Raw genomic sequence first — 123,306 nt, forward strand, 5'->3', positions numbered from 1 at the left:
CCTGAAGAAGCTGTCCCGTGAGAACAGGAACATTGTCTCATGAGAACAGAGACCTGTTTTGAATGAGAGTGGTCGGGAAAAACATCAACATGACAGAAAAATAAGAGCAGATGCTTGGGACTGTTGTGGGAACCTTACAGGGCTGTTTTGAGAAAGAGCAAAGTTGTTATGAGAAAGTAGAGTTTAGAAAATGCACCTATTAGCTGTAAGAATTCTGGTGTGAGAGTTTGAACTGTCCTATCCGTGTGGATTACGTGTGTTCAAAAACTGCACTTAAAGGGACTGCTAAGTAGCCCCGGTGTGCTGTCTTTTTCCTGGAAATAAACTTTACTGGAACCTTTTTTATGTTGCACGTCCGTTCCAACCGCGACAAGAGGCCTTACAGATAGATCTGAATAGACCAGAGAGCTGGGCAATCACCAACCATATGAAGTCTAACAAGGGGAAGTGCTGGATTCTGCACCTGGGATGGGGCAACCCCGGATGTATGGACAGACTAGGAAATGAGATGCTGGAAAGCAGTGCCAGGAAAGGGACCTGGCAGTTCTGGTCGATGGCAAGTTGCATCTGAGTCAACAGATTCGGGAGGGCTGACCATGTCCTGGGGGGCATCAGGCAAAGCATTGCCAGTCAGTCAAGGGAGGTGATTGTTCTGCTCTGCTCTGCACTGGGGCAGCCTCACCTTGAGTCCTGTGTGCAGTTTTGGGCACCACAATATAAGAAGGGTATAAAGCTATTGAAGAGCGTCCAAAGGCAATGAGCATGGGGAAGGGTCTACAGGTAAAGTCATACGAGGAGTGACTGAGGTCACTTGGTCTGTTCATCCTGGAGGAGATTAAGGTCAGACTTTATCAGGGTCTGCAGCTTCCTCATGAGGGGCATTGGAGAGACAGGTACCGATCTCTGCTCTCTGGTGACCAGTGACAGGACCCAAGGTAATAGCATGAAGCTTAGTCGGGGGAGGTTTAGGTTGATATTAGGAAAAGTTTCTTCTCCTAGAGGGTGGTTGGGCACTGGAACGGTCTCCTTGGGGAAGTGGTTGTGGTACCAAGCTTGACAGAGCTCGAGGAATGTCTGGATGTTGCTTGTAGTCCTATGGTTTAGTTTTAGGTAGTCCTGCGAGGAGCAGAGAGTTGGAGTCAATGATCCTTATGGGTCCCTTTCAACTCAAGTCATTCTATGACTAATGTATGAAAACAATACAATTTAGCTGTGAGAGCATTACCAAGAGATCTTACAATGCTTTACAGAGGAAATCCACATTACATTGCATGAAATAGAGATACAAGCTACTGAATTGGCTTGCTGAAGGCATCCCAGAAGGTCAGCAGAAGAGGTAAGAGCCAAATTTCCAGAATCCTACCCTGATATTCCATCTATGCAGCAATTTTTTTCTTCCCATGTAGTGTCCACTTACCTTGGATTGTAAAATAGCTGGCAAAATAAGATTTTGCTCATCTGCTTATTTGTTTCTTTGCTATTTTGCTCATATGATGTAGTTTAAAATTTTTAAAATAAACAATTGAATTTGTCTATTTCTCAATTACATCTTGCCTTTCTTTTTAAATTACTGCCAGATTTGTAGCTCTGTAGCTTTGTATATGATAGGCTTTCTTAAAATATGGAATAAAATTTACATCCATTATTGATAAAGATTCTTTTCACAAACATCAGAGCCAGGAATAACTATTAGAACTGTCAGACCCAACTTGCTTTTTAATATGTGCTACAGAAAGCTCCTCTTTCCCATATCTATCTTCCACACAACTAGTATAATAACTTGTGGTTAAAAGTAACTTTCAAAAAGCCTCCAACAGTGGATGCTATTCAGCAGTATGAGGAGGAACAAGCCCCGAGTACGACACCGATTGACTTAGGGACTAAAAATTCATGAATGTATACAATGGCCTTAACCCCCAAAATTAAAATTGAAACAATGAAAAGATGTTTCAGTTATATAAAAGTGAAACAATTAGTGTCTAAGTTCAGGACATTTATTTTTGAATGAAATATTGAAGAAACTGCCATATTATATTTTCTGCTCTCACTGTATTTTTGAGATTTAAAACTTTTCCATCAGTTAAAAAGAGCAAAAAACTCAGCTTAATTTGTGCTCATAGCCAACAGATGCATTTAGAAATAAATTTTCTCTCTCTCTCCTGTTTGTGCCATGGCAAATTAGCTTTTAGCTCTGACAAAAGCAAGAGTTTTGTGAATCCTAGAAATGCTGATGTTTTCCTTCATTAAACCTAATGATAGAAGAACTAATTCTGTTATAATTTTTATCTTAGATTTTCAAAGCTGTGGTAAACATTAATGTCATAGAAAATGAGGACTTGGCATTTCTACATCATTGGTCTTTGTGTTAGAATGGAATGGAAGAAGATGTTGCAGTAAATAGGATCTTGCAGTGCCAGCTTTTTCATATGCCATTTCCTTTAGAGAAACATCCTTGCTTCATTTTTGTGGGTATTGTGGTTTAGATCTTCTTGCTGAATTTTTTCATGCCGCCATGAGGTTTGGGGGGGCAGCACCCCCACAGCGGCCCCAAACCCAAGCAGCTGCTCGGGGACAGGGATGCTGCACTGCACTCTGCACCGACAGTGACACACTGTGCCAGCCGCCACTTGGATGCTGGCTGTGGAGCAGGGCAGGCAGCAGGGGAGACAGGACTCCTGAAGCGAAAACACAGTGAGAACTTAGACGAGATCCCTTGAAGCAAAGGTCCCACAAGAACTGAGGCGAATAAAAGAAACCAGCAGCTCTTCTTTCACTCTCTTTGTCCTGGTACCGCAGCCCTTGCTGCCGCCGCCTCTCTCACCCCTGTCATGGAACCCGGGAGGTCCCCTGTGACGGTTTAATGAAGCTATGATCCAGTTTGCATGTACAGAACTGAATGAATTTATTCAACACAACTTTGGTATATATAGGGTTTTGGGAAAGAGGGGCAAACATTCCATTCATAGCTGGGGTTAAAGGTCCAGGAAATGCAGGGAGATATTTTTCTTCAAACGGGTAAACAGATATTTCTTTTTCACAATCACAAGGCAGATGGGGTAAACAAAGTGATAAAGGGATTTACCTCTGGAGCCTACAAGTCTGCTTAATTAAAAGATAATGTAAGAATTTCAGGGAGTGAATGTAAACAGACTTTCCTTGTTTTTGTTTAAATCCCAAAGTTTCTGGCTAAGATAATTTCTTATCTCTGCAGTGTCATCAGATATTCCTGCTCCAACAGTCCCCAACTGCTCCTGCTGCCTTTCAACCACCGCTGCCTCACTGCTGCACGGTGCTGGCTGGAGCTGCGCTGTCTGCCCCTGGAGTCCCTGTGTTTTTTCTGCTGTTTTTCAACCACCGGCACGGCTGCCACTTTGTGATGCTTTTCATCCACACCATCTCGGCACCCCCCCGCCATTGCTACAGCTGCACTGGAGGGACTCGGAAGCCCCCCTTTTTGAACTTCTTCTGTTATTGTTTACTTTGGCTGAACACCAGGTATCCACTGGGCCTGCGCCCACATCCCTGCGGAGGAAGGGGAGGGGGGGGGGAAGGAGAGAGGAAAGGAAAAAAAAAACTACGAGAAATTGAAACTGCTAAGAAAGATTATTTATATTACACGAAAATAGGCACCATAGGCAGTATGTATACAAAAAAGAGCTAAAAAAAAGAAAATACTTCCCAAACAACCAACGCTTTCTTCCCAAAACCACCTCACTCGGCAACCAGAAAAGAAGAGAGAGATCTCTTCTTTCCCGGCTGTTTAAATAGCTGGGTTGACGTAACATGGAGTGGAATATCCTGTTTGTCCCTGGAAAAGGAAGTGCTATTTGACTACACAAACCATTACAATCTCCACCCCTTATTCCATACCATTTTACGTCACACCCATATCCCCATTATCCGCTTACATCCCGCACTTGTACAGGTCTTGTCTTCTACGGTGGTCTTATCGTTGAGCACCAGCATCAGCTTAGTTCGGGTCTTCTGTCGATGGACAGAAATTGTGTGAACAATTTCTATTGCATTTCTGTGACCTTTGCCTTGGCATGGCTGGGTGCAGACAGTAAAAAATACTATGCCACTAATATGGCTGCGGGCCTTGTGCCAAGGTGGAGTTCTTTTGGCAGGAAAACAAGTTTTGTGGACACCTGCTGTGGTCCAATTAGTACTGTACAACACAGTATGTTTTCCTTATGTATCCAATGTAGCCTGCCTGGGAAAGAATCACATGTCTGTGTGTAATAAGCAGTATATAAGCTATCTTTCTTCTAATAAAGCTGACATTTTGCTGACCAGAATGGCCCATGAGCATTTGTCAATACCCCTCCACCGATAGTCTTCCTCGTCTGGTGACTTTTCCTGCAACATACAACTCAGAATACAAATTAGTTTTTTCCCAAGGTTAAAGCTCCTTGAGGCACACACTGGGTTTCCCCATCTTCTCTCATTATCCACCAGGTGTATCCAGGTCCTTGAGCAAAGACAATCCCACAAATGGGCTTGCTTTTGCTCGAGGGAGGGTTAATCCAAACTGCTTTACCTAACATACCTCTCAAGTGAATTACTGGGACTTTGTCTCCATCCACAGTGTGAAGGGGCTCTGTTTGGGCAGGGCCGGCTCGATTGACGGAGCCTCTAGTGTTGACTAATCAAGTAGCTTTTGCTAGGTGCTGATCCCAATTTTTGAAAGCCCCCCACCCAATGCTTTCAAAGTAGTTTTCAGCAATCCATTGCATCGCTCAACTTTTCCAGTGGCTGGTGCATGTTATGGGATATGATATACCCATTCAATGCCATGTTCCCTGGCCCAAGTAGTAATAAACTGTTTTTGAAATGAGTCCCATTGTCTGACTCAATGCGCTCTGGGGTGCCGTGTCACCACAGTACTTGCTTTTCAAGACCCAGAATGGTATTTCGGGCAGTTGTGTGAGGCACTGGATAAGTCTCTAACCATCCAGTGGTTGCTTCCACCATGGTGAGCACATACCGCTTACCTTGGCGGGTCTGTGGCAGTGTGATATAGTCAACCTGCCAAGCCTCTCCATATCTATACTTATCCCAGTGTCCACTATACCATAGGGGCTTCACTCTCTTTGCTTGTTTAATGGCAGCGCATGTCTCACAGTCATGGGAAACCTGGGAAATAGTGTCCATGGTTAGATCCACCCCTCGGTCTCGTGCCCATCTATAGGTGGCATCTCTGCCCTGATGGTCTGAAGCATCATGTGCCCAACAATTCTCCCTTATGCTGCCAATCTAGATCTACCTGTGACACCTTGACTTGTGCAGCTTGGTCTGCTTGTTTGTTGTTGTGATGTTCTTCATTAGCTCGGGTTTTGGGTACATGGACATCTACATGGCGGACTCTCACAGTCAACTTCTCAACCTGAGCGTCAATGTCTTGCCATAAATCAGCAGCCCAGATGGGTTTTCCTCCACTCTTCCAATTATTTTTCTTCCACCAATCCAACCACTCCCACAGAGCATTGGCTATCATCCACGAGTCGGTGTAGAGGTAAAGCCTTGGCCATTTCTCTCATTCAGCAATATCCAGGGCCAATTGAATGGCTTTGAGTTCTGCAAATTGACTCGATTCACCTTCTCCTTCAGTAGCTTCTGCCACTTGTCGGGTGGGACTCCAGACAGCTGCTTTCCACTTCTGGTTCTTCCCTACAATATGGCAAGAACCATCAGTGAAGAGGGCATAACGTGTTTCTTCTTTGGGTAACTGATTGTACGGTGGAGCTTCTTCAGCCCGATTCACTTGTTCTTTTTCCTCCTCATCAGCCAGACTCAAGTTTCCACCTTCAGGCCAATTTGTTATGATTTCTAGGATTCCAGGGTGATTTGAGTTTCCAATTCGGGCATGCTATGTAATCAAAGCAATCCACTTGCTCCATGTAGCATCAGTGGCATGATGGGTAGGGGGCACCTTTCCTTTGAACATCGAACTCAGCACCGGTAGTTGGGGTGCCAGGAAGGGCTGTGTTTCTGTGCCAATTACCTCTGAGGCTGCTTGTATTCCTTCATAAGCTGCTAGGATTTCCTTCTCCGTGGAGGTGTAGTTGGCTTCAGATCCTCTATAGCTTCGGCTCCAGAAACCAAGTGGTCGCCCTTGGGTCTCACCAGGCACTTTTTGCCAAAGGCTCCAGGAGGGACCATTATCCCTGGCTGCAGAATAAAGCACATTTTTCATGTTTGGTTCTGTCGTGACTGGTCCAAGGGCCACGGTGTGTGCAATCTCCTGTCTAGTTTCCTCTCTGCTTCTCTCACGTGGAAGTGAAGCGCACCCGTTCCCTCTAATGAATCACTGGCTATTCGTCCTGCCTCCCTTTCTTCTCTTGGAGGTGCGGATGGGGTAGATCCTTCTCCTTCTTCCTCCCTTACTAATCACGGAGGCAGGTCTGTAGGTCCTGCAGAGCTCCTTATCCATGTCTTCCTTTTTACTACAGGGGCAATAGTGACTTCAGATGTCATGGTTTGGGTCCCTGTCTCAGTCATAGTCTTTTTAGAATATTGAACAGCAGCTCAGTAGGCACAGGCCAGGCCCCAGTACAGGGTGAGAAGTTGTTGGTTTTGATCGAGGTAGGCAAGGCATCCTTCCATCAAACGACATGTCAGTTTGTTGGGGTTGAATACTTGTTCTGGTGTGAAGCCCCAAGCAACAGGGGATGTTAGACGCCCTAAGAATCTGCCCAAATTCAACCACATTCCTTGCCACCCAGGAACTGGTTCCTTTAGAGAACATCCCAGTAAATTCTCTCTCGAAGTTGGTTTTGCCCTAACACAAGATAACAAAAACAACACTACCTTCTCCATTCCCCATAATGTTTTAAGAGCATTGGTTAAAAGCAGTAATATAGCCAAACAACTCAGGTACGGATTAGTAAGGATCGTGGGTGCTTTCATTACCAGGCCCTCTATGTCAAAATCAAGAAGAGAAAAAAGGTTGATTTCTTTCCCTTCTGTGTTTTTTAAGGGGTAAGTTCCACACCCTATCAGAACTGCTTGTAAAATTACAGGAATCCCCACAAGAACTGGGCGAATTGCCATGTTTTTGTTATATGTTCTCGACTTAGTATAAACAAACAGATAAGTGAGGTAGTTATTTTATAAACAATCCTTCTTGGCAGTTTTCCCAGCCAATGCACCAAAATTGTTATTGTTTACTTTGGCTGAACACCAGGTATCCACTGGGCCTGCACCCACATCCCTGCGGAGGAAGGGGAGGGGGGGGGGAAGGAGAGAGGAAAGGAAAAAAACTACAAGAAATCAAAACTGCTAAGAAAGATTATTTATATTACACAAAGATAGGCACTATTGGCAGTATGTATACAACAAAGAGCTAAAAAAAAGAAAATACTTCCCAAACAACCAACGCTTTCTTCCCGAAACTGCCTCGCTTGGCAACCGGAAAAGAAGAGAGAGATCTCTTCCTTCCCAGTTGTTTAAATAGCTGGGTTGACATAACATGGCATGGAATAATATCCTGTTTGTCCCTGGAAAAGGAAGTTCTATTTGACTACACAAACCTATTACATCTTCACATGTCACCTGCCTGGTACGGCAGTGGCTCTGTGATCACGTGACTGCACCAGGACTGCATTGTCACTGAGGCGGCATGGAGGTGAAAGAGTGATTTTTGGGTGACGTTTTCTCTGTTATTGTTTGGTTGTTGTTTTGTTCTCCATTTTAATGAAACTGTTATTTCATTTCTACACTTTGCTTGGAAGTCTCATAATTTCAAATTTACAGTAATTTGGAGGGAGGGGTTTCTATTCCATCAGAGGTCCTGCCTCCTAGCATACATTGTCTTTAAACCAAGACAGTGGGGAAAAAAAAGAAAAAAAAATGGACCTGTCGAGGCTTATGGATTGTTCTAGAAGTTTGAGATGTTAGATTTGTTTTTTATTTTCTTCCCATGAAAACCTTAGAGAGGAAATTTCTGAATAGTGAAGACAAGACCAAATGGCCATTTCGCCTTTATTTAAAGTTTCTTGTTAATGTAAGATTAAATGTCAGCAAAAATTAGAAATGAAGATAATATTTCAAGAAAAAAAGCACCTGGTATTAATTCCTTGGTAATGCTTTTGGCTTCCATATCCCAACATGTCCCATGTAAGTGCTGCTGTCATAACCTTCATGATTTAAGTACACACAGTGAAAGAAACCCTACTCACACAAACAAGGCTGTTCACAATTCCTGAGCCAAAGGTCCATGACATCAGCTGGAAAAAGGTCTTTGTTAATATCAGTCTTTTCTGGGTTAGACTAACAGTGTGTTAATTTGAGGTTGTATACAAGTCTTTGCAAGAGTAGCAACCAGATCGTGGTATCCCAACCTGTTGTTAGTCGGTGCAGTAATGTAACTCTGTTAGTGAGTTTTGACATCTTTCTGTGCCAATCTCAAGATTTCACAGAGTTTCCACTGTATGGCTGTCCTGCCATCCTGTTGGCCAAGGTCCCCTGTAGCTGCAAGAACAGTAGTCACAGAAAAGGCATTGACAGGGAAACTGAAAAATTTGGAAAATTTGTTGTGAAGAACGGTTATTTTTACCCTCCTTCTCTCTTCTGGATAGTTGATGATAGATCAACTACCAAGCAGTTTAGTAGAGGGGAAGAATCTCTTGCTTGAAGATAGTCCAAGACCTTATAATATGCTAAAAGTGTCATGTCAATATAATAAATGATAGGTGGTGGCCCATACAGGGACCTTCCTTTCCCATATGGATGACATAAGCAATCATTTTTTAAATACTATCTTCCACCCCCATTAAAAAACCCTGCACAACTGATTTTAACTGTTACAATCAGATTTATCTTTGAACCAATATCATGGTCAGAGGGTCTACTGTGTACACCTTCTATGGCTTAGGACTGTTTTAAACTTGAGACCATACTAACAGGTAGTACTGTTAGGACAGCACCTACAAACTTTTGAAGAGATTCAAGATACCAGAGGTTGGGAACACCACAGCATATTCTGTTTCTCTCACTATTGGTTCTATGCTGGCAGCCTGAGAATTTTTATTTTTTATTGCTTGTTTGAAATACTGCCCAACTTTCTTTTCTATGCTGGCGCAGTTTGGGTCAGAAGAACCATGCAAGCTCGATTCCTTCATTCTAGGAAATATGCAGAGGTAACTGTGCAACTTTGACTGACATTAGTGTCACTATTGTCCAGAAGAGTCCCTTAAAGCACCTGTTGTAATTGATGGCTTATATGTTTTATCCCTATGTTTATATAGCAAGCAGAATTGTTCTAGCCTCTGAAGCGTGTTACTGGTTTAAAATATACTAAATAAGTCACAAAGTATTCAATAAAAGAGTATTCATCTAGAAAGGATTGGCTATATCAGTTTTAAGAATACATCTTTACCTGAATGGCTTCTGCTCACTGTACAAGCACAGATCTCTTTTCAAGTTTCTTTTCCTTTAAAATCCAACTTTACCATGAAGGGGCAATTTGTCCTGTTATAGCAGACTAACTCAAGTGGGATTTCCTACTTAAAGATACTGGTTTTTATTTCCAAACAAGCAAAAAACTAGACAATATCAACACAAAAGCCAGTTGAAAAAGCATCACAAGCATAGATCTTGTTTAGTGACTATAAGCCTTTTTTGATCTTTTAGCATGGACTTTTGAACCCAACAAAATAAACAACCCAAATTATGTCCTAATTGCTCCTCCTGAGCAGAGCTGCAACACCTTGGTGTGTGGTTTCCCTTTATAAATTAGAAGGTCAAAATAACTCCTCCTCTCTTTAGGAAAACATCCCATGTCTATGCTCTTGGCCTTAGGCAGTTAATCAGTTTTGTGCCTTGGGTTAGTTGGGGGATTGTGGGGTGTCTAGTTTGAATGTATGTTTTTCCCTGCCTTTTGATTGGGAATTTTATTTTCTGCTGCTGTTCTCCTTTGGAAACACTCGTTAAGCATTAAAAGGTTGATGCTTAACAGATGGGAGCACTAGCATATCAAGTCCTGGACTTCTGCAGGGATATGATGAGTCTTCTGAATAAATGGATGTGATCTGCATAAATAGCTATACTAGTGTGCATAAGGTACCTTGTCTCCCTAGATCTGTAAGCAGAGATGTAGTGGTTTGAACCAGGTTTCCCCCTGAAGCTAAAAGTGGTAACCCCCAGGGGGTGGTGACCCTTGGGGCTTGACCCAATCAGTGCTCCTGCAAAATATAAACATATCTCTGGAGACCGGAAGAGAAGCAGTGGTACTTGTTGTGAGAAGAAGAGGTGGCCATGTTGTAGAGGCCACGAGGAGAAGGGGCTCCGGCCCCTTGGGGGCCTCTGCCCCCCCAGCCCCCAGTTGGGGGGCTGCAGGGACTTGGAACAGTGTTAGCTGGACTGAGTGCCTGTGGCTAGGAGCTGGGGGAGTTTTCTCCCCTGTAAGCAGAAGTGGGAGACGCTGGGAGCAGCGACGGAGCAGCAGCAGAACAGCAGTGTCCGAAGAGCAGTGGCAAAGAGCCAACTGATAAGAACCAAGAGAAGCAGCAGATGCCGGTATGCAACTGAAGCAGACACAGAGTTGTCTGAGGAAACGAAAAGAGCCAGCAGCAGAAAGCAGGACAAGAGACCCGAGCCAGCAGCAGGAAGAGAGTTTCGGAGGGTAAGAACTGGACAAACCAAAACCCCCAAACTCGCTAGAGACCCCTCTGAGAAAGAGGAGGGGGTGGTGGACTGAGTGGAGTCCTAAAGTGCAGTATGCACTACAGAGAGGAGCTAAGAAGCTCCGGCCTCCTGAGAGCTCAGCCAGGATGGCCAAAGGAATGTGTGTGGAGGGGGTGACCTTGGGCTTTCCCCCCCCTCCTTGCTGCAGCTTCAGAGAAGCTGGCAGCCATCTTTGAAGCAGAGCACAGAAGCTCTGTGAAGGGGCTTGATTTCCCCTGAAGATACCAGACTGTCACGAAGACCCCCGTGCTTCGTGATATGACCGTGGTGGAACGACCTTGTCTGGGGTTACGTAGTCCACGGAAAGACCCCCGTTTTGAAGACGGAGGGCCGAGGGGCTTGGAGACCCCCCTCGTGTGTATTGGCAAGGATCCAGCTGCAACTGCTGCCTGAAAGAGAAGAAGAAAGCCTGCTGCCTAGAGAGAGACCTGTTGCTCAGAGACTGAAAGGGGTCTTTTCTTCTTCTTCTCTCCTGGACTTTTATTTGGAGGGAGAAGAGATTTGGCCCATTGTAAATATTATTGTCATGGTAGAGATAGAGTTAAGATTGTATGCAGTGTATTATAGTATTTATTTGCTGTATAGTCCTGTAATATATTCCTTCCCCCATATTGAGTCTCGTGTTTTTGTCTGGAAAACCCATCTCACATGGGGTTGAGATGTGGGTGGGGGGCTAGGAATCAGAATTAAATTTGGGCTTTTTCAAACCATGACAAGAGACTTACCCAAGGTAAGAATTCCTAATCACACCAGCCTGCCAGAAGAAAAATAAGAAGGGAAAAATAAATGTTTTTTAATTAGAACACAGCAAAAAGATAAGATACAAACTTGCATTTAAAGTTGAAAAGAAAACATTCTCTGGGCTACTACCTTATAGCGTTTCCTTTCTAGCAAGCTTGAAATAAGCAACTGAAGGCAGAAAGGAGCTCTGTAAAACATTTGCCATATCTCCATTCCCATATTTTGTTTAGACTCTCTTTCAAAGTGCATATTGTTTCTTTCAGTTGGTAAGCCTAAAGTTAGTGTAATTGTACTAGAAAACACAGGGCACGTTGCCACCATTTGTGTATTTTTTATTTTTCACAAGGATGAAAACATTTTATCAGACTACAGCATTGACACTGCTTTTCCAGTTCTCTATGTAAAACCTGCTGGTCTCTTTGAAAGTGCTGAAGATATGTTATATTTTAAAAATAACTATTCTTACAGGGAAGTAACATTTCACTCTAGGGAAAAAAAGTGTTTTGGAGAAATACACAATTAATTACTGTGTTAGCAACACACAGTTCAAGTCCTAACATGGAAAATGAGAATATCATGGATATGTACTTAGTGTTTGTATCTAACTCAGCTGAATGCTGTGCCTTAGTTGAAGCTTACAAAACCTTATGCAATACCAGTTATAATAAGTAGATAATAAAGTGGGGCATTTGATTGGTAAAAGGCACCTGTTCCCTGTGAGAAATAAAGAATCGGTTTTATTACAAGCAAATGAATTTAGCAAATCACTAACATAAGAGTTTTTCTTTACTAACCTATAAGGCATATCGCGGAGCTGTAAGACGCCGGATTCAGCCTGGAACCGGTGTCAGGGAAACATGCGAACGGGAATAGGGAACTGTAAATGAATATTGGTAAGGAAACCCCTTATACCACATGGCTGGTCCTGGAAGCTGCCATGCTGCTGGACACTCCACCTCCCAGCACGACACAGCCAACCAGAAAGAGGGGAACGCCTCTTCTATGACGTAAACGGGGTTGAACCTTAAGAATGTTTAAAAGGTGGGACTTTTGAATTGAAGGGTGTTCCTGGGAATCCTGAGTGCCTAGGACACCCAACACGTGTTGTAATTTTTCCTTTTCGTTTTATTCCTTTTGTTTTGCAAACTTTTGCCGTCTTTCTAAATTCAATAAATGAGATTTTTCCCACATTCCCAGAAAGAGAATCACCTAAATAAATATCTAGGTATATGTCCTGGTTTTGGCCAAGGATAGGGTTAATTTTTCACAGTAGCCATGAGGGGGCAGAGCCTGGAGCCATGTGGCCATGCCCAAGATCCTAATGTTTTTCCATACCATCTTCTGGGGAGAAGGGGCATGCCTTTCCAGTCATGGGGAAAGCAGAGGGTCTGTCCGCCATTGTTTTTCATTGTCCTCAGCTTGGTGAGCATTTTTGCATGTAAATCACCCACTTTTGTACACTTTTGTTATGAATATTTTTGCTATTACTGTACTTTTTCTTACCCAATTGATGTTTTCAGTAAATTGTTCTTATCTCAACCCATGATCTCTGCTTTTTGTATCTCCCACAGGAGAGGGGAGGGGAGTGGTGCATGGTTTTCTTTTTAGTGGGAGCACTAAATTGGGGAATACCATTCCTAAACCACAACAGTATAGTACTTTTCTTCTGAGGCTGCTAACAGAACAATGATTTTGAGATAGTTACAGGTGACTTTACAGTGGCTGCCAAACAGTTACATTGGCATAACTTCGGGGATTTTTTCTCATGTAAACCAGAAGCAGAATGTTATATTAAACTGTCTCTTGAATGTTTTGTTTTGTGCATGCTTCTGTGGAAACAAACTTCCCTGGTGGTGTGTCACAGACTGGTTACGTTGGTTATCTGAACTGGGTGACTAGGCACCTAGACTCAGTGGGGTTAATTTTGCTACAGAGGTATTTGTTTAAATCTTTGCACACTATTTCTGTTCCTATCCCCAGTAAACATTTCTTACTGGGGGAAAAACATAATCTAGAGTATTGAAAATTGTATCTTAAATTTATGGTTCTAATCAGTGAAACTTTTCTCTGGAACAACCACACAAAAATGCACAGGAACAGGGGAAAACAGTGGAAGATGAAATCTGTTGGAAAGTCACCAAGGGATTAATAATTTTTCACAATATAATGGTTCTTCATGGGCTTTCAACTGAAAGATTCATAATCTAATGTTCATGCTGTTGTGGTTTAAGCCCAGCTGGAAATTAAGCACCTGGCAGCTGCTCACTCAACCCCCCTCTCTCCCCCCCACCTCGGTGGAATGGGGAGGAGAATCAAAGTAAAACTTGTAGGTTGAGATAATGTGGGAATTGATATGCATGCAGGTAACCGCAGGCACCAGGCTACGGCTAAGGTTTTAAGGAAAGGTTTATTTTCAGAGACCCTAATACACTGCAATACATCACTGAATGCTCATGCAGCAGGCAGAAAAAGCAAAGCAGGAAACCTGTTTTGGTGCTTTTATAACAACACCTTTTGCATGTGCATAACTTTTCAAGGTTGTATTCTCCCCTGTTTTATGGCCTGCCTGACTCCCAGCAGGGGCTCCTAGGCATGTCTGTGAGAATCTTATCTCTCCTTGAAGCAGGGGAGTAACTTCTCTACAGACAGACAGACAGAGAGAACATACACAGCCCCATTTGTGAGAAAGAACTCTTTCCAACACTAGGTCTTCCCTAACTGCAGATGCTTCCCTGAGTGAATACTCCTATCTTCCCCTCCTCGCCAAAATCTTCTCTTACAGATAAGAACTGTTTAATAATGGAAAATAAAGTAAAATACAGTAATAATGGTAAATGTTTAAAATAATGATAATAAAATGGGAAAAACAAGTGATGCACAATACAGTTGCTCACCACCCGCTAACCGATGCCAGACCCCCCCCCTTCCCAAACTCATATCAGCTCTTCTTCCATGTAATTCCCTGTAGTGGGTTGACCTTGACTGGAAGACAGGTGCCCACCAAGCCGCCCTATCACTCCTCTTCCCAACCAGGCAGGGGAGAGAGAATAAGATAGCATAATGGTTGCTCAGCAAGCAGCCATTGGAAACAATGTATGCCCCCTCTTCCTGCTCCTTTCCTTAGCTTTTATATCTGAGCTGATGTCATATGATATGACATCCTACTCATTCCCTGTTAAACTCACTTCAGCCTCTAATACCAATAACTCCTGGCATCCCCCTGTCAGTCCAGAGATAAAATAGGTTCTGCACTCCTGTACCTTGATGGCATCACTGTGCACTGTGCAGCAGTATCCACCAAAGCTCTATACCTCTGTGGACATGATGTGCCAGGCCATTGAATCCACATAGTCCAGTAGGCCCAGTCATTCCCTTTCCTCCTCTTGGCTGAAGGCAGGGACCCTCTCTTCCTGTTCCTGGTCAGAGCATTCAGTCTGACCTTTGCCATGCCAGACCAGAAGTCCCTTCACCAGGATTAAAGGAGGCGATTTCAGTCCTTTTACATCTGGGAGATCACTGATTGCTTTCTTGGGTCTTTGCGGCGACTACATGGACAGCTTTCTTGGGTGACCCCTTCTTAACAGCTCTCTTCCCTCTCAGTTCATGTACCTGGGCTTCCAGCTTAGAGGTGGGTTCACCATCTCACTTCTTCATGTCTTCCCCTGGTCACGCAGAAAGAACCAGAGTTCACCACGTGGCCTGCGCTTGGGGCTTCCTTTCCCTCTGACTGGGGCAGGAGAGGACCGATTTCTTGGGCTGCCCCTGAGAGTTGAGGTGCTGGCCTGTGGGGATGAGGAGGTGTCCAGGGTTTCCTCTACATTTTGGAGCCAGGAGGACATCACCTCTACAGTTGGTGTATCCATTTGTGGGTAATATAATGCTACCAGGCTGTTGCAATATGATGCAGGGGCACTTTGAACTACCTTCCTCCACATGGCCATTGTGCAAGGGACATCCTCTGGATCTTTAGGGATGTTATCACTTCTTAGATTACTATAAATGATTTACAGCACTGCTAATTCTCTCAAGTACTGGATACCTTCGTCTGCAGTGGTCCACTTTCCTGGGGAGTTGTAGCAGGGAGATTGCCGAAACTGAAACCAGTACACCATTGAAAGTTCAACAAAACAACATTTATTACAAAGAAGTAGCAAACAAGACGAGAAAACGAGAGAGAGGAAAGAGAAGGGAAACAAGCACCCAAGAAAACCCCCTGCTCACTCAGGTGTTACTTATGAGGTTGTCTTACTGACCCCAGTATGCTTAGAATTCTCCATAGCAGAAGCTGCATCCTTGGAGCGTCGGCAGGCTCACGTGATAGCAGGCGTCCCTGCAGAGGCAACATTGTCCTCCATGTGAAGCTTGAGTTTGCTCCCAGCAAGAGCTATCTGCTTTTTATACAATTAACTCTAGCATGTTGGAACATATCACCCTTGAGGAGAAAAGACAACGCAGAAAGAATCGTGCCTTGCAGAGTATACCATCTAAGGAGTCTTTCTGCTGTGTCTTTTGCAACCAGACTTGCCTTTCTCGTATTGACCTTTTTAGCCACCAACGCGCTTGCAAGAAACGTGGGTAGAGCCCTTCCCAGATCTTCGTTCGCGAAGCCTAGCCATGAGTGAACCTATGACGTTTACCTGGGCAAGTGTGGCTGGCACCGCCCAGCTAGAGGCCTTCGGTCCCTCCCCCCGTTACGTAAATGGCACCCCTTCTGCACATGCGTGAGTACATTGGAATTTCCCCTGCACCTGCGTGCTACACATCGGCCTCCCCTCCCCCCAGTTTGCACCATTTTTGATAGCATGCTCAGGGGCTGGCCATCAATATCGGTTCTTGGGATCCCCCGTTGGAGCAGAAGTTTGAACAGGCGGGTGCATTCTCCCTCTCCCTTATCCCCTGCTGGTGCTTCTCTCGGGGGCTTACTGCCCCCTAGTGTCTCGGATTTTCCTGGACATGCCGGTAACCCTGGTAAATCCCCTAACTGTCCTGGCTTTCCTATCACTTTCCGAGTAGGATAACCTTGAGCCGTCATCAGGATGGGTATGATATATGGCCTCCATTGTGCTGGACACCCCTCTAGCAATATGTTTTGTGTGCCTGGCATGAACAACTGATCCAGGTAAGTCCCTGGATCCCCGTGTTGTACGGCAAGTTTCATCCCCTCCTGCTTGAGTAGGAGGGTAGCTTGCTGTAAGGTGACCCATTGGCTGAATGTGGGGGGCCACGCTCCATCATTCGTGTGCCTGTCGCTGAGTCCCATGGCAATTACCATTACTAGTGGGGTGTTCTGACCCACGGGAACAATGCAGCTTGGATGTACGGATCCCCTGTCAAGCCCATAAAACACCCGGCATCTATCCTATCAACTAAAACACTATTGACTCCTTCTTCCATCAACCGCACTGACCATTGTTGGGGTTTCTCCCCTGGGTGTTGGCGTTAACAGTTGATAAGATTTTTAATATCCTCTGGTGTAAAATCTTCTAACGTATCGACTCGTGCCTAATGCCCAGTGGCAAGGTCTAAAGCTCCTTATCGTTTAACCACAGGGGCTGCCTTTACAGGTCCCGGGGATGTTTCCTCCCTCTCTCTCCCTGCATCCTCTGGTTCACTATCAGATTTGCTGGTGCTCCAGATGTTGCCATCCCATTTTTCTGGATCCCATCCTGGATCCGCTATGATAGCCCTTACCCGGGGTCCCGTGTCTTTCCCTTTCCATGTCTTTCCCCTTCTCCATCTTGTGGAACACACCGCAAATTTTTCTGCCACCATAGCGCATTTTTGTTCCATGAGGCTGCACTGAGCAATTGTGGCCAGTAGAGCCTGCTTTTGCACTATGGATGTAGCTCTTGTCTCTTGTAGTTCTGTTTTCAATTGCTCTATCTGCTTCTCTAAATCTCCTATATGTCCCACAGCTACTTTATAAGCAAAAAGAAGTTCTCCTGCCATACGACCAGTATGTTTTAACGGTTGTGCCTTCTTAGTTTGTGGTGTTTCCACAAACTGTCCCCAATACTTCAATAATTCTATGGGACTATCAGTATTCTATGGTTCAGGACCGACCCTGATACAGGTTTCCAAATGATCCCAGAGCATACTCCAAGGCTCCTGCATCCACCCGGGACACTCAACAGGAGGGGCACCTCCCGGACCCCTATCCCGGGGTTTCAAAACTTTTGCTAATAAACTCATGCTCGTTCCTCAACCCACAGCCCCCAACATGCTCACATGCAATAGCACTTGATTCAGGAAGAGTCTCGTCAGACGGCAACCAGTCGACACTGCACACACCAGCACTGTAAGGTCCAAGAAAACCCCCCATTTAACAGATAAGATATTACGGTACCGTTAACAGCACCTTGAGCTCACAACGACACAATGGACAAACAACACAACTACCACAAGAATGACAAAAACATGGGGTGACAGCTACACTCTCTAGCCTGCCCTCCCCACAATATAGTGGCGCAGCCCCATAAACTGGGTGGGTCCCACTTTCCCCCGGCAATGGCGTGTTTCACATTCGGCATCCCATCCTCATCACCAAAATTATGTAGCAAGGAGATTGCCGAAATTGAAACCAGTACACCATTGAAAGTTCAACAAAACTTTTATTACAAAGAAGTAGCAAACAAGATGAGAAAGCGCAAGACAGGAAAGAGAAGGGAAACAAGCCCCCAAGACAACCCCCCAATCATTCAGGTGTTACTTACGAGGTTGTCTTACCAACCCCAGAATGCTTAGAATTCCCCATAGCAGAAGCTGCATCCTCGGAGAGTTGACAGGTTCACATGATAGCAGGCGTCCCTGCAGAGGTAACGTTGTCCTCCATGTGAAGCTTGAATCTGCTCCCAGCAAGAGCTATCTGCTTTTTATACAATTAACCTATGATGCTGTAATAGGGAGAGTTCGAAGGATACTGAAACTGAAACCATAACACCATTGAAAGCTCAACAAAACCCAATATTTATTACCAAGAGGTGGCCAACAAAACAAACAAACCCGAGAGAGAGAGAGAAGGAAAATAAGCCCCCAGTATGACTCCCCAGTCACCCAGGTGTTGCTTATGAAGTTATCTTATCTACCCAGAATGCCTAGAATTACCCATAGCAGAATCTGCATCCTAGGAGAGTCGGCAGGTTCACAAAAATAGCGGGCTTCCCCGCAAAAAAGGCAACGTTGTCCTTTGATGTGAAGCTTGCTCCCCTCCAACAATGAGCTATCTGCTTTTTATACAATTAACTGATGATGTCTACCTAGGCAGGTGTGGCCAGCACCGCCCAACTAGAAGCCCGCAGTCCCTCCCTTTGTTATGCAAGTAACATCTCTTCTGTGCATGCGTGGCTACTCTGGGATTTCCCCCGAGCATGTGCGTTATACCTCAGGGGTCTTATCTAATTGAGTCTGGGGGGTTTACTTCATCATTCTCCTCTTCAATTTCTCCTTCAAGTGCCCTTGAAAGGCTATGAGCCAATCATAAAACAGCAATTAATTTCAGTTTATACATTTATCAGTGTTTGTTTTCTCATAACTTGGCAGGAAAAAGATAAACTCTCACAGGTGGCTGGGCCAAACACAGACCAAATGTATCAGCATAATTAAGCCCTGATACAGACGTCTACCTGGGCAAGTGCAGCCGGCAACACCCAGCTAGAGGCCTTTGGTCCCTCCCCCCATTATGTAAATGGTACGCCTTCTGCGCATGCGTGAGTACATTGGAAAGTCCCCTGTGTCTGCATGCTACACATCGGGGGTCTTTTCTAAATGAGTCTTGGGGCTTACTTCATCCTCCTTCTCTTCACTTTCTCCTTCAAATGTCCTTGGAGGGCCGTTGGCCAATAGTCAGGCCCCAATTAATTTCAGTTTATACAAGATGCTTCCTTCAAGGATGAAGTTCTTGTTTATCAGTGCTTGTTTTCACATAACTTGTCAGGAAAAGAACAGACTCTCACAGGTGGCCGGGCCAAACACAGACCAAAAAATAACAGCATCTAATTAAGCACGAATACAGGAGTTCATAAGATCTTCCTTAAATGGATACCTTGCCCTCACACTTGAGAGGAGCCATCTCCAGAGACTGAAAATTGTTCTTTTTTTTCCCATTCCTCTTTCAATTTCCCAATCTCTTGCAAGGCATCCCAGCTGTTTGGCTTCATGACTTTCAAATTGCTGACTATCAGCCCTGTTATCATAGAATCATAGAATCAGCTGGGTTGGAAGGGACCTCCAAGATCATCAAGTCCAACCCTTGATTCACTATCGCTGCAGTTGCTAGACCATGGCGCTAAGTGCCACATCCAGTCTCATCTTAAAAACCTCCAGGGATGGAGAATCCACTACTTCCCTGGGCAGCCCATTCCAATGCCTGATTACCCTCTCTGCAAAGAAATTCTTTCTAATATCTAACCTAAACCTCCCCTGGCACAACTTAAGACCATGCCCTCTTGTCTTGCTGATAGTTGCCTGGGAGAAGAGACCAACCCCCACCTGGCTACAACCTCCTTTTAGGGAGTTGTAGAGAGTGATGAGGTCTCCCCTGAGCCTCCTCTTCTCCAGGCTGAACAACCCCAGCTCCCTCAGCCTCTCCTCATAGGACTTGTGCTTGAGTCCCTTCACCAGCCTAGTTGCTCTCCTCTGGACCTGCTCCAGGACCTCAATATCCTTCCTGAACTGAAGGGCCCAGAACTGGACACTGTACTTGAGGTGTGGCCTCACCAGTGCTGAGTACAGGGGAAGAATCACTTCTCTGTACCTGTTGGCCACACTGTTCCTGATACAGGCCAGGATGGCATTGGCCTTCTTGACCACCTGAGCACACTGCTGGCTCATGTTCAGCTTCTTGTCAATCCAAACTCCCAGGTCCCTCTCTGTCTGGCTGCTCTCCAGCCACTCTGTCTGCAGCCTGTAGAGCTGCATGGGGTTGTTGTGGCCAAAGTGCAGGACCCGGCACTTGGCCTTGTTGAACCTCATTCTGTTGGAATCAGCCCAACTCTCCAACCTATCCAGGTCCCTCTGCAGAGCCCTCCTGCCTGCCAGCTGATCGACGCTCCCCCCCAGCTTAGCATCATCTGCAAATTTGCTGATGATGGACTCAATCCCCTCATCTAAATCATCAATAAAGATATTAAACAGAACTGGGCCCAACACTGATCCCTGGGGGACACCACTAGTGACCGGTCGCCAACTGGATGCAGCACCGTTCACCACCACTCTCTGGGCCTGGCCCTCCAGCCAGTTCCTAACCCAGCACAGGGTGCCCCTGTCCAAGCCGTGGGCTGCCAGCTTTTTCAGGAGTATGCTGTGGGAGACAGTGTCAAAGGCTTTGCTGAAGTCCAAGCATCGAAGCAGCCAGGTAGGAATCTGTCCACCTGCCTGGTGGTTGGAATCTTTTCGCAAGTCTCAAAGTTCTGATGAGGTCAGGGACTGGGTAACTTCGATTTCCTGTTTAATTTGTCTCACTCCTTTTAATTTTTTTTGTTGAAGGACCAGCTTTTTGATCTGCCCCCTCCCCTCCTGATTCTCCTTCTTCTTCTCCTTCTTCTTCTCTTCCTTCTTCTTCTTCTTCCCTCACTAATCAATGATATGGACCTGTAGCTTGCCTTATCCATTTTTTCCTTTTCACTACTGGGGCAATGACTGTAGTTGTTGTGGTCTGAGTCCCTATCTCAGCCATAGTGTCCTCCAATGCAGTTTGGGTCCTTGCCTCCACTACAGTCCTCTGAGATTATTGAACTGTGAATCAATAAGCACAGGCCAGGCCCCAGTACAGGGCAAGAAACTGCTAGTTTTGATTGGGGTAGGCAAGGCCCCCTTCCATCAGGTGATGTGTAAGTTTGCCAGGGTTGAATACCTATTCAGGTGTGAAGTCCCAGGTAATAGGAGGTGATAACTGCCCTAGGAACCTTCCTAAATCCTTCCACACACCCTGCAACCCAGGGACTGGATGCCTCAGAGCACATTTCAATATATCTTCACCTAAAGTTTGTTTTCTCTTACACCTGGGTAACACCAGATTCCACAAACTCCATAGTGTGCTGTGGTGGGTTGACCTTGGCTGGACACCAGATGCCCACCCAGCCACTCTATCACTCCCCTTCCCAGCCATAAAGGGGAGAGAGTAAGATGGAAAACAAATCGTGGGTTGGGATAAGGCAGTTTATTAAAGCAAAAGCAAAGTAAAAGCTTGCGCACGCAATAGCGAAGCGAAAAACAACAAGGTTTATTCTCTACTTCCCATGAGCAGCGATGGTCGGCCACTTCTCGAGAAGCAGGGCTTCAGTATGTGTAATGGTTTCTTAGCATGCAGCCATTGGAGACAATGAATGCCCCCCTTCCTGCTCCTTTCCTTAGCTTTTATAGCTGAGCTGACATCATATGGTATGGAATATCCCTTTTTATTAGCTTGGGTCAGCTGGCCTGGCTGCATCCCCTCCCAGGATCTTGCCCTCTATTGGGGGGATGGTTGTTACAGTGCTGATGCTGTGCCAGCATTGCCCAGCAGTAGCCAAAACACTGGTGTATTCTCAACACCTTTCTAGTTCCCAATGCAAAGCACAGCACTATGAGGGCTGCTATGGGGAAATGAACTCCATCTCTGCCAGACCCAATACACTCCCCCAGTTTATATACTAGGCATGATGTTCTATGGTGTGGAACATCCCTTTGGCCAGTTTGGGTCACCTGTCTCAGCTATGCTCCCTCCCACTTTCTTTTGCAAACCCCCTCACTGGCACAACAGAAGACAAGAAAAAAAGTCCTTGACTTAGGATAAATACGAGTTATCAAAAACCAAAATATCAGTGTGTTATCAACACCATTCTCATTCTGAATCCAAAACACAGCACTGGAACAGGTACTGAGAAGAAATTAACTCTACCCTAGCTAAAACCAGGGCACATGCCTATGATATAATTAATTTCTCTGTTTTATGCAATATGGAAATGATTCTTAGCTATTGGGCAAAGGTGTGTGCCTATATCTATATCTCTACAATGTTGTGCCAAGAGACTGCTATGGCTGAACTTGTAGTAATAACTCATCTCACTTCTTTTTCTCTGTAGCTCCTTACGCTACAGTGTCTTCCTATCCTTGTTTGCACTCAATTTCTTTCTAAAGGCTCACTTCTAACCATGTCGATAATTAATGAGTGTTTCAAGGCTTCCCAGTATGTTCTGTCATTTTAAAGCCTGTCTTCTATACTGTAGTCTCTGAGAGCCAGTATTTGTTTTCATGTTTTGTCTTATGCAATGCCAAGCAATTAATTCTGTTCAACAAACAATACAAATAGGTGAAATTTCACTCACTGTTATCCTTTTGCAAATCTTAAGGCTTTTAACTCCATATAAAGAGGAGCAAAGAAATATATATATTTCATATGCATTGTTACATGTCAATATATACCTCTGCAAAGCAGAAGTTTATTAGATTTTAGAATGGGAAATTTTTTTTTTAAGCCATGCAAAGTAGATGTTTCTTTTTACTGCCATAAGCAAATATTTTCTCTGGTCATCTAAAGCATTGTGCATATTCTATATTGCTTAAAGAAGAAAAACTCTTGCTGTTCCTTCTTCCCCTCTTTATCACAGCTTTATGCTATTCATGTATTATAACCCAGCACTGCATGAGTAAATGCTGTCCTCTTCTCCCCAGCCTCAGTTCAGCTCTTTCAAAGGCTAAAGAGTTTTGTTTAAGTTTTATTGTCTAGATGGTTTGTGATGTGTACAGATGTTATATTTAGAAATACACCGATTATCAAAACATGCCCTTTTGAAGCTTTTGAAGAATTTTCAGAGGTATTATTTTGGAATTACATGCCTAAATTGCTCTTAAACTACCATCAGGCACCTAAAGCCCATTTTTTTAAAACCTGAGACATTATATAGCTCTGAAACTGAGATGTCCTAGAATTGGGATTTGGAGGTTCAAGATCCATAGAGTATACTAAATTTGTTTGACCTAAAATATAAGTACACGAAAGGATATCTTATTTCTTTCAAGATTTAAGTCTAATGTTATAGGCTTGATCTGTCTGCATTGGAGTTGGACTTTTGCCATTACCTTCAACAGAAGCAAAATTGCTCTTCATTTGTGTGCACACATAGTAAACTGAGGTATGAACAAGCCCTTTCTGACACTACAGTACTTTTACAAAACTGTTTCATTTTTAACCAAGTTAATTAGTTTTCAAGTGAGTAGGATGCTTTTATACCCTCTTAATATTCTCTTAGTAGTGTGTTGGTTACCTGGACTTGAAGTGGTTTTGATTAACTATATGTGATAATGAAAACCATGAGAATGACCTTATACAGAAGTTCTTCTGATGTTACATATAAAATGGCATCTTACAATATTTAACACACAGCTTTTTTTCACCCCCTGCTCCTTCTCCAACCCCCTCCAAGTCAGAGCTCAAGCTAATTATGGAAGTGTTATGGTTGTATACTGAGATTTTAGTGTTTTGTGAGGTGTGCCCAAGTGGAGAATTTTCCTATTTTTACTGGGATGAAGACACAACACAGTTTGATAAGGACACAAAGCAGCTACAGTGAGAGCTGCTTTGGTTACTATGATGCCCTACAGTGTGATTGAGTATGACACTCAGCTAAGCACATTTATGCTTAGGGCTTGTTAATGAAGCGAGATGCCCTGCTCTACTTGTACATTTCTTATTTTTTTAGCTAAATACTGTTGATTTTTACCTACATCCTGAAGTCTATGAAATGGATTATAACTAGTCTGCTGGGACTGAATAAGACAGCAAGATGCTAGGGGTTGAGAAAACAGTACTGTCTACTCTGGATTCTGTGTTATAGGCCTCATTTTTCTCTTGAAGTCCCATTGCAAAAATACTTTTGAATTATATGGATTTATTCTCATGTAAAAACATGTATATCAGGGTATAGTCCCTGGTAAAGATCTGAAAGGATCTGATTCTTCTCCCAGTGAAATGGGCAGATGTAAGACCCCAGTCCCAAAGCCACAAGCTTAACTGGGAGTATTACTTTTAAAAAATATTCAAGACTCCAACAAAAGTTTCACCCAATGAACTTTTGCAGAGCCCTTGGTTCTTAATACCTTGAGATAGCCTAAAGAGAAGAAGCTACACACTTTTCTCAGGAGACATTTTTAATTTTAGGAGGAAATAAGGATTTTGGCAAAAGTTTAAAAGGGGTAACATACAACCAAGTAGAGCATTCCACAAAGCAGCGACCCAGCACATGCCAACCCACACAACTTAGCAGAATCCAACCCAGTGCTTTTAAGTTACCCAAAATATTAAGTAAGAAAAAAGATTAAGAGAGTAAAGAAAGAAAAAGATTAAGAGAAGAAATAGGAGTAAAGAAAAAGATTAGGAGAGTTAAATAGCTATCACCAAAGAGCCCTATGGAAGTCCAGCTCCACATGACAATGTCAGGTCCCAAGAGAAAAGGCAAGATAAAGCTCATGTGCTCCTGTATTTATGTGCTTTAACCCTTTGTGGCCACTCCTCCCAGGCAGGACATCTGGCACTGACCACTCAGTGCCTCCCAGGTGGGGAGTGAGGGGTGGTGTAACCAATCAGAGGCTGAGTTAGGGGTTCCAGGGGGCATGGTGTGGGTGGGCTACCAGGCTGCCCTTTTGACTGACAGTTACTCCATGTGGGCTCCTTGAGCCCTGCCATGTGTGTTCCTAGGCTGCCCTTACCCCCCCCCCCCGGGTTGGTTCCTACCCAATAATAAAATAATACTTTTATTGATCCAGTGTCTCACAGCAAGAGTTTTGCAATTTCCTTTAATTAAGGAAGAATTGAAATCCTTGAAAGAAGGAAACAATAGGCAGGTATGTTTTGATGTCTCACATGGATTTAAATTTATGTTAAATAAGTGAATTGGGGACCCCTGGTGGCCTAGTGGTTAGCATGCAGGACTCTCACTGCTGCGACCACGGGTTCGAATCCCAAGTCCCCCGGGCAGATGGTAGCTTGTTAGCCCTGTGAGGCCATCCATCTATGAGAAGGTCACTCTAAACAAACCTACGTCCTGAGGACCTCACTGCCATTGTCCAAGCTCGCTTGGCCCCGGCAGATGAACCTTAGGATTAAAGGGTGGGCTCAGTTCAGCGCAGGCTGTGTCTCACCTAAAAAATCCATTGCGCAGGCTGGAAAGGTAAAAGACCTTTCCCCAAATCTTCGTTCGCGAAGACTGGCCATTATAAATAAGTGAATTACAATGGCATTCGAATTCACTTCCAAAAATATTTTAGGGCTATTAAGTTTGTATCAAACTAGAAATCTCAGCCTATTTCTGCATGTCACTAGTAGGAGGGACTCTGTAGACTCTTGGGGTTGATGGCAATCTGAGTCTGCTCTGTAATGAGTTCTGATCTCTTGACAGATATTATTCCAGCTTACTTTGAGTGGGGAAAAAATGTGATAACCGAAGTGTCCTTATAGTAACACAGAAAGGCTTAGAGAATTAGATGTCTAAAAATAATTGTGACTCAGATGTTGAAATATATTATGTATTCATGGCTAGGCTTCGCAAACGAAGATTTGGGAAGGACTCTACCCACATTTGTTACAAGCGTGCTGGTGGCTAAAAAGGCCAATACGAGATAGACAAGTCTGGTTGCAAAAGGCACAGCAGAAGGGCTCCTTAGGTGGAATATTCTGCAAGACACGATTCTTTCTGCGTTGTCTTTTCTCCTCAAGAGTGACTGTATCAGGGTGAATTTTTGCTGATACTTTTGGTCTGTGTTTGGCCCAGCCACATGTAAAAGTTTTGTTCTTTCCCTGCCAAGTTATGAGAAAACAAGCACTGATAAAATGGGAAATTTGTCCTTGAAGAGAGTTCTTGGATAAACTATATTTAATTGGTGTTCTGTGATTGGCTAATTGTTCTCCAAGGTCGCTTGAAGGAGAAATTGAAGACTATAGTGATGAAGGATAACCCTAGACTCATTTGGAAAAGACCCCCCCGAGTGCAGTACGCAGGCGCAGGGAAAGCCACACATGCGCAGAAGAGATGCACTTACATAACCAAGGGGGTAGGACTGAGAATTTCTGGCGGGGCGGTGCTGGCCACACCTGCCTAGACAGACGTAATCAGTTAATTGTATAAAAGCAGTTAGCTCTTCTTTGGAGTTAAGCTAGCTTCACATCAAGGACAATGTTGCCTTTTGGCAGGGACGCCTGCCAATTTGTGAACTTACTGACTTTCCAAGGATGCAGCTTCTGCTATTGGTAATTATAGGCATGCTAGGTCAGTAAGATAACTTTATGGGCAACAGCTGCGTGACTGGGGAGGTCGTGCTGGGGGCTTATTTCTCCCCTCCTTCCTCTCTTTTGGGTTTGTTCATTTTGTTGGCCACCTCTTGGTAATAAATATCAGTTTTGTTGAGCTTCCAATGATGTCATGGTTTCAGATTCAGTATGGTCCGAACCTCTCCCTAATACAGTGATCCTGCATGCTTTCTCAAAAGAAGCAGCAGCGTTATAGATAGTGTGTCTCCAGACCTCCCGATTGCAGGCCAGAGTAGACCAGTTATGTTGATCAATATGACCAAGGCTGAGATGTTGTTTCAGGGAGTCCTTGTATCTTCTCTTTGGGGTTCATCTCATGCGGCAGCCAGTGGCAAGTTCACCCTAAAGCAGGATCTTAGGGAGGCGATAGTCCTTCATCCTTGAGACGTGTCCTGCCCTGTCGCTGTTGGAACGGACGCGACACAGAATGTCCAGCAGAAAGTTTATTGGAAAGAAAAAGAGAAGCAGCAGCAGCAGCCCAGAGCTGCAGTTTATAGCTCCTTAAATACAGCTCTTCAGGCACACGTATACTATACAGATAGGTCAATTCAAATACACAAACTATAATTTTCACAGCTGACAGGTGGACCTTTTCAGTCTTGCTTTCCCACAGTCTCTCTGCACATCTGTTCTTGTTTTCTTCTCATGTTTACCTTTTACCCAGCTACTTTGTTAAAAATAAGTCCTTGTTCTCATGGGACAGCGTCCTTGTTCTCACGTGACAGCTTTCTCCTAGTGTTTTTCTCCTCTCTCAGAGTGCATCAACATGTTGTCAGGACCAAGGCCTCCATTCTCAGTCACCTTTTCATTCCATGTTAGGATCTCGGTCCAGCCGAGATTCCCCACACTGCCCAATGCAGCTGCGATCTCAGCAACATGGCCTCAATACTTGTAACTGCTGCTTGTTCTAGAACAGATGTATTAGTCACATAGTCTGACCAGTGGATGTTTAGGATTGTACAGAGGCAGCATTGATGGAAGCATTCTAGGAGACGCAGGTGGTGGCGGTAGATGACCCATGATTCGGAGCCATATAAAAGAGTAGACAGCACTATGGCTCTGTAAACACTGATCTTTGTACTTTTCTTCAAGTGTTTATTTCGCCAAACTCTATTATGGAGTTTTCCGAAAGCACTATTTGCCTTTGCTAACCTATTTTCTATCTCTCTGTCAATCTTACCATCCGAGGAGATGAGGCTACCTAGGTAATTAAACTGCTGGACTGATTTGAGCTCTGATTCGCCAATGGTGACATGGGGATGATGGAAGACTTCCTGAGGTGCCGGTTGATAGAGAACTTCTGTCTTCTTTAAGCTGACTTCCAGCCCAAAGAGCTCAGCAGCGTCTGCAAAGTAAGAAGTGAAACGCTGCAGAGCTACTTCTGTGTGGGCGATAAGGGCGGCGTCATCGGCATAAAGCAGCGCCCGGACAAAATGATTTAAGGTCTTAGTATGGGCCTTCAGTCACCTTAGGTTGAATAGGCTTCCATCAGTACAATATCAAATGTAGATACCATCCTGATCCTCGAGGTCTGCCGTGGCCCTTTGGAGCATCATGAAAAAGATTGTGAATAGGGTTGGTGCAAGAACGCAGCCTTGTTTCACACCATTGGTTATTAGAAAGGGCTCAGAAAGTGCGTCGCCATATCTGACTTGGCCGTGCTGATCCTCATGAAGTGAGATGATCATTTTAAGGAACTTGGGGGGACATCCTAAACGTTCCAAAATCTGCCATAGACCTTTGCTGCTCACAGTATCAAAAGCCTTGGTGAGATCAACAAAGGTTACATAGAGACCTTTGTTCTGTTCCCTACACTTCTCTTGCAGTTGTCTGAGAACAAATACCATGTCTGTGGTGCTCCTGTTGGCTCTGAAACCACATTGGCTTTCAGGTAGAATTCCTTCTGCTATAGCAGGTATTAGTCTGTTCAAAAGTATTCTTGCCAGGATTTTGCCAGCAATGGAGAGCAGAGTACTCCTGTTGGCTCTGAAACCACATTGGCTTTCAGGTATGTAGAGTATTAAACTTGCTGAATATAGTTATATATTGTGTCGAGGATAAGGCACAATGTGGTTTTGTACTCATGGGAATTTTGCTGTAGACTATCACTGAAGCAGGAACTGGAACCCATATATTGCTATCTGCCATATGCTACAGAAAAAGATTTGGGCATATGTTGTATTTCCTTGTCAATTTTTTTTCAGGAGCAGTGTTATGTCCAGAATGGAAAAGAAGAATCAAGTATAATTGAAATTTCATTGATTCTGTTTTATACTTTCAAACTGACCTCCAAACTGAATCTAGTTTAGATTCAAACAAACCCTGTTGGAGATAGTAGATTTGAGCATTGCAAAATGAAAATCAATGTACTCTGGGCATAAAGTGTTCTGAAGTGAAAATAATTCTACAGCAATTGAAACTGATGTGTATAATCCTGCCAGGGCCATGCTATTAGGGCTTTAGAAAATGTTACTGTATCAGGCTAAGAACTTCTTATAGCTTGTTATAGTTAAGGGGAGCACTTTTGTTGGTATATATTAATTTTGCATCATTTGGCAAATGGGCAAACATTTCAGTGCAGGACCATATGTAATCACCCTTTCTGTAGCAAAAATCAAGGTATTAAATAAAGCTGAAACAACCCTTGTCAACACCAACAAAAGCATCCTGATGGCAAACAGACACATCACAGCCTGTCACCTTTTGGCAGATAGCTGCTGGGCCATAGTTTGAATCTCTACTGGCTTTGCTTGGGATTCCAGAATGTAAATCTGGGTAGAACTTGTCCGGTTGTGTCCAAAGAACATTTCTGTGAAAGCTAATGGGAAATTCAGAAATAATTTTTACCACTGAGAGGAAAAGTAGGGGATCATGCCAAATATTAATCACAGCCAATTCTCAAATTGCACTTATATATTAGCAGCCTGATACAGCTTAAAACCTTTCATTGCTTTAAAAGTAACACTTTGTCAGACATGAGAAGTATGAGTCAACTTTCTACTGGCTGATTGTAAGTGGCACAAACTAATATTTTAAGAACATTTGTGACTGATTTAATGTTAGGTATTTGTTTAATCAGATTACATTTAAATGCAAGCCCAAATTATTTTATAAATATTTAGCTTTCCAAGAAAACTATATCCAGATATCCTTTTGATAGGAACTATATGCAACATTGGAACTTTTTGCATATTGAAATTATTATTTATTCTTTTATTTCATTCTGAAAACAATCCTTTTTTAACCAATGTTAATGATGCAACACATTGTCCTAGTTAGAACAGCTGGGACCAATTCATCACTGGATGGGTGTAACCCAAACCTGTGTATTCTATAGCCTTCCATGCCATTTCCCAGAAACTGTTATCAATAGAGCATTTACACCCTCTGCCCAGAGCAGCCTGACTCCTCAGGCTATAAACTAGGTGTTAAGAGGCCTGCGAGATAGGAAGATGTTCCTGTCCTCATGCCCTTTTATGGAATTCCCCACTCTGAGGGAAGGACTGAGCATTCCTGCCTGAACTGGAGAATATATAAACTTGGGGTTTTGGAACCTTTTTACCACTCGTGGGATCCAGAGGAAGACTGCAGCTCACTGCTCTCAACCAGACTGAGACCACCACCCTCAACTGGACTGCAATCACCACTTTTTGACCAGACTGCAACAGCTCTCCCACCAGCAGGTTTTTTCCCCTCTCCCTTTACTTTGGACTCGGGGGGGGCCAAGGAACACCACTTTTGTTCATGCCCCAGGGTGCTGGGTTATACATTTGGGTTTTGTGGGTTAAAACCAATTGTCTGTCTGTATAGTCGTACTTATTGTATTATTTTATTAAATTGTTATTCTGACTAATAATCTCTCTTTTGAGTTGAGTTCATTTCCCCTGCTGGTTAACTTTTAAACCAGCACACACATAAATGAGATACCAACTGTTACACTCCAGATTTTAAGCCATAAGCTGCCCAGAGTGGTTACATTTTATTTAAGACTTTTTAAAAGCCTTTTGGTTCATTATAACCTCAAATTAGCATCCAGAGAAAGAGTCACACACTCTTCTCGAAGAGAAATTCTTTTAATTTAGTGAGAAAAATAAGATATTTTGGCAAAAGGTTTTACAGGAGTAAAATACAACCAAGAAAAAATATTTCACTTAAACACCCAGCACAAAGACTCATTCCACAGAAAACACCTATTGCAAACAATCAGTATACTAGCTTTAGTAAAACACAATTCACTGGTTTTAAGTTACCCACAAGAGAAGGAAGAGTAAAAGAAGAAAACAGATTAAAAGGGTAAAGAAAGAGAGAAGAAAGAGAGAGAGGAAAGAAAAAATGGTTACTGACAAGATCTGATGGTTCACATGGTTCAGGTTGCAGGAGAGACAAGAGAGAAGAAAGCTCATATGGAGTCTCATGTATTTATACAGTTTAGTTTTCCCTCCCATGCAGGATATCCGGTCAGTGCCTTCCAGGCCAGAGTGAGATGTGCTGTAGCCAACCACAGGCTCCAGGGGCATGGTGTGGGCGGGCTACCAGGCAGGTCTGCTTTGACTGACAGCCCAGCTGCATGGCCTTCAGCTCTGCAGTCATGTTGACCACAGGCCTTCCAGCTCTGCCATGTGCTCTCAGGGACCTGGCCCTCTTAGCTGCAGGCTATGTGTTCTCAGCAGGCCTTATGTGATAAGGCAGGCCTTACCATGTACCTGCAGGTCTAGGCCCAGTCCTTCCCCTCACACACACACTCACAGTGAGTTGGTTCTGACCCACATCAATAATTCAGTGACATTTGGATCCAGTATCTCACACCAACTCTACAGCATGATACAGACACACAACAAATGTTAATGGCTCACTGCACAGGGCAAAGTGATGGTAAATTTTGTCATAATAAATAATTCTTCATATAGATATGGAGCTTTTCTTCTAAAGGATCTCTACAGGTTTAATTTTAATTTTAATAATCCTAGCTGGGTCCAGTGACAATGAAGTCACAGGCATGCAAAAACAGTCAAACTATCGACTGTCAAGGGAATCTAAATGCATTCTTTGGTTAGCATATGCTGAAGTTTACACCACTGTTTATGCTGTCTGAGTATACATGTAAGTCATATCCCAAAGTGTATTAAAATTCTTTAATCCATTTCACTTTATCAGCATGAACATTTGGATAGCCTTTTGTAGTGGGTTTCTGTGGCTGGGTTTTGCTAGCAGGGGGAGCTACATGGGTGGCTTCTCTTAGAAGCTGCTAGAAGCTTCCCCTGTCCTGTGGAGCCAATGCCAGCCGGCTCCAGGATGGGCTTCCTGCTGCTGGCCAAGGCCAAGCAAATCAGAAGTAATAGTAATGCCTCTGTGATAACATATTTTAGAACAGAAAGGTACTGCACAGAAAGAATTCCATCCAGGGAAGAGCGGACTGAGAATATGTGAACAACAATGTAGACACCAAGGTCAGTGCAGAAGGAGGGGGAGGAGGTGCTCCAGGAGCCAGAGCTGAGGCCCCTGCAGCCCATGGTGAAGACCATGGTGGAGCAGGTTGTCCCCCTGCAGCCCATGGAGGTCCATCGGGGTGCAAAGACTCATCTGCAGCCCATGGAGAAGCCCATGCTGGAGCAGGTGGATGCATGAAGGAGGCTGTGACCCCGTGGGAGACCCAAGATGGAGCAGGGTCCTGCTGGAGACCTGCAGCCCATGGAGAGGGAAGCCCATGCTGGAGCAGGTTTTTCCTGGATAGGACTTGTGGCTCCTGTGGGGGACCCACACTGGCACAGCTCATTTGTGAAGGATTGCACCCCATGGAGAAGTGACCCACAGGACAGCAGTTTGTGAAGAACTGTTGCCTGAGGGATGGACTCAGGTCGGAGAGGTCCATCAAGGACTGTCTCCTGTGGGAGGGACCCCACAGGAGCAGGGGAAGGACTCCTCTCCCTGAGCAGAGGCAGAAACAACAACTGACCATAACCCCCATTCCCCGTCCCCCTGCACCGCTGGGGGGGAGGAGGGAAAACATGGAAGGAAGGAGGGGTGGGGGGAAGGTGTTTTTAAGATTATTTTATTTCTCACTCTTTTGCCCTTATCCTGTTAGTAATAAATTTAAGTACTATCCCCACTTTGAGTCTGTTTTGCCCATGAAGATAATCAGTCACTGAGCTCTCCCAGCTGTTATCTCAACTCATGAATCCTTAGTTGCTTTTTTTTCTCTCCTCTGTCCAGTTGCAGAGGGAGAGTGAGAGAGTGGCTTTAGTGGGTACCTGGCATCCGACCAGGGTCAACCCACTACACCTTCTTTATTGCTTAAAGAAAAAATAGTAATTGATTTAAAGCCAATTGAAATGTATAGCAATTCTATTTTTAGTGTAGTGAAAACATACTGTAACATCACAGTAATCAACTTCTGCCTTTCTGCTCCTGGTAAAAGACTTCTCAACTTTAGCAGTGCTTTGCCTGAATAAAGGTTAGGCAAGGTTTGCTGGAAGCCCTGCCAATTAGATTATGTGCAATTTTTGTTTTCTCTTACGTAGTATAGTTTGAGTGTAGCTTTCTCTTCCATGCCTTTAAAACCAAAACCAAAACCAAAAACCAAACAAATGCAAGCGACCCCAAAATGCAAAACAAAACTAGGAAGAAATAATATGGATCTCAATCTCTATTAAGAATAAAGGACTATGATCAAATAATTTCTTGGGAACATCCCAGCTTAAATTTTTCAAATTACATTAAAAATATCAAATAAAAGTCAGTCTTGATATAGTGAAGGAGTCACTATAATAACACTACAGCAGGGAGTTTCTATTTATCCTCTACATGAAAAGGTATGTGTCTGGATATAGATGATTGAGAAGCCTGTACAAGAAGATCACAAACAAGTGAATAAAATTGAGATGTCTCATGCAATACATGCTAATGCTTTTTTTGATTTAAAACTAAAGGAAATCTCAGTCATTGCAATCTTCGAATGTAATGCCAGACAAATGAGAACCAGACCACAAACATTGTAGCCAAGCGCATCATTATAGATTGAGTAATGTGACTTACATAAACTATGACTGAAACTCAGAATTTAGCAAAAGGCCATCATCCCTGATTGCATCAAGGACTATTAAAAGTTCTTTAGACTGCAAGTTGTCTATCAGGAATAGGAATCTCATAAATCTGTCATTGAGGGCAATTTTTCATTTTGAGTTAGCTATTTTCCTTTATCTTACCTTTCTTCCTATGTTATGAATTGTCTTCCATATATCCACTCTCTCCCCAAAAATGGAGAAATAATTGTATATTTGTCTTCACCTATTCTCCATTTCCAGCAAGATTTTTCAGCCCAGGATGTTTCATGAAATCCTCTGTCTCTCTGAAGACCTTTGTTGTTTTACTATGATGCCTTAAGCCCCTATTAGTTTTTATTTTTCTAATTTTTGTAAACCTTATAAGTTTATAAGTAATAGAAGTAGATTTTAAAAGCAACCCCTTATCCCTGTAGCACCCCTTAGTTTACACATTCCTTAACCCTCTTACCCCATTCCATACTCCTATATCAGCCCTACCCCCGTATCCAGTAGATGTTTAGTCTCTTGTCAAGGCAAGGCCTGTCTTGTTTGGGGAATGCTTGTATCTTGGCCTAAACCACAGAACAGAGTCAAAGAACTGGGTGACTGTGCTCTCTGTACCCCAAAGATGATGAAGGTTGATGAAGAGAGGGTCCCAAAATGCACCCCAGACCCAATTTCAGGGGTGGACCAGGGGGTGGACCAGAGCAAAAGTTACGGGGTGGACACACTTGGGATTGGCCAGATATTGTTATAAATGTAACATCTCAGGCACAGCCTGCGCACGTCGTATACCATCTTTTGCCTTGGCACAATTAAACCCTTTCCTTATCTCACCCTAATTAACGGCTCCTGGATTTTTTCTTAGCACCAGCTGAGCAGGCATCACTAACATCACACTCTCATGAGCTCAGTGTTAGGTTCCTCCTTTTCTGATCCACTGGTTCCATATAAAAATAATTCAGGTGATCTTAACACTGTCTTGAAAAAAAAAAGTGTTATTGGTAGCTGTAAGGTCCATAGGGTTTGTGATAACTTTGTTTCTACTCCTAATTTGAAAAAGATAAAAAGCACATCAACCAGCTTCTCTTGATGCTAGCTAACATTACCATTAGGCATTTGCTGTCTGTAATGGATGAAGTCATTCACTAAGCAGCACAAGGATGCACACCCTCATGGTGAAATAAACCACATATTATCAAAGGATTTAATAGTTTTAGAAGACCCTGAATTTGACTGTGCAGAGAAGAGACATCAAACTGAGAACTCAAGTTCTGCAAGACAATGTTGTAACATCTTCAGTGTGTTATCACAGCCATATTAAGAAACTCACTTCTCTTTAAGTTGCCTCAAAGACCATGGACATCTTTTGGTGGCAGGAGGTAGCAGACACTGAAGTCCTACTGAGAACAAATGTATCAGGGAGTTCTCTAATATGCATTTGAAGTGGTTGGCTATGTGATCTAAATGTGTGGAGGCAGACTATCCCATAAGACATTTTATAATGGAATGAAGTGTGGTAAACACTCTTGTGGGAATCAGCGTAAGGGTTAAAAAGATTTTAAAGAGATAATCTTAAAAGTGTGGAAAGTCCACTGACTTATGAGCTCATGATGCTTCTAACAACAACAAATGGAGAAGATGATTTACAGGGCTATAAGTACATTTGAAACAACTAGTGTCCAGCTAGTTGAAGAAGACTGCCCTTTTTTTTTAATAGAAAGAGCTATGCTAAATTAAATCTGACAAATGTGTGGTAAAAACATTTCTTGGATTTCATAATCATAGGAGAACTCATAACCAGAATTAATGTAGGGAAGAAATTGCTGCCATCATGTCTATCTGCATAATAAGCAGAACAGGACAAATAGTCTCTATTCAATAGCTAGTTCAACTTATTACATCTCAACTTTTCCAATTACCATTATAAATACATTAAGAAGCAGCAACAAATCAAATCTCACTTCTGAATTGTCTTCCTAACAGAATTTCTCATAACAGGAACCATAGCATTTGAGTGGGAGACAAGAGATAGGGATTTGTTGGCATCTGCTGAAGAGGTATTTGGTGGAAGTGACGTGTTTTTACAGACTTGTTGCAGCAGCTATTTTTCTCTACTATCCTTGACACTTTACTGTAGTCTAACTACTTGATTTCAGATATGAGAAGACAGTTCAGAACCTGTCTTATTCTTTCACATAAATCAGAAGCTCTTACCTGGTTCAGGAAGACTTGTGTCTGACTGGAAGAAAAAGCTGAATGCTTGAAACCATTTTACTCTAATAGACAGAAAAACTGATGATGAGCTTAGAAGCTAAAGGGGTATATATGTGTATGAGAGCCATTGAAATATTTGTGAAACCATCTTATCCAGTGGTATCAGTGCTTCTCCACATTATATCATTGCACGCATGTTATTACTAACTTGGTTAAAGAATGCTAGAATGAACAACTTGTGCTACTCATAAGTATCTCTTGCTAAAGCATGTCTTGATAAGTCCTGCTAGATTAAATAAGATACTGAAAGCTACTGTTCCAATGAATTTTGACAAACTAGGCATTTGGTCTGCTTCTGCAGCTGGTTCATAATAAACATCTCATACAGTATGTTCTCTCTGAGTTCCCACAGAGAGATTTGATACCATTGATTCATCTTACTGGGTTCCAGACATAATGTGAGAAATATCTCTAATTAAAATAAAGTGAAACAAAGAACTTTATTAACAGCATGCTGGGTGCACCGAACTCATGACCTGGTTCAAGGACACCAGAATGCGAGGGACGAGCTCTTTTAAGACCCTTCGATTAGCATAGCCACTCCCTCGCTCCTCCCATGCCAGGCCTCACTCTTTTCTTCCTTAAAAGGCAATCTTTGATTTCTGGCACAGTCCATTGGTTGTCTTCATCCACCTATCAGGTTGTTTCCCTACCCCTGGCCGCATGGTTCCCTGGCAGTGAGCCCAGGCTGCTTTCACCACCTTACATTCTTCCCTGCTCACCTTCGCACTGTAACAGTAAGCAAACAGAACAGTAAGTAACAATAAGTAGCAGTAAGCAGGCAGCAGCAATAAGCAACTTCAAGCAGAATCACAAGCAGTCCACTAGTCTCCGACCACAAAATAGTTCCCCAGTCCTTTAAACAAAATGGTTCCCAAGTGCCCTGGCACAAGGCAGCCATGGAAACCCCTGCTTGTAATAAAACCATCCTATTTATTTCCTACAATTCCTCCTTTTTTCTTTTTATTCATGGTTTTATTACAAGCTTAAATATTAGATGTTCTTATTGTCCTTCTGAGATCGTTCCCATTCGGTTAGCATTCTTAGTGCTTCAGTCTTATTTTTCACTTGCTTGGAGCCGGGGCACAGGACTATGATTTTCCGCATTTCAGGGTTACCAAGTGTGGTGTCCTTTGGGTCCATCGGTATGGTGGTCAGGTGAATTCTTTGGACTACACTAAGGATTAATCTTATAAAACATGGAATTAAACAGGGCAGAGATAACAGTCCAGCAAAGGTGCATAAAAGAAGGAAACCCAGCTGTTTCCACCATGTTTTCCCACCACTATCCCTCGTGCACTGATTCATGGGCTGTTTTCCGGATATTGGTCGCTATATTTGTTATTGTTTCTCCATTATCACCTGTTTGCAAACAACAGTTTGAAGTATTAAACTTACCACACACCCTTCCTTCTTCTGCCAAGAGGAAGTCTAGTGCCAGCTGGTTCTGGTATATGGCTGCTCTGCTTTGAGTTTACTGGCAGGGCAGTAACTCCAAGTCTTGTGTAGTTTGATTAGTAATTATCTCAATTACTGCTTGCAATCGTATTATTTGGTTAAGCATGTAAATAGGAGTTCGATAATCCCAACTCCCATCATATGCTCATGTGCTCGGGCCATGTGTAAGTCTTGGGTGCTCGGGGAACATATTTACTAGTAACTGAGTTTGTACTTAAGATTCTTTTATAGGGGGTATCCCCAACTGATTGTGAAAAAGGGGTTCCTATTCTTCGCAAACAATCTACTCCAATTGTGGTAAAGCTCCTTTATAATAAGCATTGTGGTAACATTTTGGACAGTTGCTCTCAACTGTAATAATCATCAGCTGTAATACTATTATAGTAAGCAGAGGTCCAGTATATGTGCTTTTACTCCCCATGCCTATTGGTTTGCAGCCAACAGCAGGGTAAAAGATCATCTTTGTGGCAGGTACAGAGGCCAACCCGGTCTTGCCCTCTACTGTTTTCTTTAATGGTTGGTGAGAGCTATTATATTCCTTGTTTGCATAAACTTTCTCATGTGACAATCATAATAATTAGTTCACAATGCTTTATATAAAGAGGTAATGTACTTGCAATTGTTACACTCTAATCCCACTGTGAGATGTAAGTCTATCCCTTGTGTTTATATCTTGTTTTCACAGCTCAGCTTGTACCTATTTTACTTTTTTTCTCATCGGTGACCCTTCCCATGAACTAGAGATCCCACTTCGTTCTACTGCAAGAAGATGTCTTTCTGTAATGTTCTTCTTTCTTGAATTCTGTAAGAAATGTACTTTCAAGTTATTTCTATATTGGGGAATTCTTTTTGGCATTCCCATTTATGGACAGCAGGAGGAGGCATTATTGGTCCTTTGACTCTTGCACTGAGTCCACCCTTTTTCTATTGTCTTTACTGCTGTCTCAGTAGTTAATATTACTTGGTAAGGTCCTTCCTACTCTGGTTTTAGTGACTCCTCTTTCCAAGTTTTATTAGAACCCAGTCCCCTGCAGAAATGTTATGTGTTACTGCAGTATTTCAAGGACCCAAAAGGGTACTGATGGGGTTTTGGTGTAGCTGCCTTGAAGATGGAGGAAACTAAGTAGCTGTCTATCTTGCCCAGTCTCTCAGGGGACCCTTTTGTTATGGGATGCTGAAGGTCAGAGAACAACAGGTGCCAATTGCTAACCACAAAGGTCACCAGCGGCAATATTGCACCAACCGAGATTCCCTGATTCCCATCCATAAGCTGATTCATCAACTGGGGAGCCAAGGAGTGATCAACAGGACTCGCTCATCCATTAGTAGTCCCAAATGGCCAGTGCAAAAATCTAATGGAGAATGGACACTAACAGCAGACTATCATGGCCTGAATGAAGTCATGCAGCTGCTGAGTGCTGCCGTACCAGACATGCTGGGGACTTCCATACAAACTGGAGTTCAAGGCAGCTAAGTGGTGCCACTATCGACATTGCTAATGTGTTTTTCTCCATTCCTTTAGCAGGAGACTGCAGGCCACAGTTTGCTTTCACTTGGAGGGGTGTCCAGTATGCCTGGAATAAACTGGCCCAGGGGTGGAAACACAGACTGACCATCTGCCGTGGACTGATCCAGATTGCACTGGTACAGGGTGAAGCTCCAGAACACCTGAAATACATTGGTGTCGTCATCACGGGGAGCAATACAGCAGAAGTTTTTGAGTGATGCCTATGGATTTTTTTGTTTTTTAGCTTTTTGTAGATTTTAGAAATAGCTGTAGTCTGTCACACTTTAGCACAGTAGTTAGCACACATTAAACTCTTTCTCCCTATTTCATATCGAATTTTCTAAATTCTTTAGTTTGTTTAGATTTCTCTCAAGGCAGGCCTTCATTCTGTTTAAGAACATTTGCACCCTGGCTTGAACAACAAGATACCACCAAACAGACAAAGCAACCTTCAAGCCCTTAACCTTGGAGGAGCTCCAAGGACTGTATGTGCCATGAAGAAGAGGAAGATGAGGAAGAAGGGGTCTTAAGACCCCTGACTCAATTTCCATAGAGGTGTGCTGGGGGCAGAACTGGGGAGGATATGGGGTGTGGATAATTCTGGGATTGGATGGATAATACCATAAATTGTGGAACCCCTGGTGTGAGATACTGGATCCAAATCTCACTGAATTATTTATATGGGTCAGAACCAACTCACTGTGAGTATGTGTGTGCATGTGGGGAAGGGCTGGGCCTAGACCTGCAAGTACATGGTAAGGCCTGTGCTGAGAGCACGTGGCAGAGCCGGAAGGCCTGCAGCCCATGCAAAGCACATGGTAGAGCTGAAGGCCATGTAGCCGGGCTGTCGGTCAAAGCAGACCTGCCTGGTAGCCCGCCCACACCATGTCCCTGCAGCCTCTGGTTGGCTATAGCACACCTCACTCTGGCCTGGAAGGCACTGACTCGATATCCTGCCTGGGAGGGAAAACTGAACAGTATAAATACACGAGACTCCATATGAGTTACTTTCTTCTCGTCTCCTCTCCTGCAATCTGAACCATGTGACCGGTAACCATTTTTTCTTTTTTCTCTCTCTCTTTCTTCTCTCTTTCTTTACCCTTTTAATCTGTTTTCTTCTTTTACTCTTTTCCTTCTTTTATGGGTAACTTAAAACCAATGAATTGTGTTTTACTCAAGCTGGTATATTGATTGTTTGTAGTGAGTATTTCCTGTGGAAAGGGTTTTTGTGCTGAATGTTTTAGTGAAATTTTTTTTTTCTTGGTTGTATTTTACTCCTGTAAAAACCTTTTGCCAAAATATCTTATTTTTCTCACTAAATTAAAAGAATTTCTCTTCGAGAAGAGTGTGTGACTCTCCGGGCGCTAATTCGAGGTTATAATGAACCAAAAGGCTTTTAAAAAGTCTTAAATAAAAATGTAACTGCTCTGGGCAACTTATAGCTTGTATCTGGAGTGTAACACCTAGACACATGGGTGCGTGCGTCTCTGTACTCCCCGAGGTTGAAGGCCTTCATTAAAGAAACTGCTGATATCTTATCTCTACTAATAATTGCCTGGTGAGTCTATTTTTTGGCTCCTGCGATCTTTAAGGCATCAGAGAAATGGAAGAAAATAGGTCAAATCCTTCTGAAAGTCGGTTTTGCCATAAAACAAAGGAAGGACCATGTGGTTTGAGCCACCACAAAAATCCAAAATTCAATTTCCAGGCTTCCCCCACCCCTTTCCCACAATTTTATCTCAACACCGAAGAGAAACTTTCAGGCAGACACCTCTATGGGGGGGCAAGGGAAGTATATACATTTATTACTATACAAATAAATACTGTACAAGCTAAAAGCAACTATATATATAATATTACACACTTCTATCATTCCCTTTAAGTTTCTCCCTCAATTCAGGAAAAGCCCTTTTAGGCTGATAGGTAACCAGTCTTTCTCTCATGGGAGTGTTCAGGGAACCTGAACACTCCCCCCACCAACCTCCAGCTGCTTGCTGAAGTCTTTTCTTCCTCACGAAGTCCAAGAAGATAGCTCTGAGTCCTTTCTCCTTGGTTCTGTGCCATCTCTGCTGTGTGATTCTCTCTCATACCTCGGTTCCGTGCTGCTGTAGTTTAGTCAGCTTATCAAACGTACGCGTCCTGGAATCTTTATTTCTCCTCCGAGTTTTCGGCTGTCCTCTGTTTAAATGACTGCAAGGACATCCTTCGGGCCTTTCTCTGGTCCATCTCCAATTTCACCTGGGGTTATCTCCCTGGCGCTGGGCTACGTTCCGCCTATCCACTTTGGTTCCGCTCCAACGCCGAGCCTCCCCTCCACTTTACAGCGAGAGGGAAAAGAAGAAGCCCCCTCCGCAGTCTAGCTGCAAAGGGGGGGAGGGGAAGAGGGCTTGGCTGCAAGGCCTGCCTCTCTCTCTCCCGCTTACCAGCTGTTTGTGAGTCTCTTCCCTCACAAACACACACTCACTCCAATGCTGTCTCCAACCCTGGCTTGGCCAGAGCTGAGGGCCGCAAGGCCCCCCTTCCCTGGAGGGGAAAGAAGGGGGCCCTGCCACCCCTGGGCCTTTCTCACACCCACACACCCACACAGCAGCAGACAGACAGACTGATTGCCAACAACTTCCGGTGGTTGTGTATATATGATTTTTCACAGGAGCAAACAGAAACTCCGTGACATCCAGAACAAGTGGTGGATCAATCTAGCAGGAAAAATTCAATTATGCGCAGATACGGGTGATCACAGAGGATTCTATGAGGCCTTGGAAACAGCATACGGGCCTACATACCAGGTCCAAAGCCCTCTACTCAGCTCAGATGGTCAAATGCTTCTCACAGATAAAATCTCCATTCTGAATCGATGGTCTGAACACTTTCAGCCTCTTTTCAGTACTAGCCGTGTAGTGCAAGACTCAGCAATTCAGTACATTACACAGCAACCGGAGAAGAATGAATTGGACATTGCCCCTACTATGGGAGAAACTCTTAAGGCCATACAGCAGGTGAAAACTGGCAAGGCAGCTGGGGTTGATGGAACTCCACCTGAAGTCTGGAAGCACGGGGGCCAAGTACTCCATGCTAAATTTCACGAGTTTGTGATGCGCTGTTGGGAACTGGGCGAACTACCATCAGACCTTCGTGATGCAGTCATCATCACCTTGTATAAGAAGAAAGGAGTTAAATCAGGCTGCTCAAATTACTGTGGTATTACTCTGCTCTCCATTGCTGGCAAAATCCTGGCAAGAATACTCTTGAACAGACTAATACCCGCTATAGCAGAAGGAATTCTACCTGAAAGCCAGTGTGGTTTCAGAGCCAACAGGAGTACCACAGACATGGTATTTGTTCTCAGACAACTGCAAGAGAAGTGTAGGGAACAGAACAAAGGACTCTATGTAACCTTTGTTGATCTCACCAAGGCTTTCGATACTGTGAGCAGAAAAGGTCTGTGGCAGATTTTGGAACGTTTAGGATGTCCCCCCAAGTTCCTTAAAATGATCATCTCACTTCATGAGAATCAGTGCGGCCAAGTCAGATATGGTGATGCACTTTCTGAGCCCTTTCTAATAACCAGTGGTGGGAAACAAGGTTGCATTCTTGCACCAACCCTATTCACAATCTTTTTCAGCATGATGCTCCAAAGGTCCATGGCAGACCTCGATGAAGAAGATGGTATCTACATTCGATATCGTACTGATGGAAGCCTATTCAACCTAAGGCGACTGAAGGCCCATACTAAGACCTTAAATCATCTTGTCCAGGAGCTGCTTTATGCTGATGACACCGCCCTCGTCGCCCACACAGAAGTAGCTCTGCAGCGTTTAACATCCTGCTTTGCTGGGGCTGCTGAGCTTTTTGGGCTGGAAGTCAGCTTAAAGAAGACAGAAGTCTTTTTTCAACCTGCACCTCAGGAAGTCTTACATCATCCCCATGTCACCATTGGCGAATCAGAGTTCAAATCAGTCCAGCAGTTTAATTACCTAGGTAGCATCATCTCCTCAGACGGTAAGATTGACGGAGAGATAGACAACAGGTTAGCAAAGGCATATAGAGCTTTTGGAAAGCTCCATAAAAGAGTTTGGCGAAATAAACACTTGAAGAAAAGCACAAAGATCAGTGTTTACAGAGCCATTGTGTTGTCTACTCTCTTATATGGGTCCGAATCATGGGTCACTTACTGCCACCACCTGCGTCTCCTAGAACACTTCCATCAGTGCTGTCTTTGTAGTCCTAAACATCCACTGGTCAGATTATGTGACCAATATGTCTGTTCTAGAACAAGCAGCAGTTTCGAGTATTGAGGCCATGTTGCTGAGAACACAGCTGCATTGGGCAGGACACATCTCCAGGATGGAGGAGTACCGCCTCCCTAAGATCCTGCTTTATGGTGAACTTGTCACCGGCTGCCGCAAGAGAGGAGCCCCGAAGAGGAGATACAAGGACTCCCTGAAACAACATCTCAGCCTTGGCCATATTGATCAACATAACTGGTCTACTCTGGCCTCCAATCGGGAGGTCTGGAGACACACTATCTATAACGCTGCTGCGTCTTTTGAGAACGCATGCAGGATCACTCTAGAGGAGAAAAGACAACGCAGGAAGAATTGTGTCTTGCCGATACCATCCAAGGAGTCTTTCTGCTGTGCCTTTTGCAAGCGGACTTGTCTATTTTGCATTGGCCTCTTTAGTCACCAGCGCGTTTGTAGCAAATGTGGGTAGAGTCCTTCACAAATCTTCGTTCGCGAAGCCTAGACATGAAATGAAAAATGAATTGAAAAAAATGCAATTAATGAAAAACCAACTGTAAGCTTAAACTTTCCAGAAGAAAATATATTAACAGCTACGAATTTATTTTTGCTGTCAGTGTCCTCTTGTATTAAGCTCAACAGACATAAAACCACCATGATAATTTTTTTCCTCTTGGGTAGTAAGAATTCATGGTTTCAGAAAACATAGTGAAAACTCAGGTTCATAGATAGCTTCTCAACTGTAGTACTTACTTAAATACAGAATTGAAGTTAGAGCTGTGCCTCTTCAAACTAGGGGGATAGTAGCTGCCTCCACATATTGTCAGACAAGTTTATTGAGCTGTTTTATATTGAAGACAGTACAGCAGAAGACCCCATACTAACATGCTCAGATCCTGCAATAGGACTTACCCACAAATGAAGCATTCTTGAATTTGAAATAAAAATAAATACCTCATGCAGAGACATTTTTAGGAGTTTAATTTTAAACACAATTGAAAGTATATTTCTCTTATAATTAAAAAAAATCCCTTTTATACAGTGTTTTTAGTTTCCAATATTATTTTAATTCCACTTTTCAACATATAAAAATAAACCTAAGATACAGGCTGAAAACTTTTTTCCGGTTTACATAATAGCAAACAAAATAAGGTTTTAGATTCTCTTTAGGTAATAATACTAACAATATCTACAAATTTCAACTGTCCACACTCCGTTCTTTGGTGAGAAAGCTATGTGTCTCTGAAGTGAGCCCCTACTGATTTACATTATTTTTCATATTTACAAATCCCAGCATTTGTTTCAGTAAGTCCAATTCTCACTTTTAAAATTATGACAACACCAAAGGCTGTAATCCATTGCTATAAAACTGAAAGTATCACCAAGTGGCAGATGGGACCCGTAATATGCCCCATTTTGCAATACTTTGTTGATCAGAATTCACATCTTTAAAACTATTTGGTTTACCACTATAATGCAATTTCCAAACTAACAACAAAAAATTCTTTAGAAGCTAACATAAGACTGTGATGCATTCTTCAGACCTAAAAGTAGAAGATACAGGCATCACTATGACATTACTGCTTACAACTGTCATACACATTAATGAAAAAATAACCAGTCACAGCAATAAGGATAAGTATGCAGTATAAAATAATTTTTATCATACAAAGCAGTCTTTACTTATTATGTCTTCCTCGGACCAAAAGAAAAATCACAGGAATCCCTAAATCTGAAAACTATTACAAAATACCAGTTCAAGCTAAGGGCAACACAGATAAGCCACCATGTAACAAAGAGATTTGCAGTTTCAAATTAATTTCAGGTATTGCCTTAGATGTACCTGAGCTGGAGAACACTAGCAAGCAATACAAGCATGCTTCAGACTACAGTTTACCTTCTTAGCAGCAAAGTAAATGCATTCAAATGGTCAGCTCATTTCAGAGTCCAAGCTGTATGTAGGTTGCCATTGCTAGCCAGATAATTTACAGATACTTCAGATGTATCTATCTGAAATTGCAATTAAAAAAATTAGCAGGCAACTACTGAGTAGGCATAACTCATGTCTCATCAATTTCTCAGGCATTTTTTGGATGTTTCTAGTTTACAACTTAGGTGCTTTTTTCCCCTCTTACTTCTAAATCTGAAATCTGAAAACCAAGATTTTTTAACACCATACTACTAACAGTGTTTGCAAACAGAAATTCATCCTTCACATCTGGGTTTGCCATTTACTTCAATGAATTTATCTAAGCCATAGCCACCTCTATTTTGAGCTTGGAATCCTGCTTCATCCACCAGCAATTGTCTTCTGCTACCTTCCTCTTAAAATCCAAAATAAAATCCTATCTGCTTTCTGGAAACACCATTGTGAAATAACTGTGGTCACTAATGGAAGCTTCCACATAAGTTCTTTACAATAATCTTAGCAAAATGGCACCATATCATCATTTTTCTGGGCAATTATGAATCATGGCATTTTCAAATAAAGGCTGATTCAAATAAAATTACATTTGAAACAATACAACTATCATGAACTACACTGTTCTCAAAACCTCCACTCAATTTCATCTCATTTATAAAAGTGCAAAAGCAAATAACCCGATCTGGCAGGGCAGCATGCAAATTTATTAATGATGAAGGCAATGAACTTTCAGTGGAAGATGTACACATTTAATGGATGATGCACACAATCCTGGTGGAGCAAGCAGGAACTTCATTACTGTGCTATGCTACTGGTTTAAAAATTAGCTACCCTCTGCAGAGATAGGCATTTTACAGAATACTTCTCTAGTGGTGGCTTTTTAGGAAGAGGGAAACTAAATCCCCCAATACCAATAGATATAACAACTTGTGAAATCTGCGTAGTATTTACAAAGGAAAATCGGAAAATACAGCATTTGTAAGAAAATATGACTTGGGGTGTGGAGGGAATTTATGTGCTTGGTGGATTGGCTTTTGTTTGCCTTTTTTATTAAAAAAAAACCCATAAAACCCAAAACATTTTGTAAGGGAACCATTAATTCACATACAATATAACAATGTGCTGCATATTGACTTACACATGTGATACATTAGCTATTAAGGCTTCCATCCTTAACTATTAATTTTCAAAGGCATGTTTCTTAGCTAATTGTACACAATCCTTTACATATTCTGTAATTGCTATATAATAGAGCTATGCAATTTCAGAATAACAAAACTCAGGAAATCAAACTAATCTCACCTGAAATGTGATATGTTGCAAGAATTCTAATTTCTCCCAAATGAGAAACTTAGCTTTTCAAAGATATTATAAATAATACCTGTATATTTACATTTGTATCCCCATTTCAAATCAAAGAACCTGCCTAAGACCAGATCAACTGAAAGTATGTAAGAGCAGAAACTTCCCTCTAAATTTTATTTAATTTTATTAGTGAAATGGTACCAAGGATAACAAGTATACAAAGAATTTCTTTACTCTATGCTACTCACACATCATAAATAAAACAGTTGTTGTTGCAAGACAATCCTTCACAGTCTTTCTATAAGCATACATATTTTTCATTCTTTTATCAGAATAAGTTGCTTACCAGTCAACAGCAAGTAGTTTAAACATCTCAAAAACGAGTGTCTATACTTTACATGGTAAAGCATTTTTAATAGTTATAAATGTACACAGTCTCATGAAGATAAAATCCTATAAAAAAAAGTGATTAAGCAGCTTACAGTCAAATTGGGTTATTTTTCACTCCCTGTAATATGCCTTTTTTTGTAGTAAGAATTACCTATGCAAAGGAAAATAAAACCAAATTGAAAACAAATTGCTAATATGATATTAATTGCTTTTAACTGAAAGATATAACTTCCCATTAGATAAGGCAATTAAGTAATTTGATTGTATTGTTTTAAAAATAATCTACTTGATTTTAGGTATAAATTTTTAAGGTATGAGTTAAGAAACCTCACGCTGATGAAACTGATTAAATTAGTTACACAAGCCATGTTTTAGCTTGACAAAAATATCTGCTTTGTCATTCTCTTCTTACATGCTTTGTCTTTAAAGAATGGAAACAGAATATAACTCCTCTGTAAATTAGAACTTTTTTTCTCAATTATTTATCCCCTCAGCTTTGCATACGATTCCTTTTATATCACCAATCAGGTATCAGAGATGATGATGGAGAGGTAACAATTAAGGCCATCCAAGTGTAAATTAAATGTCTAAAGGGTTGTCTTTGATGCAGGTGATCAGAAAATGCTTTGTATTCAGCTACTGCTTTTGTACAGTAGTGGTTCCCCAAATGCATCTTTGCTTTCACCTATAAATCTCTTCTAAAAAAAAAAAACATAAAAATTGAGTTTTAGTATTTTTTACAAGTTCTGACAAATAACTTGCGTTCTTGTCTACAGTATTGTGATGGCAAATACCAACAGAGATAATGTAAGATTTAAATGAAAATGAGTAATAGCACAAACACTTCTAGAGAATAACACATTATTTCAAGAAGGCACTAAAGCTTCTGCTCCCGCTCCCATATTTTTTAAACAAATAAAAAAAAATATTTTCATAATGGCACCTGTAGTATTTTCAGCTGAACAGACACGCTGCAGTACAGCTCAAAACAAAGCTCTAAGTTCTAATATCATACAGATGTGGTCACTTCTGGATGGACAAAAATAAACAAAAAAGCAAAACAACCCCAAAATAACCCAATAAGCTAAGTTAATATCTATAACATGGAAATGTTCCTTTTTGGAACACAAAAGTATCATGTATTGTTCAAGTACTTTAAAAGAAACGTTCATTTTAAGGATAACAGTAAGTTTTTTTTAAAATTAACCCCAAGAATCTCAAGCAGTAAGCAAATGGAAAACAAACTAGTCAGTGGGCATTTAACATAAGAACCATAAAAGTGTGTTTGTTTAAAAATAATTTTCATTTACAACTGTCTTGGTTTGAGACAAGTTGGAGAGGCGGAGACCTCAGACAGACATCTCCTCCCTCCGATTCAATACCCCTGGTTTCTCCAACACAGAAAGAGAGACCAAGTATGCTGAGATGTAAGTGAAAAAAATAACTCTTTACCAAAAGAATGCTAATAACAATACTGATAGAACTGGGTTAAACCAACCGATCAGGAGAAACTTCCCAAGCCCTACCCACCAGACCAAATCAAGATGGTGGACAGCCTCCCCCACCCAGAAAAAAACCACATGTGGCCACAGGACAGAGACAAGATGGCCACCCTTCCATGTGGTTCACCTCCCCCACACCCAGAAAACCTGGCAGGAACAGTTGGAGAGTCAGCACTGGAGTGAGGCTGTGGTGCTTGTACAGGCAGTCAGAGCAGGGCTGCGGACCCCCCAGGAGACTGGAAGGACCCACAAGACACCCATTGGATCCAGTGATGAGACTCGGTTGTTGCAATTTCAAAGTTCATTGGTCAAAGTGGTGGTTGTAGTCCTGTTGAAGTGGTGGTCACAGTCCAGATCTGTTGAGGAGGTGGTGGAAGCCCCAGGGTGGTAAGGAAAGTCCCAGGTGGTGAGGGAAGAAAACACCATGTTGAGTGAAGTCTGAGTGTGGTCTTTTATTTGGCTTAGGCTAGGTGGGAATGCCCCCAGTACCTCCCCTGGGGCAGGGAGTTCTACACTGGATGATGTAATACTGGATTTCAGGAGTCTTTGACACCTTCTAAGATGTTACAGTTGCCTGTTATGTCAGCACAGGTGGATCCATTATGGTCTACCAGCAGAAATTAATATCTTCAGGCTATGTGTGAATTGTCTTGATGCTTCCCCGGAGGGGAGTTATCACAACTGAGTCATTTGTGTAAGGACAAAGAAACAACACCCAGCTCGTAGCCTGAAGTGGCAGGTGTGCAGGCCCTCAGCACCTGGGTGGTTACTTTGCACATCATCACCTTGCACCTGAAATGTCTGAGTCATCAGCATTCCAGTCTTTCACACTTGTGGATACATTCTTCTCCTAGGATAATAGTACCAGCCTTATCTCAAGTTCCCATCATAGTCCAAATTAGTAGGCACATTTGGGAAAAAGAGAAAAGGTGGAAAAAGGTGAATACCAGAATTTTTGTGTAACCCAGGACAACAACTAAAGGAAGTGTGTATATTTATGCACCATTTCCAAGCACATCAAACAGTACACATTGAAGTTTTTGTGGATTTTTTTAACCAGAAAAGTAAACCAATACAAAATTCATCAACAAGCAGTATTTTAAACAATCTTCAATGCATATATTCAGCTTTTTTTTTTTTTGATAGTACAGGTTTACATTTTTTCAGTTTCCACTTATTTGTAACAGCTTATGGCAAAACTTAACATAAATCATTTTACAAATAAGTACAGCCATCTTGGAGACCATGGGTTTTCAGACATGAATAGTTCTGATGGCATCTGCCTTTTCATGGTATAACTACTGGTTGGTGCTCTCTTGCTTTATAGCAAGAAGTCGACAAAGCTATCACTACAATTGGGAGAGCTGCTAGTACTATCACCACGTTCAGGTTGATTACTTTGACATTTTCTTCTTCGTTCTGGAAAATAAAAAGCTTCAGATTTCATCCCTTAGTTGAGTCAGAGTTCTTTGCTTTAAAACTCTTCCATTTTAACTGAGAGGTTTTCATCATTTGGTTGACAGTTCCCATTCTGTTGTAGTTTGATTTCATCAGTCCTTTCTGTATCTCTATTGCCTACTTCCTTGTCAGTTTCTGAATTCAGATCCTCTTCAGTGTGATCTTTGTCCTACAAAAGATAAAGTTATTTTTAAAAAAAAATCACTCTTAGCATTACAGGATATGACTTCCAACCAACTACTGGTATTTTGATTGTCTCAATCTTTACACACCTTGTTTCAGCCATGTTCAGAATAGAGGTGTCAGCTTTTTTTAAAAATTTTTAAATCAAATCATTTTTAATTTAAAAAAGCTTTTCTTTTTAATTGGCTGAAGTTAGGCACTCATAATAACCTGTCATTCAAGAAATCATTACGATAAATTCATCTGTATGATCAATATTCAGGTAATACAGAACAAGCAGCATCATGGCACCTATGAGAAACAGCTCCAGAAATTAGGACTTCAACATATTTTTTAAATAAAACAGAATTATAATTTTTCTTTTATATTTTTTGTCAGGTAACTGATAAATTTTAAGAGAGTTCTTGAGTTACTTAAGCATGTGGACAGTCACCTAAATCAGCTGTTTTATAACAGTTGAACAATTCTGAGTACCACAAACTACTCTTTAGAAGCATGCTGCTTTTCAAATTCTAAGATTAAACATTTGAAGATGTTTTTTTTCTTAATCACACCATTTTCTATTTTGCAAGGCAAAAATCCCATACTACTCTTTCCTCAAATCTTCAACTTTACTCCTGCAGAGTCAGATATGCAGTCCAGGACCAAAGCAACCAGGGAGAGGCTGAACTGCAGAGTGAAAGTTTATTAAAAATCTTTTCAGATTGACAATCTGTGCTGGTTTTGCCTGGGATAGAGTTGATTTTATTCATAGGAATTAAAAGCTGGGGGAAGGAGGAGGAAAGGGGGACATTCTTAGCAGTGGTGTTTGTCTTCCCAAGTAACCACTATGCATGATGGAGCCCTGCTGTCCTGGGGATGGCTGAACACCTACCTGCTGATGGAAAATGGTGAATGAATTCCTTGGTTTGCTTTGTTTGCGTGTGCAGAATTTGCTTTACCTAATAAACTGCCTTTATCTCAACCCACAAGTTGTCTTCTGATTTTCTCCCTCATCCCATCAGGGAGGAGTGAGCAAGCAAGCAGCTGTATGGCACTTAGTTGTTGGCCAGGGTTAAACCAGGACACAGGCAAACTAACCCTGAACCCTGACGCTTAGTTGTACAATCTCCTTTATGCCTGCTCATACAGATAGGCAGCCCGCAAACTCGTAACATATGGCACAGAACAGAAAAGAGAAACCAAAACAAAGTGTTTCAGTAACCTATTCACACAAGCTCTACCAAGTGGCAATACTTTGATAAGCAAAACAGGGGGAAAAGAAGGGTGAGGAAAAGAAAGATAAAGAAGGGAGGAAATTCCAGTAATTATTCCATTTACAGCACTCATCACTTGGTCACACAGCTTACCTTCAAAGTAGTGGTGCTTTTGTCAGATTTCTCCTTTCCCTCTTTTTCTTTACTAATTTTTTTCTTGGAGGCGGAGTATTCCCTTTCTCTTCTTTCATTATTTTTATCTTTTTCTCTTTTTTTTTCTTTCTTGTTTCTGTTTAAGAAAATTGTTACTCAAATCAGAATTTGATCCAACAGCAACAAATGTACTACCAATGCATACTCTAACTGTACTGTACAGTAAATTGCACAATAAATACGAAAGTTGGTATCCTGGTTTGCTTTCTTTCAGAAAGGTTTAGTCACTTTCAAACATAAAAACCTCTTCATAAAGACAAAGGAAGGCAGCTAAAGAATGCATGTGTTCAGCATACATGGTATTTGAAAAGAGGAAACCAAATTAATCTGTATCCAATGAAGGGTTTTTATTGATTTGAAGCAAATTAGCATCGCTAGCAGATTTAAAACTCTCCAGTTGAAAGCATACGAAAGATCAAATCCATAAAGGGCTTTTTGGTCTGTTTTAAATTAGAACTGAATCATACTGATCAATTGAAATTATCTGAGATGACTAATGAAAAGGCAGTATATCAATGAAAATACTTCCTAAATTGTTTTCAATATATGTATCTGCATCCACCTTTGAGTGTTCTGCTTATTGAAAAATAGATCTTTTCCTGAGAAAGTTATTACTAGAGATTCTTCCATAACAAAAAAACAACAAAAAAAAACCCCAAGAAGAAACAGAAATTGAGTTAGCTCCTTACATAACACTGATCTCTATATCACATTTCAATTTAACAGAAATACTATAACTTTTTCCTCCTTTACTGCCCATTAATTTTAATGTTTATATCAAACTGACCTTGTTGGAGAAGGAGTTTGTGAAGACTTTTTTTTTGTTGTTTTAGGAGACTTGGAGAGACTTCTACTCTTCCTTTTACGCCTTTCTCTGGAGGACCAAGAAATTCAAGATCATCAAAGAAAAATAATAAACTCAGGAACTGCATGAAACCAGAAAGCTCTTAAAATTATCTGACACAACTAAGTAAATATCCCTGAATTTAACATTATATATGACCAATAATATATGAACTGTAAGTAAGTAATAGTAAGTAATAGTAAAAAAGCAAAAAAAATTCATGTTTCAGTTTGCCTTGGATGATTGACCCACACAAAAGAACTAGCCAGCAGATCCACATTCCAAGCTGATGGCCCTCCGAAGACTGGGGGGAGTTGGTTTTTTTTCTCTCCTCGGAAACAGCAGGCATAGCACTTTTGTCCTGACTCAGGCAGGGTATGTGTGTGTGGAAAGGCTCTGGGTTCACTTGGTTTTCAGCCAGGTCATCTGACTGCTTCTGGCCCCAGTTCGCCTCTGTTATCCTGTGCCCTGTTCTGCCCCCAGCCTGGACTTGCTCAGATTTCATCGGAGAGGCTTGACCCTTCTGCGAAGGAACCTTTGGGGGAGTCCTGGCCGGAGTCAGCTGCCGACAGTGTGAGTTCGTGGGAAGAACCCCTTTTTCCCCTTTTCCCCCTTCCCTTCTTGATGTGTGTGGGGGGAGATATCCATTTTTGGCTTCACCCGTGCACCAGGGCCCCCATGTGGTGACCGCCAGAGCCCAACAGCGTCCCCTGCTGACCAACACCGAGCAACTGCAGGCTCTGCTCCTCCAGAGAGCCAACAGTGCCCCCTCCCGATTGTGGTTAGAATTGCACCAAAAGACAGAAAGTACTGAACTGTTTCCTTTTTAGAAGGGGACTTTTGGGTACAGGATTATTGTTTAGTTGTTTTTGTGTTCTTTTGTTGTTCTGCTAATACTCATATATCCTTTAATAAAGGGCTGTTATCTTTTCTTTCTCCACACTTCCTCAGTTGGAGCCTCTTAATTTCGGATTTACAAATGCTCAGAGGGAGGAGCTTGGTCTTCCTCATAACTCATCCTCCTTAGCAAAACACTTCAGTCTCATTAAACTGAGACATCCTCACATGCTTGTACTTATATGTGATAACAATGGAAACACACTGAATTCACTAATCCTGTATTAAGATTTTCTTCAGTCAGGAAAATAATCCAATTGAATGAAAAGCCATATTAAGACAAAGGCATAAACTTGAGCAATACAAACTTCAAAAATAACCATTGCAAGCTTAAGATCACTGGAATTTCTGTTCAGCATGACTGAAATTTAATTCCTGAATACATAAGCTAACATTTGTATTGGTTTAGTAGCAAGCAGTGCAAAATGAATCTCAAGCTGTTGTCAAAATCAAAATGAAAAAGTTAATATCTATTGTTTTTCTAGCAGTTCATGCTCAGCAAACCTTTGCATCACTCTATAACGCACTGAAGAGTTCTTAGTATTTTACAAAACAGTTGTTTTAAACAGATGTATGAAATTTGCTGAACTTGCCATTACGGAGTCTGATCTTGAATAGAATGGAACATTAAATAATGGTTGCAAACATACTGAAGCACATGTTAAAATAAAGTAAAAATTGAGCAAGTAAAAGCTTAATTCAACATAAACATAGAACCTATCTGTCAAAGATGACTCCTATCACCTCTTCATAGAGCAGGAAAAGCAGACGGGAAGAACCATCAAAGAAAACAGGGAAGTTAAAAACTAATTGACAAGGCATTTTAAGATACACCACAAAAGATACACTTATGCATACAAGCTTTGCAATTCACACTGATTTTCTTTAATATTTAGAGAGGCCAAGAAAACAACAGTTATTAGATAAATTACAGAAGGATATATTAAGATATACCTAGTATCACTATTTGGATTCATACTCTGACAGTATCATCTAGACTGATCTCCTGAAGCTGCATGGGACAAAAGTTCGTAACTATTTTGTTCAGCAAGCTTTTAAGTTTGGTTCAATCTTTGGTAAACAAAAATATAAAGTGGTCTCAAAATCATGGAAAAAAACCCCACAATCATTGATCAGCTGGTTAACTGGTTAACATGCACCTCATTTGGAACATCGTCACATTTATCATTAGCTTTTTTCAAATGGGGACATTGGAAATTTTTTTAAATTGGGGACTATTCTGATAGTGTTCCCACTTGGTCTACATTGAGCACATCCCCTTTATTTTGTTTTCTTGCATACACATCTGTGAGCAATCAAGTAAACGCCCTAGTAATTGGGTTCCAACTAGAAACTGTTTATTCATGAAATCTAATTTTCAGTTTCTGCTTTTCATATTTCAAGTTGAAGAACTACAGCTGTGTCTGATAACATTCCTACCTCTATGTGACATTTGTCTACAAAAAGATTTTTGTGTGCCTGTTTTTATTAACATTCTTAAGGAATACTAATACAGCAGAATTTAAGGAAAAGAATTTAAGGAAAAGTAGTTTGAAAACTTTGATACTGATCCTGTGACTCTAAATCATACACAGAACTAACATTCTTGTCTCAAAGGAAAAATTCCACAGGCTCATGACTGGAGCCAACTTCCTGTTGCTTTAAATAAAATTCACTAGGAATTGCTCCAAGATTTGTCTTAGACCAACATCAGGTCTAGCACTGCTAGAACTTTTTAATTCTGAGGCAGACAGAAGCTTTGAGGCAGAGATATTTCTCAACACCTGTCTCCAACTAGTAGTACTTGGAAGAATGGTGGTAGTGTGGACTAACTCCCTCTCTACTCAGCTCTCATGAATGTTGAGGAATACATTTAGTGCAGGTAGCTCAGTGTGCAGCTGCTTTACAAGCTGCAGGTTGAGCTCTAGGTGGTGGGAAATAGCGGGAGCCCCAGGAAGAGGCCATGAAATGGCTCTGACACTTTGCATAACAAAGGGCAAGGGGACCTGTAGCACCAGCCAGGTGACCGGACACTCAGAGACACAGCAGGAGTCAAGGACTCAGTGGGAAGACCTCAGACTATCGCACAGATAGACTGGAAGGGTATAAAAGCCCAAGAGATTCAGTTGTTTGGGGTCCCTCTTTGGAGGCACCAGCTCAAACTGTTTCTGTGTTACTGTGCCATGAATAAATTGCTTTAAGGAACCAGATGTCTGAGACAGTGCTACAGGAAACCTGGGGTTGAACTGGTAAGGAAACCTGGTCTGAGTGGGTGTGAGTGGAGTGTATAAAAACACAACAAACTTGTTTATCAATGACCTGGATAAAGAGGTAGAATGCACCCTCAGCAAGTTTGCTGATGACACAAAACTGGGGGGAGTGACTGATACACCTGAAGGCTGTACTGCCATTCAGTGGAACTTTGAGAGTTGGGCATAGAGAAACCTAATGAGTTCAACAAGGGCAAGTGTAGGGTCCTGCACCTGGGGAGGTATAACCCCGAGTACCAGTACAGGTTGGGGGCTGACCTACCAGAGAGCAGTTCTGCTGAGAAAGACCTGGGAGTCAGTGGATGACAAGGTAACTATGAGCCAGCAGTGTGCCCTTGAGGCCAGGAGGGCCAATGGTATCCTGGGGTGCATGGGGAAGAGTGTGGCCAGCAGGTCGAGGGAGGTGATCCTGCCCCCTCTACTCGGCCTTGGTGAAGCCACATCTGGAGTACTGTGTCCAGTTCTGGGCTCCTCAGTACAAGAAAGACAAGGAGCTACTGGAGAGGGTCCAGCAGAGGGCCACAAAGATGATTAGGGGACTACAGCATCTCTCTTACAAGGAGAGCCTGCAGGAGCTGGGCCTGTTTAGTCTAGAGAAGAGAAGACTGAGAGAGGATCTCATTAATGCATATAGATATCTCAAAAGCGGGTGTCACGAGGATGGTGCCAGACTCTTATCAGTGGTGCCCAGCGACAGGACGAGGAGCAATGGCCATAAACTAAAACATAAGAAGTTCTACCTCAACATGAGGAAGAACTTCTTTACATTGAGGGTGGCAGAGCACTGGAACAGGTTGCCCAGGGAGGTCATGGATTCTCCCTCTCTGGAGAAATTAAACCTCCACCTGGACACATTCCTGTGTAACTTGCTCTAGGTGACCCTGCCTTGGCATGGGGTTGGACTAGATAAATCTCCAGAGGTCCCTTCCAACCCTAACAATTCTGTGATTCTATGTAGGGAGTCAAGTGGGACACCCATTGGCTCACTGTAACCACCTGCTGCAAAGGGGCTTCAGTCCTAGCAGTTAAAGTCTCTGGTGGTGGGAGTGTGACTGACAGAGTACCTCCTGAATGGTCAGACAGGAAGGTTTCCTTAACAGTGAGACCCCACCTGGAGTACAGCATTCAGCTCTGGGGCCCCCAACATAAGAAGAACATGGACCTGTTGGAGCGAGTCCAGAGGTGGGCTAAGAAGATAATCAGAGGGCTGAAGACAGGCTGAGAGAGTTGGGCCTGATCAGCCTGGAGAAGAGAAGACTCTGGGGAGACCTTATAGCAGCCTTCCAGTACATAAAGAGGGCCTACTATTTACAAGAGCATGTAAGGATAAGACAAGAGGGAATGGCTTTAAACTGAAAGAGGGTAGGTTTAAATTAGATATTAGGAAGAAATTCTTTACTGTGAGGGTGATGAGGCACTGGAACAGGTTGCCCAGAGAAGTTGTAGCTGCCCCATCCCTGGAAGTGTTCAAGGTGGAGTTGGATGGGGCCCTGAGCAACCTGGTCTAGTGGAAGGTGTTCCTGCCCATGGCAGGGGATTTTGAACTAGATGATGTTCAAGGTCCCTTCCAACCCAAACCATTCCATGATTCTATGACCAGAGAGAGGTAGCTAGCTTTCAGCTTCTTCATATTGTTTGATCCTAATTAAGGAACAAATTTTGGTTTTGACCCCAATGGAATCTGAGAGTTGATAATGCCAGCAGAAATTGCCAGTGGAATATATGGGATCTCTCTGCCTTCTTTAGGTAAAAAAAGAAAAATTAAGAAAAAATCCCAGACGAACAATGTTTAATGGGTAAGGCTGATTGGACTTGATATTACCACCCTCAGGTTGGGCCATTATTGGGTTATGAAGGAAGATATCACTTCAGCCATCAAGAAGGCTTTTCTTTGGACAAAGTATCTACCTATCTCCTTTGCTAGCCTGTAGATGTCTCTTGGACAAGGAGCCTCTTCCACTGATCTGTGTCTCAGCAGTGCTGCAAAAAGGCACTTGGGGATTCTGGTCAATGGCAAGTTGAATATGAGTCAGAAGTGTGCCCTAGCAGCCAGGAGGGCCAACCATGTCCTGGGGTGCATCAGGCAAAGCATCGCTAGCCGGTCGAGGGAGGTGATTGTCCTGCTCTACTTCTTCACTGGTGCAGCCTCGCCTTGAATATTGTGTGCAATTTTGGTCACTGTAATATAAGAAAGATATTAAGGCAATGAAGATGGTGAAGGGCCTTGAGGGGAAGCCATATGAGGAGCGGCTGAGGTCACTTGGTCTGTTCGGCCCAGAGAAGAGGAGACTGAGGGGAGACCTCATTGCAGTCTACAACTCCCTCGTTAGAGGAAGAGGAGGAGCAAACACTGATCTCTTCTCTGAGGTGACCAGTGACAGAATCTGAGGGAATGGCCTGAAGTTGTGTCAAGGGAGGTTTAGGTTGGCTATTAAGAAAAGGTTCTTCACCCAGAGGGTGGCTGGGCACTGGAACAGACTCCCCAGAGAAGTGGTCACAGCACCAAGCCTGCCAGAGTTCAAGAAGAGTTTGAACAATATTCTCGGGCACATGGTGGGACTCTTGGGGATGGTCCTGTGCAGGGCTAGGAGTTGGACTTGATGATCCTTGTGGTTCCCTTCCAACTCAGCATATTCTGTGGTTCTGTGATTCTCTTCCTTCATCTAGGAATCAAAAATTACCATCTGATTACTAGCATTTGCATGTTGTTTTTCAGTAAAGCAAGGTGAGTTGCCACCTAGTTCTTAGAAGGCATCGCATATTCCATTCCACCTCCACCCCTTCTCCAAAATAAAGACTAGAAGACTTTTTTTCAATATTTTACACTCTTCAGAAAAAGGATCTGCATTTTCAAAAATGGTTCCAACTCAATGCTGCAGTGTAAATCCAAACAGCTGAGATGCCAGGTTGTTCAATAATCTTCTCCTGAATGGTTTGCAAAGAAATTAAACTAGGCAGTCAATCACCAAAGTAAACATACACCCCTAAATACAAACTAACTGGGACTTGATACCCCAACCTATTGAAAAATAATTTTCAGAGTAACAGAATTATTGAGGTTGAAAGAGCCCTCCAGAGACCACCTAGTCCAGATCCCCACCCTCCCAAAAGAGGATTCATGGTACAGCGGTTAATCAGGGCTATGTCCAGTCAGGTTTTTAATGTCTCCTAGGATGGATACTCAACAAACTGGTTCCAGGTCACCCAGGAAACACACAGTTCTAGCATGTGTTTGTTTAAAGACAAATATTGGAAGGCAGGAACTCCAATAAGATGACTTCCCTTTTATAGAGGGACAAAAAAAAGATGCGTGGAGGTTAAAAGTGAAAATATAACACTGGTGGTTTGAAAAAAGGCCTTTCCCCCAGGGCGTATTGTTTTTAATACTGGACCAATTGAAAGCTCATGCGCCGTGAAAATTACATGCTCACAGAAGCGGAAGAGAAGAGGTTAATTTTTAACTGCATAGCTAGAAGGAGAAGCAGCCATACCTTGAAAGCGCCACGTGTGGCATGGGGCCAGGGGGCGGGAGCAGCACAGCTACTGACTGAAGCCCCCTGAAGTTAGTGACCGAGGGGGACCCCAAAAGATCAGGAAGACCCCCTGGGTTGGAGCGGGCCAGGTTGATGAGCCATGGCCCTTTGGAGAGGTGGTTGCAACATACAGTCATGTAAGTGCCGAGGGGAGTCTCCCCCCCCGGGTTTGGGGGAGCCCCTGGGCCCCCGTTGTCCTGGCCCAGCCAGGACTGCAGGAGTTAAACTCCCCAGGAGTTTTTCCAGCCGGCCTCACTGCCTTTCCCCACCGTGGGGGGGAGGGGTGCTGAGAAGCTGGCTGGACCCTGCAGCAGCTGGAGCAAAGAGGCCCCTGCGAAAGGGACGGCAGCAGCAGCAAATGGGACCAGTGAATCTGAGAACAGAGCAGACAGAGAGAGAGAGAGTCAGTTGGACTCAGTTCTAGGGTAAGAACTTGAACTAAACTAAAAGCCTTAGAACTCTTTGACCCCGGGAAGGAGGGGTGGAGATCCCCAAGAGCTCGTTCCCCGGGGACCAGAATCTCCGCGAAGCGAGAGCAGGGGATAAGGACTTTAATCCCTTGCATTTCGTGCTGCAGAAGAAAGAAGAATTCTAGCTGCGACAAATCAAAACTGCTGCCTTAAAAATAAGAGACACTTCCAAGAGCCACAGAAATTAATTTGGAAGAGCTGTGGCCTGAAAGTGAAAAGAGGACTTCTTCTCCTTTCTTTCTGGACTCTTTTTTGAAGGAAAGGAGAGACGATCTATGAATATATTTTGTTTCACCATAGAAGAGATAGTTAAAATTGTTATATATATATATATATGTATATATGTTAATAATAAATTGTAATATATTTCCCTCCCCCTATACTAAGTTGTGTATGTCTGAAAACTTCTCTCTCACATTAGAACAAATTGTAGCAAACCTTTTAAAATTAGCTTTTTGAAATTCCTGTTTTCTAAACCACCACATTTTACTAAAAGGAAATAGCAGTAAGTGCAAAGATATAGAGGAAATGGTTTACCCAGAAAGAGGGGAATCCACCACCCACGTGGTCCCCTGGGGACAAAGGCGAAACAAAGTGACATAGGGTTTTTTCCCCACCAACCACCTCCTTCAGGTCTTAACTGCAGTGGTGGTTCCAGTTTGAAGTCTCTTTGTTCCCTGGCTTTGGAACAGCGAGGGGTACAGCTGTCCTGCACCAGGCGAGCAGCGAGCAAAGCGGAGTGGGGGAGGGGTGAAGCCGTCCCACACCGGGTGAGCAGTGAGCGAAGCAGACAAGTTTCTGACTGGCTCAGTTGTACCTTGGAGCTGTCCGCTTCTGCACCGCAACTCCATACTAGTGCTCCGGGGGAGAAACGGGAGGAGGAACATTGGGAGACAAAGTTTTGCCATGGGTTTTTTGGGTACAGTCCACACCGCTTTGGCAACTGAGGCAAGATGGCACACTTCCGGTTCCCAGCACGGCTTTTCTGCTGTCCCGCTCAGGAAGGCACGGCTTCCAGGTGCAGCTGACACCCCAGAAACATCTTTTACCCGTGGCAAAACCGCCCCTCCTCTTTACTCTCCACGCTGGAAGGGGGGGCGGCCTCCTTCAGATGACATAATGGTATGAATATTCATCATTATAACTCTCTTCCCTGGCTTGTAACCATAACATTATCCACTCCTTATTCTATACCATTCACGTCGTGCCTGGATTTACACCTTTAAACTATAAACATACAGATATACACACATTCCAACTCTGTACATACATATATATATGTACACATATAGGTACAATGTTACAGTTTTACCGAAAAATTAGGTCCCCTTGATGAATACATTGTGTTTCCCCATCTTTCTGCATTACCCACCAAGTGCAACCTGGTCCTTTGAGAAAAAACAATCTCACGGATGCGTTTGCCTTTGCTTGAGGCTGGACTAATCCAAACTGTTTTCCCTAACATACCTCTCAGGTGCACTACAGGGACTTCATCTATGGTTTGAAGGGGCTCTGATTGGGCAGGGCCAGCTCAGTTGACAGAGCCTCTAGTGTTGACTAACCAGGTGGCCTTCACTATGTGCTGATCCCAATGCTTGAAAGTCCCCCCACCCAATGCCTTCAAAGTGGTTATCAACAGTCCATTACACCATTCAAGCTTCACAGTGGCTGGTTCATAATAGGGGATATGATATATCCACTCAATACCTTACTCTTTAGCCCAGGTGGTGACTAGGCTATTGTTGAAATGAGTTCCATTGTCTGACTCAATTCTTTCTGAGGGGTGATTTTTCCCAGCTTTTGGCCCCTTTCTCCTTCAGGTCTGCTACAAAAGCTTTTGAAAAGGTTGAATTCCCTCTAGGGAATGCTAGGGATAGCATTATCTTGTTGCTGTGTCTGTGTCCTAGTTAGAGCAGCTGGGACCAGTTCATCACTGTGTGGGTGTAACCCAAACTGTGTATTCTACATCCTCTATGTCATTTCCCAGGAACTGTTAACAATAGACCATTTGCAGCAGCTGCCCAGAGCACACCTGACCCCTCAGGCTATAAGCTGGGTGTTAAGAAGCCTGTGAGATAGGAGGATGTTCCTATCCTCACACCAATGACTCAGGTGTGATAACTCCCCTCCAGGGAGTCATTAGCACCTCCACACCCAGCCTGAGGGGTCATGTCTGCTAATGGGCCACCAAGGATTCCAAAAATATCTCACGACTCACAATCACCCACTGTGGAACTCCCCACCCTGGGGGAGGTAATGGGCATTCCCACTTGAACCTGAGTGTATATAATCTTGGGGTCTTGGGACTTCTGGCCCCACTCGTCAGATCCAGGAGGACCAGAACCTCGACCAGACTGCAACCACCACTCTCGACCAGAGTGTGACCAGCACTCTCACCAACAGGTTTTCCTTTCCTTTTACTTTGGACTCAGGGGGACCACGTGGGGCTCAGCACAGGGGCCAACGAACACCATTCTGTTCATGCCCCAGGGTGCTGGGTTATACATCTGGATTTTGTGAGTTAAAACCAATTGTCCGTATAATTGTATTTATTGTATTATTTTTATTAAATTGTAACTCTGACTTATAATCTCTTTTGAGTTGGGTTCATTTATCCTGCCTGTTTACCTTTAAACCAGCACAGTCTGCCAGGTTTCCTCAGTATGGTCTACCTCGTGTTTGGAGACAGGACCAAGATTTCTAGGGAAGTTTTCCAGAGGCCTGCCCCAGGGGTGGATAACCTTGACTGGCATGGAATGTGGGAGGACATGGGCCAGTTTTTGGAGAATTTTTCTCCTCTAATGGTCTGAAAGTTCACCCCTGAACAACTTCAAGACCCTATTAAAGTGATAAGATCTGTGAAGGAAAAATGCTGTGGCAGCTCCAGAGAGGGGCATCTTACTGTGACATGCTGGGCCCTGGCCATTGCCTACCGAACACTGCTTGGTATGGTACAGCACCTTCGGTAGGAAAGGAAAGGAAACAAAATAACAGACACCATGGCCACTCAGGTTGTAGTTAAGCTAGAAGGGCAACCCAAGCCAGAAGAAGTTGCCCCTGTCCAAAAGAGGAAGTACAAGACCAAATCAGTTCATTCTCTCCACTGACGGTTCCTGCCATATCATAGGGATACATCGAAAATGGAAGGTGATGAATGGAGTCCTATGCAGCGAGTCACAGAAGCTATTGAGGGACAAGATGTATCAAGTCAGGTTGCAGAGCTGAAAGCCATCCAGCTGGCTTTAGATATTGCTGAATGAAACGGCCAGCGTTCTACCTCTACACTGACTCGTGGATGGTAGCAAATGCTCTGTGGGGTTGGCTAGAACAATGGAAAAAGACCAATTGGCAGTGCAGAGGTAAACCCACCTGGGCTGCTGAATTGTGGCAAGGCATCACTGACAAGGTAGAGAAGTTGGCTGTAAAATTACATCATGTAGATTCACACGTACCCAAGAGTCGGGCTACTGAAGAACATCACAACAATGGACAGGTGCATTGGGCTGCCAAGATTAAAGTGTCTCAGGTGGATCTGCACTGGCAACATAAGGGTGAATTATTTCTGGCTCAGTGGGCCCATGATGCCTCAGGTTATCAGGGAAGAGATGCAACATACAGATGGGCTTGTGATCGAGGGGTGGACTTAACCATGGACACTATCTCCTAGGTTATCCAGAACTGTGAAACATGTACTGCGATCAAGCAGGCCAAGCGGGTAAAGCCTCTGTGGTGATGGTCATAATATAAATATGGAGAGGCCTGGCAGATCAATTACATCACACTCCTGCAGACCCACCAAGGCAAGCACTACATGCTGACAATGGTGGGAACAACCACTGGATGGCTGGAGATGTACCCTGGGCCTCACATCACTGCCCAGAACACCATCTGTGGCCTTGAAAAGCATGTCCTGTGGTGACATGGCACCTCAGAAAGAATTGAGTTGGACAACAGAACTCATTTCAAAAATAGCCTCATAGACATCCGGGCCAGAGAGCACGGTATTGAGTGGGTGTATCATATTCCCTATCATGCACCAGCCTCTGTGAAAATTGAATGGTACAATGCACTGTTAAAAACCACATTGAAAGCAATGGGCAATGGAACTTTTAAACATTGGGATTTACATTTAGCAGAGGCCACCTGGTTAGTTAACACTAGAGGTTCTACCAATTGAGCTGGCCCTGCCCAATCAAAACCTCCACATACCATAGAAGAGGATAAAGTCCCTGTGGTGCATATGAGGAATATGTTAGGGAAGACAGTTTGGATCAGTCCTGCCTCAAGCAAAGGCAAACCCATCTGTGGGATTGTTTTTGCTCAAGGACCTGGGGACACTTGGTGGGTAATGCAGAGGGATGGGGAAACACGATGTGTACCTCAAGTGGATTTGATTTTTGGGTGAGAACAGTGATGTTGAATTGTATAATATTGGTTGCTGAATGACACTGCCACTGTATGCCATAACTACCATGGGCAATGAATATGGACTGTTCCAGATACACCAGTCGTGAGGTCCTGATGCAGCTTGCAACCAGTTGACAGCACAGCAGCCCTCCTTCCCTGGAAGACATCTAGGACAGAGAGAACCCACAGTAATGGACTAAATGACCTCAATAGACATCTTGGAGGGACAGCCATTAACTATGGAAATGATACCTGTGTCTGTATATATATATATATATTTATGTGTTTGTATACAGTTGGAAGGTGTAGGATCTGGGCATGATGTAGATGGTATAGAATAATGGGTGGGTAATGTCCTGGTTCTGGCCAGGACAGGGGTAATTTTTGCAGTAGCCAGGAGGGGCGGTTATTCTATACCACCTCGTTGTTGGGGTAGCGCGGTGGTGGTTCATGTATTACCGGGCTTCGTGTAGTGAGCAATCACACATGAATCATTTGCCTCTTTCTTGCACATTGTTATTAGTATTGTTGCTGTTACTGTTCGTTTCTTATTTCATTGCTGTTTCCAGTAAATTTTTCTTATCTCAACCTGTGATCTTTACCTTTTGTGCCTCCAGTTCTCCTCTTCCAGCCTGCTGCAGGGGGAAGGGGGAGGGGGGAGTGAGTGAGTGGCATGTGGTTTGGAGTGTTTCAGTGGGAACACTAAATTGGGGAATACCATTCCTAAACCACAACAGAGGGGACACAACTAGGCCAGCTGACCCATATTGCTTACAGAACTACCTCTACTCTGTGCAAATACTCAACCCATGAAATAATGTTAACAATGCATTATAACAGGAAGCTGTATATGCTTAAAGAAGCCACAATATTTTGCCCATAAACCTCCAGAACAACATGGACATTTCATATAACCCAAACAGAATGTTCAGAAACCATTACAGCCTTTTCTGCACTATATGAACCACGAACTCCTGAATTATGAGGGTTATGAAAATTTTGCTTTTTTCCAGGGAAGCAATTATAATACGTACAACTTTTTCCAATTCATCCAGCATTTTGTTCTCTCAAGGTAACAGATAAAATTTGCTATCTGAATTTGACACATGATATTATTGAACTCCATAATTGCTGAGGTATTTGGAAAGGACTTTTTCCACCAAAGCTTCTGAACTTAAGTTAGCTGCTATGCTTTTAGAATTTGCCCGAGTTAGTCTACTTACAGAGCTTATAATTAATCTCAGAGTCTCCTTTTGCTGGATAGAATTTACCCAGACTTCCACCCAGTTTACCCTCCCTCAGAGGCAAAAACAACAGCTAGATTAACCTTGACTACTTTCCTGTTTACTATCAGCATGGTTAAGAAAGGTTAATTTTTACTTGTATCTGGACATTTAACCAGCTAAACAAGGTATACTTATCTTCCAACTGAGATACATACATTTATTTTCTGAATGGTTAGTCAGCCAAGTGACATGCTTGCTTCCTTCTGTTCAGCCATCCAGCCAAGAAAATTCATTGCTCGCCATCCTTAAGGTGGTCAAGTGGCAAATACTACCACCCAACTGTTTATAAACCCAACAAATTGCTTTACAGACCAACATTGTACAGTATGTAAGTAACCAAGAAACTAGGTACCAGTGACTCAAACTTTCATCAGGACAAAGATGATGTTTAATTTTCCTGTATCATAACTTTAGGACAGCTCCAACAGAGAGAAATGGCATAAGAACCATCTACTTACTGTCCTCAAGGACTACACTATACAGTTATGTGAAAGGCAAGTACCAGTTGCCCAACGAGAAACTATTTTCTATCACGCATCATATAGAGCTCTTAGTAATAGATCTTATTTTATAGGGAAATCTAAAAAATAGAATGAATACAAATTGACTTAGTAAGTGACATGGTGATATTGATACATAAAAATTAGGATGTGCATTTTACATGGTGCATCACTGTACTGACAAGTCCAAAAAAGCATTAAAAAATTCCAAACAAACCTGCTGGAGCTACGAGATCTTCTTGAAGAGCTATAGCTTCTTGGGGGTGTTCTGGATCTCTTCTCTTTCTTCTTTTTATCATCTCTCTCTTTTTCTCTTTCTCGCTCCTTCTTCTCCTTCTTCTCATCTTTCTCCTTTTCTTTGTCTCTGTCCTTCTCTTTTTCCCCTCTGTCCTTATCTCCCTCCTTGTCCTTAATCTTATCTCTGTCCTTCTCCCTCTCTTTCATAACATCATCTTTTTCCTTGTTCTGGTCTACCTCTTCTCTGTCTTTTTCCTTCTCATTATCTTTGTCCTTTTCCCTGTCCTTGTCCCTGTCCTTATCTTTGTCCGCATCCTTATCCCTGTCTCTATCCCTATCCTTGTCTCTGACTCTCTCTCGATCTTTATGCCGCTCTTTCTCTCTCTCCCGGTCCTTCTCCTTGTCCTTATCCCTGTTTCTTTCTTTATCTCGCTCTCTTTCCCTTTCTTTGTCTCTGTCCCAGTTTCTCTCCTTCTCTTTGTCTCGATCTCTCTCCTTTTCTTTGGCCTTCTCTTTTTCCTTGACCTTTTCTTTGTCTCTTTTCTTGTCCCTGTGAAAAGTCAAACACGAATTCATTAACTAATATTTGAACTTTCCAATAAAAATTACAACTAACTCTTCAACATACATTACTTTTTCAAGAGAAAATAGGTGTTTCTGTTGAAAAATAGTAATTATTACAAATTTTCATTTGTCACCCCTGTTTACCATGAGGGAGAGGCTATACAGATAGGAAAAATTTGGAAATCAAACTGGGGAAGAGGGGGCAAAAATCAAATCAAACTGTAATCTTCAAAGTGATATTATTACACTTTGAAAGAATATGTCTTTTCACCTCACAGCTACGTTACCATTCATACATAAATCTCCCACATTTTGTCAGGAGTAAGACAAACTTTACAATTTGTAAATTCATTCTTTACTAAATATGTGTCCATGTAAAATAGACTGCAGATTAACCACCCCCATGTGAATAATGACAGTTGACTGAAGTCTTTATTCTATGATGTTCTCTCACATAAACATCTTGTAACTGCTTGGAAATCCAACATCAGTTAATACACAGAAACAAAAAAACAGGGATAAAATTTCACCACATTCCCTCAAAAGGTAGATGTAAGGTCAAAACTCAACCAAGACAATTCAATTATCTGTAATGTCACTAGGAATTTGAAAATTATTGAAAAATCAGTAAGACCATAAAAACAGAAGCAAGGTAACAGAACAAGTCAGCTGCTTTGGGATAGGGAGAATGATACATGTTCATAAAAACAGAGAGAAAAATTCCACTAGATGTTCTAGTAGTCAAGTCAAATAAAAATTTATTAATCATAGAATATCTTGAGTTGGAAGGGACCCACAAGGATCATCAAAGTCCAACTCCTGGCCCTGCACAAGACAACCCTAAGAATCATACCATGTGCCTGAGAGCATTGTCCAAATGCTTCTTGAACTCCCTGGGGAGCCTGATCAAGTGCCCAACCACCTTCTGGGTGAAGAACCTTTTCCTAATATCCAACCTAAATATCCCCTGACACAACTTCATGCTGTTCCCTCAGGTCCTGTCACTGGTCACCAGAGAAAAAAGATCGGTGCCTGCCCCTCCACTTTGTGAGCAAGCTGTAGACTGTGACAAAGTCTCCCCTCAGTCTCCTTTTTTCCAGGCTGAACAAACCAAGTGACCTCAACCACTCCTCATATGGCTTTCCCTCTAGACCCTTCATCATCTTTGTAGCCTTCCTTTGGACACTTTCAAATAGGTTTATATCTTTCTTACATTATGGTGCCCAAAACAACACACATTTAGATCACAGCTTTGGCTGGAAGATTACATTTTGATAAAGGATTATTTGGAAGCATGAGACTCAACCATCTTTCTAACAAAGGAGACACATGACTCCTAGACCTGCCTCTAGGATATATATACACACAGCCCCCACCTTTCTTCACTGGAACAAGTGTCTGGCTAATAATTAGTAGGTTTGTTTCATGGTCTGTGACCTGAAGATTTTGGTTCCCATCAGGTTTTGGCAAATACCTTTTTAGATGTCTCACAGAAGGAATGTATGATCATGAAGATGAATCAGCACACAATCCCTGCAATAGCAAGGGGTTTCAAAATGACCCAAGAAGCATTTTCCAGTTATTTATCACAGAGATTTCATTGGATTTGCCCCTTCCAGTGAGCAGATATCTCAAGAAGTTCCAGAAAACAGCAATGGAGTCAAAAGGATCCATCAAAGAAGCCCAGTTATGTAGCCTACCACCTAACTGTTCCCACTGAGGTCCACAGATCTGCAATTCTCTTTCCCACAAAACTTTTCTCCTCAGAAAACAAGACACAACTGCACAACCTAAGTATGAAGTTCCCTTTAAATGAGTCAGGGGAATTAAAGAGATGAAACAGAAAGAAAAGTACCAAGGCTTCTATTCATGAAGTGACTTTTACAGGCACTTTTGTCTTGTGATTATTCACTATTTTACCCCTCAGAAAATTAAATTATCATCCAAGGAGATAAAGGAATTATTTTTATGGAATTTCACAGTTAAATAATTAGACAATCAGACTTAAAAATTAATAGACTAGGTAAAATATAGGTGTATTAGATGCAGAAATGTAAATATGTCACATAACAGACATATGCATCTGTGCCTACAGCAGTGTATGGCCAATATGAAATAGCCAAAGGCAAAAATAAAATCCCGTGCACAAAAACTTTATACATGTTCTCAGAATGCAGGATCAAGTTCAGCATGAATCCAAACTATAACTGTTGACAAAGCTGAAGAAGCATTATCCACTTTTTTTGTAGCACAGGCTACACAGAACATAACTAATTCATTGGTTCAAGTCGGGCAATTAAAGTTACCTAATTTCAATCAGCTTGATGTTGGTATAAATGTAGACTAGACTTTGCTATCAAAGTTTAGGTACCTCATTGTTGTAGTTTAACCCCTGTAGGCATCATATGAACTACTATGAAGAAAATTAACTATATCTCAGCCAAAACCAGTACACTCAGCACAAAAAAATTACTTTCTATTCTTTTGTTCCACGAACAAAGCCTAGGGACAGGCTAAAGCATTTAGAGATTCCATTCTTTGCCATTACCTAAAAGGTTTGTTAGATTTTTTCAAAAACTTTGTACCATGTGCTAAGAACAGTTTAATTTCTGAGGAATGAAACTCACCGAGAATAAGACCGACTTCTTGATTTCCACCTTTCCCTAGATCTAGACCGTTTTTTCAGGGGACTTCTGGATTTGCGTCTGTCCTTATGTCTTGAGAGTGACCTGTTGCCAGATCTACTTCTATATGAATAATGCCAGAAGAAAAATACTTTATTATTGAAACTTCATAAAAACTAGATCAACCAAGAAGGAAATAACCCCCCCACTAAATCTTGCCTCACTACATAAAATTATATAGAGTTACACCTCAGTAATATACTGCCTACCAACATTTTCGTAAAAATGTATACTTTAAGCTCTACCAGGTGCACATGCTCTCCTTTGAAACAATGCACCATTTAAGCAACACTCATGTACTCCTGACAGTAATATCAGAGGACAACAGAGATGACACCCGTGTGTGGTGTGACCAGGTGGATGATCTGCTCAGCCTGGTGGCAGAGCTTAAAGAGGAAGTGGAGAGGCTGAGGAGTGTCAGGGAGTGTGAGAAAAACAGACTGGTGGAGTCACACCCTTCCATCCCTGAGAGAAATGCAGCAGACGGAAGCTTGGCAAGAGTCAGAGGAGCCCCGACCCTCTTGCCATCAGGCAGAAGGAGGGGACCTAAAAGATGGGGAGGAATGGAAACAGGTCCCTGCTTGGGGTTGTAGGAGAATCTCCTCCTGGCCTCCCTCACCTTCCCAAAATGCCCTTACAGAATAGGTATGAGGCTCTGGAACTCAAGGGTCAGGCAAATGATAACAGAGGTGAAGGTCTATCTGGAGGGTTGCCCAGAACAAGTCAGTCACCCACAACTATGGGTGTTAAAAAAGAAAGAAGGGTAATTGTAGTGGGCGACTCCCTTCTGAGGGGAACCGAGGGCCCAGTATGCCAATTGGACCCACCCCACAAGGAAGTCTGCTGCCTCCCTGGGGCCTGGGTGAGAGATATTACCAGAAGACTCCCTGGACTAATTAAGCGCTCTGATTATTACCCACTGCTGGTTGTCCAGGTTGGCAGCAATGAGGTTGATGAGAGAAGTCCTAGGGCAATCAAAAAGGACCTCAAAGAATTGGGGTGACTGGTTGAAGGGACAGGAGCACAGGTGGTGTTTTCCTTGATTCCTTTGGTAGCAGCAAAGAATGCCAAAAGGAAGAGGAGAACCCACCTCGTCAACACATGGCTTAAAGACTGGTGCCATTGGTGGAATTTTGGCTTTTTCGATCATGAGGTGGTTTATATGGCACCAAGCCTGCTGGAGACAGATGAGGTTTGCCTGTCTAAAAGAGGGAAAAGGATTCTAGCCTGTGAGTTGCCAGGGCTGATTGAGAGGGCTTTAATCTAGGTTTGAAGGGGGAAGGAGAAAAGAACAGGCTCAGCAGAGATGAATGAAGGGGTGAAATCAATAGCCCAGCTGAAATGCATCTACACCCCACTGACTCTGAAGTGTGCTGGTGTAGTGGGTTTCTGTGGCTGGGTTTGGGTAGAGGGGGCGGGCTACAGGGGTGGCTTTTGTTAGAAGCTGCTAAAAGCTTCCCCTGTCTGGTGGAGCCAATACCAGCCGGCTCCAGGACAGGATTCCTGCCGCTGGCCAAGGCCAAGCAAATCAGAAGTAATAGTAACGCCTCTGTGATAACATATTTTAGAACAGAAAGGTATTGCACAGAAAAGAATTCCAGCCAGGGAAGAGTGGAGTGAGAACATGGGAACAACAATGTAGACACCAAGGTCAGTGCAGAAGGAGGGGGAGGAGGTGCACCAGATGCCGGAGCGGAGGCCCCTGCAGCCTGTGGTGAAGACCATGGTGGAGCAGGCTGTCCCCCTGCAGCCCATGGACGACCATCAGGGTGCAGAGACCCACCTGCAGCCCATGGAGGAGCCCATGCTGGAGCAGGTGGATGCATGAAGGAGGCTGTGATCCTGTGGGAGGCCCAAGATGGAGCAGGGTCTTGCCGGAAAACTGCAGCCTGTGGAGAGGGAAGCCCACACTGGAGCAGGTTTTTCTTGGGTAGGACTTGTGGCTCCTGTGGGGGACCCACGCTGGTTCAGCTCATTCGTGAAGGACTGCACCCCATGGAGAAGTGACCCACAGGACAGCAGTTTGGGAAGAACTGCTGCCCGAGGGATGGACTCACGCCGAAGAGGTCCATCAAGGACTGTCTCCCGTGGGAGGGACCCCATGGGAGCAGGGGAAGGACTTCTCTCCCTGAGCAGCAGCAGAAACAACAACTGACCGTAACCCCCATTCCCTGTCCTCCTGCATCGCTGAGGGGGAGAAGGGAGAACATGGAAGGAAGGAGGGGTGGGGGGAAGGTGTTTTTAAGACTGTTTTATTTCTCACTCTTTGGCTCTTATCCTGTTAGTAATAAATTTAAGTACTATCCTGTCCTGGTTAGAACGGCTGGGACCAATTCATCACTGGATGGGTGTAACCCAAAACTGTGTATTCTATAGCCTCCATGCCATTTCCCAAAAACTGTTGTCAGTAGAGGCCTGCAAGGTGGGAAGATGTTCCTGTACCCTTCTATGGAATTCCCTGCTCTGATACCCTTTTATGGAATTCCCCACTCTGATACCCTTATATGGAATTCCCCGCTCTGATACCCTTTTATGGAGGAGGGACTGAGCATCCGCATGCCCTTTTATGGAATTCCCTACTCTGAGGGAGGGACTGAGCACTCCCGCCTATACTGGAGAGTATATAACTGGGAGTTTCAGAACCTTGCCACCTCTCGTGGGATCCAGAGGAAGATTGCAGACCACTGCCTTCAACTAGACTGCAGACCACTGCCTTCAACTAGACTGCAGACCACCGCCTTCAACCAGACTGGGACCACCACCCTCGACTGGACTGCAATCACCACTTCTGACCAGACTGCAGCAGCTCTCCCACCAGCAGGTTTATCCCCTCTCCCTTTGCTTTGGACTCGGGGGTGGGCCAAGGTACACCACTTTTGTTCATACCCCAGGGTGCTGGGTTATACATTTGGGTTTTGTGGGTTAAAACCAATTGTCTGTCTGTATAATTGTACTTATTGCATTATTTTAATAAATTGTTATTCTGACTTATAAATCTCTCTTTTGAATTGAGTTCATTTTCCCTTGCTGGTTAACTTTTAAACCAGCACATATCCCCACTTTGAGTCTGTTTTGCCCATGAAGGTAATCAGTAGCTGACCTCTCCCAGCTGTTATCTCAACTCATGAATCCTTAGTTGCTTTTTTTCTCCTCTGTCCAGTTGCAGAGGGAAGTGAGAGTGGCTTTAGTGGGTACCTGGCATCCAGCCAGGGTCAACCCGCTACAGCTGGCCACACTGGAACACATTCAGTCTTATGGGGACAAGCCATTGACTCCTAAGCTAATACAAACCAACAAGGAAACACCAGGAAATTATCTCAAAGGAATTAAGGGGTGTTCCTCTAGGAAGGCAACACGGCCAAGAGCCCAGCTGAGGTGCCTTTACACTAATGCACACAGCATGGGCAACAAACAGGAGGAATTAGAAGCCACTGTGCTGCTGGAAAGCTATGACCTTGCTGCAATTACTGAAACTTGGTGGGACGAATCCCATGACTGGAATGCGACTATTGATGGCTACAGGCTGTTCAGAAGAAACAGGAGAGGAAGGAGAGGCAGAGGGGTTGCCCTCTACATCAGGAGGTGAATTGAGTGTGAAGAGCTGTCTGTGAAGAACAGCCATGAGCAGGTTGAAAGCCTGTAGGTAAGAATCAGAGACTGAGGCAACAAAGGGAACCTTGCGGTTGGTGTCTAACTACAGGCCACCTGATCAAGCAGAGCCCATTGACGAAACTGTCTTGCTCCAGATACAGGAGGCATCATGCTCACAGGCTCTTGTCCTGCTGGGGAATTTCGACCACCCCAACTGTGGTAGTGTTCTTGGTGTTGAGCCAATCAGGTTCGCCCCTGTGAAATTAACATATTACAACAGACCGGAAAAGGAGACCTGATACATAGCTGGAGGAGAGGCAGCCATGACTTGAGACACCACGTGTTAGAGAGAAGGGCCAGTGAGTCCTGCTGGGGGCCAAGGCCCCCAGCCCCCGACCGGGCTGTGGGGGGCCTGGCGCAGTGTTAAAACTGGACCAGGTGCTGTGGACAAAGGCTGGGGGGAGTTCCTCCACTGTGAGTGGGCAGCAGAAAGACGCCGGAGTGGCGGTGGAGGCAGCACGGAATGGCTGGAGCTAAGACTGGCTTCTAGCCAGAGGACTATACAGAGAAATTCTACAGAGCAAGAGAAGATAACCGGGAAGCAGCAACATGGCACATAGCCAGGCTGAGAGACAGAGATGTCCGACAGAGAGAGAGAGAGAGCCAGCAACAGAGCAAAGAAAACTCAGTAGAGACTGTTTTGGGGTAAGACTGAATTACTCCACAAAACCCTTTAGACCCTCCTTTGGAAGGAGGGGTGGGCTTCCATTCGAAGGGAGTTCCGAAATGCAGCAGCTAGAGAGAAAGAGAGAGGAGCTAAGAACTCTGAGACATCCTGTGAGCTGGACCAGGACAGTCAGACCAAGGAATGCGGGGGAAGTGGCCTCCCCTGCCACGTTTGCAGCAGAGACGGAGCAAAGGAGCTCTTAGAACGCTTGGGGCAAAAACTGAGCTGAGAGCCCCTAAATGTTCTGACTCAGGGGAACTTGACCCCCCAAGGAAGGGACTTTCACAGGATATGACCGTGATAAGGCGAGTTTTGTCCCTGCTTTGCAGCCCATGGGAGAGACCTTTGGCTGGAGCCGAAGGGCCCAGAGGGGTGAGAAAAAACCCCTGCGTTGTAATGAAGAGAGAGAGAGAGATTTTCCAGCTACGACAAAGTGAAACTGCTGCTTGGAAGAGAAGAGATTGTGCTGCCCTGAAAGTGATCTTCTTCTTTCCTTCTGGACTTTTAATTGGAGGGAGAGGAGGGATTTGATCTATGTAAATATATTGCTTTACCATAGGAGAGATAGTTAGGATTGTTGTATATACATGTATTATAGTATTTATTGTGTTAGTAATAAATTCTAATATAATTTCCCCATGCTAGTAGTTGTGTTATGTCTGAAAACTCTCTCTCACATTGAAACAAATTGTGGGGAGTTTGGAAATTGTATTTTTGGGGGACCCAAACCACAACACCAACATATGCAGGGAAAGTAGCACAGAGAGCTGCAGGCAATCCAGGAGACTCCTGGAATGCATGCAGGATAACTTCTTGTGCCAGGTAGTAGACAGCCCTACCAGAGGGGGTATGGTTGTCGAGGACCAAGAATCGGAATGGGAATGATTCCAGAAATGGAAAAATATTGTAGTGGTTTGAGCCAGGTTTTTCCCCCTGAAACTAGGAAAGTGGTAACCCCCAGGGGGTGGTGACCCTTGGGGTTTGACCCAATCAGTGCTCCTGCAAAATATAAACATATCTCTCTCCACCGGAAAAGAAGCAGTGGTTCTTCTTGTTGGAAGAAGTGGTGGCCATGTTGTAGAGACCACGAAGAAGGGGCTCCGGCCCCTTGAGGGGCTCTGCCCCCCCCCCAGCCCCCGGTTGGGGGGCTGCAGGGACTCGGAACAGTGTTAAGCTGGACTGAGTGCCTGTGGCTAGGAGCTGGGGGAGTTTTCTCCCCGGTAGGCAGCAGTGAGAGACGCCGGGAGCGGCGACGGAGCAGCAGTGGACAGAGGAGAGCAGTGGCAAAGAGCCAACTGATAAGGACCGAAGTAAGCAGCAGAAGCCGGCATGCAGCCTAGGCAGACAGAGATCTGTCTGAAGGAAAGGAAAAGTTGCACCAGGAAGGGAATCGAGACCACTGCAGAGACAGAGTTTCGGGGGTAAGAACTAAATAACCAAAACCCCCAAACTCCCTTGGAGACTCCTCTGAGAGAGAGGAGGATGATTGGACTCACTTGAAGAGTCTTGGAGTGCAGTATGCACTGCTGAGAGGAGCTAAGAAGCTCATGGCCTCCTGAGGGATAAGGCAGGACGGCCAAAGGAATGTGTACGTGTGGGGTGACCTTGGCCCCCCCTGCTGCCAGGCTTCAGAGAAGCTGGCAGCCATCTTTGAGTCAGAGCACAGAAGCTCTGTGAAGGGGCTTGGATTCCCCTGAGGATAAGGACTGTCGCGAAGACCCCTGTGCTTCGCGATATGACCGTGGTGATGCGCCCTTTGTCCTGGGAAACGCAGTCCACGGAAAGACCCCCGTTTGAAGACGGGGGCCGAGAGAGGCTTGGAGGCCTCCCTCGTGTGTGCTGGCAGAGAGCCAGAAACTGCTTCTGCCTGGAAGAGAAGAAGAGAGCCTGCTGCCTAGAGAGAGACCTGCTGCTGAGAGACTGGAAGGGGTCTTTTCTTCTTCTTCTCTCCTGGACTTTTATTTGGAGGGAGAAGAGATTTGGCCCACTGTAAATATTATTGTCATGGTAGAGATGATATGTAATGTATTATAGTATTTATTTATGTGTATAGTCATTGTAATATATTCCTTTTCCCCCATATTGAGTCTTGTGTTTTTGTCTGGAAAACCCATCTCACATGGGGTTGAGATGTGGGAGGGGGGCTAGGAATCAGAATTGGATTTTGAGGCTGCTCAAACCATGACAATATGTACAGCAATTGAATGGACTTTATGATGCAGACTTTATAGTTATTATATATATATACATTGTATGTTTCCCCAGAATTTGTATCTTCCGGGCATGTCCCGGCTTGTTCACCTCCCTGCTCCTCTGTTTCTCTGCCGATTGGCTGGAGAAGCTGCAGCAGGAGACATCCCCCATTCGCCCTTTTCCCTCCCTGGTTCCTCCTGCACTCCTCCCCTTTTGCCCGTGTCCCTATCCTGGTTTGTCCCCCCGCTTGTCTGTCTCCTGCTCCGCCCTATGTTCTGGCTTTTTCCCCTCCGGAGCTGATAAAAAACCTCCTGCGCGCTGGAATAAAGATTCTACCTGCATCCCACCTTTGTGTCCCGGATCCGTGCTGTGTCGCGGCCCCATTTCCCCTCCCCCCTTTCGGACCGCGGCATATGGTACTGGGAGACAGTCAGTGGGATTCCCTGGGAGACTGCCCTTGGGGACAAGGGAGTGGAACAGAGCTGGCAGATCTTTAAGGAAGCCGTCTATAGAGTGCAAGAGCTGGCAATCCCCAGGAGCAAGAAATCAGTTAAGGAAGGCAAGAGACTGGCATGGCTGAGAAGGGAACTGCTGGTCAAACTAAAAGGCAAGAAGCAAACGCACAGGCAGTGGAAACAAGGACAGGTAACCTGGGAAGAGTATAGAGATCAAGTTCAGTTGTGCAGGGATGGAGTGAGGAAGGCAAAGGCAAAGCTGGAACTGAACCTGGCAAGGGATGCAAAGAAGAACAGGAAGGGCTTCTACAGGTACATTAATCAGAAAAGGAAGGTCAAAGAAGGTGTATGCCCCTGATAAACAACACTGGTAAACTGGTAACAACATATGAGGAGAAGACTGAGGTACTTAACAACATATTTGCCTCAGTCTTCAATGACAACCTCTCTTCCCACACCTCTCGAATGGATGGACAGCAGGATGGGGACTGGGGGAGAAAAGTCCCTCCCGCTGTATGTAAAGATCAGGTTCATGATTACCTGAGGAACCTGAATGTCCATAAGTCTATGGGACCTGATGAGATGTATCCCAGAGGCCTGAGGGAATTGGCTGATGCAGTTGCCAAGCCACTCTCCATGGTATTTGAAAAATCCTGGCAGTCAGGGGAAGTCCCAGGTGACTGGAAAAGAGGAAACATGGTGCCCATCTTTACAAAGGATAGAAAGGAGGACCCTGGGAACTACCCACCTGTCAGCCTCACCTCTGTGCCTGGGAAGATCATGGAACAGATCCTCCTAGAAGCTCTGCTGAGGCACACGGAGTACAGGGAGGTGATTTGGGACAGCCAACATGGCTTCACCAGGGGCAAGTCCTGCCTGACAAACCTAGTGGTTTTCTATGATGGAGTGGAGAAGGGAAGGGCTACAGATGCCATTTATCTGAGGGTTCCTCACAATATCCTTCTCTCTAAATTGGACAGAGATGGATTTGATGAGTGGACTGTTAAATGGATAAGAAAGTGGTTGGACAGTTGCATCCAGAGGGTAGTGGTCAACGGCTCAGAGCCCTGATGGACATCAATGACAAGTGGTGCCACTCAGGGGTCCGTATTGGGACCAGTACTGATTAATATCTTCATTAATTACATAGATGAAGGGAGCAAGTGCACCCTCAGCAAGTTTGCAGGCAACACCAAGCTGAGTGGTGCGGTTGACATGCCTGAAGGGATGGGATGCCATCCAGAGAGACCCAGACAAGCTGGAGAAGTGGGCTCACAGGAATCTCATGAGGTTTAACAAGACCAAGTTCGAGGTGCTGCACGTGGGTCAGGGCAACCCCCGGTATCAATACAGGTTGAGGGATGAACAGACTGAGAGAAGCCCTGACCAGAATGACTTGTGGGTACTGGTGGATAAGAGGCTGGACATGAGCTGGCAATGAACATTTGCAGCCCAGAAAGCCAATCATATCTTGGGCTGCATCAAAAGAAGCGTGGTCAGCAGGTCAGGGGAGGTGATTCTGCCCCTCTACTCCACTCTGCTGCGACCCCACCTGGAATACTGCATCCAGCTCTGAGGTCCCCAGCACAGGAAGGACATTGACCTGTTGGAGTGAGTCCAGAGGAGGGCCCCCAAGTTAATCAGAGGGATGGAGCACCTCTCCTATGAGGAAAGGCTGAGAGAATTGGGATTGTTCAGCCTGAAGAAGAGGTGGCTTAGGGGTGACTGAATCATGGCCTTTCAGTACCTGAAGGGAGCCTACAAGAAAGATGGAGAGGGACTTTTTACAGGAGCATGTAGTGATAGGACAAGGGGGAGTGGTTTTAAACTGAGAGTAGGTTTAGATTGGATATTAGGAGTAATTCTTTACTGTGAGGGTGGTGAGGCACTGGAACAGGTTGCCCAGAGAAGTTGTGGATGCCCCATCCCTGGAAGTGTTCAAGGTCAGGTTGAATGGAACTCTGAGCAACCTGGTCTAGTGAAAGATGTCCCTGCCCATGGCAGAGGGGTTGGAACTAGATGATCTTTAAGGTCTCTTCCAACCTCGGCCATTCTATGATTCTATGTTTCATAATAATTTCCATGAATATTCTGGAAAATATAAATTCATATCATATTAGGATAGCTGTCATTATAGTAAATCTAGTGCATAAAATCTACTACCAACAATTTCTAGCAGCTTTTAAAAATAATTAGCTAAATTTGCCTTCTTTTCCAGGCCCAGTCACTTATTTCAGTCTTGGTCAATGAAGAAAGATGGCTTTAACTGGCTGTAGTTGGTTGACCCAGCCACTCTATCACTACCCTTCCCAGCCAGAAAAGGGGAGAGAGAATAAGATGGAAAATGGCTCATGGGTTGGGATAAGACAGTTTATTTAAAGCAAAAGAAAAGCAAAAGTTTGTGCATGCAAAAGCGAAGGGAAAAATAACAAGATTTATTCACTACTTCCCATCAGCAGCGATGGCCAGTCATGTCCTGGGAAGCAGGGCTTCAACAATACATAGTGATTTCTTAGCAGGCAGCCATTAGAAACAATGAATACCCCCCCCTTCCTCCTCCTTTTCTTAGCTTTTATGTCTGAGTTCATGTCATATGGTATGGAATATCCCTTTGGTTAGTTTGGGTGAGCTGGCCTACTTGTGTCACCTCCCAGAATCTTGCCCTCGATTGGGGAAGGAATGTTACAGTACTAATGCTATGCTCAGCAGTAGCCAAAACATCGGCGTGTTATCAACGCCCTGCTAGCTACCAATGCAAAGCACAGCACTGTGAGGGCTGCTATGGGGAAATGAACTCCAGCTCAGCCAGACCCAGTACACATCGGCCTCTCTGTTCTCCAACCTTAAAATTTAATTGACCTTAAAAAAATAAATAAATAAGAACCCCACTATCTGTGGTTCAGCATTTACTCAAGTTATCTTTTCAGTTGAGAGGATATGTTAGCATGGATTTGAATTAAAGAGTTCTCAAGAAAAGGAATGAGCATTCACTACACGATAAATAAGGAATGCAAATAATGTGCAGATACTCCAATAGAAATCCAATTAAATTATTCTCATAAACATTATTATATAGTCTCAGATTTGATAAAGACAACAGGACTTTTGAAAATTACTATACTCTTTTTTTCCACAAAGTATTCCCTACATGTGGAAGATCATATTCCCTAGGAAAACAAAAATAAAAAGCTGAATTTGGAGATTAAAGTTTCAAAAGAACACATCATTGGATATTTTGCCTGAAAGGTTAAGGTATGATGAAGTTAAACTTACCAAAGGCAGAAATTCATGTATTTTACTCAATTAATCCTGAAGATAAGGGAGATACAAAAAAATACCATCTGCACCTGTCTTCTGCAGATCAAGACACACAAAGTAATATATACCAAGAGGAAAGGATATTATTTTTTACCTACAGCTTTGCTCCATGTATCACTGTAGAAATACAAACTAATTACAGAGATAATAATTACAATTTAGCCCAAATAAGGTCTTGAAAAAATTTTATATCATAGAGATGAAAGGGTTTAGGGGTTTTATAAAACAATAAAAATGGAAAGTGGTAAGGACAGTTTATTAGGGATAAAGTTGCCTCACCAGATCAGACTACTCTTTTTTCAGCATATCCTGGTTTTAGCTTGGATAGAGTTAATTTTCTTCTTAGTAGCTGGTACAGTGCTATGTTTTGGATTTAGTATGAGACTAATGTTGATAACACAGTCATGTTTTGGTTGTTGCTAAGTAGTGCTTACCCTAAGTCATGGACTTTTCAGTGTCTCATGGTCTGCCAGCAAGCAGGTGCACAAAAAGCTGGGAAGGAGCGTAGCCAGGACAGCTGACCCAAACTAGTCAAAGGAATATTCCACATCATAGAATGTCATGCCTAGTTGTATCAGGGGTTAATTATGCTGATACTTTTGGTCTGTGTTCGGCCCAGCCACCTGTGAAAGTTTTGTTCTTTCCCTGCCAAGTTATGAGAAAACAAGCACTGATAAAACGGGAACTTTGTCCTTGAAGGGAGTTCTTGGATAAACTATATTTAATTGGTGTTCTGTGATTGGCTAATCGTTCTCCAAGGTCGTTTGAAGGAGAAATTGAAGACTATAGTGATGAAGGACGCCCCGACTCATTTGGAAAAGACCCCCCTGAGTGCAGTACGCAGGCGCAGGGAAAGCCACGCGTGCGCAGAAGAGATGCACTTACATAACCAAGGGGGTGGGACAGAGAGCCTCTGGCTGGGCGGTGATGATCACACCTGCCTAGGTTGAGGTCACTCAGTTAACTGTATAAAAGCAGATAGTACTTTCTTGGAGGGGAGTTAGCTTCACATCAAGGACAACGTTGCCTTTTGGCGGGGACGCCTGCCAGTTTGTGAACTTACTGACTCTCCAAGGATGCAGCTTCTGCTATGGGTAATTATAGGCATGCTAGGTCGGTAAGATAACTTTATGGGCAACAGCTGGGTAACTGGGGAGGTCATGCTGGGGGCTTATTTCTCTCCTCCTTCCTCCATTTTGGGTTTGTTCATTTTGTTGGCCACCTCTTGGTAATAAATTTCAGTTTTGTTGGGCTTGCAGTGGTGTCATGGTTTCAAGATTTCAGTATTGAAACAGGAGGGTAAGCCCAAAAGAGTTAACTAAGCAACTTGGGCCTGCTAACAAGTTACTTACATCCAAAATGTTCTGTTCTGCTAACTGGACCAAAGCTTAACAGAGTGCTAAAGGTACATGTAATGGGCCTAGAGGTAATAAATTAGGATTCAGTAAGCTAAAGTAGACATTTGAATAGGAGAAATAGGTCGGGAGCCAGGGCTTTCTCCAAGCTTGAGCGAGTGGGTCAAGAACAATGGAAAGGAAGAAAGGTCAGACTGAGGAGGATGAGAATACGCCCCCTCCCCATGGGATGAAGATCGGATGTACCCCTAAAATTGGGGGCCAAGAGAAGTGCCGCCCCAAGCTCCGCCTGAGCTCCACCTATACTCCGCCTGTTATCAATATGTATGAATAGATGCTGTAATCATTTGAATATGCATTTAATCACACCTGAAAAATTGTATAAAACTGCTGATTTTGTGTGAAGCCTTTGAGCAAGTTTTTCCAGCAATAGCTGGCTTGCTCCCAGCGCTGCTAATAAATACCTTTGCTGCTTAAAGATAAAAAGTCTCTGAGCAGTTTCTCAGACCGATTTTTCAGATTCAGTATGCTCGAATCCTCCCTAATACACTAGTATATAAACTGGGGGGAGTTGGCTGAGAGCTGCTGGTCACTGCTCGGGGACTGGCTGGACATCAGTCAGCAAGTGGTGAGCAACTGTATTGTGCATCACTTGTTTTTCTTGAATTTTAATCCTCTCCCTCTCCTTTTCATTACAATGTTGTTGCTATATTTTAATTTTTTTTTCAATTATTAAACTGTTCTTAGCCAATGAGTTTTACCTTTTTCTGATTCTTCTCCTTGTCCCAATGGGGAGAGGGGGAAGTAAGCAAGTAGCTGCATGGTACTTGGTTGACAGCTGGGGTAAACCAAAACAGTCCTTTTTTGGCACCCAACATAGGGCACAAAGAGTTGAGATAATGACAGATCCAAGCAAACTGCGTGTGTTAAAACAAATTTGTTATAAGAATTCAGTGTATTGGTGTGTTGGCTCTGGCTGAGCTGGAGTTCATTTCCCCATAGCAGCCCTCACAGTGCTGTACTTTGCATTGGCAGCTAGAAGGGTGTTGATAACACACCAGCGTTTTGGCTACTGCTGAGCACAGCACAAACACTGTAACATTCCTTCCTCAGTTGAGGGCAAGATCCTGGGAGGGGACACAAGTAGGCCAGCTGACCCAAACTGACCAAAAGGATATTCCATACCATATGACGTCAGCTCAGATATAAAAGCTAAGGCACAGAGCAGGAGGGCGGGCATTCATTGTCTAATGGCTGCCTGCTGAGGAACTGTCACACGTACCAAAGCCCTGCTTCTCGAGAGTGGTCGACCATCGTTGGCCATGGGAAGTAGAGAATAAAACCTGCTATCCTTCGCTTCTGCGCACACAAGTTTGCTTTGCTTTTTTTGCTTTAAATAAACTGTCTTAACTCACGAGTTGTTTTCTTTTTTTTCCCCCCACCTTATTCTCTCCCCTGTCCCTCTGGGAAGGGGAGTGATAGAGCGGCTGGGTGGGCACCTGGCGTCCAGCCAAGGTCAACCCACCATAATTGGTTTAATAGTTGCTGGTTGCAATGTTGATTTATTTGCTCTCAGAGTTGTTGCACATGCTTTCAGAGTTGTGTTATATAACACCTTACTTGCAGCATGTGCTTGCTGTTTTGGGCTAAGGTTCTCGTTTTGTTGTCCTTTGTAATACTGGCTTGTGATATGATAGAATCCCTGGCAATTAAACTAATCTGGTATGTGTACTCAGCACTGCCATTACCCCTGTACTTCAGGAGCCATGTAATGGGAACTATTAATAAATACACCTTTTGCCTTTTCTCCTTGGGGAACCAACCTATGGGGGAGACGTGGAGACATCTTCCCTTTCTCTTCTTGGCTAACCACAGCAGCATTTGAAAATTTTAGGATGTTGGAACCAGCCTATTGCTGGTCTTGGTCCTATTTCTAGGAATACTGAACGTGATTCAGATTCAGATCTAGTTAAGGTAAGGGTTAAGCAACTATCTGTGGCTACTCCAAACCCGTGACAACCCATGGTGGTATCAGTTGCCCCTATACACAAGAAGAAATGGACACAAGTCAGCTCATTTAATAAAGGAGGATGAAGCTGGGGCCACCACAAGAACAGGAGGAAGAGTCAAAACAAGAGGTAACCCCTCGATCCCTATCCCTAAGTGAGCTGTGGAAGATACGAAGATTTCAGCTGTCATCCAGGTGAGCACATTACTACCTGGCTGCTCCAATTCTGGGATAACAGGGCTAGGAGTTTGGAATTAGAGGGTAGGGAAGCCAAGCAGCTGAGATCGCTTTCTAGGGAAGCAGGCATTGACAAGGTGATTGGAAGACAGACACAAATCCCAAGCCTCTGGAGGTAACTCCTGTCAAATGTTTAGGAAAGGTATCCCTTCAAGGAAAGTGCTATATGTCACCCAGGCAAATGGACCACAGTGGAGAGAAGTATCCAGTACCTGAGGGAATTAGTCATGCTAGAGATGATTTATTATGACTTGAACAACATGCAGTTATCCACAGATCCAGACAAAGTCTAATGCACATGACCCATGTGGAGGAAAATTTCAGGGAGCGCAACATCATCATATACTAAACCATTGGCAACAAAGAGCTGGAGAGAAGAAGCATCACCGAAAGTGGATCAAGTGGCTCACCAACTCTGGGAATACAAAGACAATAACTCTTCCACCCTCATCTTGACTGTGGAGAAACTGTCTGAAAAACCATCCCAGGAGTTCCAGAAATTCAGAGAGGATATGTGCTACTCCCCACATGTACAGACCAGTGCCTCAGCTATTAACAGTAAGGCATCCTTTTGCTCCAAGAGGGGGGATATAGAAGGTACACACCATGGGGCACCCTGTGGTTTTACCTGAGGGACCATGGAGAGGACATGAGGAAAAAAGATGGAAAACCAACCTCAACCCTACAGGCACAAGTGTGGGAATTGCAGGGAAAAACAATCACAAATGGGGTGTAAAGAACTGACAGAAGCAGTACATGCTCTGCCATTGCCCGAACTGCAAGAAGCAAATTGTTTTGACTGTTCAAATGGCCGCGAGCCAGGGGGATGGCAACGCCTGCGCACAGTGCGTGTTGGATGTGCTGTTGTTGCATAGCTACCACCTGCCATAAGGCATGGCACCCTGACCCTATATAAGCAAGTGCCAGAGATGTGCCCAGGGGGTAGAGATCGAAGACATGCTGTGAGATCAGAGGGCACGCTACAGGGAAATTGAAGGTGGGAAATCCTGCCCCCTACACGCATCGCGGGGACACACCGCAGTCGCCACACTTGCAGAGCAGCTGTGGGACTTCCCCACACTTGCAGAGCGGCAGCAGGAATTCCCCCAGGAATTCCCCCACATTCCGGGGAGATCGTAAACACACAGAGCGGGGAAGAGGTCGGGGCCATGCCGCATAGATTAAGGTGGGAAACCCTGCCCCCAAACACACACTGCCTAGCATGCACAGCAGGCAGACACGCCGGTGTCTGCACATGCCACAGACACACAGGCTGCTGCCTGCACACAAGCCGCGCCCTGGCACTGTCTGCTCAGCACTGCGACCAGCCGGGCTGGACCCAGGACGCACCATGGGACCGACACACGCTGCAAGAACTCTACTCATGCCACAGAGACAAAAGACCAGAGAATGACTCAATGGAGACTCCCCCCCATCATCAAGGACAAAATCCAGTGCTGAGTTCATGGTGGTGGTAAAGTCTTTTCTGTGCTTCTTATAGTTATTCTTAGCTTTTCCCACTTTTCTCTATTTTTCCTTCTTTCTCTCTCTGCCTCCTTTATAGTTAATAAAGTTGAATTATTGTTTTGGATACCAACATCTGACCTCGTTTGTGTCTTAATCTCGCTTTTGGGTATATTTGAACTTAATTCCTCCCTGCATTTACGGATAGAGGCACGCTTCGCCTCTCTATACCCAAGTGGGTTCTTCCAAGAAAGTTGCTGCTCCAGTCTCCAGTGGGCAGGTCCCCAGGCAGAGCAGAAGAGCTAATTTTACTCATGATCCTATGGAAAGGAATTCTAATCTGTCTCTGCAAGAAGTAAGTTGAGGATCCTATGACCAGGACTAGACAGGCCCTGCCTCCAGCTGGGTGGAGGAAATGGACAAGCAAGTTTACTTGACTGTGTGGATCAGATGGCCTGGCACATCAGACTCACAGGCATATAAGGCTCTAGTAGATACTGATGCACAGTGTACTCTAATGCCATCAAGCTATGAAGGGGCAGAACCCATTTGTATTTCTGGAGTGACAAAGGGATCCCAACAGCTGACTGTATTGGAGGCTGAAATCAGCCTGACTGGGAATGAGTGGCAAAAACTGACTGGTCCAGAGGCTCCATGCAGCATCCTTGGCATAGACTACCTCAGGAAAGGGAGCTGCCTTGGAGACAGAGGAAATTAAACAGCTGTCTTCCTTGCCCAGTCTCTTGGAGGACCCTTCCATTGTGTGGTTGATGAAGGTCAAGAGGTGGTGATTGCTACCACAAAGGTGCACCAACCAAGACTCCCTGTTTCCCATCCATAAGCTGATTTGTCAACTGGAGAGCCAAGGAGTGATCAGCAGGACCCACTCACCTTTTAGTAGCCCCAAATGGCCAGTGCAAAAGTCTAATGGAGAATGGAGGCTGACAGTAGACTATCGTGGCCTGAATGAAGTCATACAGCTGCTGAGTGTCGCTGTACCGAACATGTTGGAACTTCAATAGAAATTGGAATCAAAGGTAGCCAAGTGGTGCCACAATTGATATCGTTAATGTGTTTTTCTCAATCGCTTTGGTGGCAGAGCACAGGCCACAGTTTGCTTTCATGTGGAGAGGCGTCCAGTACACCTGGAATCGACTGTCACAGGGGTGGAAACACAGCCCTACCACCTGCCATGGACTGATCCAGACTGCACTGGAACAGGGGGAAGCTCCAGAACACCTGCAATACATAGATGACATCATCACGCGTGGAGCAATGAAACAGAAGCACTTTTTTGCCATAAAACAAAGGAAGGTCAAAGGACCTGCTAAGGAGACCCAGTTTTTAGGAATAAAATCACAGGATGGATCCCAATGAACATGATCAACAACATAACAGCAACATCTCCACCAACTAACAAGAAAAAAACACAAGCTCTCGTAGGACTTGTGGGTTTTTGGAGAATATACATTCCAAATTACAGCCTGATTGTAAGCCATGTCTATCCAGAAGAATGATTTCAAATAGGGCCCTGAGCAATGAAAAGACTTTGAAAAAGTTAAAAAGGAAGTAGTTCATGCAGTGGCCATTGGGCCAGTCTGGACAAGGCAAGATGTAAAAAATGTGCTCTACACTGCAGCCAGGGAGAATGGCCCTACCTGGAGCCTCTGGCAGAAAGTACCAGGGGAGACTCGAGGTCAAACCCTAGGGTTTTGGAATCGGGGATACAGAGGATCTGAAGCCTGCTATACTCCAACTGAAAAGGAGATACTGGCCATTTTTGAAGGGTTCAAGCTCCTTTGGAGGTGATAGGTACTGAAGCACAGCTCCTCCTGGAACCCTGGTTACCCGTGTTGGGCTGGATGTTCAAAGGGAGGGTCTCTTCTACATATCATGCAACTGATGCTACATGGAGTAAGTGGGTTGCACTGATCACACAATGAACTCAAACAGGAAACTCCAGTTGTACAGGAATCTTGGAAGCGATCATGGACTGGCCAGAAGGCAAAGATTTTGGAATGTCACCAGAGGAGGAGGTCCCACTGCATAATAAATTACCAGAAAGTGACAAGCAATTTGCCTTGTTTACTGATGGGTCCTGTCGTATTATAGGAAAGCATCGGAGATGGAAAGCGATTGCATGGAGTCCCCTATGACAAGTCACAGAAACTGCTGAAGGAGAAGGTGAATCAAGTCAGTTTGCTGAGGTGAAAGCCATCCAGTTGGCCTTAGACATTGCTGAATGAGAGAAATGGTCAATACTTTATACTGACTCATGGATGGTGGTAAATGTCCTGTGGGGGTGGTTGCAGTAATGGAAACAGAGTAAATGTCAGTGCAGAGATAATCCCATCTGGGCTGCTGCATTGTGGCAAGATATTGCTGTCCAGGTGGAGAACCTGGTTGTGAAGGTACATCATGTAGATGCTCATGTACCCAAGAGTAGGACCAATGAAGTACCTCAGAATAATAAACAGGTGAATCAGGCTGCTAAAAGTGAAGTAGCTTTGTGGGCCCATGACACCTCAGGCCATCGAGGAAGAGATGCGACAGATAGATGGGCTTATGACTGAGGGGTGGACCTAACCATGGACACTATCATCCAGGTTATCCATGAATGTGAAACATACCTTGTATTTAAGCAAGTCAAGTGGTTAAAGCCTCTCTGGTATGGAGGACAATGGTTGAAATATAAATATGGGGAGGCCTGGCAGATTGACTATATCTCATTCCCCCAAACTCGCCAACGCAAGAACCATGTGATTACAATGGTTGAAGAAACCACCTAATGGCTAGAAACATATTTCATGCTCCTTGTCACTACTCAGAATACTATCCCGGGCCTTGAAAAGCAAGTCTTATGGAGACTTGCACCCAAGGAAGAATTGAGGCAGACAATGGGACTCATTTCTGGAACAATCTCATAAACACTTGGGCCAAAGAACATGGCATTAGGTGGGTATATCACATTCCCAATCGTGTACCAGCCTACAAAAAATTAAATGATACAATGGACTGTTAAGGACTACACTGAGAGCAATGGGTGGTGGGACCTTCAAATCGGGCTGGCCCTGCCCAATCAAAACCTTGATATACTATAGAAGAGGACAACGTTTCTGTAGCGCACATTAAAAATATGCTGGGGAAAATAGTCTGGGTTATTCCTGCCACAGGCAAAGGCAATCCCATTCATGGGATTGCTTTTGTTCAAGGACCTGGGTGCACTTGTTGGGTAATGCAGGAGGATGAGGAAGCCCAGTGTGTGCCTCAAGGGCATTTGATTTTGGGTGAGAATAGCTGATCAATAAAATTGTATTATGCTAATTGCTATATAGTACTGTGTATTATCACTTCCATGATGGGTATATGCTCATCACCACACTACGCATCTCTCAATGCTCATCTCCACCACTCCAGATTTGGGGATGTGAGTCTGACTCCCCTTCGATCACCACATTAATGAAGAATGAACTTTGATGAAACTGGAAAAGCACAGCAGTGATGTAATCTGAACTGGCTTTTACATGTGACAACACCACACACCATCTTTCCTGCCCTGAAAGACTGTCATGACAGATGGAACCCAAGGTCATGGACAAAATTAACTTGATGGACTTTTATAGAGATGGTCCATAGACTAAGGGAACAATATCTGTGTGTATATCTATCAAAAGGCAGGAAAGGTGGTGGTATGTTAGAAAGTGAGGGACCTGGCATGATATAAATGGTGTGGAATAAGGGCTGGATACAGTCCTGGTTTCAGATGGGACAAAGTTAATTTTCTTCTTAGTAGCTGGTACAGTGCTGTGTTTTGTATTCAGTATGAGACTAATGTTGATAACCCACTGATGTTTTGGTTGTTGCTAAGTAGTGCTTACCCTAAGTCAAGGCCTTCTCAGTGTGTCATGCTCTGCTAGTGAGGAGGTGTACAATAAACCGTGGGGGAGCATAGCTGGGACAGCTGACCTGAACTGGCCAAAGTGGTATTCCATACCATGGAACATCATGCTCAGTATATAAACTGGGGGGAGTTGGCCATGAACCACCAATCACTGCTTAGGGACAGGCTGGGCATTGGTCAGCAGGTGAGCAATTTTATTGTGCATCACTTGTTTTTCTTGGGTTCAATTCCTTTCTCTCCCTCTCCTTGTCATTACATTTTTTAATTATTGTTGATTTTGTTATTATTATTATTACATTTTACTTTTTTTTCTATTACTGAAAACTGTTTTTATCTCAGCCCACGAGCTTTATCTTTTTCTGATTCTCCTCCCCATCCCACCAGGGAGGAGCGAGGGGAAGTGAGTGAGTGACTGCATGGTACTTAGTTCCTGGCTGGGGTTAAATCACAAAACAGCATGTTCTCAAAACTGACAGTAACAGTGGTAAAATCATTTAAATATATATATATAATATAAATATATATGTAACTATCCAACAATGGTTTAAAGTACAGGTTTTCTGCAAGAAAAAAAATCCAAATTTATCTTCTTAAAATCAATTTGATTTGCGTCAGTACAAAATAGCACTGATTACTGCAGCGTTACACAAAACAAAGACTGTTTTTCAGTTATGTCCTCAGAGAAGAGAAACAAGCAATGAAGAATTGAACAAATGATTCTTCTTGCATTAAAAAGGTACCCAATGTTTTGATGTCATTAGACAACATATACTGTGTAACACTATTACAAAACACAGGCATGTGGAAAATAAGGTGATTGCTGACAGCCAACATGGCTTCAGTAAGAGCAGATTGTGCCTGACAAATTTGGTGGCCTTTTATTTATGGGGTTACAGCAGTGGTGGATGAAGGAAGAGGGACTGATGTCATCTACCTGGACTTGTGCAAAGCATTTGACACTGTCCCTTGACATTGTCCCGCATGACATCCCTGTCTCTAAAAGGGAAAGTTGCATTTGACAATGTAGCAGGATGCTCTGCCTGGAATGCAGTAAAACAATGCCCTATTTTGCAAAGCTATCAGTGGTGGACTGAGATGGTGTGTCATGCTGCTTTGGTGTTGAATTATGCTAAAACCAGTCTGACTCATCAACCCCAAAGTTAAACATCCTGATAGTGAGGTAAAGGTGTGGCAGATATGGTACAGTATCCTTATCTAAAAAATGCTAAGCTGACACAGCTGGCCTGGGGACACATGACAGACAGTCAATCACTTTATACTGTAAAAGTCCAGTCCCACTTTTAAATGGCAGGTTCTTCTAACATACCCCTTCTTGGAGCGTGTGTGGAGATTCCTCCCTTGGATGGGGACACTCCTCAAGGTCACTCCTTGAGGCTGAGTGAAAGAGATTTGCCTACAGTCATTGGGTATGGTATGGGTGAGTAACATCAATACCTAATAACTGGGTTTTTTTGCTAGCTTTAATATAATTGCTTTAACATCACTGATTTGATATAGTACACTATACTATACTAGTAGTTTTAGCTTCTATACTCTGTAGTAAAAAATTCTGATTAAGATCTTTTTGTCTAATCATTTATCATAATAAATCATTCATTTTTATATAAATATATCTGGTTTGCCATCCTTAATCCTGTGGGTCAAGTTGTACAAAGGTTCAATCACACCTCTATAATTCCTTAGGCTTAAACTGTTGACAAAGTCTGGGGCTAAGATTGGATTCAGCCACACCCAAGCTCCTCTCTGAAAAGGAGTTCAGAAAGCAAGGGGGTCCTTTCTGCACCTCATGACTCAACGTGAGGGCTTCTCTAATAAACTTTGTCTGAAGCCCCCACTCCACCCGCAACAGACAGATGGACCGCTTGGTGGATAAGGAATTGGCTGGATGGTTGCACTCAGAGTTGCAGTCAACAGCTCAATGTCCAAGTGGAGAGCAGTGATGTGTGGTGTTCCTCAGGGGTTGGTATTGGGATCAGTACTGTTTAATATCTTTGTTGGTGACATGGACAGTGGGATTGAGTGCACTCTCAGCAAGTCTGATGACATCACTAAGCCATGTGGTGCAGTCAACACGCTGGAGGGAAGGGATGCCATCCAGAGGGATCTTGACAGCTTGAGAGGTGGGCCTGTGCAAACAACATGAAGCTTAACAAGGCTAAATGCAAGGTCCTGCACCTGGCTTGGGGCAACCCAGAGCACAAGTACAGGCTGAGTGGAGAATGGATTGAGAGTAGCCCTGCAGAAAAGGACTTGGGGGTGTTGGTGGACAAGAAGCTTCACGTCTCGGCAATGTGCGCTTGCAGCCCAGAAAGCCAACCATATAAAAAATAATCTGCATCAAAGGCTGCATCAAAAGAAGCGTGACCAGCAGATTGAGGGAGGTGATTCTCCCCCTCCACTCTGCTCTTGTGAGACCCCACCTGGAGTACTGCATACAGTTCTGGGGTCCCCAACATAAGAAAGACATAGACCTGTTGGAGCGAGTCCAGAGGAGGGCCATGAAGGTGATCAGAGGGCTGGAGCACCTCTCATATGAAGACAGGCTGAGTGAGTTGGGGCAGGGCTGTTCAGCCTGAAGAAGAGAAGGCTCCAGGGTGACCTTATTGCAGCCTTCCAGTACCTAAAAGGGGCCTACAAGAAGGCTGGAGAGGGATTTTTTACAAGGGCATGCAGTAATAGGACAAGGGGGAATGGTTTCAAGCTGAAAGAGGGTAGATTCGGATCAGGTATTAGGGAGAAATTCTTTACTGTGAGGGTAGTGAGGCACTGGAACAGGTTGCCTAGAGAAGTTGTGGATGCCCCATCCCTGGAAGTGTTCAAGGTCAGGCTGGATGGGGCTCTGAGCAACTTGGTCTCATGGAAGGTGTCCCTGCCCATGGCAGGTGGGTTGGAACTAGATGATCTTTAAGGTCCCTTCCAACTCAAACCATTCTATGATTCAATGAAAACTGAAGCCTGCACATTTAGATCATGTTTGGTAGTATAACTGATGTGGTACATTCCCTCTGGCCAGCTTTTCTGTATGTAAAAGAATTCTAGTTGCTGTGTTAAAAAACAATAGATGAAAGAATGCAATAGTGATGTTGCTGCAACATTGAAAACACTCACCTTTTTAAAGTGTAAACTATCAAATACACTAAGTTTCTTTTTTGTTTTTTTTTTCTTGACACTTAATGGAGTCAAATATCTTTAGATTGATAGTGTAAATGATCAAAAGACATTCCTGTCATTGTACCATTTCTTAATGGGTAAACTTTAAGGATGATATAGTAATTTTATTTCTCCTATATTTCAAAGCCTGTTTCACAACAAATTAGCAAAGCAAACAACCTCTGAAGAATTAAAAACTGCCTCTAAAGCCTTTTTCTTCTGGCTTTTAAAAAATACAGCTTTATATTTACAGTACAGTACATAAAAATACAGCATTTGTTACCTAGATATTTAGAAGTTCAGGACGGCTTTCTACTAGCAAAATCAGCCAGTCTGTCTGTTCAGGGTATGAACAGTAAACTAATTGTTCCATCCACAAAACACAGATAGCTATTTCTTTTTAAAATACAAAGGTTACAAAATAAAATTATGCTACATGGCACAAAATGTACCATGAAACCATAAAAATTATTATGCTATATGACACAAAAAGTACCTTCTAGTGTGTTTTACCTGAAAGTAATACTGAAAACATGCAGCATTTAGAGGGAAAGAGTATCTGTTCAGAGACAAAGTTCCTAGTTACTCTGATCTGGTCAGTTTAAGTTACTAATTTTCTCTACAGGGACACTTGTCTCATAACTCAGTAAGAAAACTCAGTAACCACCACCCCTCAACAAAACCACAGTATGAATTCTTAGTCCAAAATAATAAATATACCTACCTGTGTTTTGAGTGTGATCTTTTCCTTCTAGATCGGGATTTTGAGCTAGACCTGGATTCTGAACAGGAATGGGAACGAGATCGACCGCCTTTTCTTTCACTGCTCTTTCTAGACTCTGAGAGGAAAAAAACACATTGCAGTGTAAGCTCAGAACATTTAAAGATCCCAGTTAACAATCTGGTGCAAGTGGAATGTACCACACATATAGTGCAAAGGGCCTATGCTTTGCACATCTTCCTTCTTTGCAAATATCCTTGAGAAACATCCAAGAAAATCATCGCACATACTCATTGAGTGCAGCCATCCTGTACCAGTACACATAAACCAGATAACTATAAACAGCAGCTAGCTCTTTTAGGAATGGGATTTATGTTGCTGCCACAATGCACAATATTACAACACGTTCTCTGGTATATTATTTAATATAACTACTTTTTTTTTAATAACCTCAGAACAGCAGAGTAAATTTAGAGGGCAGAGTTTTCAAAACAAGCATAAAATGTAAATAATAATTAGTACTTTTTATACTTTTAAATATTCCAATGACTGTACAAATATTGAAGTTCTATTCCTCAAACACTGTTTTGGGGGAGGAAAGAAAGGAGAGCAGGGAGTAAAAAGTTTTATCCAAAGGCCAAGAAGTCAACAGAAAACTTACCAGTAATCTCTGCAGACTATGGTTCAGACTCTAAAAGATTATTATTCTGCTGCTTAACACTGAGGAAATGTTAGAACTATTTTTCTCCCAACCCTCAAAAAAGACAGAAAATACTCTATCCCCTTCCCCCTAAAAAAAATAAAAGTTCAAGATCCTCTACTATCTCACCTACATAATTCAATGTCTGGGTTTCTTAGTAAGAAGAATGACAAAATCTTGCTGATGAAAAGAAAAAGGAGGATTTCAACTGCAAGTTTAACAAGTTGAGAATTTTTTATATTGTGGGTTTGCAATCAGTTAAAGTCAGTATAAATCAGCATTTAAATGTCTGTCTAACCACTTGAGCCACTGACACCTTCCTCCTTGACCTGACATTTCAGTGTTAACAGGGATCAGGGAACCAATCTGAATGAAAAAAAGGCTGTTACAATATGTTAAGTTTTATCCCAGATTCATTCTCTAATCCCATTTGCTATGAGGATGCACATAGTCTTGAGGCAGTATGAAAAAGAGCATAGCACAGTGGCAAAATTAACCTGTCAAAAAAAAGCATAACACTGCTGCTTTCAGCAGCACACTAGCTCCCTCTGATCATGGAACTATGGCATTAATGGGTGCTACAAGAGAAAAAACCCAAAATATAATGCATTTTTTAAGTTTGTAAGTACTTTGAACTTTAAAAGCACCAACATTATTTTCTTTTCCCCCACACGTTGCTCACCTTTGAGTACCCTTTTCTCATGTTTTAAAACTCTCTTAAAAGCATATGTCAAGGTACACATAGAACATGTCTGTTAGGTAATGAACATAATATACCTACCTGGTTCAATAGCAGCAGATATGAAAGACTGGGCTTCCCTTACTCTCTTCATCACTTCTTCCAGTTCCTTGGCAGCAGCTTGTGGTGTCATTTCAGGAGGTTTCACTATTGCATTATTGGAGTGATTTATTCTAAATTAAGAAAAAATAAAACCTTGAACTTCCAAACTCTTGAAAAGGAAAAATGAAAAACAAATAAGAAAAAACCTCAACTTCCATGTATGACTAAAAACTTCAAAGTTCAGCAAAACTACAGATTTTTCCTAACACTCATCTTTAATAAGTATCTGAAATGTCTCTTTTATTGCTTTCAAATCTTATGACTTTTAAATAATTGCAGCACGATATTTCTGTGTTATTTTTAGTAGAAGTCTAGAAATCTATTTCAGATCAAATTTCTACATCAATGCCTACTAATTACATGCACGTCATATATAAAGCTTAATAAGTGCAAAGGACTTTGCATATTCTCTCACTAATTCAAGATTAGATTTTACTCAATGCCATCCATATTCTTCTTGGAAAAAGTTATATCCAAACTTGAAATTTGAGTTCATAAAAGCATTCTAGTTTACTAACAATAGGCCCTTATATTGAAAAGATATTAATCACAGCAGTTTCCTTCACATCAGAGTCATAAATGTATAAAGATACTAAGAAATCTCTCATTCAATATTCATATGGATAATTAATTTCTTACTTCAGTGGCCTGTCTCCAAACATAACTCCATTAAAGGCAAGAGCTCGAGGTACAGAATTTTGGTCTGCAAATTCCACAAAAGCAAATCGTGTTGGTTGTGTCTCATCACCTGCCATTCGCACAAATTTGACTTCTCCAACTTGCTTAAAAAATTCAAGCAGCTGATCTGCTGTTGTAGTCTAGAAAGAGTCAAAGAACTCAGCTGAAGTAAAATATATAATGAAAACCACTTATCCAACATATCAGATGATCTAAGCGCTACAAATTTTGGAAAGATATCTCATCATTATTACACAGGTGACATGAATTTGGTAATGTTACATTTTAAGAAAGGTATTTTTTTCTTCCATTAATCTAAAAAATATACTACAATTTAAAATAGTGCAACCACGAGCCCTGAAGTCCTACATCTAGGTTAAAAAAGTACTTGTACAGGATTTTGCACTTTTCAGACAACTTATTTGAAATAACTGATCAATTTAAAAAAATCCAAACAGCATTACAAGACTTCACTTTTATCTGTTTTTCTACTAGTTTCAAGCTTGTTTTATTTCATTGCATACTTTTATACTCTAGTAGCTACTTTGGCAGTCAAAAAAAACGAAAATTAAATACTTCTATTTCCATCAGTCAAAAGAAAATTGTTTTTCAATTTGTTTAATCAATTGCTGAAAAAAACATATTCCTGACAGACCTAACTTTCCTGTCAGAGCAACTTTAATATATTTATGCTAATTTTGCAACTTCAACTAGGTCAAATCATTTCTTCTTAGTGTACTTAAGCAACTGCACAGTGTTGTGGGGGACAGCTACCATGCTCTCACAAATTCTGGGGCATTGTTCAGCTAATATAACCCAGCTGGACGTTTGATCAATACACACAATCATAAGTATGTTTCTTGAATTCAGCTATAGCGTGATTTCTATTGTTTCCTGCTAGAATGAATTCCACAGTCTGATCTTATCTGATTGGCAAAAGGATACTGAAGAATTTGAAATATCTCTAGTAACCAAAAAGAGTATTTTTGTTTAAATTTCTATTGGCATCAACTAATGAAAACTCTTAAAATGCAAGATTTTAATTCACAAATTCCAATTCTGCATCTTCCATTATTATTGCCAACAAAAACCAAAAAAGCTACCTGTGAATTCAAGTTTCCAACATAGACTGTTCTTCTGATTTCATCAATTTTGGATGGGTCCACATTCCCCATAATAGGTGGCTGTGGTATTTCTCCCAGTGTTGTAATGTTAGGGTCCAATGCTGCTGCTGGTATAGCCCCCAAAGTGCCAAGTGAAACACCAAGCTGGGAAATATAAAAATAGGATGTTTTGCAACCAAGCACTGGAAGGAGACACTTCACCTTTTAAATACTTGCCTGACTTGTGCATTTCTGTAAAAATAAATCTAATTAATATAGGTAAGATTTTAAACTGTAAGGTCCCAGAATGGGGAAGTGAAATTTCTCCAGGGGAATATTATAAAAAGTCACTTAAAAATGACTACTAAATTGGTCTGCTGAGTTCCTGGTTTGAATTTTATTTTCTCCACCCAAAAAAGTAACTGCCTTTCCATCAAACAAAGCCACCAATAGTTTTTTTTATGTAACAAACTACTCTCTTTACTTGAAATCATCTTTTTGTTATTGAACAGAGAGTTATACAGCTTGACTTCCTCTTTGATATTCTAAAATTCACAGAATATTTATTAAATATGTATATAAAAACAAAGTGAATTTACCTTAGATGGTTAATTTAGAAACAAATGTCTCTAAACACCACTATTACACTGTGGTGGGTTGACCTTGGCTGGGCACCAGGTGCCCACCCAGCCGCTCTATCACTCCCCTTCCCAGAGGGACAGGGGAGAGAGTAAGATGGAAAACAACTCATGGGTTGGGATAAGGCAGTTTATTAAAGAAAAAGCAAAGCGAAAAGATAACACGGTTTATTCTCTACTTCCCACGAGCAGTGATGGTTGGCCACTTCCGAGAAGCAGGGCTTCAGCATGTGTAATGGTTCCTCAGCAGGCAGCCATTGGAGACAATGCCTGCCTTCCTGCTCCTTGCCTTAGCTTTTACATCTGAGCTGATGTCATAGGGTCTGGAATATCCCTTCGGTCAGTTTGGGTCAGCTGGCCTACTTGTGTCCCCTCCCAGGATCTTGCCCTTGATTGAGGAAGGAATGTTACAGTGTTGGTGCTGTGCTCAGCAGCAGCCAAAACACCAGTGTGTTATCAACACCTTTCTAGCTACCAATGCAAAGCACAGCACTGTGAGGGCTGCTATGGGGAAATGAACTCTAGCTCAGCCAGACCCAATACATACACCAGTCCTCTTTAATATCTTTATCAATGCTCTGGATGAGGGGATCAAGTGCACCCTCAATAAGTTTGCAGACGACACCAAGATGGGTGGGAGTGTTGATCTGCTTGAGGGCAGGAAGGCTCTACAGAGGGATCTGGACAGGCTGGATCAATGGGCCGAGGCCAATTGTATGAGATTCAACAAGGCTAAATACTAGGTCCTACAATTGGGTCACAACAACCCCATGCAACACTACAGGCTTGGGAAAGAGTGGCTGGAAAGTTGCCTGGCAGAAAAGGACCTGGGGGTGCTGGTTAACAGACAGCTGAACATGAGCCAGCAGTGTGCCCAGGTGGCCAAGAATACCAATGCCATCCTGGCTTGTATCAGAAATAGTGTGGCCAGCAGGACTAGGGAAGTGATTGTCCCCCTGTACTTGGCACTGGTGAGGCCACACTTCAAATACTGTGTTCAGTTTTGGGTCCCTCGCTACAAGACACTGAGATGCTGGAGTACATCCATAGAGCAATAAAGCTGGTGAAGGGTCTGGAGCACAAGTCTTATGAGGAGCAGCTGAGGGAGCTGGGGTTGTTTAGCTTGAAGAAAAGGAGGCTCAGGGGAGCCCTTATCTTTCTCTACAACTACTTGAAAGGAGGTTGTAGCAAGGAGGGTGTCAGTCCCTTCTCTCAAGTAACAAGTGATAGGATGAGAGGAAATGGCCTCAAGTTGCACCAGGGGAGGTTTAGATTGGATATTAGGAAAAATTTCTTCACCAAATGGTTGTCAAGCATTGGAACAGACTGCCCAGGGAAGTGGTTGAGTGTGGTGGTTTGAAAAACCTTTTCTCTGGGGCTGTAATGGTTTGCCCCACTGATAATACTAGACCAATCAAAGGTTCATATGCGCCCTACGGAAATTACATACCCACAGCAACGGAAGAGAAGGTGGTGAAGTGTTTTTTTTTAGTTGGTTGGTAGCCATGATCTGAACCACGAGGAGGCAGGGGGCCAGTCAGCCCCTCTGGGGGCTGAGAGCCCCCAGCCCTAGCTGAGGCTACGAGAGACCCGGTGTAGTGTCAAAGCTGGACCGGGTCCTGTAATCAAGAGGTGGGAGAATTTCCTTACTGTCAGCAGCAGCAGAAAACATTGAAAGCGGCAGCGGAGCAGTCCTGAACAGAAACAGCGATGGTTGAAAGCCAAAAAGATAGCCAGTAGCAACAAGATAACATGAAGCCGGCTGAAGGACGCAGAGATGTTCCTGCAGGAGGGAGAGCTGGCAACGAAACAGAGGAAAACTCAACAGAGTTGTTTTGGGGTAAGACTGTATTAATTTCCCAAAACTCAGAGACCTGTTGAAGAGGAGGGGTGGACTTCCAAACCTTTAGGGAGTCCCAAAATGCAGCAACAGCTAGAGTGAGACAGAGGAGCCGAGAAACCCGGAGTCTCCTGAGAGCTGAGCCAGGATGGAACACGGGGGAGGTGCCCGTGCCCTCTGCTGCTGCTGCTTCTATCGTGCTGGGAGTCTGAGACAGAGCAAAAGAGCTTTGGTAAGACTGAACTGAAAGCTGCCTTCAATGTACTACCCCAAGAGGAGTGAAGATCTACAAGGAAATCCCCCGAAGGCTCGGGCTCGGGGTTGAAATTTCCACAAAGTAAGAACCAAAATCCTGACTGCCATACTTATATCTGCTGCCGTAGGAAAATGAAGGACACTAACCAGTGCCACAAAAAACTGAAACGAAGGAACTGTGGCCTGTGCAGTGACAGAAAGACTTTTCTCTTTCCTTTTGGACTTTTATTGAAGGAAAAGAGGAATTTAATTCAATGTAAATATATATATATATATATATAGGTGTGAGTAAATAAACCTTTGTAAATATTTTTCCCTTCCCCCAATAACGAATGGTTGTGTTTTGTCTGAAAACTCTCCACATGAAGTGAAAAAGATATCAAGTCCATACCATCACTAAACCCTCTCACAGGGGCAGACTGTGGGAGGGGGGCTTGAACTTAAAAATTAGATCCTTGGGAGTTTCAAACCACCACATTGAGTCACCATTCGTGGAGGTATTTAAAAGACATGTAGATATGGCACTTCGGGACATGGTTTAGTGGTGGACTTGGCAGTGTTAGGATTACGGTTGAACTCAATGATCTTAAAGGTCTTTTCTAATTTCAATTATTCCATGATTATTTATGGTTCATTAGCAGCAATTATGCAGTGGAAACATGAGTAAGCTCATTTTTTTAATGAAATGCCTAAACTATTACTTCACATATCAATGAAAGCAGTATCATATATTTTAAGACAAAAAAAAAGCCAACATTCTTGTAAACTAAAAATTATTTTCAAAGTCATCCAATGTCTCTCATACAATGACAGTTATGAACCATAAACAGAATTAGTCTAAACCTCTAACTGGTGATTTTGGGTACACTGTTTCATTATAAAAGTTGCACTCTTTAAAACAGCTCTTGGAGCACAAGCTTCAAAAGATACTGATGTTTGTGCAGGTTTTTAAAATAATGCAGAAGAAATCAAACTTGATTAAAGCAATGTTTTTATGGAAGGAAGGAAGGAAAGAAGGAAGACTAATATATTCATTTCTTTTAGGATGTTGATCAGTATCAGCTAAGAATATGAGAGTGGGAATAATGTTTCTGGTCATGGAGACAGATGAGGAATCATTTAAGTACAGATAGGTTTGAGAATCTGCAGGATACCCTTAACTTGAGTCAAAAATCCAGGATGGTACCAGTAACATCAATACACACACTACTGCAATATGTTTGGAAGACTGAGGACTTTCATCTTCAAATAACATGGGGTTATTGACATTAAGCCCAATTTTTTGACGTAGGATTTACTATTTCCAGAATTCTCGCAGATTAGGTCACAGCAGCTTGCTGATGTCAAGAAAGGCTTAGAGGCAAAAGGGAATTGAGCAAAGCAGCAGCAGCTAGCTCCTATGCTTTTTGCAGTGAAAACATTGTTAGGCTAACAGTCAAAACCCATGTCATAGAGATAGCAAGGAAAAGCATCCTATTGTAGCATTTTAATATTATGAAGAATTCTGTCAATTTAACTATGATGTTTTAACAGTTTATTAGGAGGTGGATAGCATTGCCAGTGGAACAAATTAATGGGTGTAGGGAAGGGACAACAACTAAAATGAACACAACCAAACCCAGTATTTATCCACTATTTTGCATAACAAGAATCTGAAAGAAACACCCAGGAAAGGTAGTGCATGGACATCTTGTGATCTACCCTCAAAAGAGGCACCACAGCTAAATCCTCACTGAGTATATAAGAGGACAATGTCCACAGATCAGATAGTTCTTGTTCTCTGAACACAGAAAGGCTACCAAGTATAAAGTAAAACCAGAAATCAAATAGGGACTGAATTTTACTTACTGTAGTCAAAGGGGTTGGTGTAGGTATAGGAAGCAACCCTGCACCAGGCATCAGGCTTGCCATAGTAGGAGCAGGCGCCAATAGAGAAAGGGCTTTGGCTTCATCTGGGATTTTACCTGAAGAAGCAAATGAAAGCGTTACACAGAGTTGGAACAATACATAGATGTTACTCTTTCTATGATTTTACAATTACCCTTGCATTTAAAAAAATAATAAATAAGAATGAATCTATGTACCAGATCCTTACAAAGAAACAAATACAAACTTAAGTTTTTCCTTTTACCCTGCTCTACTAGGAAAAACAAAAGTGAGCAAAACTTCAAAGACTAGCAATCTTATTAATGGATTATTATTTTAAAAACTGAATAATGTACACAATTATTTAACACTTGGAGCTATGGGTCACCTGTACTGGAAACTTAATGTTCATGAACCAAACGATATCAAGCATGGACGCTTTCCCAGGGCGGTGTTTTCATGGTGATCGAAAGTTGTTTTACACATGACAACCGTTCGTGTTGGCTGCATCACTAATAGCACACAGAACATCAGATACAGAAAAGAAGAACATTTTTTAAAATTTAATCCCCAAAAATGGCAAATAACCAAATCAGTTTAAAAAAAAAGGAACAAAGTATGTGCTAACTGAAATTAGCGAGCTTTTTCACCCTCTGGTGTTACCTACTTTTGATGTAAAAATAAATAAAAATAAAATAAAAACTACTGTGACTCCACACAAGACATACTACAAGTGAAGTTGGGAGTGGAGAAAGGGAGGGCAGAAAAATTCAGATTTGTACTGTCTTACATTCTAGGTCACCTCAGTTTATCTGAAACTTTGATAAATTAACTTTAAATTTACTGAAATTGAAGAAAATCATAACTGATCAGCTAAGCAAGCTATATTTTCCTATAATATGTATTTCCTACTATGTCAACCATATTATATTTTCCCTGTCATGCTAAAGTTTAAGCAATATCTAATCTGTACTAAACACAGGTTTCATTTAGTTAGTTACAATTAGACTGCTAAATAAATAATAAAAAATCTTCAAAAATCAAAAGATGTAACAGTTAATTACAAATGCAATTAAATGTATGTTTTAAATTTGAAATGCAAAGGGATTTAAACTGGTACAAACATTAAATACTGAACTGAAAAAGTACAGAAAGTTCTAATTATGCTAGGTATCTATGATTTATTCAAAATTACTGGAGTAACTGTATATATGCTATCCAACTGAGCCCTTTGGTTATTACCCCATGTACTTTAATAAGGTAAATGCTTTTACTTAAAACAATGTTTTAAAAGTCAAGGTATATACAAATACTGTGCCAGTGGCTTTTACTGCTTTGGTTCAAACTGTATATATTTTAACTATAAAACCCCTAATGTCAGGATTTAAAAATTAATATAAATAGTGTTATAAAACCCCAAAATATAACATTATTTTCAAAACGTTGCAATTTTAGCTTTATGAGTGAAAATAAACTCCACGGGAATGATACTACTTAAAAAAAAAAAGACAAAAGTTGAAAACCTGTTCTACAGATCTGCAGCAAGGACTAGGTTAGAGTTGGAGAGGACCAAAGAACAAAACAAATATAAATGAAAATTAATTTATATGTAGCATGAATGGAATAGAAAAGATAAAATAACAGTACTCTTCTTTTTTTCTCACACCTTCTATTTAGATTTATTTTATTTATGTTAAGTTTTGAGGCACCTTGCTCCTTAAGATGTAACAAACCACTTTGTTTTGCTATTTAAAGGAGAAAAATAGGAAAATTATTAACACTTAAGAATTAACTGTGCAATTATGTCTTCCAGGGCTTTTATAAAAACATGCATAAATCTGAGTCATCGTCATAATGTTGAGCACTCTTTACAGGTCTCATTTTGAAGTCAGACATGCAATGAGAGGTGTATCTGATTTGCCAGACTGCTCATGAGAATCAGGTACCTTGCCTCATATCGTGCCTACTATGTAGCTAACTAATAGGCTTCCAAATATACAGTTCCAACAACTGTATGTGCAAATTAGGCATACAATTAGATACCAGTTCTTCTGAAAAACTAAATACTTTAGTATTTTCAAATGACTGCTGAGCCAGCATGTTGCAATTAACTGGATACTCATATAGGTTTCTACAGGATCAAGACATGGCTCAAGTAAATTCAATGGCAGAAATGGCACCTAAAGTGGTACATCTGCATCCTAATTTAGATCCTTGGTCAATAGTGTACATAAGCATATGCCTAACTTAAGTACGCACTTACATACAGCCAATTCAATACACACTTAACCAGATAAACCTAAGAGATGCTTAAGACATTTAGCCCTTTTAAATAGGAACTGAGTTATGCATATAACTAAACAGACAGGGAGTCAAGTTCAGAAAGGTACTTAAATACAATTCTAAACTTTAAGCATATGGGTCATCTTACTGAAATAATTGGAATTATTCGTTTGCTCAAACATTTCTGAAGGAATCAATTGAACAATTTCAGTTAAATAAACTATTATAGTTCAAAAAATGAATAACATACACATTAGCAGCATTATTTCCAGAATACTTTGGTCCCTCAACAATGTAACATTTAATTTTAAATACAAAATATAATTGGTCAGTTCCATGACACAAAGATCTGTTTAATTATTTTATTCAAAAATGAAGAAGGGTCTATTTCTACAAAGCCCTGAAAATTGGCCTGTATTTTCAGAGATGCTGTCTTTTCAAAAGATCCCCCTTCTAGATTTTAAGGTTTTAAGATCAGGTCATACTTTTTAACAGTTCTATAGAAAATAAACTGTTATGGGGAAAAAAAACAAACAAACCTGAAATATCTTGCAAATTTACTTCCCTGTTCTTTAGACAGTTTTGAAAAACAAATTAATATGTAAGGCCAAATAACCTCACGAGTTACAGCCTTTAAGTTTTGGAGTGTTATCTCCATTTATTTATTTATAAAAGGGATACAAGCCCACAAAAATACAACAAAATATGAGGGTAATGACATAACAAATTAGGACACTTTAGTTTAAGAATAACTGTTTTGGTTTTTAAACTCATGGTATTTAAAAGCTGAATGGAAATGAGGCAAAGATATTTATTTTCTAATAAGGGAAACAGACAAAATAAATATGCCACATTTATACCACATCCTTAGAAATATTTCTTTGAAGCTTATGAGTGTTTAGTAAATTACAGATTCTATGTTCATTATTTATTTATTTATTCTTCACTTATGCAACGGAATCTGGAAGCAAACGTAGATTAGCTCTGTATTAACTAGAGATACCTTATGCTTCTTCAGAAATATACAGATTTCCTAAGTGCTTAAGAGTCCTAGTCAACCCAGTCCACACCAGAATCCATTTTGCTAAATGCTGAACAGAACTACCTGTGTTAAGCAGGTACTAATCACAGTATTTTTATCGCTCTCCATGTGCTCAGAAATTAATTTCTTACTCTTTATACTGAAACTACATGGTTAATCCTCCCTTCCCCTCAAAACTGCTTCGAAAATACCAAAGTATGTTTCTTTTTAAAATACTTTCTTCTCACATCTACTTGAGAGAAAAGTAAAGGAATTGTTATTTTTCTACTATTTTAAATCAATGGAAAATGCACACTTACAAATAAAATGTGTGATTCAGTTCATGATTCTTATTGGATTTAGCAGCAGAGATTAAAGAGGTTACTGGTAATTACCTCAACTGGCACAGCTAAATCCAACAGAGATCACAAAGCTCTTCCCAGCTGCATTTCACAGCCTGGTGCATTACAAGAGTGAAGCCAATTGGTCCCAATGCAGCTGGCTGGGAAGAGCAACGCCTGAGGACTAGACACACCACCTGGTCCAGAACTTCTCTTTCAGGGCTTCCGTTTCACAAGAACAAACATCATTTGGGGATGAGAACCTTCGCAACCACTCCAGCATGGACTGCCAGGGCTTCTGAGATTGTGAGATGATACTTTTTTTTAAACTCTTCTTGAAATAATGACCACTGAAATAACGAGCATGTAAAAGTGCAATACACACATACATACATACATACCCACACACAAAACTTTTCAATTTTCCCATGAATAACAGTGTTGAAAGACAATGTGCCTCACAATACATTCCAACCAAAATCTCAGGCTGCATTTGTACTTATGAGTGGTAAACAGTTTTTTATAAAAATTACAAAAACAAAAGGATGAAATCTTACTGCCACTGACCTCACTGGAGGAAGGTTTCATCAGAAGCAAATATTTCATGACCTTCAGTACTCATGAAAGTTCAATATCAGAAATAATTATTTTAAACTCTTCATATTTGATATAAATAGAAAGCCTTCTTTTAAACAGACCATGCAACCTAAAAGTACTCTGCTGAGAAGAAAAATAGCAGAGAAAAATCAAGATTTTACTTTGTAAAGTTAATTTCTCCAGGAAGTTTCAACTTTCCTCTTCCAAGATAAGCTCACAAAGCATAACATATGAAAGAACGCATCTTAAAACTGATATATTTTTCCCTATTCCAGTCTGAAACAATGTGCTCATCTGTTGAATTTAGATGTTTAAATGTATTCCAAACCAAATTTATCCATAATTCACAGCATAAAACTTAATCATATCCTAAATTCTCTGTATACCATCCACAAGCAGCTTCAGGTCAACTTCAAAATTAAACACTGTGAACCCTTTACAAAACATCATTTTTTCAGAACTGAATTACCAGTTCACAAGTACAAGAGTAAGAGATTTAACAGAACAAAACAAAAAACAAAAATTAAAAATAAAATAAACAAAGGAAAGAAAGCAAAATAAAAACAGAGACAGGGCGTCCATCTTCAGCAGGCCAGACTTCGATCTCATTTCCCCCATGAAGATTTCACTTGGCGTCAGGTTTAGTGGCATGGCAAACAATGCCTAACTCAGGCAAGTGTAACAGGTCTGCCTTGGCCAGTCTAGTCATCTAATAATGCACAAATATCACACAGAGAAAACATACAAAACCAAATTAATAGTCAAAATCCATCTACTAGACAATGTGGACATAACATTTAGAATTATTAGGGTGGTATCTCTGTTTATCTTTCAACCTTTGTGTTCTCTAAGTATACTGTTTAAAGAAAAACCTAATGATACACACAAAAGAAAGTTATATTTTGACAATGTGATAATGTTAATTCATTTACAATTATATTTTTGTTAAATTGTTTATTAAATGTCACAAAAATAACATTGTTTTCATTGTGTAGTGATTCCTTCCTCGGACTTTTAATTTAGCACTGTTTAAATACACTCCAAATTTTAGATTTTATTGTTTTTTAAAACTAAGTTTTCATAGTTGCATTTTACCCCTCCTATATGTTTGATTCAGCACATGAAAGGTTTTATTGCTGGCACTGTTGGCCATGGATATAATTTAACCTTCCAGTAGAATATATAGCCATTGTTACTTTTAAAGCCCATGATACACTCTACTGACTCCGTTAACAACTATACATAGTGAATAAAAAATGTTGCACTATGGTCTCAAAAGCCATGCTTATCCCACAGAATAAAGTTTTCAGAAAGTTAAACCTATATGAATTCACATCTTTATAAATTAAAAGTAGTGATTCTGTTAGAAAGTTACATGGAGACAGCATTATGACTTGAAAAAAAATTTGACCTCACAACCCAATCACTTGTTCACCTAATTATGTCTAAATCTCCAGAATGGTCTAGAACGGTGACAATTTTTCTGTAATACATTTTCTGAGAAATGCCTAATAAGTCAACTACAAACAGGGCTGGAACAAGATTTCTCAGAACTTTGATTTTATTCTCCTTCCACTCGTCTACCACCAAGAGACAGGAAAATGTAGCTTTACCTGCCTGTTGCCATATCACATTAGGCAATGATATCATTGCAAGAAAAACACCAGGAAGTGTTGTTCATTCATTAGGCAGCAATCTTTCCTCTCTGGCAGTACTGAACCAGTGTTACGGTCTTTTTAATGAAACATAAAACTAAGATCCTGAAGAATTTGCAGTCAATTACTGAAGGGCAATTTTTCAATTATTAGGACTGTCCTGATACATTTTGCCTACCCAAAGCCTCTACAAAGCTTCAAGTGGATATGGCAATATCCTTAAGAACAAGTCCCAAAATAAAACCAAAAACCCCCAAAACAAAGCATAAAAGCAACTAAAACTCTAGGCTTCAAAAAGACTTGTTAATATGCCCATGTTAACAAGGTTACAAGAACAGACAGTATACTGTAGGTCATCTTAAAGTCTATGAAATTTTGGAGACTTGTCAGAGTTTGCTAGGAACACCCCAGACTATCATTACAGCAGCACTAATCTCATACTATCCAGATCATGATGTGGCAAACATGCCAAAAATGGCACTCTGGGACCACTGTTAACAAACTCCAAGAAGTCAACAGTACTTTTTGAAACAAAACCTGACTCTTGCAGTTATAAAAGTCCTGTTAATAGGAGATATTTCTGGATTTGCTGCAGTTTATGGAACAATCATTCTAAATATTGTTGTTCATGGTAAAACAGCTACCATGTGAAGTTACCTTCACTCCACCAGCTGGAATGCTTCCACTTGAAAGAGGTAAAAAAATCCAGATCCAAATGGGCAGATGCTCAATTCCCACAGTGATCACAATGAAGTCAATGGGGTTCTGCCTAACTCCAGTGACCTGCCTACAGTAAGTAGAGCCATGCTTCATAGAACTGTATTCAAATCTGGGATAGTATACTAACATTAAGAAATACCTTGTATTCAACATATGTAAAAGCAGGACCTCAAAGCTAGTTAAAGGAACACTTGTAAATTTAGCATTCACCAAGCATTTTATTTTATTAAGAGTTATAAAAATATTTAACACTAGAACCATTCTGTACAGTTGACTGCATTTTTAAAGATATCTAAAATCAAAGAAGAGTACCAATATACATAAGAAAGCCTTTTTATTGCACACAAAGTAATATTTTCCACAGGAACAAGAAAGGAAAATTGAAATGTTTTTTATTAAATTAGCAAGTAAATATTTATATTCAAACAGCAATTATCACCACAAATGCAAAATATTTAAGATTAAATGAATCAAAAATGGTCAAATGAATATATCACATATCTACAAAACAAAATCGGGATTTGGTCTAAAAAAATTGAAAAATAATTAGTATTTAAAAAAAAAAACAAACCCCAAAACACCATACCAAGGGCGACACATTAAGATCCAAACTGCAGTGTTATCACAGTGCCAGGAAACTGTTTTATCTTTTCAGTGCTCCATTGACTTCAGATAGAACTTTGTGTGGGAATAAGCTTGCCAACACAAACCATATTGAAGGGTATTATTTTACCTTCTTTTCCCAAAAAATATGTAATAACTGTGGAAAATTGAATTATCCTAATTTAAATCAACTATTTTTTTTCTAATGCTGGATTTCAATTTAATCTATACAATTGGGTTTCTTCATTCAATTTTCAATTTTGTTTCAAGGTTTTTTTTTTACAGAAATAAAATAAAATAACAACAGAGCACTGCCTCCTTACATAGAAAGCTTAAAACAATTCGCAGACAGGACAAAGACCATTACAGAAGAATGTCTAAAATACCAACCTTCTGCACAGGGCACAACTATCAAAGCTCTGTCAATAAAAACTGTGTTTGTTAGATGCTGGGCCACACCAACACTTGATGCTTCACGAAACTTAATATAACATACTTTGGAGGAAAAAGTAAGAGGTGCATTGCTGCAAGATAAAAGGAAAAAAACCAATTAGCCATATTAAATAAATGTCTGCATATATTTTCAACTATTATCTCTTAATTGAAAAAGTTTTAGATTTCCTGGAAAAGTTACACAAAAAACAAGTATAGAAATTTAATGATTTGCCTACTTAAAAATTTACTAATTTTTACAAAATTTACAAATTTACTAATTTACCTTGTGTCAGAGACTGAAATGGTTAATGATTTACGCATTCTAGGATGCCAGGGGACTTTTGCAGGCTGGGAAGAGGCGGCTGCTGGCCCATCAAAGCCCGTCCCCCTGCCAATCCTGAAAGGTGGGGGGAAAAAACCCTTTTACCATACCCCTCACAGGAACTCTGTGCAGGCCCAGGACGCGTTGGAGGCTTGTGGCATGGCCCGTGACACTATCCATTGATATAATAACTCATAACTTCTTTGAGTGTGGGGGCTTCCCTCCCCCATCCCCAACAGAACAAGACCATCACTTAAACTAACAGACATGGAAGCTGCAACTACCAAGTTCCATCGCTGGACCCCATGGGCAGTGACTATATACATTTTTCCACTCTCATCTTTTCTTTCCCTTACTCTCCCTTACCCTTATCCTGTCTTTTCCTTTCTCTCCCTTATGCATTTTCCCTAAAGGGTATCTTTATACCATATTGCTAGAGATGAGAGATATAGATGATAACACCCAAAATGGCAACATACATGTTTACCTTTGAAACAAAATTGTTCTAAAATAAACCCTACATATATATATGTTTTCAAACACCAATTATTCAGTGTCATTTCACTCTAATCCACCCCAAGGGATTTATTAATAAGAACCTGGGTTACCCCCCCCTTTCTGGGGTGGGTCGTAACACCTTGTCACTTAAAAATGCATAGTATAGCCCCTCCTCCTTTTTAATGGAAATTTACAGAAGCCAAAATCCCAAATTAACAAGGCTGAGTTTCTTTATGAATCTTGCTAAACAAAATTACATTACTATTGTAAATACCACCTTTACACAACATATTTGGAGAGTAAATAATTTATAGTTTATCTTTTATCCTCCAAATAAACCTTGTTTAAGAAAGTCCAACAAAGTGTCCAAAGGAGGGCTATGAAGATGGTGAAGAGTCTAGAGGGGAAGCCATATGAGAAGCGACTGAGGTCACTTGGCCTGTTCAGCCTGGAGGAGACTGAGGGGAGACCTCACTGCAGTCTGCAACTTCTTCACAAGGGGAAGAGGAGAGGCAGACACTGATCTCTTCTCTGTGGTGACCACTGACAGAACCCAAGGGAACAGCATGAAGCTGTGTCTGGAGAGGTTTAGGTTGGATACTAGGAAAAGGTTCTTCACCCAGAGGGTGGTTGGGCACTTGATCAGGCTCCCCAGGGAAGTGGTCACAGCACCAAGCTGTTGTTAGGTCTTCGTTCACTAATGTAACAAAAATCCTTTTTATCATCTGCTGGAGCTGCCCTGGGAGGTGAATCAGCTGACTAAGGGGTAGAACCCAGCCCATGCCCGAGGGATTTAAATGATTGCTAGGAATGCCAGCGACCCAGAGCCCGGCGAACAGGAGCAAGCAAACAGGGACCTGGCACAGCAGTTAGTGAGGCAGTTTACACAGGCAGGGCAAGCAGGAAGGGCACAGCCAGCTCCCAGCTCTCTCGGGTGAGCTTTTTTTTCTTTTTTTTTTTTTCCACAACTCAACTAAAGCCAGTAATGGTTTCCAAAAAGTGAAAGTCGTTGTTGCAGTGTTTGAGCCTGGCGTTAGTACCTGAGGACAGTGTGAGTGGGGTCTGTGTATGGTGCAAGCAGGTGAATGATTTGCTGTGCCTGGTGGCAGAGCTCAAGAGGTAGAGAGGCTAAGAAGTATTAGGGAAAGTGAAAGGGAAATTGACTGGTGGAGTCGCACCCTTTCGACCCCAAAAGAAGTCCAGCAGGAGATGGTGAAGCCCTGCCCCTCCTGCCATCAGGCAGATGGAGCAAAACAAGTAGATGGGGGGGAACGGAAACAGGTCCCTGACCGGAGAGGTAAAAGAATCCCCTCCCAACCCCCATCACCTCCCTGGGTGCCCTTTAAGAACAGATATGAGGCCCTGGACCCAGAGAATCAGGTAGAGGACAGACAAGAGGAAGATCTGTCTGGAGGGTCTCCTGGTTGCACCCCGTCTACCAGGTGGATTACAACCACAGCTATAAAGAAAAAAAAGAAGGGTAGTTGTAGTCGGTGAGTCCCTTCTGAGGGGAACCGAAGGCCCTATATGTCAACCGGACCCATCCCACAGGGAGGTGTGCTGCCTTCCCGGGGCCAGGTGAGGGATATTAGTAGGAGTCTCCCTGAGCTAATTCAGCCCTCAGATTATTATCCACTGTTGGTAGTCCAGGCTGGCAGCAATGACATTAATGGAAGAAGTACCAGGACGATTAAAAAGGATTTCAAGGCGCTGAGTCGATTAGTTAATGGGACAGGAGCACAGGTGGTGTTCGCCTCAGTTCCTGCAGTAGCAGGGATGAATGAGGAGTAGGAAAACCCATCTTATCAATAGGTGGCTAAAGGATTGGTGCCACCAGCAGAATTTTGGGTTTTTTGACCATGGGGCAAATTCCATGGTACCTAGCCTGCTAGAGTCAGATGGGCTTCAACTATCTAGGAAGGGCAAAAGGAGTCTAGCCCATAAGTTGGCAGGGTTGATAAGGAGGGCTTTAAACTAGGTTTGAAGGGGGAAGGGATTGAAACTGGGCTCTCCAGAAAGGAGCCTAAGGGTGGACAGCCCAAGTTAAGAGTCAAATCAGCAGCCCAGTTGAAGTGCATGTACACCAATGCACACAGTGTGGGTAACAAACAAGAGGAGCTGGAAGCCATCGTGCAGCAGGAAAGCTATGATGTAGTCACCATCACGGAAACATGGTGGGATGACTCGCATGACTGGAGTGCTGCCATGGGTGGCTACAAGCTCTTCAGAAGGGACAGGCAAGAGAGGTGGAGAGGTGGAGGGGTGGCTCTATGTGTTAGAGAGTCTCTTGACTCTGTGGAACTTGAAGTCAGTAACAATAAGGTTGAGTGCCTGTGGATCAGAATCAGGGGGAAGGCCAACAAGGCTGATATCCTGGTGGGAGTCTGTTACAGACCACCCAATCAGGATGATGAGGGTGATGAATTATTCTACAAGCAGATGGCAGATGTCTCAAAATCACCAGCCCTTGTTCTTGTGGGTGACTTTAACCTGCCAGATGTCTGCTGGGAACTCCACACAGAGGAGAAGAGGCAGTCTAGGAGATTCCTAGAGTGTATAGAGAATAATTTCCTGCTCCAGCTGGTAAATGAGCCTACCAGGGATGGGGCTCAGTTTTCAACAGTAAGACAGGTTGTCTTCAGGACAGCTGGCTTCTGGAGCTTGTAGACAGAGATAAGAAGCTGAATAGCCCCCCTGTAATCCAGGAGGAAACAGTTAGTGACCTGCTGAGCCACTTGGATCTTCACAAGTCTATGGGACCAGATGGGATCCACCCAAGGGTGATGAGGGAGCTGGCAGAAGAGCTCGCCAAGCCTCTCTCCATCATCTACCAACAGTCCTGGCTCACTGGGGAGGTCCCAGGTGACTGGAAGTTGGCGAATGTCATGCCAATCCACAAAAAGGGCCAGAAGGAGGACCCAGGAAACTACAGGCCCGTCAGCCTGACCTCAGTGCCTGGCAAGGTTTTGGAGCAGATCATCCTCGGTGCAATCACACAGCAGCTACAGGATGGACAAGGGATCAGACCCAGCCAGCACAGGTTTAGGAAGGGCAGGTCCTGTCTGACCAACCTGATCTCCTTTTATGATCAGGTGACCCACCTGGTGGATGAGGGGAAGGCTGTGGATGTGTCTACCTGGACTTCAGCAAAGCCTTTGACACCATCTCCCATAGCATTCTCTTGAAAAAGCCGGTCACTAGTGGTGTCCCCCAGGGATCAGTGTTGGGCCCAGTTCTGTTTATTATCTTTATTGATGATTTAGATGAGGGGATTTAGTCCACCATTAGCAAATTTGCAGATGACACCAAGCTGGGGGGGGTGTCGATCAGCTGGAAGGCAGGAGGGCTCTGCAGAGGGACCTGGATAGGTTGGAGAGTTGGGCTGATTCCAACAGAATGAGGTTCAACAAGGCCAAGTGCTGGGTGCTGCACTTTGGCCACAACAACCCCATGCAGTACTAAAGGCTGGGGACAGAGTGGCTGGAGAGCAGCCAGGCAGAAAGGGACCTGGGAGTTTGAATTGATAGGAAGCTGAACATGAGCCAGCAGTGTGCCCAGGTGGCCAAGAAGGCCAATGCCATCCTGGCCTGTATCAGGAACAGTGTGGCCAACAGGTCCAGAGAAGTGATTCTTCCCCTGTACTCAGTGCTGGTGAGGCCACACCTCGAGTACTGTGTCCAGTTCTGGACCCCTCAGTTCAGGAAGGATATTGAGGTCCTGGAGCAGGTCCAGAGAAGAGCAACAAGGCTGGTGAAGGGACTTGAGCACAAGTCCTATGAGGAGAGGCTGAGGGAGCTGGGGCTGTTCAGCCTAGAGAAGAGGAGGCTCAGGGGAGACCTCCTCACTCTCTACAACTACCTGAAAGGAGGTTGTAGCCAGGTGGGGGTTGGTCTCTTCTCCCAGGCAACTATCAGCAAGACAAGAGAGCATGGTCTTAAGCTCTGCCAGGGGAGGTTTAGGTTAGATATTAGGAAGAAATTCTTTACAGAGAGGGTAATTAGGCACTGGAATGAGCTGCCCAGGGAAGTGGTGGATTCTCCGTCCCTGGAGGTTTTTAAGATGAGACTGGATGTGACACTTAGTGCCATGATCTAGTAACCACAGCAGTAGTGGATCAAGGGTTGGACTTGATGATCTCGGAGGTCTTTTCCAACCCGGCTGATTCTATGATTTTATGATCTGCCTTAGTTTGGCATAGTGTGGTACAGGATAACACTGGAGGAGGTAGGAGGAATTCAATATTAGACTAGAATAAAGAAGGAAATTAAAAATACATATGTTGGGTAATTTGCTTTTCCCTTAGAAAGTACACCAACAGATACATCAGAAAGCACAATATGCAAACTTTATAATCTTGATCAAAAACAAAGTTTGCTTTAAAAAAATGTATTCCCTAGTCAAGATTTATACTCTTTACACAATTAGTTTATTTCTTCATATGAAGTAAGTACAGGTGAAGCCTTCAAAGACAATACAAAAGGATATTGATGGAACATCAGTAAGTTCCATTTGAAAAAATACATCTATCTTCTAGCAAAGTAGAAAATCATGGAAAATACACCGCATTAACTGTTTAATCCTTACCCTCTCAATTATAAGACTTGTCAAATTTCTGGAAGTACCAGAAGGAGTTCAAGTTTAGCCCAATCGATCTTGCAGTCCTTCAAATTCCAAGCAGGTACTCCCAAAGTTGTTGCATGTAATTAATAAACACATCAATGCTGCATCTACATCGAGGAAGATGATTAAGATCCAAAAGATCTAAAATTCTAAAAAGTTTCACAGTGACTGAGTCTTCTTCTTTTACTAAGTGGGCCTCCTAAACTTCCCCAGTAGGCCTTTTAAGAAGCCTTTCTTAAAACAGAAAAGTCCTATTCTGTTTTGATTCCTTTTGTTCAATTTTTTTCTGCCAATCCTTTTCGAGGCTGAATTGAGGTAGAGCCATAGTCTTCTTCCTAGGGTTACAAAGCACCGATGCAAAAAAGCAAGTCCTACATCTCTGATTTAAGGTTACTATAATACAGTTTCTTTAGGAAAGCAAGAAAACTCAAAAGGGAAATAAAGATTTGAATGGTATTCAGATGTTTCTACCATTTTTGTTTTCCTTTGTAGGGAGACAGTAACATCAATCTCTCAATAGAACAACAACCAAACAAAAACATAAGAATGACCTATTCAGAAAGCTACAGTGAAAAATCAAATAAAAGGCTACAAAACATCCCTCTAAGGATCCAAATTTTCTCAGGGTGATGATGGTGGAGAAGACAACAATATAAATTAATAACCTGTCAAAATAAGATGTTCTGGAATAATTGTGCAGATCACATTTAAATAAGGCTCTATGTATTTTATCTCAAAGGCCTTATCTATATTGCAGTCACTGCAGGATATAACAATATCTGAAACACTTGTGTGTACGAGCTTCCAAGACCACTCCAGAACATCCAGAAGCAAACAGTATTATAACAGAGCTTTCAACACCTGATGGTGCCTCCCTGCTTTCAAAGAATTCATTCTGCAAAAATTCAATTTCTATAAAGCTTTTCAATATTTAACTGATCAAAAATCCCCTTACAGCCGCATTTGAAGGCTTATTGCTACAAATGCAATTTTGAAGGCTTCTCTGAAACATAAACCTCAACTGGGTGACAAACCTAACACAAAAGCATGACTGGGACTAAGAATCTGATTACAAATGTCACTGGTCTCCTAGTGCGCTGAAAAACAATTCTAAGCTGTTTAAGTAGTTGGCATAGGGAAGTATATACCCAAGGCAAAAGACCTGTCACCCTGCTAACCAGCTTCAGATCTCAACTGTACTGCAAACTGGAAGTGATCTATAAAGACTGGTCTTGGCTTTGTTCAGAACTGTGAGAAAATTAAGCCATGCTTTCATCTTCACACAAAAGTCTAAACAGCCAACAGAAAGGTAGCAAGTTAATACTTTCTCAGACAACATATTTTGTAAGTTTCAGTAGCTTTGGGCTGATTAAAAAACAAAACCCACATAAATGCAGCAGAGACCAAAGTTTCAGAGAATATTCTACAAAGCAGGGAACACACCATACCCCCTTGTCGTGGTTTAGGAATGGTACTCCCCAGTTCAGTGCTCCCAGTGAGACTCTCCAAACCATGTTGCCACTCGCTTGCTACCCCTTTCCCCCTTTCCCCCTCCCCCAGAGCCGGCTGGAGAGGAGAATTGGAGGCACAAAAGGTAAAGATCACAGGTTGAGATAAGAACAATGTACTTGAGATAAGAACAATTTACTGGAAACAGCAATGAGATAAGTAACAGTAACAATACTAATGACAGAGGGTACAAGAAATACTAATGACAGAGGGAATAAGAAAAGAAACATTACTGGTCCCCCACACTCCCTCCAGCTTGGAACCAGCATTACCCCACTGCTCCCTCTGCCATGCTTACTCGACCAGAAAGAACCCCTTCTCCCAGGAGGAGACTCCCTTCCCCTCAACCCTGGCAATGAGGTATGGTGGTATAGAATAACATCCAGGTCCTGGCCATGCCCCCTCCTGGCTACTGCAAAAATTAACCCTGTCCTGGCTGGAACTAGGACACCTCTCATGCTCCTGGCATCACCATGCAAGCATGGCTTCTCAGAGATCTTTACACATACAGGCTTGCAGGATGCCTACCTCCCTAATGGCCTCTGTGTATTCCTACTTGAGAAAAATCAATAAGCACTGAAGGTTTTGCAAATGGCAAACTGAAGAGCACTTAAACAATTACAGCAATTCTCCATTCTCAACATGAGAATTCAGATCTCTACCTAAATCAGGACCATACACAGATATTCAAAACGTCAGGAGTTTTTCCTCAGACTTTGATGACAAAATATCACCGAAGATGACAGAGAAGCCCCACTAAAGCCACCCTCTTCTACACACAAGTGGCAAATCCACACCAAGGCCCTGAGGTAGTAACAACTCTTAGTACATAAATTCTCTTACACAGGCTGTGACTGTAATATTATCATCTGTTCTTGTTAACTGTTTCACTCTATCTAACAATAATTTTCCAAGTAATTTTCATATACATCTTTAACTTTATGATATTTAAGTTTTTAGCTTCAGAAAGAAACCAGATCTCATTAGGTAAAATTAGAAACCTGCAATTCTGTCCTCCTATTTTCCTAAAGATGTAAAAGGGAAAAATACTATACGTACAAGTGAATTAAAAAAATCAACAACAACATAGAAATCCTATTTTCTGAAAGAATTTTACAAACATCCATTACTTTCATTTCTGAGCAGTTAGGAAAAGAAAGACAAAAAGCACAAATTCTCTGAACATCCTTCTTCTCAAGGCTAAAGCTCTGTTTATGGGACAGGGAAGAAGAGATGACCAAAATGATTGGCAATAGTAATGAAATGGAATAAAAGGGGTCTTTGAGCACTGAAAGCTATTTACAGCAGTCTATAAGAGACAAGTCTTACAAGGAAATGATTAAAAATCTCATGAAGTCAAAGTTTCTTAGGAAAGTTTTTGACACCAATTTTAAACCAATACAGCAGACAATTGCAGCATGATAAAATATAAACTCAGCTAGTCTCTTTAAGATTTGATAATCAAATACAAATTACTTGAGAGTAAAATGAGTGGATTAAAAAATACCCAACCCTCTTCCCACCTCCACATAATTTGTTTACTGATGTTATTCATCAAATAGGTGCTTTCAATTTTTAGATTAAAGTTTCAATGGAAAGTCTTCCAGAGAGCAGAACAGTATATAGTTGTACAATCAAGTCAAATTTAAAATTTTCTTGTAAGAAAATAGGTAAATACAAACAGCCACCAGTAACAAGCATTATGACCCACTAAAATATGATACACATTAATAGTCTTTCAATAAAAAGAAATATTGGTTTCAGTGTCAATGAAGCCTCACTGACAAATAGCTGAAATCAGGATGTTGATCATATGGAAACAACTTCTTCAGTACCAAGAGTTTCCAATGCCCTCAATGCTGAATCTGAAAGCGGACTACTCACAGTTCACACAGGTCTTTTCAGAAAATGACAATAATAATAAAGTAGCATTTACTGCCATCTGCATAAAGATTGAAAACTTCTAATACATGAGAGAGACACTTCCTCATGGAGAACTAGGCTTTTAGGAACATGACAGATACGACATCCATCCTTCTTATTGGGATGTCTGATTAGCAGTGACTGAGGAAACTGAAGGGCTTTGATGAATGAAGATAAAACATGAAGTGACAAACTACCAAAGAGCATAGTGTGATTTAGCTCAACATTCATAAAAGTTATCCAAATCAATTCAGTATACAAAATAAAGGACCTTGACTGCTACTTTAAAACCACAGTCTTATTAATTGCTGGGAAAAGTCACCAGGTTCAGGAAGTTCACTAGGAATACTGAAAAGTCATCTTACAGAACCTGCATTTTATTCAATGCATTAAAAAACTGAGGTGGTTTCTCTCCCTCTCCTCATTGTGCATGCTTACAAGAACTTTAAGCAAACTAATCTAACATTAATATGTTTTCTATTTAATGTAAACTGTAAGTAATTATATTCAACAATTGAGACTTCCTGCTAGTTTTTTAAAGAAATTCTCTGTTGCATCCTATAAAACCAAGGGACATGTTAATGACAGTGATGTCTGGGATGGGTTGCTTGTCAGTAGAATTGCCTTGTTGGGGTTTGGGGCTTGATGTGGTTTGGGGGTCGCAGACCTAGGGGAAGGTTACTGATAATGGACACAAAGAATGCAAAATTTAGAGACCAAAAGGACCTTCGCCCAAGATAAGAAGAAACTAACAAAGCCAACTCATCGACTGTACTGAAATCAACTCGGACTGGGTAAAAGGTAATTCCATCAGGGGGAGATCACGACCATCAATCGACCCCTGATTCAAATGAAAGAGCCCCAAGTACGCACAGTAGCTAATAATGAATTACAAAATACCTTGTGCAATCAGCCCTTTTACGAGTAACCAATAGCAGAGTAGTAAACATTGAATATATATTAGATAGGTGGAATATATTAAATTACCATCATATAAGAAGGAACTCCTCTCTCATAATGCTAGTTCATAGCACAGCCCTATACTTTGTTCTACAATCATTGAAGAGCCTATAGGTGCCAGATAAATCATCCTCACTCCCCAGTAAGTCATAAACCTTCTCTTTTTTTTCTTTATTCAAGTCAGCAGTAGGGTGCTGCACAATTAATTATAGTGGAACAGTGTTTTTCAAATGAATTTCCTATAAAGTTGAAATGATCACCTGATCAAATTCACCACTTCTAAAAATCTCTTGGATTGCTCTGACAAATCAGATTTTATGGATTAGACTTCAGCAGATTAAGGGAAAAAGTAGAAGTCTGACAAACATGACTGATTTGGAAGAGATGAAGGAAAATTTATACTTTTATTTGAGAAGATCATAATGCTGAAATAGAAAAAGGAGATTGTCTATGATTTATAAAGTGTATATACACATGTACATGCATATATGTCTATATATTCTGTCTAAGTAAAGTTCAGGTTCATGATCACCTGAGGAACCTTAATGTACATAAGTCTATGGGACCCGATGAGATACATCCCAGAGGCCTGAGGGAATTGGTTGATGTAGTTGCCAAGCCACTCTTCATGATATTTGAAAAGTCGTGGCAGTCAGGGGAAGTCCCAGGTGACTGGAAAAAGGGAAACATCCCTGGAAGTGTTCAAGACCCGGTTGGATGTGGCCCTGTGTAGTGGGTTTCTGTGGCTGGGTTTTGGTAGCGAGGGGGCGCTACAGGGGTAGTTTCTGTTAGAAGCTGCTAGAAGCTTCCCCTGTCCCGTGGAGCCAATGCCAGCCGGCTCCAGGACTGGCTTCCTGACGCTGGCCAAGGCCAAGTCAATCAGAAGTAATAGTAAAGCCTCTGTGATAACATATTTAAGAAAAGATTGTTGCGCAGAAAGAATTCCAGCCAGGGAAGAGCGGAGTGAGAACATGGGAACAACAAAGTAGACACTAAGGTCAGTGCAGAAGGAGGGGGAGGAGGTGCTCCAGGTGCCGGAGCTGAGGTCCCTGCAGCCCGTGGTGAAGACCATGGTGGAGCAGGTTGTCCTCTTGCAGCCCATGGAGGACCATCGGGATGCAGAGACCCATCTGCAGCCCATGGAGGAGCCCATGCTGGAGCAGGTGGATGCATGAAGGAGGCTGTGACCCTGTGGGAGGTCCAAGATGGAGCAGGGACCTGCCAGAGACCTGCAGCCTGTAGAGAGGGAAGCCCATGCTGGAGCATGTTTTTCCTGGATAGGACTTGTGGCCCCTGTGGGGGACCCACGCTGGTACAGCTCATTCGTGAAGGACTGCACCCCATGGAGGAGTGACCCACGGGACAGCAGTTTGGGAAGAACTGCTGCCCGAGGGATGGACTCACGCCAGAGAGGTCCATCAAGGACTGTCTCCCCTGGGAGGAACCCTACGGGAGCAGGGGAAGGACTCCTCTCTCTGAGCAGCGGCAGAAACAACAACTGACCATAACCCCCATTCCCCATCCCCCTGCACCGCTGGGGGGGAGGAGGTAGAACATGGAAGGAGGGGTGGGGGGAAGATGTTTTAAGACTGTTTTATTTCTCACTCTTTGGCTCTTATCCTGTTAGTAATAAATTTAAGTACTATCTCCACTTTGAGTCTGTTTTGCCCGTGAAGGTAATCAGTAAGTGACCTCTCCCAGCTCTTAACTCATGAATCCTTAGCTGTTTTTTTTCTGTCTCCTCTGTCCAGTTGCAGAGGGAGAGTGAGAATGGCTTTAGTGGGTACCTGGCATCTGGCCAGGGTCAACCCAGTACACCCTGAGCAACCCAGTCTAGTGGAAGGTGTCCCTGCCCATGGCAGGGGGGTCCGAACTAGATGATCTTTAAGGTCCCTTCCAACCCGAGCCATTCTATAAGTGTATAAAGGGTATTGTGGAACAAGTCTAAAGTAAAGACCTAGAAAATTGTGCAAAAAATACATAAGTCTATTAAAGAGTGTTTAAAACTTGGTAAAGCTCTTTTATCTTTACATGAACAGGTGCCTACTACACATACTTTATATACATATTATATCACACTTAATTTTTCTGAACGTTCCTCATTCAAAGCTAGCCAAGTATAATCCAGTAACAGATTAAAATGGACAAATACCATCTTTCTTTGCAAGGTTTTAATGAAATTTTATTCCCATCTTCTTCACATTAAAATTGAAGTCTGAATGTGAATGACTCCCCCTGCTCCTTTCTGTCATTCCTGCTATTCCTATTTAATTTTCATTAAAAAAAACCAACCAAAACGGTTTGAAAGGGCACATCTGTCATTCACTTCCTAATATAACAGATGTGGTAAGAAAAAAATATTTATTTTCCTCCCTTGTTCCATCTGCTTGGAAGAAACATTGAGGTTTGCAAAATAATATTATCTCCCATTTGAGCGGATCCCTCGTGTGCAGCTGACATAATGAGGACAGATACAATTTAGAGAAACGTGTAATGTTCGTTATTAACTTTGATTTACTGCAAACGTCCTATCGGAAGCATTTCTAAGCACAGGGCTGGTACCGTTCCTCTGTTAACAGGTGTGCCGACTTCTGTTCGAGTGGCCCCTTCTCGCAGGAGAAAAAAAGCCGTTCGAACAAAAAGAGCTAGTCTCGCCGGCGCGCATCGCCCAAGTGGCGCGGGCTGCCAGCCAGCCAGGCAGGCGGGAGTCAGGCCTGGGGCGCTCCCGCCCGCCCCTCCTCCACTTGGGATGAGTCCGAGCGAAGAAAAAGGTAGGGCACAGAAAACAGGCTTTCAGGAAAACAGGGGAAACGAGTCCTACACCTGGGAAGCGCTTCGGGGCAGCCTGCGAACACGCTTCTGGTCAGGCTGTGACTCAGTGCCGACAGCCCCCACCGGGTGACCGCGGCTCTGACCGCCACCACCAGAACACAAAACTCGCCATGTTTCTACAGGCCACTCCAGAGATACCGCAACTGCTCCCCTCCCCCGGACCCGGGCCGCCATCTTAGGTCCGGGCGAAGCCCCTTTCCCCTAATGCTCCTGCCCCATACAAAGGGCTGGGACCACGTGACAAACACATACCTCCCCCCCACCCTCGTACGGGAGACTCTGGTGTCCACACTCAAAATGTTACATAGGACCTTCTGCCTCTTCCTTTCCCTCCATCCTCTCGACCCCTCTAGGCCTCTTCCTCATCCCAAGTCTCTATTGCTCTGGAGGCCGACGCAGACCCTGCTTACTCCGGGGGATAGAGGCGCAGCTCCTCGATATTTCCCAGGAAGCCGAAGAGAGTCCGCATCTGCTCACTGGTCACTGCCGAGGAGACGTTCGTGACCTGGATGACAGACGTGGGGCCCAAGGGGAAGCCTAGCGGCACCCCGATCCCTCCGCTGCTCATCATGGCGGAGCCTGCACGACTGCTCCGTTCGCGGCACTGCCAGACAGTTGGAGAGGCGGGTCTGACCACAGAGGCAAGCGCGCGGCGCCTGCCAGAGCGTCCTAGCATGCGGGCGCTCTAGCGGCGGACTCGACTGCTCCCTGGAGGTGTTTCTGGGCGGGCAGCCGTTCCTCCCATGCTGACTGTGGCTCACGGAGGAGCAGGCGCCCTCGCTTCGCGCCAACGGGACTCCGAGCTCTGCAGGTCCCCCTGCAAGAGTGGAGGGGAAAAAAACTCCAACCTTCTCTTCCCTCCGCTTTCCCAAGGAGCTAGCCAGGCCGCCGTTACCAGGGCAGGACCGCGTCCCCCCCTACCCCGGCCTCCCTTCACACACGCGCTACCCGCCCCAGGCTATCATGTGACTGGATCACAGATCCTGCGAGGGGAAGGCTGCATAGCGGAGGAAGCGAGCACGACGGCACAGACGCCACACGCCGGGGGGTTAGATAGTTCCATCACTCGTGGGGAAAGCGCAGCTGCGAGCGCCTGACTAATTCTTGCACGAACAGGGTCTGGAGTACCTTGTTAACTGGTTTCCTTGTCCTTTAGCAAAGTAAAAGGCTTCTTCTTTTAAAACTGGAATACCAAAGAGTCTAGGTACAAAGCCCCACCTTTAATAGGTCATGTTTAGCTCTATTAATTGATTTGCATTAAATCCACTGAATGTTCTGTCAGCAAATTAAAACATGCCCACAAGAAATGGAAGGAAAAATAGATTTCCCATGCTCTTTTGGTAGCCAAGTTCAATAAGAGGCAGCTAAATTACCCTAGGGAGTAAACCCTTGAAAACTTACCCTAACTACGTTTAAACAGGAAGAGTTATAATGGAGTAGGTTGTTAATGGTTTTGATGTCCAGGTGTTAGAAAGATAAATTACTTGTTGGTAGAATGGCCTTGTTAAGGTTTAGGGCTTGACATGCTTCAATGATCTCAGACCTAGGAGGAGGTTAACAAAGTTTGGGAAGAAGGATGTACCACTGATAGTGAGTCAAAGAAATCCTTAAACAATATATATATAAAGCACACTTTTATTACAACCAGGGAAATGCCAGGGGGTTTCATCCCCCCGTGCATGTCCACTGAGAAAGGAAACACACAACTTTTTATACAGTGGGTTTCAAAAATTATCTATCATATACACTCTTTATGAAGTCTGCCTTATCTAAATAGACATTTGGTTGCCTATTCTTACTATTATAGAGTAGTTACATAAAGTTTTATCATTTCAAACAGCTTAGGTTCCCCCCACCCCTCCTTCTGTCTCTCTTGCAGTGTTGCATGCTAAAAGTCTTTCTCGCTTTCCTGACAGTCCTTTTGTTTACGTAAGTTAGCTTTATCTTAATTGCCCACAGTTTAGGCAGCAACCTTTTTTCAAGCAGTTGCAATTTGCAGTCACACTAACATAGCTAAATTTACTAACATAGTTAAATTTTTATTTTGTCTTGTCTTTATTTCAATAGCAGGCACAAGGAATGCAGAATTTATGGGCCACAAGGACATTTTGTGGAACTCCCAAGATAAGGAAGAAGCTAATAAAACTTACTCAGCAATTTTGCAGAAATCAGGTCTGACTGGGTAAAAGATAATTCTGGCAGGGGGAGATCTGCGACCACCAACTCACAGACTGTGGACCCAAGAAATCCACCAACTCAAAGAGAAAGACTGAGCATGTGGACTAATTAGCATGAGAAGTGAGAGAATCATTAAGCAATAGAAGATAGAATACTAATTATTAAGAGAACTCTGTAACTTGTAGCCAATGAACATTAATGCCTTTGTTTACTAAAATGTATAAATGGTAAAGTTTTGATAGTCGTTGTGCTGGCTTTGTGGATTTGCCACCCAGCACCCCTTTCTGCGCAGGACTGTAAATAAATCAAATACCGCAACTCTGTGTGGGGATTGGCCTCTTGCACACCAGGTTAAAGAACCCATTTGGGGACAATAGTTTTGTTATAACTTGACTGGGAATCTATACCAATTAAATTGATTTTACCTGGAGTTACAGTACAAGTTCTCTTTAAAAGTTAAATTTATTGAGGATTGATATGAATATAGCTAAGGCTATGGATAAGCTGCTAAAGTGCAAAACGCAGCCTGTCTAGGCCCATGAGAAAGTCTGAGATAGCAGGGCCATGAGAAAGCAGCAATGACCTTGTGTATTCTAACTTGGGCTGGAAAACAGGAGCTTGGAATTTGAAAAACAAAAGCACTTAACGAGCCAC

At 42.6% G+C, this 123,306-nt stretch overlaps 1 protein-coding gene across 1 annotated transcript; it reads right to left on the minus strand.

Annotated features, from left to right (window-relative positions):
* Positions 1-49,825: 49,825 nt before the first annotated feature.
* Positions 49,826-121,045, minus strand: LOC113980833 (splicing regulatory glutamine/lysine-rich protein 1-like). The gene is made up of 12 exons (XM_027708050.1): positions 120,885-121,045; positions 107,766-107,899; positions 100,138-100,253; positions 95,557-95,721; positions 94,415-94,593; positions 93,716-93,846; positions 92,238-92,352; positions 69,037-69,156; positions 65,826-66,395; positions 52,189-52,275; positions 51,342-51,477; positions 49,826-49,978 (listed from the first exon to the last, which is right to left on the minus strand). The coding sequence occupies exons 1-12, from the start codon at positions 121,043-121,045 to the stop codon at positions 49,826-49,828; spliced, it is 2,067 nt and encodes a 688-aa protein (XP_027563851.1).
* Between the last annotated feature and the right edge of the window lie 2,261 nt (positions 121,046-123,306).

The sequence above is a fragment of the Neopelma chrysocephalum genome, unplaced genomic scaffold (genome assembly GCF_003984885.1).
Source record: "Neopelma chrysocephalum unplaced genomic scaffold, ASM398488v2 Primary Assembly neopelma1_95377, whole genome shotgun sequence".
Lineage (NCBI taxonomy): Eukaryota > Metazoa > Chordata > Aves > Passeriformes > Pipridae > Neopelma > Neopelma chrysocephalum.

Bases quoted from the DNA above. Each gene is read 5' to 3' on its own strand.
- LOC113980833 (XM_027708050.1), bottom strand. From the start codon at position 121,045: ATGATGAGCAGCGGAGGGATCGGGGTGCCGCTAGGCTTCCCCTTGGGC. The intron at 107,900-120,884 runs GTAAGCAGGGTC...TTTATCTTGCAG, and splicing joins CTGCGCCTCTATCCCCCGGA to CAATGCACCTCTTACTTTTT. The intron at 49,979-51,341 runs GTAAGCTGTGTG...TATCTTTTGTAG, and splicing joins AAAGCACCACTACTTTGAAG to GACAAAGATCACACTGAAGA.